Source organism: Miniopterus schreibersii (genome assembly GCF_964146895.1).
Source record: "Miniopterus schreibersii genome assembly, chromosome: 16".
Lineage (NCBI taxonomy): Eukaryota > Metazoa > Chordata > Mammalia > Chiroptera > Miniopteridae > Miniopterus > Miniopterus schreibersii.
In genome coordinates this window covers 23750222-23855462 of record NC_138116.1, presented here as the reverse complement: position 1 = coordinate 23855462, position 105241 = coordinate 23750222, and the positions used below count along the sequence as shown (strand labels likewise).

General features: G+C 49.5%; 4 protein-coding genes across 6 annotated transcripts; 3 read left to right on the top strand and 1 right to left on the bottom strand.

The window, feature by feature from the left end:
- The first annotated feature begins 5401 nt into the window (after positions 1-5401).
- On the top strand, positions 5402-31513 carry MPP3 (MAGUK p55 scaffold protein 3). 2 transcript variants are annotated; one of them, XM_081116225.1, is made up of 19 exons: positions 5402-5483; positions 6614-6676; positions 6941-7059; positions 7315-7392; positions 8547-8627; positions 8851-8988; positions 12061-12142; positions 13278-13363; positions 14717-14791; positions 17561-17757; positions 19380-19444; positions 20671-20691; positions 21267-21308; positions 22374-22538; positions 22643-22723; positions 25079-25172; positions 25351-25459; positions 26841-26963; positions 29282-31513. In XM_081116225.1, exons 2-19 carry the CDS (start codon positions 6652-6654, stop codon positions 29456-29458), a joined length of 1758 nt encoding a protein of 585 aa, XP_080972351.1. In that variant the 5' UTR covers positions 5402-5483; positions 6614-6651; the 3' UTR covers positions 29459-31513. The 2 variants fall into 2 exon arrangements, with proteins under 2 accessions (XP_080972351.1, XP_080972352.1); XM_081116226.1 differs by lacking the exon at positions 5402-5483 and adding an exon at positions 6386-6476.
- Positions 31514-33945: 2432 nt separating this feature from the next.
- On the bottom strand, positions 33946-37284 carry CFAP97D1 (CFAP97 domain containing 1; the record flags this gene model as incomplete). 2 transcript variants are annotated; one of them, XM_081116224.1, is made up of 5 exons in its annotated part: positions 33946-34042; positions 34515-34571; positions 36143-36261; positions 36546-36616; positions 37161-37284. In XM_081116224.1, the coding sequence occupies 5 exons, from the start codon at positions 37282-37284 to the stop codon at positions 33946-33948; spliced, it is 468 nt and encodes a 155-aa protein (XP_080972350.1). The 2 variants fall into 2 exon arrangements, with proteins under 2 accessions (XP_080972350.1, XP_080972349.1); XM_081116223.1 differs by lacking the exon at positions 33946-34042 and adding an exon at positions 35073-35196 and having other exon boundaries at positions 34451-34571.
- Positions 37285-38651: 1367 nt separating this feature from the next.
- Positions 38652-48887, top strand: DUSP3 (dual specificity phosphatase 3). The gene is made up of 3 exons (XM_081116222.1): positions 38652-38883; positions 41902-42128; positions 45425-48887. Exons 1-3 carry the CDS (start codon positions 38759-38761, stop codon positions 45628-45630), a joined length of 558 nt encoding a protein of 185 aa, XP_080972348.1. The 5' UTR covers positions 38652-38758; the 3' UTR covers positions 45631-48887.
- Positions 48888-54230: 5343 nt separating this feature from the next.
- Positions 54231-59078, top strand: SOST (sclerostin). Its single transcript, XM_081161939.1, has 2 exons — positions 54231-54506; positions 57131-59078. Exons 1-2 carry the CDS (start codon positions 54287-54289, stop codon positions 57550-57552), a joined length of 642 nt encoding a protein of 213 aa, XP_081018065.1. The 5' UTR covers positions 54231-54286; the 3' UTR covers positions 57553-59078.
- Positions 59079-105241: the final 46163 nt, after the last annotated feature.

The window sequence follows — 105241 nt, the reverse complement described above, 5'->3', positions numbered from 1 at the left end:
GACAGAGGTTCACATCAGTGAAAACCCTGCAAGGATGATCCCAGGCTAGGATCCCGCTCTCATTACACGTATAGACCGCAAAAGGTAATTGGGTTTTGCAGTTTTAAAAACACAGATGAAAATAATATTTATTCTAGCATTTGATAGTATGTCTCTGTTCTTTCATTTCTGTTTTGTCCTTATACAGAATAATTTCTGATCTTACTACTTACCTTAAATCCTAACTTATTTATTATAGACAGCGACAAGCATCTGGCACTTTCATGTTTTCTAGTGTCATGGGGCCTGTGCATTGACACTTTGAAATATGTGTTATTTGGTGACAAGTTGTTTTCCTTTTCTTTTCCCCCTTCTGCTACAGCCGAGGCATTATATTGTGATTTTTTTTTTTTTAAAGTAAGTGTGAGAAGGCATATTATTTATTATTGCACTTCAGGAGAGTAAAAGAAGGGTTACTAAAATTTTAAATTTTTGTTGTTGTTAATCCTTACCTGAGGATATTTTTTCCATTGATTTTTAGAGAGAGTGGAAGGGAGGGATGGAGAGAGAAGCATCGATGTGAGACACATTAATTGGTTGCCTCCTGCACTCTCCCCAGCCGGGGCCAGGGATAGGACCTGCAGCCCAGGTACGTGTCCTTGACTGGGAATTGAACCCTTGACCCTTCAGTGTGCAGGTCGACACTCTCACCACTGAGCAACACTGATCAGGGCTCAACTTACATTTTATTGGTGACTCAAAATGAAAGAAGACAGAAGAGGTGACACAAGCAGTAATCAAACAACTAATATTCCAAATGTGAAGAAACAAACCACGGGCCCTGGCCGGTAGCTCAGCTGGTTAGAGAGTTGTTCCCATACACCAAGGTTGCAGGTTCGATCCCTGGTCAGGGCACATACAAGAAGCACCCAATGAATGCATAAATAAATAGAACAACAAATCAATGTTTCTCTCTCTTTTCTCTTTTTCCCCTTCCTCTCTCAAATAAAAAAAAAAGAAACACATCATGTGCTCTTGAATACATGTGTGATTATAATATTAGGGGTGCTAAAACCTATGCTGCCCTGGCCTGGCTGGGCTAGGCCACCCCTGCCTGGGCTCCTCGCCAGCTTGGCCAACTCCGCCCTGAGTCACCTCCTCTGTCCTGGGGTGCAGCTTTCTTTCCAGGCCTGCAGCTCTAAACCCTCATTCACTCCAACATCTCTCTCTCTCTCTGTGCTTACCTTTCATTCCAACCTCCCCGTCCAAATATCCCCCTGGCTAAAGGACACGTACGTATAAACATTTTAGTAGATAATTCTCAATCACCTTCCAGCAAGTTTGCACCAATGGACACTTCTTCCTGCTGTGTAAACATGTTTGTTGCCTTACATCCTTGACAGCACTCATCGTTTCTATTTCTATTTTTGGTCAATGCTTTTGAGTTTCTAGGTATACCCCGTGTATCACCTGAGCTGCCCCCTTCTAGTATCCATGCCTGTTATTTCTTTTTCTCGTCTGCTCGTATTGGCCAACACATTCAGAGCGATGGTAGATGACTCTAGGCATGGTAGGCACCTCGAGGCTCCATTATTGCATTCACGCACATTGGGGCTTGAAATGTCTTCTTGATCAGCAGATCCTTTATCATCATGAAATGCCCCTTCCCCCTTTATCCCTGATAGTATTTCTCCCCCCCCCCCAATTTCTTTAACAGATATATGGCTATTCAGGTTATCTATTTCTTCTTGAATAAGCTTTGATAATTCTTGTTTTGAAGTCTATTTTGCCCTAAATCAATGTAGTCGCCTCAGCTTTCTTAATTCGTATTTCCATGGTAATTTTTTTTTTAATTCATTTTCTTTTAACAGATCTGTATCTTCATGCTTAAGGTCAGTTTCTTCTAGCGAGCACATAGTGAATTAAAAAAAAAAAATTCAATCTGACAGTCTCTGCCTTTCATTTGGGGGATTTAGACCATTTATTTTTTATGAAAACAACTTTCTTGAGATATAATTTACACACCATAAAATTCATCCCTTCAAAGTGTACAATTCATTGGTTTTTAGTGTTTTCACAGAGTTGTAAAACCGTCACCATAATCTAATTTTAGAGCATTCTCACCATCTTAAAAAGAAACCTGGTACCCATTGGCGGTCCCTCCCCGCCTCCATCCCCCAAGCTAGGCAGCCGCTGGTCTTTGTGTCTAAACACTTGCGTATTCTGGATTTTCATAGCGATGGGATCATACGATATGCAGTCTGTTGTGACTGATTTTTTTTACATAGCAAAATATTTTGAGGTTCTTCCACATTGAAGCATGTATTAGTCCTTCATTTCTTTTTATTACTAAATAATTGTCATTGTATGGTTTCACCCTATTTTATTTATTTATTTATCAGTTGATGGACAATTGGTTTTCCCTCACTTTTTGGTTTTTACAAATAATGCTGCTTGAATATTCTTGTACAAGTTATGTTTTTATTTTCATTCCTCTTGCATATATATTTAGGAGTGGAGTTGCCGGATCCTGTGGTACTTTATGTTTAATCTTTTGTTCACCTTCATTTTTGAAGGGTATTTAAAAAAATTGTGTATGGATATCTTTTCAAGCACCTATGGAGATAATATTAATTTTTCACTTTTTATACTATTAATAGATTACCTTATGTGGAGTCATAATAATAAATTTTCAAATATTAAACCATTCAGTTTCCAAATATTAAACCATTTTTAGATTATGCTCCACTTGATCACGGTGTGCTATGCTTTGGTGTCCTGGTGGGATTGTCAGCTGACATAGTTTTTAAGATTTTTTTCATAGGTGAGACTGGTTTGTAGGGTTAGTTTTTGTTTGTTTTGTTTTCTATGACAAGTTTTACTATCAATGCTACGTTTACTTTATAAAAAGAATTTTGAAAATTTCCTTTTATTTGTATATTCTAGAACAGCGATTTTCAACCTTTTTCATCTCGTGGCACACATAAACTACTAAAATTCTGCGGCACACCAAAAAATATCTTTTTGGCCAATCTGACAAAAAAATAGGTATGATTCTGATTCATTCACTCCGGGTGGCTATTGTTGTGTTGGCTGTTGTCATTTTTTAAAATCTGACAGTTTAAGGGAAAAGAGGTCAGTGCCTCCGACTAAATAGTCAGATACTGCATGCTGTAAAAATTCTTGTGGCTCACTGGTTGAAAATCGCTGTTCTAGAAGAGTTAAACATATCTGTTCTTTAAATGTTTACTAGAATTCTCCTGCAGAACTATCTGATGCTTTTCAAGGGAACAATTCTTTGACAATTCTACTCTATTGAAATTAGCCTGTTAATATTTCTGTTTCTCCTGTAGTACTTAGGATAATTTGTATAAGAATAATAAAATGGGTCTCTGGGCCAGGTCAAGGTCTGTGAGTGCAGTGATAGCATCAAGATCACAACACCCCAGGAATCACACAGTGTGTATTTTCCATGCCTGCCTTCTTTCATTCAGTATAAAACATTTGATATGTTGCATGGTAGGGATAATCTATTTAATAGTAGTTGGTTTTTATTCACTGATGAGTGAATATACCAGTGTACATATATACCACATTTTATTTATCCACTCTCTTGGTGATGAACATCTGGATTGTCTTCTGTTTTGGGCTACTATGAATAGAGATGCATTGAATATTCTTGTACAGGTGTGTGGACAGATGGTTTTATTTCTCTTGGATAAATACCTAGGAGTGGAATTGCTGGGTCATAGGGTAGATGTATGGTGACACCTGCTTGTGGCTCTAATGTGCATTTCCCCGATCACAAATGATATGGGTAAGCATTTTCTCACATGCTTATTGGCTATTTATACATCTTCTTTTGTGGTGTGTGTTCACATCTTTTGCCAATTATCTGGGTTATGATTATTACTGAGTTACAGGAGTTTTTTTTATTCCAGATACAATTCTTTTGTCAGACATATCTGTTATGAATATTCCCTCTCAATCTTTGGCTCCTTTATTTTCTTGGTAGTGTTTTAAATTTTGAAGAACTTCATGTATCAACTTTCTTTAGGCTTTATGCTTTTCATGTCCTTTCTAAGAAATCTTTGCCTACTGAAAGACTGAGAAAATAATCTCCTATACTTTTCTGGAAGTTTTATCAATTTAGTCTATGTGGTATGAAGTAGGGCTTCAGTCTGCATAGATGAATGAATGTCTAGTTGTCCCAGCATCATTTGTTGGTGTCCCTGTCTAAAATCACTTGACCCTATCTCAGATGGCCCTTGATAGCTAAGACTAAGTACCACAGGTAAAACTGTGTCTCCTGTAGTCTGTCTTTACTCAAAGTGAGGTCCTAAGACTAGAAACATCACATCCCCTGGGAGCTTGTTAGAAATGCAGAATCTGGCAGGGCTTCAGCCCTACACAACCCCTAGACGACTCCTAGGCACCTTGCATTTGGAGAAGCTCTGGGGTAGATGTTTGAGTAAGGGGGAAAATGTCACCATGGCCTACTCTGCCACTGACAGTGCAGGCTGGGGTGGGGTGGCACGGGCTGTGGACCCATTTCCTCTCCTTTGCTTTTCTTGCTGCTGGGAGAGCGGGGAGGGAACTCACCCCCTCTTCACCCTCTAACACCCACAACCACCTGCTGCTCACCGGGGGCTCCTGCCCTCCCCTCCACGCACAGCCTCCCACCCCTGGGCTCAGTTGCCTCCGCTACAGAGCAGAGACGATAACGGTCTCGACCTCAGGGGTTAACGTGACGCAAAGGGATCTGAGGAGTACCTGGGACGTAGAGACCGCACCATAAAGGTCAGTGATCGTCATGGCCATCGCCGAGCCTGTCCCCCCGGAGGAGCCGCTGCACACAAGCCACCCCCTCACCCCTGCACCGGAGCAGAATTGAGCCTGTGGTCTTGCCAGTCCAACTTCTCCCTCCCCGGCGCCCCCTGGGCAGCGTGCACCCATAAATCTTCTCTGGCTCTTTCCATTGTTATAGGGAGTTGCCCTAGCGTCTGACCCGTCCCCCGCCCGGCCTGGGAGTCCCTCAAATCCAGGATCTCTGTCCCTGTCGTCTTTGAACCCCCAGCCCCTGGCACAGTGCCTGGCTTTTGGAGGGCGCTCCACAAATGTTTGCAAAATCTAATTATATGTTAAGCGTCCAGCCCGCAACACGCTGGGGGTGGGTATGTGTGGGCGGTGGGGGCAGCAGGGAAGGCTGGCTGTGTGCCCGGGTAGTGGGGGGACAGAGGCGGAGGGCTCCCCGGGGCTCGGCTGGGAGGACGGTGGGGAGGGGGTGTGACGCGGGAGAGCGAAGCCTGGGCGGGCGGGGGGCTGGCGGTGCCAGACGCCGGGACCGCCTCCGCGCCTCCCGCTCCTCCTCCCGCGCCCCGTCTGCTCCGGCTCTGCCCCGCCCGCGCCGCCGTGCAGGGAGGGGCCGGAGGGCGGAGCGAGCGGCGGCCCAGGCGCGGCCCCGCGCGGCTCCCGGGCTCCGGCGGAGGTTTCGGCGCGCGCAGGTAGGACCCCGCGCCCGGGCGCACCAGGGGCCGCGGGCCGCCGGGCGGAGCCGGGCGCGGGCGCGGGGGGTGGGCCGACGCCGGCCCTGCTGCCCACGCCAGCCTCGCGGCCGACCGAGTCCGCAGCTGGTGGTCAGCGGGGAGCGCGGTCCCCGCCCCACGGCCCCGGCCTTCCCGCCCGCGCCCCCACCCCCTTGCGCCCCGCTGCTTTCCAGCCGCTCGGCGCCCTCCGAGCCCGCCCGCCGGCGCCCCCCAGGTCTCGCCTCTCCTGCGCCCGGCCTCGCTCCTTGTTCGCCCCACAGGTTCCTTCTGAAAGCGAGCTGGAGTCTGTGCGGGGCCGCCGCGGGGAGAGGGGAGGGGGTGCTCAGCTAGAAGGAGCGGGGGGGGGGGTGTGAGTCTGGAGGGGGGCGTTGGCTGGAGGGCCAGGTATCATTCTTATGCTTCTTAGTGTCACTGGGCTCCGACGCAGAGGGGGCTGGCCCCATGTTTTCGGAATGAATGAATCATTCCTCTCCCAGTCCCCTTCTGAAGGAGGACTTTTTGAGGACCACGTGCTGCAGAGCACGCTGGGGGGCCCTCTGCAAGGGGGCTCTCATTTCCCCACCTCCTCTGTATGCTCTGTTCTAGGGGGAGGCTCCCTTCGGGTTGGGACTTGGGGATGGAGGGAAAGGAGGGAGTTTGTAGGCCCATCCAGGTACTTGTTGAAGGTGTGACAGGCAAGGGACTTGATCGAGGCCTCTTAGGAGGACACAGGAGAAGGGGACGCTGTGGAAGGGAGAACCACTGTCAGACAGGGGCTGCTCGGATTCTGACCCACAAGTTACTGAATTCCTCCGAGCCTCTGTTTCTTCATCAGTAAAATGGTAGTATTAGTATTCATTCCTCAGAACTCATTCCTGCAGATTAAGAAAAATGTCATATGAAATCACCCGACACGATGCTTGGCACATTGGGGGCACTCAACAAATCTCAGTTCTCTCCTTTCTGAAAAAAGTGAGCAGATAGTTATTTGTTCCCATCCCCATCTGTCCCTGTAGTGGCCACTGACAGACACAGTAGATGTGTAATCACTGTTTGTTGAATGAATATGCTTGAAGGAGCATCACTCCCCTCCCCTCTCTTTCTCCCAGAATCCACAGGCAGAGCTGGGGATCTGACCAGCACAGACATGCCGGTGCTGTCCGAGGACTCTGGTGAGTGCGTTCCCCCGGGCTGGGCCTCCACAGCCCTGAAGACAAAAGCCAGCCTGCCCGGCAGCCAGGCTGGAAGGAAAGCAGGCTGCTGTCAGCGCAGGCTCTCAGGAGTTGCCCTGCCTCCAAGCCCTGGGAATGAGAGCCTGGGGAATGTTCACGAGAAGCTGAAGTGTTGTTTGAGGGTCCTCTGGGGGTTCCCACCGGGGGTCTCAATGGAAGTACCATTGCATTTGCTATACTCCATTTTCCTTACCCTCTCCTCAGGCTTGCATGAAACCCTGGCGCTGCTGACCTCTCAACTCAGACCAGACTCTAACCACAAGGAAGAGATGGGCTTCCTGAGGGATGTTTTCAGTGAGAAGAGCCTCAGTTACTTAATGAAGGTAAAGCCCTGTTTCAGCCCCTCTGGTGAGGCTTCCTAGAGGCCTTCCTTGCTAGCTGTGGCTGTGGAGGTCATCCTAGCCATCCCCGTGCCCCGGGAAGGCCTTCACTAGTCCACTGTGCAGGGTTTTCTCTTACACTGCCCCTTGGATGACCCAGTTTGCAGCCCTACAGCTGTGGGCGGGCCGTGTGGTGTCTGGGGTAAACCTAAGCAGCTGGTTTGGGAGGCCCCAGCCAGAAATTGGCTGTCTTTGCAGATTCACGAGAAGCTTCGCTATTACGAGAGGCAAAGCCCAACCCCGGTTCTGCACAGCGCTGTGGCCCTCGCCGAGGATGTAAGCCCCAGGCCTTTCCTTCCAGTGTCAGCCCTCTCCCCACCCCGGAGTGCTCCATCACCTTGCCTCGTCACCATTGCTTAGCCAGGGGACATTGGGGCTTGGGAGCCCCAAGGTGAAGAGTGTCTCCCTTCCTCCTCCCCCTCCTCCTCCCTGGGCCTCCTAACAGGCCCAGAGGAACTCGTGAGCCTTGGACTGGGCTTGGGAACACGGTGACACGATGACGCCCACTTACTGTGTGTTCCTGAGAAAGTCTGTTTCCCCAGCTGTGAAATGAGAGCATTTGGATCAGTTCCACAGCTCCCAAACTGTTGATGACTGGCAATATGAATAGGTCAGACAAGACCTTATGTCTGGGGAGGCCCAGTGTGAAGTCCTGGGGGCAAGGGACTTGCAGTTTGTCCCTGTTTACTGGCGCAGGCTTTTCATTTTGTAAAGGAATGCTTCCTAATTTCTTGTGGACCTGTCCTCTGTGCTGCATAATTTGGGGAAAGCTGTCCCTGTTGATTGCTCCTGAATAAACTCACCTAGCCCCAGGAGATGGCCTGCTGAGGGAAGGGTGCAGCCCTGTGGTGCAGTTCCCATGCCTTTCTCCTCCATGGGATATGATGAGCATGTTAAGTGCAGGCTCCCAGGCACAGCACCGCCTCTACTACTAGCTCTGTGACCTCAAGCAAGTCACTCAACCTCTCAGAGCCCCACTTTCCTCATCTTATAAAATAGTGCCGTGGTGAGGGCACAGATAATAAGCCAGGTTCAGTCCTGGCTGTGCCACTTACCAGCTTTGTGACCTTCGGCAAGACTTCATCTCTCATTTAATTCTCATCTGTAAAATGGCAAAGTAACAGTGCCCGCTACATCTGGTTCATTGTGACAGTTAAGTGAGAAGGTCCGTGTAAAGCAAATGACACACAGTAAGGGCTTCATAAATTAGCACCCATCAGGATTACCCTGTGGAGCTGCTCAAGCTCTTCTGATCCCTGGTGTGATTTCCCTGGGAGGGTCAGCATGGGTGGCTGAGGGTCCCACGTGCCCTGGGTGCTGTAGCAGTTGCTGGGAGGGCCCTTGGTTCTGAGGTGCAGGGAGCAGGGTTTTCCGTGGTGACTCTCAGCTGGCTTGAAGCACCCACAGCCGCCTGTCTCGTTGCTCTACAGGTGATGGAAGAGCTGCAGGCCACCTCCGTGCACAGCGACGAGAGGGAGCTGCTCCAGCTGCTGTCCACCCCCCACCTCAGGGTAGTCACGCCACAGCCCCTGCCCACCCACACAGCCTGTGTCTCCTGAGTGTTCAGTCCTGAGACTGAGGAAAGGAGACTCTGAGTGAGGGATCCTCAGTCTCAGTGTCTGGGGTGGTTGTCTCTGGCATGAAATCCAAGATCCCCAGACCACTGCCCAGCCAAGGCCCCCTGACGCTTGTGAGCTCTGGGCCAGCCTTTCATTTCTCTTGCTTTCCTGACAGGCCATGCTCATGGTACATGATACGGTTGCCCAGAAAAATTTCGACCCTGTTCTCCCCCCTCTGCCTGATAATATTGACGAGGATTTTGATGAAGAATCAGTGAAGATTGTCCGCCTGGTAAAGAACAAGGAACCCCTGGTATGTGGCACTCCCTTATCCCCTTTCCTATTCCACCCAGAAAACTGGGAAGGGACCCTCCTGAAGTCTTTGGAGTGAGCGACAACAGCTTTGTCAGGGCTGTCACTAGTCCCTGCAACACTTTTGTGCACAGAGTACCCCTTTCTCAGGTAGATACAGCCTCCCTCAACTGCAGCCAAGCTCCTTTGTGCAGTAAATGACCTGCATGACTGTTATTTCCCAAAGGAAAAGGGGCAGCTCTGATTATCATGCTCTGAACTGGCAAACTATGGTCCCAGGGCCAAACCCAGCCTACTGCCAGCTTTTGTAAATAAAGTTTTATTGGCACACAGCCGTTCTGTTCATTTCCATATTGTCTGTAGCTACCTTTGTATGGCAATAGCAGAGTTGAGTAGTTGCAAAGGAAACCATGCGGCCCTCAAGGCCTCAGATACTCACATTTGCCCCTTTACAGAAAGTTTGCCAGTTCTTGCTCTAAGTACCCAGGAAGCACAGGGCAGCTGCTGTTCTCCCCAGTTGACAGATGGTTATCATTTTGGCTCTGGTTCATCACTGATTTACCAAGCAAAGGGGCAGGGCTGTTTATTAGATGGAGGGAAGTAGGGGAAGTCCGGAGAACTAAGTGCTTACCCTGAAGAATACCCTGGCTGGCACTCTTTATAGTCAACTTTCACCAAATGACCTCAGATGAGCCCCTTCTGCAGACAGAGCAGGATCTCTCCTCTGCCTCTATTTCCTTTCTTTCAAAACAGCGGTGACTCGGCAAACACATCATGTACCCTCTTGGGTGCCAGGCACCCTGTTGGGTGCAGGCAGTTCAGAGATGATTAAGACTTAGTCCTGCCCTCTGGGAGTTCATAGGGTATAGTGACTGGGGGTTTCCTGGAAGGGGTGATGCCCATGCTGAATTCCCAAAAAAGGAACAGGAATTTTCCAGAAGGAATAGGGAGAGGAAGGGCATTGTACACAGCAGACTGCACAAGCAGGGCCATGGGAAGTATGGTATATTCAGGCAACTCTGAGCTGTTGGTGTGGACATAGAAAGCCAAGTCTGAGGTAAGGAGCAGCAGGGGTGAGGCCAGATGAGTGACAGATCATAAAGAATCTGATTGTCCATGAAAAGTTACTTAGCTTGACCTCAAAGGGGAGCCATGGAAAGGTTTTAAGCATGAAATAGCCTGACTAGATTTGCAGTGTAGAAAGATCCCACTGGCTACCAAGTAGAAAGTGAGTGGAGAGTGAGCACGGAAGCAGAAAACCAACTTGAAGGTGAGAGTTCAGAAGTGGGGCTTGACCTAGGCCTGTGGAAATACGAAAGAGAAATCCAAGAAATATTTCAGAAATAAAATTAATGTCACTTTGTGACTGCCACAGTTTGGGCAAGAGTCTGGGGAAGCACCTAGGTTACTGTCCAGGTATCCTGCTAGGATGATTGATTGGGCGATGGGAACCACAGTTCTAGGGAGAGATTAAGGAGGAACTTAGGGCCCATTGAATTCAAGAGGCCTATGTGACTTGCAAGTGGAGATGTTCAGGAGCTGGTAGGATTATGTGTCCAGAGATACAAATTTGGCAGCCCCCAGCATTCGGAAGGAGTTAAAATCACACCTGAGAGGTCGACACCTCCTGGGTAAAGAGCATTCAAAGTGAGACAAGAAGACACAAGGCAGATAGAGGAGGGCTCAGCCAGGGAGATGATTTGTCTTTGAGAACTGGGAGAGGGGTGTCACCAGGGCCCAGGCTGAGACAGAATTCCGGAGGGAGGGTGAGCACCAGAGCCAGACAGTGGGGTGATCAGAGGAGACAAGACTGAGGGTGGCGCGCCTGGCGGGTCATCAGGTGCCTTTGCTGGTGCATTTGAGGTTGCTGGGCTTGGTGACTCGGAGGGCAAGAAGCAGAGAGAGCAGACACACACTGCTCCTTTAAGAAGCTGCTCCGAAGCAACGGAGACTGGCTTTTGCTGGATGGGGGTGCAGCCTTTTATGATGGGAGAGACTTGATAATATTTTTAGGGCCAGGAGAAGGAGCCAGTAGAGAAGGGGCAGTGAGGATGTAAGAGAGGGAGGGAGAGGCAGGGGGACCAGGCCAGATAGGAGGAGCCCCTCCGCTGAAATGGGGGAAGGAGGAAAGGATGGACACAGACGCTGGAAAGCATGAAGGTCTGGGGGCAAGAAACCACAGGGTTCTCAGCGAATGGCCTCTCTTTCCAGCAATATTTATCTTACGTACTTCAAATGACACGAACGAAGTTAAAAATAAGTGCACTGATGTGTTTGCAGTTATAGCCAATAATAAACAGCATTTATTGAGCTCTTACTGTGTGCTAAGCGCCTTGCATGTATTACCTGATGTAATCCTTGCACAACCCCGTGAGTTAAAGGTTATCCCAGAGAGGATAAGGGGCTTTCTTGCTAAGGCCTCGTGCTTTTAGTAAACAGCAGAGTGTATTCCAACCCAGGGCTGTCCAACTCCGGAGCTTAGCTCCTGACCTGACTGCTACCCTGTCCAGCCTGCGCAGTGCGTGAAATTGAGGGCTCGTTAGGCCTTCCTCACCCTCAAGAGTCTCTCTTCTGTGCTTCATGGACCAAGTCCTAGTCCCGAAGCTCTGGCTGGGGCATAATTGATTGCCTTTGGCAACAGAAGGCCCGGTAGCCCTGTGATTGGTTGGAGGCAGGATGAGAATTTGCTTGCACATACTCTCCTCATTATTAAATGTCTTTGCAAGAGGCAGGGGCTGTGGTGTGCTAGGGAAAGCTCTGGATTCAGCATCACGAAAAGCTTTACTCCTTCTCGGCTGGGTGACCTTGAGGATCCTTACCTTCTCTGGGCCCCTGTCCCTCTTCTCCAAAATGAGATTGGCACTGTGTTACTGTGCTTTGTTTAAACTGTAAAGTGCTGTGCTCTACTAATAAGAGATGTCAGTTTTATTTTGCCCTCAGTATTGGAAAGGTCCCCACTGATCTCCCCTCTGGGATGACAGAGGGAGGGATGGGGAGGCTCTGTTGGGTCCAGAGTGTTGGAATCTGAGGTTTGGGGGTGCTGAGGATCCTGCCTGCTCTGTCGCTGATACAGGGTGCCACCATCCGGCGGGATGAGCACTCAGGGGCTGTCGTGGTGGCCAGGATCATGCGAGGGGGCGCAGCAGACCGGAGTGGTAAGTGGCATCAGTGCCCACCTGGCCAAGGTGATGGCCTTCATCCCACAGCCTCCCCCACTTTGGCCACAGGTCTCATTTCCCCCTCCTCTCTCGTCACCTGTTTGGGATGTACTGGGAGTTGGGGAGCAGAGCTGGAATTCTCTTTCACAAGCCTGGTAGAAACTTTGTTTGAAAAGTCTCTCAGGCATGGAGTACTTTGGAGGGAACAGAAGGACTCATGCATTGGCTTAGCCTGAGGACTATTGTAGTTAAGCACAGAGCATGGGCTTGGTGGGTAATTCCTAACTGGGGAGCAGGGACACCCTTCCTTACCACCCAGTTGCCACTGTTACTGAGGGCAGGGTGTTCATGTCCCATATTTGTTTGAGTGGAAAACAACTTGCAAATCATGTGTGGGGAAGAACTAGTTGGAGGCAAGCCTGCTGGTGGCGGGGGGGGGGGGTATTACCTCAAAAGTCTGAGGATCATTGTTGTGGAAAATCCTAGACCAGAGCTTCTCAAACATGAGCAAGCACACAAACACCCCCCCCCCCCCCCCCCAGTGCCAGCATCTTGTTAAAGGCTATTCTGATTCAGCAGGTCTTAGGCAGGCCCCAGTTTCTGCACCCCTAACTGCCTCCTGGGTGGTGCCAATGCTGCTGGGCCAGTGTCCACTTTCAGTAGCAAATAGGGCCCAGAATGCAGAGACACTTGTCATTTAAGCGGAGGCCACCAAGCAGATGTGTTTAACAACACTCTTGATGATACCTTCCCAGTGCTCTTAAGTCTTCTTGTTAAGATTTGAGAAGGACATTCTTAGAGTGTGTCTGTAAACCCAGGAAGGTGAAGAGTTAATGCAATTTTTCAAGAAGCAGAAGTTACAGCAGAAAGAACACAATCTTTCTATGTCAAAATAACCATGTTTGAACCCCGGCTCCATTATTTCTTAGCAGTGTGGCCTTAGGCAAGCTGCATAATTTTTCTGAGTCTCAGTTGCCAACTTGTAAACTGGAGATTCCACCGGGTGGTTGCAAGGCTGTGATGCCAAGTGAGGCACCCAGCACGCAGTAGGGATTCAATTCATCCCAATTCCAGTGGTGCCCAGAGCTCTGAGCACCTTTCCTGTGCTGATGGTCGCTCCTGTGTCTCCTAGGCCTGGTCCACGTTGGGGACGAGCTCCGGGAAGTGAACGGGATCACAGTCTTGCACAAGCGGCCTGACGAGATCAGCCAGATTCTGGTCCGTGCTGCACGCATGCTGGGGGTTTGGTGGTGCTTCAGGGACCCAAGCAGGGGGCTTCCTGGAGCCAGGGTGGCTCTGGCTCAGTCTCCCTGTTTTCATGGAGGGCGGCTGCAGGCAAAGTGGCCTTACAGAGTGCCCAGGGTGCAGGGTGGGGGACAGGAGGAGTTGAACTTCTAGTCCATGTGCCTCTCGCAGACCTTTGTTCAGCACAGTGATCCCCCGGACTTCTAGCTCCCTTTCCTGAGGATCCTTCTGGGAGAACCCTGGGGCCGAGGAATATGGAATAAGAAGTTGCAGCATAGGGAGGGCCCAAGCAAGGGCTTTGGGGTCAGCCAGTCCTGGGTTTGAATCCTGCCTTTGCCACTTTCTGGCTGTGCAACCTTGGGCAAGTCATCAGATCATTCTGCGCTTCCGTTTCCTTTCCTGGGAAGTAAGGGCAGGGTGGTTTCTCATCCTGTGTGTGGTGATCACTAGGATGTAAACATCTGGAAGAAGATACAGCGCTTCACACCTGTGCTGGGCTGTAAACAGCCCCCGGAGTCCATTCTGGAAGTTCAAATCTAAACTGAAATTGTAATGAGCCCCAATCAGTTCTGTCCTCTGAATCCGCAGCATCCTCCCTGGACAGAATACTCCTTGCTAACTTCTGATGGTTTTGGAGCAGAAACAGGATGAGATCTGAAGAGAGGAGGCTGGCTCTTTAAGGCCCCACTGTTGGGCCCTGGTTGCAGGCAGCCCCTTTGGTCTTTGCATCTCACTGTCCTTTGTCTAGTTCTGGGCACTGAGCTCCTTGTGTTCCAGGGTGATGCAGGGCCAGGGAGACCAGTGGGCGAGAGGTGCTCCCATGGGCTGATGGCATTCTTCCTCCCGGTCCCCCTACATGGGGATGCAGGGTCTCTGTCAGGCAGAGGGAAGAGGAACCCCTGGGAAGATAGGAGTAGCCTGGGACTGGAGAGCCTGTCGGGGAAGATGGACCCAAAGAGGGACACACTGATTGGGAACAAGCCCCAAGTCAGGCAGGAAGGAGGAAAAGGAAACTGGACTGGGTTATTAAAAATAACCCAAGAGGAAGGAAAGAAGGGCAGCCCTGTGGGGCACTAGAGGGCAGGAGGGTGCAGAGCTCAAATGCAGTGCATGCATTGTCCCTGGGTTCTCATTTGTCTGAAGTGCAGGTATTGGTTTTTGAGTTTTGCTTTGTTAATTCAACAGGTGCCACCATAGAAGGGTGGGTCACAGGAGAGGTAGTGAGTCTGACTTTCCTCTGAACGTGAGCTTTCAGACCTGGGAAGATGTGAACTCCTGGAGGGTTAGACCTGGGAGGTGATTAGCCTGTGCTCTCTCTCCTTTCAGGCTCAGTCCCAGGGGTCCATCACCCTGAAAATCATCCCAGCCACCCAGGAGGAGGACCGTTTAAAGGAGAGCAAGGTATGGGGAGGGGGTGTAGCTGGGGGCATGGGAGAAGCTGGAGGTATGGGGAGGGCTCCAGCCCAGCCTTTGAAACGGTCATTTGGGAAGAGATCGTACATCTGGTCCTCGGAACATGTGCTCAATAGATTGCAGTTCCGTCACAAAGTGATTCATTTATTTGTTCCCTGCCTCTTTGAAAACCAGATTCGACCTAGCTTACTAATGAATTTTAATTGAAATAGAAAATCGGGGCCATAAAGAGGAGAAGGTACCAAATGTGCTGGCTTTGGGACCAATTAAGTAACTGCCATTTGTTGAATTCCTTGTGGAGCCTACCTTTGCGTGGCACCTTCGCTGTGCCAGGTGTTCTGCCAGATGCTGGTGACAGGGTCGACTAGGAGCTTTGAGGGTTCCTAGTTCAGAAGGAGAGGCCGGGGAGCAAGTCTTTTATTGCCGTGTGATAAGTGCTGTGGAAAGATTGGGTACAGGGTTCCAGGTGCCCTGGACGGTGTCCCCTAGGAGGCATGAGGAAGGGAGGCTGGAGGACGGTGAAGCTGAGTAGGTCCCTGGGGAAGAAGAGGTGAAGGAGCTTCAGGCAGCGGGCTCAGAGCGACGGAAAGGAGTGTGTTTGGGGCTCGGTGAGAAAGATCCCTGGGGTGGGGGAGGTGGGTTAGGGCTGTGTTCTGAATGACCTTGAGACTTTTTCTTTTCTTTTTAGAGGGGAGTGATGCAACCCCATTTTGTGTTTTAGAAAGCTGCCGAGGGTAGCCACGTGGAGGAGGGTGGGGAGGTGGAGATGGAGGCAGGGAGACCTGGTTGGAGGCTGTTGTAAAAGCCCCGTTGAGAGGTTGCTAAGACCCGAGCTGAGGTGGTGGTAGAGAGGACAGAAGAGGGCATTATTTGACTTCAAATAAATTTGGATCTGAACTTCTCTGGCATCCAAGGCAGAAAGGAGAACATAAATTACATACTTTTCATCATTAGCTGGAAGGGAGCATGCCAGTTGATTCCCACCCCCTTCCTTTCAGTACTAAGTGCAAGAAAGAGGGGACATTCCAGCACCTGGCACAGAATAGATATTTTGTTGAGTGGGGATTAAGAATGGACAGTGTCTTTGACGTCAGGCTGTGTGTGTTTTTAAGCAAATGAAGAAATAATATTTTTGTGGCTTGTTTCTTATTTGCCCTCTTCCATCGAATCCCAGGGCATACATACCATGAACTCTTAACCTGATGGAAGTGGTTCTTCCTGGGACAGTAATGTGGCCCCCATATGCAGCTGCCGAAGGTTTTAACTTGATATAGGGAGAGAACTTGGTTTTTCTGTCCCTGTCCCTTAGCCCGTCCTTCCTAAATATTTCTTCTTGAGCAGAAGCTTGACCATTTAAAATTATACTATCTTCTGAGTACCTAGGGCCCTGGTAACATCTGTGACTTCATGTGGCTTCATGAGGGTATCTGGCCACATTTGTGGCCAGAAAGTTCTTACTGTTGTCTAACTGAATCTTCCTTGTGGACACATAAAGGAATATGATTTTGATCTGTTTAAGGCAGCGATTTTCAACTGCTGTGCTGCAAGAATTTTTAAAACATGTAGTACCTGACTATTTAGTCAGGGGCACTGACCTCTTTTCCCTTAGATTGTCAAATAAAAAACTGACAACAGCCAACACAACAATAGTCATCCAGTGTGAATGAATCAAAAGTATACTTTTTTTTTTCAGATCGGCAAAAAATAATATATATTTTGGTATGCTACAGAATTTTAGTAATTAGTTTATGTGTGCCAGGAGATAAAAATGGTTGAAAATCACTGGTCTAAAGAAGCCGTCTGGCCTTTTTTTGGTCTAGTTGCTGTTAAAGTAATTGGGCCCAAATAGAAATACATAAATCCATGCTATTGAATTACAGCAGAGAACAAGGAAGTGTGACAAAATTCTGTGTCTTCTCACTGTCTTCTCTAGAGGGGGTGACTTCAGGGTAAAGGGGAGAGTTGGGGGTTTGCCAAGTATATGACAGGTGAGTCAGGATTGAACTGTAAAAAATGTGGATGTTGCCCGGCCGGGCGTGGCTCAGCAGTTGAGCATCAACCTACGATCCAGGAGATCGCGGTTCGATTCCTGATCAGGGCACATGTCTGGGTTGCAGGCTCGATCCCCAGTCAGGGGCGTGCAGGAGGCAGCCGATCAATGACTCTCTCATCATTGATGTTTCTCTCTCTCTCTCCCTCTTCCTTTCTCTCTCTGAAATCAATAAAGATATATATATATTTTAAAATGTGGGTGCCAAGTACCCACTGAAAAATGATGGCGAGGAATCAGTAAGAGTAGTTTTATTGATATTTGTGTCCTTACCAAAACATCTAGATTACTTATTTAGCAGATGGCTGCTGACTTCATTAGGGGCAGTTAGCATATCAAAAATCACATTTGAGTTACAGACTGTGCTTGCCTTTACTTTTTGTTCCCAGGACTAATTGTTGCATTGTGTATGCTAAGGAAAGCAGATCAGGTAACTAAAGAAACGTTTAGGCTAGAAGAAGAAATTCAGACACGGGGCCCATCTATTAATTTTGATTCTTGAGGGATTTCCTGGCTGTCATATCCACGTGGTGGAAGAACAATAAGAAAATCTGTGTGGTATGTTTCTGATTAACTTTCTATTCTCGAGGCCGCTTATTCATCCCGATTGTGAACAGTAGTTGCGATTTGGCTTTGCCATGGCATAGACACGTCTATGTCTCCACGATGAAGGGTCCCCTCCCCTCACCGGAGCCTGTCCTCTGCAGGTGTTCATGCGGGCCCTCTTCCACTACAACCCGCGGGAGGACCGGGCCATTCCCTGCCAGGAGGCAGGCTTGCCCTTCCAGCGCAGGCAGGTCCTGGAGGTGGTGAGCCAGGATGACCCCACGTGGTGGCAGGCCAAGCGAGTGGGGGACACCAACCTTCGAGCTGGCCTCATTCCCTCCAAGCAGTTCCAGGAAAGGTGGGTCTGGGGTGTGTTATAAGGGGGTATTCTGGAGTGGCAGCTCCCAGATCTCTGCCACCACAGCTAGAGGTAAGTACCAATTGTACTTGTGTTTGTTCTTCTTGACCCATCACCAGTGGCGATGACTGATGTGATTTAAAGAAATATATGGAAATCTATGTTATTAAATTAATGTATATCATATAACACAGACTTAGAGAAAGTTGACAAATGAAATATAAAAATACAGAAGAGGAGGACAAGGAAAAGAAAATTACCCAAAGTCTCACCATTATCTGAAGAGCCTAATTTATTTCTTTCCTGTACTTTTTATGTGAGTGTTGCATGTAGAATCTGAGATCTTGCTTTTTTTTTTTTTTACTATACATTTTGACACCAGCATTTGCCACATATTACCTCTTAGTTATTGTGTGATTTTAGTGGCTGTGTAATATTTCATCAGGAGCTACACCATTTATTCATAGGCAGCATGAATGTATTTATTATGAACGGAGCTGGCCTGTGCCAGGCATCCTGTGGGCTATTGTGAACCCCTGGTTTCTGCCCTGGAGGAGCTTACAGTTTAGCCAGAAAGCTGCTCCTTCCCTACTTTTCAGTCTTCTCCAGCTTTTCACTGCTACAAGGCTGCAATTAGTATCTTGCCCATAGACTGCTCCTCGTATTTCAAATTATTTCCTTAGGATAGATTTCTAGACATGTAAATTCTGGGTCAGAGGGGCTGGCAGTTAAGACTGCATCGCTTCCCCTGAGGTTTAAAACCCTTTTTCATCTTTTGGGGTGCAGAGGCCAATCATGACAGGCCTCATTCATCAGTTTCAGTGTCCCTCATGGTGCGGTCCCTAGGCCAGGGGTGGCAGCATCCCCTGAGAATCTGTGATAAACACAGACTTTGGGGCCCTGCCAAATCAGAATCTCCAGGGTGGACTCTGAGCTCTGTGTTCTCACAGATGTTCCAGGTGATTCTGAGGTGCTACAGCTTGAGCACCACTGTTCTCTTTCCTCAGGGGAGCCTCAGACCCATTTGCATCTTTGGTTTCACAGGGCTTGGGGGGAATGCTCTTTAGCTTCATTTAAATGTGGAAATCTCAACACCTCCGAGAGCCCTGGGCATTTTCGTGGGTCAGAGATGGGGCCTTGACACCTACCTCTCCACTAACAACCATATTGGATAAAGTGTCAGGCTGAGGTCTCTGTTGGGAGAAAGGTTTTAAATCAGGCTCACTTTCACCCTCAGCCTCTACTGAGAGTCCTGCTATTTTCCAGCTTCCTCAGGGATGGGAAGGCCAGGTGAAAGGAGAAGGGGCCTCCCTTCCTTGAGAGTCATTCATAGGAAAGTAGCAACTAACTGCTGACCGTGGGACTGGGCTGGGTCCCTGTGGGTGACCATCTTGGGCTGGGTGAGCTTCTTCCAGGGCGAGACTGTTTCTTTCCCCTGTGAACCAGTGAGCACCTGTAAGTGTCCCTCCCCACTGGAACTCAGTGTGAAGCAGGACACCCTTGGAGTGCCAGGCTCTGCCCACCTATAGGGTCCAGCCTCAGTTTCTCCAAGCTTTGTAAGAGACTTCCTGTGACTGGTTCCATGGCCCAGCTCATGGGCCTGTCTGTCTCCTTGTTCATAGGCGCCTAAGCTACCGGAGAGCCACAGGCACCCTGCCGAGTCCCCAGAGCCTCAAGAAGCCTCCCTGTGAGTAGACTGGCAGGGGTGATACTTCAGGGAGGGACTGGGCTTAGGACTTGGGGGCTTTGTGCCAGGAAGAAGCAGATACTGGGCTGGACGGAGCACCAAGGGACCTCTCTGATCATCCAGGCCTACAGAGGAAGGAAGGGGTGGGGAGAGGGACGAGGAGGGGAAATGGGGGTTAGGTTGGGGGGAGCTAGTCCCTGGAGAGGAGCTTCTGTAGTTGGGGCTCATAGATGACACTAGGGGGCATATTAACACCTCTCCCAAAATTGTGTGCAAACGTGTGTGTGTGTGTGTGTGTGTGTGTGTGTGTGTGTGGCTGTCTCTCAGTCTGTTTGCCTATCTCTGGGAGAAGGTCCACAGCTTTCATTAGATTCCCAAGGGGCACTCTGATCCCGTCAATTTAGGAGCCTCTGATTTTGGGAGGGAATGGAGAAGGCTATGACTGATCCTGTGCTCCTGTTAGGTGTCAAATTTGGCAAATAAAAATAGAGGATGCTCAATTAAATTTGAATTTCATATAAACAACAAATAGTTTCTTAGTATAAATACATTTGTCCCAAATATTGCATGGGCTATACTTATACTAAACACAGATTCTTTGGTTTTCTGAAATTCAAATTTAACAGTGTTTTGTATTTTATCTGCCAACTCTACTCTGTGTAGCACTTTACCTTTTAGAAAACACATCCACCTACCTTCTTGCCCTGTAATTGTCACAACAGCCCCATGAAGCAGTGGGATCAGGGCATCTCCTTTTCCAAGATGGGAAAACGGAGGTTCATGAGGTCAAGGGAATGGGACCGGGGTCACGTTTTCAGAGGGCCTGTGATCAGAGGCCCCAGTTAGGGTATGGAGAGGAAGCCTTCCCACTGCAGGCATCCTAGAGGAAGCTGCTCCCCTGGCATGGTGGCCACTGCCCACGGTCACTCTTCTAGCCGTGCTCTCAGTCAGAAGGGCTGCTGAATAAATTGGCCCTGAGGCTGCTTACGCCAGCGATGAGTTGGCTTTCTTTGGGCTGCTAATGAGACACACACAGGAAGACTAATTAGAGCAGGTCCTGGTTTAATAATGCACCACAGCTCAGATCACAGGTTTGCTGGGGGAGAGAAAGACGGGACAGATGGAGGGCTCCTCAGGCACACGAGGCCATGGCTGCCTCTCAGCCACAGGGGCTCCTGGTTCCCCTTCACTAACGCTGTTCCATCTGTCTTTTGTGCAAACCGCAGATGATCAGCCTTGTGACAAAGGTAGGCCTGGTATTTGTCCCCTGCGTGCACAGACAAGGCCCCTTTTCTGTGGAATGGGCTGGAGGGGCTTGTTCCTCCCCTACCCCCGCCCCAATCTGGGGTGGCTGTGCCCTTCTACTCTTTGCACACCTCTCTCTGCTCTGCCAGCTTGTCCAGCCTACTCCTTGAGGCTGCAGAGCTGGTGGGCACGGGACCCCTCCCTGCCTGCCTGGCATGCAGGGCTCAGCCTTCCCAGGACTCTGGCTGGGCTGACTGTGGCTGGGCTGGGTAGGAAGCCAGAGACAGGAGGGGGCAGGGCTAGTGAATCTCCCCTCCTGACTCAGAGGGACCGGGATGGGGCCTGCTGGCCCAAAACCCCTGCTAGGGCCTGGAAAGGCTGTTTGGGGCCTAAGCATGGAGAACTGAGTTAAACAGAATAACTTGTTTTTCTGGGGTGTCCAGGACATGGGATTTCTCCTGAGCCACCGAGACACCATCCCAGGGGGCTCTTCCTGGCCATCCAGGGGATGGGTACCTCTGGGCTGGGGTCTGTGCCCAGAATGGCTCACTGGCCTCCTTCTCTGTTTGGTTCCCAGAGACCTGTGACTGTGAGGGGTACCTCAAAGGGCATTATGTGGGTAAGTAGCACATGTGGCTCTACCCCCAGCATTTGCTTCTGCGCTCATACACAGCCCCCCACGGGCTCCTGGGTCAGGGAGAGACAAAAGCAGAGTGATCTGAGCAGCTGAGCCTGTGGGACCCACGCTTCCCCTCCATCTCTGTCAGCAGAGAGGGGCCGACCTGCCCAGGTCTTGGGGCCCGCACCTCAGCGTTCACCAGCCGCTGAGAGCAGAGCCCTGACATAGGCCCTATGTTAATACTGACTCTGTTATTCTCGTGATCTCAACTGTAGTTTATTCAGTAGTTATGTCACCATAATACAGCAGGGAAGCCTGTTACTAGTCTCCCAAGTACCTTCACTTTCGTTTTGGTCAGCCTTTTCAAAGACCTAGAGACAGGCAAAGAGTTTTTCTAGCTTTTGATTGTGAAGTAATTTCAAACTTACTGAAAAGTTGAAAGAATTGTACAAAGAGCTCCCATATACTTGGCACCCAGATTCACCAGTTGTTCTTTGCCATGTTTGCTGTATCATTTCCGTTTTCTACATATATACATTTTTTTCCTGAGTCATATGAGAGTTAGTTGCAGATATCATGTCCCTTCACCCTTAAATACTCAGCATGTATTCCCTAAGGACAAGGACATTCTCTTATATAACCCAGGGCAATTATGGAATTCTGGGAATTTAACATGTATACAATTCTATTATCTAACATACAGTTTATAGTCAAATGTTGCCAGTTGTCCCAACAATACCCTTTAGAGCATTTTCCCTTGATCCAGGATCCGGTCCACATATTGCATTTCTATATTTATGTTTCCACTTCACAGACAAGGAAATTGAAGCTCAGAGAGGTCAGTCATATGCCAAGTAAAACAGTGACCTTGAACCCTGTTTTTGAATGCCAGGTGGTCACCCTTTCATCATATTACTGTGTCTTGATCAACCCCTTCCTACAGCAGGAGGAGGTCAGGAGAGGCCAGTGGGGTTCAGTCTCACCTCCAGTTGGGCCAGGTAGAAAAAGTCTTTAGTGGGAGACCCTGGGACAAATGTCATGGTGCTCCTTGCCCTTTCCCCAAAGCTGGTCTTCGGAGGAGCTTCCGGCTGGGCCGCAGGGAGAGACTGGGAAGCCCGCAGGAAGGAAAGATGTCCGCAGTAGCCGAGTCCCCCGAACTGCTGACCTATGAAGAAGTGACCAGGTACCAGCACCAGCCCAGTAAGCTGCCCCGCCTGGTGGTGCTGATCGGTAGGTGATGTACTGTGTCTCCAGGGAGTGGGCTGGCTTCCTCCCTGGAGGAGTGGGGAGGGAGCCCCGCAGGGTCCCTGGTCAGCCTTCCCTTCATTTCCCAGGGTCTCTGGGAGCCCGACTGCACGAGCTGAAGCAGAAGGTGGTGGCAGAGAACCCACAGCACTTTGGTGTTGCTGTCCCACGTAAGAGGGCCCACGTGGGTGTGTCGGGGGAGGGGTGTGTGTCTACACGTGAATATTTCATGGGGCCTTGACTCCCCATATCCATCCTGATTCTTACTTTGGGTCTGAGTGACTGGCAAGCACTGCCTGCTATAGGCAGGTCACGGACCTAGACATGATGGGAGAGACCCACTCTCAGTGGTCCACGAGGACCCTCTGAGGCAGAAGCTGGAGGACACTTGCCCGGTTCCTGCCTGGGATGGCAGGTGAGTCTAAAGCACACTGCAGGCAAAGTAGCAACCTTAAACCAACACCAAGGGGCCCCCAGTAATGGGGACACTCCTGCCGCCTCTTCCAAATGGCTCTGACTCCTCTGGCCCCTGCTGTCTGCTTGGGTAAGAGAGCAAGGGCGGGGAAGCCAGAGAGCCTGGTGAGCAGTATTGCCTGGGTTCTCCCCTGTAGCTAGATCTGGGCCGTCGGGGTGCCTCCTGAGTCTAGAGGCAGCCACGGATGCTGAAATCCAGCAGGCAGGAGGTCCTCGTTCTGAATGTGGTGAGGAACAGGAGAAAGAAGAGTGCTAGGAGCCATACCAGGAGCTCTCCTGTGAGTTACTTGGCCAGCCTTCCCAGTGCCACTGAGAAGACGGGTTATCATTCCACATGCAGGGGAAGACGCTGAGGCTCAGAGCGGTTAAGTAACTTGCCCAATGTCACACAGTTGGTAAGTGGTGGAGCCAAGATTCAAATCCAGGCAGCCTGCCCCAGTCACATTCTTACCCAGGCTTCATGACAGCCTGCCTCTTCCTGGCTGTCCCTTTCCTTTCTGTGGGACTCTCTGTCCGTCCCTCTGGCCTCAGTGGGATACAGTGTGGGCACCTGGTGGCCTCCTAGAAGGAATGCTGTGGTGGCAGTAATGGGACCTTTCCAGAAGGTTCTGAGGAAGGACAGCTACAAAGCCACTCCCTTGGGCCTTGGGGCCCATAGCCCAGTCTATGGGTTGTCAGAATTGTCTTCCGGAGCCCAACCCAAAATGACAGGGATGGGGATGCCATTCGGGTAACACACCTGGGCCTGGCAGATTTCAGGGGGCCACGGCCTTTCAGGCCGAGAGGATGGACTGAAACAGGGCATGTGGAATTTGCTCACACATTGACCCTTTCAAACCCTCAGGTCAGTCCCTTGGGGGAAGGGTACCTGGATGGTCAGTCCTACCTGCTTCCAGGTACCACACAGATAGGTGACTTTCCCCCCTGCATTTAGGAACTTGGGATGTCAGTGAAGGCTTCCCAGAGGCAGTGACCTTTTTGCTGGGTTTTGAAGGGTAAATAGGAGTTTTCTAGGCAGAGAGGAAAGGAAGGAGCAACACGTGCTCAGGGATGAAGGTGTGACTGGCACAGCAGTGTTAGGGACTGGGGAAGCTGGTGTGGAGGAGATGAAGCGGAGTTGGAGGCTGGGCAGATCACGAGGGTGTCATACACTCATCTGAGGTCTTCAGAATGTAATCAGTGGATGAATAAAAGTTTTAGAGCAAGGAAATAACATGGTCAGAAAAGTGACCTGAGCGGCTCTGCCAGAGTTTGGCCAAAGATGCCGCATGAAGAATACAGAGCATGTCCCTGTGTGGCCCCCAAGGGCAGAAAACGCTGTCCTCCCAGACCCCGTCTTTCCTTTTGGGACGCTCTGGGGGAAGCGGCGTGTTGCTCCGCGTGTGCGCTTGTTCCGCGGAGGACCTGGTTCTCCCCAGGAGTGTTCTCGGGGAACATCATTTCACTGCTATTATGGAAATCCATCAGAAAACACTCTGTGCTGTAAAATCATGTGAGAGCCAGCTCTGCTGAAGCACATCTCATCCATAAAGGGACTGTCTTCATGTCTCCTTCTCTCTCAAAATGAGATATAATTGAATAAAGAATTAAAAGCATTCAGCAGGGTCATCTGTGTCTGTGGCCTCTGCTCTTAAAAAGCAATTAGGGCTAGGGACTAATGAATGTTTAGGATTGGGACTCTCCTCGGCGATCTTTAAAAGCCACAGCATCAATAAGGCAGGCTGGCAGGGTGGTAAGGGCAGACGCTTGGCACGAAACAGAAAGTTCAGACCTTGGCTCTGCTACCTGCCGGTCTGGGTCATTGGCACCGTGTCACCTCTCTGCACTCCTCAATTTCTTCCCCTGCACAGTGGGAGGCCTCCTTTTGCCTGCGTCAGAGAGTTGTGTGAATCAGTGATGTGCCTAGAAAGGGCACTGTGCCTGACACAGGAACATGGGATGAATGGAAGACGGTTTATATACAGATCAGCAGTGAGCTCTGAATAAGGGCTGCTGTCCTCACCGTGATATGACATCTCTTTGCCTGGTTCTTCTTGTTCTTTCTTTAAAAGATACCACGAGGCCCCGAAAGAGCCATGAGAAGGAGGGGGTGGAATATCACTTTGTCTCGAAGCAAGCATTTGAAGCCGACATACATCACAACAGGTTCGTGTGCAGTTGTGGCTCTTTGCAACTGTCCAGTGTTCCACTGGACCCCCTGGGAGGGCTTCCAGGAAAGGCAGAGGGGTGGGAGAGAAGTCATGGTGGGAAGTCCGCTTGTGTTCCTTGCTAATTCAGGCAAGCTCAGGAACTAAAGGCCTTTTCTCCTTCGGTGTTGTTTTAGGTTCCTGGAGCATGGTGAATATAAGGAATATCTCTATGGAACCAGCCTGGACGCCATTCAGGCTGTGATGGCCAAAAACAAAGTTTGCTTGGTGGACGTGGAGCCAGATGTGAGTTCCTGGGCCAGTTGTTTTGTTAATGGAATTTATAAACTAGGGGATTGTACATTTTACAGAATATTTGAACCTCAGTCTAAGGAATTTTTAGTGTAGAGCACTGGATACTGAAATTTCCTGGGGTCTCTCTTTGAGAATCTAATGAAAGCTTTGCACCCCAAAATATGCACCTCTGTACACAAAAACTGCATTAAAATTGTAGGGAGCTCATGGACCCTCTTGGCAGCCAGAGACCCAGGATGGAATCTCTGCGTGGAGTAAGTCATGCAAGTTGGTGGTGGCACTGACTGGCCAATTCTGATGGGACAGGGAATTAGATGTCAGTGCCCAGGTGGAAGTTGGGGCTCAGCTCTTGGTGTCAGGGCACCTCCTCCTTGATCAGGACAAGTGAAATCAGTGGCTTAGGAACCACTGAGGGAGGCAGTCAGGAGAGTAGTTTGAAAGGGGAAAAGGGAAGGAGACATGACCCTGTGAAGTGCTTCAAAAACTGTGTACTCGGCAGGGGCTTACCCATCTTTTTAACTTTGTCTTTGAGAAACACTTCTAAACTTTGACTTCAGCTTGGGGATTTTTTACTCCTCTATAGAAAAGAACTCTAATTTTATGATATAAGCTATAGGCTTTATTTCATAGAAGTTTGCTTGAAACAGATTCCAAAAAGCACATTATATATATAAGGAAAACCCTCAGTAATTTGGACTTACTGGAAGTTGGTAGTCAAAATTAAAAGTGTAAATGTCAAGATTTTATTTGGAAAGTGATTTTATTGTTTTGGCTGCAGATTGTCCACATAGGAGTTTAATACCAGTGTTTCCAAATAGAGGCCCTTAAGATAAAATGCCACTAACAGGACGATTTGCATAGTGAAAACCTTCTAAAGCCTGTACAGTTTGTTTCGAGTTCTTGGTCTCTTCATTTGCTTTGCAAACCTTTTCTTCTTTGAATATCATGAGGAGGCTTGTGCGATGGCACGCACTCTGCATTAGTGTAGTCCAAATTGGTGACTAAATAGATACACATCGAATCCTGCTGGCTCATCCATCAGGACTGGGCAAGTAGAGAAGGGCATCAGAAGGTTAATTAGAGCTCGTGGGGTCAGAGCCAAGAGAGATGGCAACTGTTGGAGCGGAGGCTATGGAACCTCCCTTCTCGGCGAGTAGGCCTTCAGGGCCCAGCTGAGCCCAGAGTCAAAGTGGAGAGCAAGAAAATGAGCGGTTGGTCTCCCCAGTTGAAGTTCATTGTCAGATGACGGTGCAATCAGAACCTTTACCATCGAGGTCACTTGATGAAGCATGCCATTATTGAGCATTCAAAAAGTCTGTTTCACAGTAAAATATTTTCAAAGTATATAATATTCCTGAACTTTTCCCCTCAGGCACTGAGACAACTGAGGACCTCAGAGTTCAAGCCCTATGTTATATTTGTAAAGCCTGCAATTCAGGAAAAGGGGAAGATGCCACCCACGTCCCCAGCTTGTGAGGACACAGCAGCCCTACTTGTAAGTTTAACATTGATCGTTTCTTTTCTAAAGGCCTAACTGCGCCTGTTACCCTTAGAGAACAGTGCTCGTATCTCCTGCAGAAGACCATCTTCCCACTTTGCCTACTGGTCAGACTTACTTGGTCAAGTGACCAGAAGGCTCAAGGTGGGGCAGCCGGAAGTGCCTCCCAATTGAGACAGGGGTGGCTTTGCCTGGGTTCCACACCACCCTCCATTCCCGCACAGAAACACCCTCCCTGAAAATAGGGACAGACATCTATCAGGGACCTGATCTGAGTGTGCCAAACCACACAAATCTGCTGAACTCCTAAGCCAAACCCAAGTAGTTTTAAATTGACACTTTAATGGAAACCAAGTTCAGATCCAGTGAGCTAATCCAACGTGGGGGCAACTGGCGGCATGAGGGGAGTCTTTCCCACGTGCCTGCTGTTCAGATCTGTGACTCTCTTGCTGAAGCTGCAGATGGTTGAACCGTCCACCTTTACAGGCCAGGGAAAGGATGCAGGGGATTTGTGGCTGCAAAACAAATGTCACGCATTTTACTCCATTAGAGATTTAAGTTCTTTCAAGATGCAAATATTTATTAAGATGATCGAGGTACTTAGTGGCAAAAATGTTCCTTCTGTAATTTCTCAAATAGCTAAATGCTTCCAGGATGAACGACGGGGGTCCTGGAGGAGGGGAAGCTCCAAAAGCAGCAGACAGGTCTATAAGGGGTGTGTGAGGGGTGGGGGAGGTGGGGTTGAAGATCAGGGGCAGCACTGGGAACCTGTGAAGTTCTTTTCAGTCCCAGGGGAGCCCTGCAAGATCCAATATAGAATTGGGAAGCTTCTCTCAATTTCATCTAGTTTTTGACCTCCTGGGGGAAAGAAGTAAGGATAAGGGATGATCTCACCCTTCTCTTTGGTCTCAGCCGTCCTTGTGGTCACATGTAAACACTGTTTCCCAGCCCTTTAGAACATATCTTCTGAAGCTGCTGGTGCTCTCACTGAAGTACGTCAGGTTTTGGTGAGGGAGAGGGGAGGGACTGTTTTGGAAGATGGGTCTCTTTTGGGGAGGACAGCTCACCCCCCTCTGTGTCAGTATCCAAACACTGAGCCCCTAGAAGCAGAGGAGAGAAGGCAACACAGGACTGGAAAGAGACAGAGAAGAGGTGGGTGAAGGCCAGTGACAAACTTTGTTTTGCAATTTTACTTAGAGTGAATCTTCCACTTTCTTCCCCAAACCAAGCTGTTAGTCAACTATCTGCTTTAAATTCTACTTATTAGAGGTTTTTTGAATGAAGGAGCAAATGGGCGGGTTTGGCGAAGAAGGGATTGCTGCCTGGCTATCTATACCTTAGTGTAAGGTGTCAGGAGGACAATCTGATTAAAAAAAGCGGGTACCCTAAGGAAAGGGGGAGTTTGACCAGTGTTGTCCAGTACTTTCTTTTTAGTTTTTATTTTTGTTAATCTTCACCGAGAATATTTTTTCCATTGCTTTTCAGAGAGAGTGGAGGGGAGGGAGAGGGGAGAGAGAGAAATATCCATGTGAAAGAGACACATCGATTGGTTGCCTCCCGCGTGGGCACCACCTGGGGCCTGGGATTGAACCTGCAACCCAGGTACGTGCCCTTGACCTGGAATCGAACCCGAGACCCTTCAGTCCTCCGGCCGATGCTCTAACCACTGAGCAAACCAGTCAGGGCCCAGCACTTCCTTAAGGAACTCTACTTTGTCCCCTGTGCTAGTGTTTGGCCCTGGTATGAGGATATGAAAAGAACAGAGTTCTATAGCATGAATGTAGGAGTCTTCAGAGGGTGTTAGAGCTCTTTATTAACCTTCTTCCCCCTGCCAGTTGATTCCAGAAATGCTTCCCCCCCCCTTTTTTTTTTTACTTTTATATTGTTATTTATAGATCGTTCCTGTAATTATTTAACCAATTGCCATGCAACACAATGGTACCACTCCTTTGGAAATACCTTTGAACAGGAAGTGTGATATTGACACAGATATAGAATCAGCATCCTTCCCCCTTCCCCTCTCCCCCCCGCCCCCCAAAACACTTCATGTCACGGCTTGCAGTTAACAGGTCCTGAGTAGATATTTTTGAATGAATGAATGACTGAACAATGACTTTGTCTACTGCCCGTTAACTTCCTTGGAAGTTTGATAGGATATTGTCATTCCACTCTGTTGTGTGTGTACACAGATTATTCATGGACCACAGTCATCACTGCAAAATCAGAGGTTGGAACATGGCCCAAGACGCAGGCTGTAGGGTTCTTATTTGGGGGTGAACCGCCCTGTTGCTCCGTAGCTGCCCCTTTCCTTGCAGGATGAAGAGCAGCGAGAGATGTCGGCCTCTGCCGCCTTCATAGACCAGCACTACGGGCACCTGGTGGACGCCGTGCTGGTGAGGCAGGACCTCCAGAGCGCATGCAGCCAGCTCAGGGGGCTCGTCGAGAGGCTGAGCAAGGACACTCACTGGGTTCCTGTTAGTTGGGTCAGGTAACTGGGTCCGAGAACATCCAGGTTGGAAGGGACCTGAAAGACCACCTAGTCCAGCCATGTTACCATCAAGGAATCGCAAGGGTGGAGAGAGGCAGAATTTTCCATTAACTGCATCATCAAGAAGAGTATATGTGGGAAGTGCTGTTCGTTGGGTTTTGTCTGTTGTTTTCCACTGCACCCCTCTGGAGCAGAAAACATGAGTTGAAAGGGGGCATATCACAAAATAACACATTTCATTCATTAAAGTATCACAGGCAAGTTGACCCTGATTCTTTGTACCAAAGTTAAGTAGCCACTGTCTTTTGGGGGAGGGGGTGGTGAATTTATAGAGTACCGATTTGCAGGGATGTGAGCTTTATGAAGAGGGTGACATTTCATATATCCAGCTCTGTTGGAAGTTGAGTTGTTTTAACCCAAGGGAATTTTCCCATGCAACTGATGTTCCCCTGTCTTCAAGCATCAAAATAGTTTCACCTTGTTGATGGTGAGTGCTTGTCTGGCACTGGAAAACTGGTTCTCTCCCTTCTTTTTTTAAATTTTATTTATTTTTTAAAAATATTTTTTTATTGATTTCAGAGATAAGAATGGAGAAGGAGAGAGAGAGAGAAAAACATCAATAATGAGAGTCATTGATCGGCTGCCTCCTGCATGGCCCCTGCTGGGAATTGAGCCCACAACCCAGGCATGTGCCCTGACCGGGAATCGAACTGTGACCTCCTGATCATGGGTTGATGCTCAACCACTGAGCAACACCGGCTTGGCTGCCTTCTTAAGTAGTGAGCATACATGAACGTCTGTGGAAGAGGCGTACTTCACCGTCATCATGAATTACTGTACTGTTCTGGTATAGGGGTGTTTTCAGGGACCTTTGAGGAAGGTAAGGCTGCTTGTTCCTTTCTAAATACCCACAAACTCCTACAACTGAGTCCTTGCTTTGATTTGTTCCATTCCACCACTTGTCCCTCTCGTTACTGACAGCTGTCCTGGTTCTTGCCCGTCCCTGCCTTCAGATGCCAGGGGCTCCTGTCGTGCTAGATCATGGGAAACCAGATGATCCCTCTTGTCCAAACTGTGTCTGAGCCATGATACGTCAGTCCTGACTGTGCAAATCAAATTATATTGACTCCAAGTGTGGGCCTAATGCGTTGTCTCTGAGCAAAACGGTTTGTCATACAGGGTTTGTGAGATATCTTAGCTGCTAAGAGAATTTTATTTCTTATTAATAGCCAGTGTATGTAAGTTTTTATTCTGTGCCGGGAGCTATGCTAAGGCCTTTAGGCCCATTACTTTGACAAATACTCCAGCCTGTAACGTAGGAGTCTATCAACTCCTTTATAAGAAAAACAAGGCTTAGAAAGTTTAAATAACACGTTCAAGCTCACACAGCTTTAAGTCAGTGGCAGAGCTGTAGTATTTGAGCCCTGTCTCCCTAATCCCAGAGATGGCCATTAACCACTATCCCACACTACTCCATCCTTTCTGTGGTTCCATCATTGAGGCTACCTGTTAAATAACTGACTTATGAGGAATGTGTTCACAGCTAGAATTTACAGTAATATGCAGTGTGGCTGTAGCTTCTAATACTGAAAAGAGGCTCTTACACGTGCAAATGTCAAGGTCTTTTCCTCATGAGGAGACCAGGTTAAGGGTGAAGACCTGCTGCCCATTTAGAAATTTCCATTTTACCTTGTTACACAAGGACACATTTGCAACTTTCCGTCTCACTAACCTGGTAGGTTCACTTAACGGGATCACGTTCTTTAGACCCTTCTAGCAAAAGGGTGAGGACTTCTTTGCACTTACGGAGTACTGGGTTCTTATCAAGTGAAATTAATCTTGAGCTGTCTCACGTAGAGCCAGGGCAGGAGGGGAGGCTGCCCCTTGGAGTGAATGATTTGAAACTGAATTCAAAGGGCAGGACAAACTAGAAGAAGAAATTGATCCGTATTAACTCCACCAGATAGAAAACGCCTATTGGTTCAGAACTGTATGACTCAAGAATGGGCTTTGTGTGTATGCTAGCCTGCAGTTATTAAATAAATTGACAATTGCTGTCATTTTTTGGATGTGGGATCCTGCATTTGGTGGCATAAATGATGTGGCACTGATAAGTAGGAGCAAAATTTTGATGGGCCACATATCTTAAAAATGTATGTATTTGAAAATATGATGTTAAAGCAGGCAAGTCAGTTTCTGTTGCTTGAAACTAAAAATTTATTTTGATGAAGGCTGCAAAGACAAGAGGAACAGGATCATGGGGGGGTGGCATATTAACATACTTTGTGTGCCATATTTAAAAGTATGGCTCATTCTGGAAAGAATGGCAAGTGACAGAAGGTGTTAAATTAGAAAGTGGTAGAGACATATTTTTGCATTAATAATACCAGTTGTAAATCACAAGTTCCTGAAATATGGACAGTAACACACACAGAGACTGAGAAATAGGACTGGAAGCTTGAAAATATGTAAGGAAGGGGAAGGCATGAAAGAGAAAGAGTGAAATAAAGGATGAGTAACAGGTTTCTCACCTGGATGTCTAGAAGAATGGTGGTCCTCAAACTGAGATTAACTGGAACCAGTTCAGTAATGAGTTTATATTTGGACATACTGATTTTTTCTTTAAACTTTTTATATTGAGATAATTGTAGATTTACATGTGTGTGAGAAGTAATACAGATAGATCCCGTGTACCTCTTACCCAGTTTACCATGTGTGAAAACTATAGCACGAAGCACCACCAGGACATCGACATTGATACAGTCAAGATCCAGAATACTTTCATCGATAAATTGGATGTCATCAAAATTAAAATACTTTGCTCTGTGAAAGACTTTGTTAAGATGACAAAAAGACAAATTACAGACTGTGAGAAAATATTTTGCAAATCACATCCAAAAAAGGGCTTGTCTCTAGAATATAAAAAGAACTTTCAAAATTCTATATTTCAAAAAGGAACAATCTAATTAGAAAGATATGTAGACATTTCAGGAAAGAGGATAGACAGATGGTAAATAAGCATATGAATAACGTTCAACTTAATTAGAGAAATGCAAGTTAAAACCGCATGAGATGTCACTACACACATATTAAAATGACTGAAATAACAAGAGTGATAATATCAAATGCTGGTGAGAATGTGAAAAAACTGGATCATTCATCCATTGTTGGTGGGAATGTAAAATGATATAGCTACTCTGGAAATCATTTTGTAGTTCCTTTTTAAATGGATTTAACATACAACCCAGCAATTGCACTCTTGGACATTTATCCCAGAGAAATCAAACGTATTTTCATGCAGAAACATTGTGTACAAATGTTCACAGAAGCTTTATTCATAATAGTCAAAACACTAAAAACTACCCAATGTCTTTCAATGGGTGAATGGTTAAATAAACTGTGGTACATCCATACCATGGAATATTAGTCAGCAATAAAAAAGAATGAATTATTGGTACACACAACTTGGATGAACCTCAAGGAAATTATACGGAGTGGAAAAGCCAGTCTCAAAAGTGGGTACACACTGCATAATCCCATTGATGTAACACTCAAGAAATAACATAATGATAGAGATGGAAAACAGATTAGTGATTGCTAGGGGTTAGGGATGAGAGGAAGAGGGTGGCTGTGGTTAAAAGGGGTGCTACAATTGAGTTTTTTGATAATGGTACAGTTAACTATCTTGAATGTGGTTGTAGTTACACAAAGGTACATAAGTGATAAAATTGCATAGAGCCCCACACACACAAATGTGTGTGTTTGTAGCTGGTGAAATGTGAATATGCTCTATTCATTGTACCAATGCCAAGTCCCTGGTTTGGTGGTGTACTATAGTTACACAAGATGCTAACATTGGGGGAAGTTGAGTGAAGGGTGCAGGAGGAGCCCCGGCCCCAACCCCCATCCCATACATTTATCTGTAACTTGCTATGAATTAAATTATTTTAAAATAAAAAAGTTTATTTATAATGAGAATATTTAAGATTTACTGTGCTTCAAAATTAAGTCAGGCTCAGAACCAGCACGACCAGACATAGAAGTCATGCAACATTGTCTTGCCATATGGTTTGATATGTTTCTGACATTTTCACTGTTGCTGCTCCCTATAAATGAACGTGGAACATGAAAACATCAACGAAGCCTTCTTTTCCAATCCCGCGTACTCACAGAGGAACTAATGGCATTTATTCTCTGTGTTGTCTGAACCTTAATTTCATTGTGTGCTTTTGTTTTCCATTTTGACAGAGCTGATCTTGTGGCTGGGTCATCTCACCCCACTTTTTCTTCCTCCCAGAATGGTGGTGATGGTGTATGTCTTAAAAAGCGCTCTCTCTCATTAAAACTTTTCATAGCCCTGAATAAAAATGCTTGTAGCCTCTTTCCTTCAGCCTGCCCCATTCCGTCTCCATTTTGGGATGAGACTTAAAGCCATTGGGTACCTTAAATGTAACTTACTCATTTCATGTTTCAAGCTTTATTGTAGCATCCCTAAGATTGAGCATTCAACCACTTAGGAGTGTCTTGAGATTTTAAGCAGCTAAGAAATCCTAGGGCCTTTTCTTGTGTCTGTTCCGTAGTGAGTGACCTTGTATTCAGGGAGAGAAACAGAGGAACATCAATTATACAGAGCTATTCTTTGGAAAGCCTGAGTGTCCATTTATCCCTCTCCGGGGGGGGGGGGGGGTCAGAAACCAAACTTAGTCATTATTAATGATGTTCAATAATACAAAATACCAACACAACAGTACTTTTGAATAGTGACAGAGACCTGTAATGTAACTTTGGCACAACATTAAAGCCACGAGACCTCCTGTTTATATCTTCTTGGAACAAATCACTTCCCCTTAGACTCATGTTAAGCCTCAAAGCTGATGACAAAAGACAGGCATTTCCTACTTAAACGGAGAGAAAACAAAGACAGAGCTCTAAGTTCCCTGGATGGATGACCAATAGATACAGAAGAGCAAATTCACCTGTTAACTGGGCCCCTCACTCTCCATACAGTTCTCAGGGCTTTGGAATCAAGGGTGATCACCGTGTTCTATAGTAAGACATACCTATTCATCTCGGGAGAGAAGATACTTTGTTGTGTTTCTGATATAGCGTCTTGAATTCTTGAAGGGAAAAAAATCAGAAAGGTTTTTGTCAAAACCAGGGTGCTGGTGCAAAAGCTGAAGTTTTAGATTCTAAGGATGGCTAGAAAAAGCTTACAGATCAAAGCCATGGAGTAGAGGTTTTAAAAATACTGCATATGGCTTTTTTTTTTTTTTCCTTCTTGAAGGGCCATTCCTAAATAAAGCATGTTAACCACCGCCTGGATTGTGTACCCTTTATCTCCTTTGCTTGGACATTCAGCCTTTCTGAATGAAGTGCGGGATGAAGGAAGATGCTAGCAGGTATTTTCCTGAAACTGATGCATAATGGCTTTGCTACCAAGGAGATGTCCTTAGTTCCTGGGTGGTTTGCTTTGGGTGGTTTTTCTCTTACGGATCATTATTTATTATTGCATTTCTCATTCTCTCGCCCTCAGCTGCTTATGGGTCCCTCCTGAGACGGACTCTAATCCGAACACAAACCCTGTGCACGCACAGGAATAGCCCAGAGTTCCCACGTGCCTGCCAGTCTGTCTCAGACGACTTGCGGTCATAGTGGGGTTTGCGATCATCAAGCCTCTTCAGAATGCCCTGGTTTTCCACGGTGATTCTCAATAGGTCCCGGTTCCTCGTTTCCCTGTTTAAGCTGAAAAAACACAACCCCCTGAGATGGGTGAAAAAGAAAATTCTCCCCCTGGATGGGATGGGGGCAATGAGGCGATGATGTCATAAACGCAGGCTGCCTGGGCGCTGGGAGCAAGCTGGCCCTGCTGAGCCCCGCATGCTTCCTGACGGGACTGCACCTGGGCAATGGGCATAGCATCGGCAGGCTTGGACCAGTGGTTCTCGGCCCTGCTGGTCACTAGAAAATTCTAGCTGATTGGTCTGGGGTGCGGCTTGTAAAAAGTGGCATTTTGCAAAAGCCCTTTAGGAATTATGTGAAACAAGAATTGAGAATGTCTGACTTCTACGATGAGGTCTTGCCTATGGATAAATCTCAAATGGCTGGTGACAAGTTTTGTTTCACCTCACTTACCTCAGCTTTCAAGTCAATTTCAGATATACAAGGATATAGGAAAGGCCATCTTGACACTTCCTACACACACACACACACACACACACACACACGCACACACAATTCTCTTGCATACGCTTCTGTGCATTATTATTTATATGAATGTCTCCCCTATCAGACCCGAGTTCTTTGAGATTAGGAAATATGTATCTTATTTGATCTCTGTATCCCAGCCTGAGCATGTAGCAGCTCAGGAAATATTTGTGGAACTGATTGTTAAAAATGCTGTGTCATAGCTCCAGCTATGGTCACCAATTTACAAAAGTATGTATTGCTTTCCTGTGACAAACTCTGAATGGGACTCTGCAATCAGTCTCGTAGATGATACAAAAGCTCTTTAATGCTGGGCACGTTCCCCATTTTTTGGTAGTTTTCATTCTCAACTTCACCTCTGGTTATTCCTCAAGATGACTTCCCTTCAGTACTCCTCCCGCTCAGGGGACCCTTGCACTAAAACTGAACAAGGGGAGAGTCATTTTTGACTTTCCAAAAATGACGTGAAGAGAAAAAACACTACCTCTTGGAAAAGTATTCGTTCCAGCAATCCACCTTGGCTGGGCCACGATGGGCATTGGCGATTTTCTGGCACAGTTGCTTGTTTTCATACTCGATTTTGTTGATTCTCTTTTGCTCGCCCTGGTGAGAAAGCCCGCCCCTCCATGGTGACACCATCACCACTCTGTGCTCCAGCATTGCTCTCCTCTGGGGTTGTGGGAAAGGGCAAACTGAGGACCACAGCGGAGACTGGGAGCAGAGCTGAAGGAACGGGGGGGGGGGGGGGGAGCGGTGATGTGTATGGGGAGGGGGAGAATTAAAGGATCTTTTGGTTAGGTGGGTATTTGGAAGACTCTGGGAAACTGGATCTCTAGGACACAGACAAGAATCAGTAAGGCACATCTGCAGGTGGCAAGAACAAATACCTGTAGTTTGCTCAGTTTTAAAATGTGATGTGTGTGCGCCATTGGAGGTTTGGTATCAACAGCAGGTTTCACTAAAGAAGGATAAGAGAGTAATTTTATGTCAGAGGTGTCCTCTTAGTAGCCTTAGAAAATCTCACATTCTAGACAGTGACCCCGATGAATAAACATTATGATTTTGAATTCTGACCTTAGTCCAGTTCAGGAATTTTAGTTTAATTTCCCAAACTGACATCTTTGAAGAGTTTTGAGCAGAAATAAACGGATGGTAAGGGCTAGAAAAATTAAAATTTACAGAGATAAATGTCCTTTGAATCCCATGACAGAGCCTCTCTCCCACCCTTTCCCAATAGGACTAGCTTGTCTATTGCGTGCTGACGTCCCATTCCCTTTCTAGCTTACTTTGGCTTTAAATAATTTAAATGAGCATTTCTATCAAATAAACTCCCTGGTGGAAGATAAATTTTGTCACTGATGCTAATGTCCTCTTGACCCAACTCGGCAGATAAGGCCACATCATCGCAGAGCCCTGTACTGGTCTGGTTTACTGTCAATATCTCTAAGGTGGACCCTTCCTGAACTCCCGGTGGCAGTGTCCAACCCAAAGTGCCCACATACCTATTTGTACCCTATTCTTGTGAGATACGTAGTGGCCAAAGTCCAGTTTCTTCCTGAAGTTTGTGCTCTGCCTGTGATTAGAGACTATTACAGGGTAGGCTAGATAATCCAAGGAATTGTTCATCTTTTCCTCCTAGGCTCACTTCAGAAATGAGGCAGCTAGGCCCCTCTGTGAGGTACTTAGCTTGTCTCCATGATGGGTTGTCATAGTCACCCAGTTGTGACATCAGGGACAGGTCTCAGTGAAGGAGCAGCAGCAGAGCGTGCTGGTTGTCCCTGGGCTTCTCTTTTGAAAGCTAACCATGGCTCAAGTCGAGATGAGGAGTGAGCAAGTTGGAGGCGCTCTCACCTGCCTGGAGGGCAGTTGCCACCAGCAGGAGGAGAAAGAGGTTTGGTGTGCTGGGGGTGGGGTGGGGGTGGGGTGGAGAAAGGCAGCCTTAGGCTATAAATTAGTCTTGGTTTCCCTTAAAAGTGTGAGTCCATAAGCTTTTAGGGGAGGTGAGCCATGATCCAATTTCTTCACTTAGCAGGTGAGGAAACTGAAGTCCTGAGCAGCAGCCAGGCTGCTCAAGATCCAAGTTAGTAGCAGGGCCGGGCTCAGAATGTGGGCTTCCTGAATTCCCAGGATCACACTTGCTTTTTGGAGGGGCCTGTGGATGGGTGGTTGAATCTGCCATTTTCATGGCAGTGGGTAGAGGACAGAGACCGTGTCTTTTGCTCCTAGTGAGATCCGTGAACAATCAGTTGCTGACGTTCTGCGGCTCATAGCGGGCTGGCAAGGAGATGGATTCGTCTCCACCTTAGCCCGGATGGACAGAGAGAACTAACACCTATTCGGTGCTCAGTATTAGTGCTGGACTCTTTCCTTAAATGTCACATTTAATCTTCCAAACAGCCCTAGGAGTTTGAAGTAGTATTATTATCCCTCCTCCCGTTTTCTCTCCCAGCAAACAGGCTCAGAGAACTTAATTCCCCAGGATCAGAATGCTAAACCTGGTTGCACAGAGCCCAAGCCTTTATTTAAGCACCAGGCTGACTCAATGAACGCTGAAAAAAATGCGTCCCCGAGTTGGGCTTCTCAGACTTGGGAGGGCCCGCACCATGCACACTGCCCGTCAGAGGGCCGGGCGCTCTGCACGCTCCTGGGCGATGCCAGCGCGGCTGGTCCGCGGCAGGAGGGGGGGAGCTCACAAGAGGAACCCCGGTGTCCCTGGAATCTGACCAAAATCAGCGACACTCGGGTGTAGGAACGAACATTCATCGTGCCCCGCATGTGATCCGATGAAGTTACTGCACGTCCCAGTTTATGACGATACCGGAACCGCCTGGTCTGGGGGGTGGGGAGGACCCGGCCCCGCGCCGCCGAAGCTCCGGGGGGCGGCATCTCCGCCCCTGGGGACGGGCCCGGAGTCTTCCGGACGCTCGCTCGGCGCGGGGCGGCGCGCGTCCTTCCCGGTAGCCGGGCGCGAGCGGCCCGGGTGCCCCGCCTCCGGGGCGGGGCTGGGCGGGGCGGGGCCGGCGCCCGAGCTCCCGCCCAGCTGACCAGGCCGCTCTCCCCTCGCCGGTTGCCGCCCGGCGTGCAGGGCCCGGCCGCCGCCATGTCGGGCCCGTTCGAGCTCTCGGTGCAGGATCTGAACGACCTGCTCTCGGACGGCAGCGGCTGCTACAGCCTCCCGAGCCAGCCCTGCAACGAGGTCACCCCCAGGATCTTCGTGGGCAACGCGTGAGTCGCCTCTTCGGAGTCCCAGCCCCGCCGGGCCCTCCCCGGGGCGCACCGCCCACCCGGGAGCTGGGGAGGGGGCGTCGGCAGTCGCGGGTTGGAGCCGGCGCGTGATCGCCCCTTTCGCGCTGCGGCGGGGACTGAGCGGGGGCTGGGCGGGGGCTGGGCGGGGGCTGGAGTCGCCGCCCACTCCCGTGCGGGGGGCGGAGGGGCTCGTTCCCTCCCGCGGCCGCGTGGTCTTTCTTTTCCGGGGGTGCGCGGAGCCCGGGGGCTCGGCCAGCGCCACGTCCGGCTCGCAACCGCCCCCCGGTAGGGACTCGGCCTTGGGCGGGGTCGGGGCTACCATGTTCACTAAACAGGTGGCCCTCTGTCGCCCGGCGCTTCTCCGGCCGGCGCGTCATGTGACAGCTGCCTGGTTCTGCAGTGAGGTCACCGCGGAATGTCTGCCTTCGCTGCCATGGCAACGAGCTAACGTCACAACTCGGGCGTGGAACTTTAACCCGCCGGGCAAGTCCAGACCCGGGAATCGAAATACCCCAAATGAGGGGGAACCGGAGAGCTGGGCCAGGGTTTCCTCGCTCCTTCTCCCGCCTTCCAGATAGGGTTTGATTTACATGGATTCTAGATTGATCCGATGATAAACCCCATAAGGACCTGAGCCATCACGTAGAAAGGGCTTTCCACCTTCTCAGTACCAGGAAATGCACTATTTATCACTTACAAGTTCTTAAATAATTGGTTTTCCCATTTTCTGATAGTCAAGTTACTAGTAAGAAATTCTCAACAGCAGGGGAGACCCAGTGTTAACCATTCTGAGAGATGCTGATATGCCAGCCCAAATGTAAAGAATGGATTACCAAGTCTGTACAGCCTTGGGAGGGCTCAGGTTGGACTTTCATAAGACCCCAAGGACCCAATTGCCAATGCCCTGAGATCCATGGGCCCCAGGGGCTGCATTTTAGAAACCCAGAATTACCCGCTTCTCTTGTTTTACACGGGAAGAGATAGTGGCAACCAAGCAAGTGGTTGAAGGATTGCTAGGACAGGGTCAATGTCTTGCTCATGTCTGTATCCCCTGGTCCTGGACTAGGACCTGCTGTTTACTCTGCCAAGGACTGCCACAGAAATGGGGGTCATCTTGGAGCTTGAAGGGGTCCATAAGGCAGGTCCCAGCCTCATAGGGGACTGTCTCATTCATTCCATCATTCATTCATTATATTGAGTACCTATGTGTCAGGCAGTGTACAATGTTCATTCATAGTAGTGATAGTAATGATAATAGTAAACTTATTGAATGGTGAATTAGTATTAGGGAAGGGAGATGAATGGAAGTGACTTCAAAGTTATTTTATTATTTGTTTTTAATGAGCCACTGCTTTACCATCGCATGAAGTGATGTGAGTAGGGATAGATAAAACGGAGTCCTAGGATCACAGCCAAAGGCCTTAATAATTGCAAAGTTCTGAGGATAACCTCCTCTCCAGCCACCCAAGCAGCAAGCAGCCTTGGCACCCTTGGAAACCCTGATCTCTTGGGCAGTTTGGCACATTTAGCTGTCACCACTTCCCAAGTGGAAACTAAGACTGTCAACATCTGGTTGTAGCCAGAGTGGCAAGTGCTGACAGCCACTGTAGAAAACACATTCCTTGCCCTCTAAGCAAATCTGACCTTGACTTAGCCAGAGGTGTGTGGGGCACCCAGCAGAGAGCATTGACTGAATACTTAGTGCTACCCCACCCATCAGGTGCCCCTTAACAAAATCAGGGCTCCTGGTCAGGGCTCAGAGGAAAGAGATGAGCCACATTTTCTGGGTGTCGGGATTTGCAATGGGGTGGGCATGAGAGGCAGAGTGACGGGGAAGACAGAGCAGTGCAGCTGGTGCCAGAGAAAGGAGGTCTCTTCCCAGCTCTGCCACTCAGCAGCCCATATGAGCACATGCGCACCCTGCTGCTGTCCTGTCAGGCCAGAGTTTAAGCTCTGTTCTTCCTCACAGGACTGATGCTGTGACAGGCAAACAAGATCATGTAGGACAAGACGTTTTGTAATGTATAAACGGCTGTTTGAATTGGGATGTTGTTGTGAGATGAAATAAAGGAGCCCTTTGACTATTCAGATCACACGTGTTGTAACCCTCGTAGTCCTATTGGGGCCACTGCTCCCAAAGTGTTTACTCACCCAAGAGAGTGTCAGCAATGTGGCTAGTGGACTGTGGTAGGAAGGATCCCTCTGGGGGATGGGAAGGGGCTGATGTACTTTATAATCCAAGGAAGGAGGCTGCCTGGGACATGCTGATTTTATTCTTCTTCACTGATTTACCACATATCCATTCAGCACCTACTCTGTGCCAGGTACCATAGCAGGTGCTGGGCATACAGACCTGAAGCAGTTATGGTTCCTTGGTCACAGAGGTCATAGCCTGGACATTAAACAAATGAGCACAATCAAGTGTTACAATAGTAGCGCTGACTCAGTGTCTTGCTCTGTCTATAGAATAGCTTATTTAACACTCACAAATCCCAGGGGCTAAGTACTGTTATCATCCCCATTTTACAGACAGGGAAACTGAGTCACGGAAAGGTTAAGTGACTTGCTCAACCTTGCTTGGCTGGTAAGTGGCAGGGCTGGATTCAGACTCAGGCAGCCTGGCTCCAGAGCCCATTCTTAGCCACTTGGCTATACCACCACCACAGGATAGGGAGCATGGTGCCGAATGAAATGGCGGAAATCAGGAAATCCTGCAGAGGGTGGTGGAAAACGAGAGGGTGCATGTCCATGGAGAAGGGCGTTCTAGGCAGAAGGAACAGCTCAGGCATGAAACCGCCCAGTCTATTTGGGGCAGCTACTGGTAATTAGATATAGCTGGGGAGAGCCACGAGGGTCATCATATGAGGAGAAGCTCTGGCAGGGGCCAGAGCATGGAGGGTTTCTCTCTTTGCCAAGAGGCTTAGGCTCTTCTTCCTGCCCCTGGGGCTGCCAGTTAGTTGGTCAGTTAAGTATCCCCTGCTGCTGTCCCTTGTCCAGGTCTGTGGCTCAAGACATCCCTAAGCTGCAGAAACTGGGCATCACCCACGTCCTGAACGCTGCTGAGGGCAGGTCCTTCATGCACGTCAACACCAATGCCAACTTCTACAAGGACTCTGGCATCATCTACCTGGGCATCAAGGCCAACGACACGCAGGAGTTCAACCTTAGCGCCTACTTTGAAAGGGCTGCAGACTTCATCGACCAGGCCTTGGCTCAAAAGAACGGTAAGGGACCCGCCCCGCCAGGAAACAAAGGGAGGCAGCTTTGATTAGACTTTTTCTTGGCAAACCTGTTGTTTCCTGTCTCCTGTGGTGAATGACTGAGAGCTCTGAGTCTCTCTCTGGCTGCCTGTCAGGTGGCCCCACGTTACACAAGATATCCAAACCTTTTGTGCAGCCTCAGCCTCGGGGCCCTTGTGTTTAATTTGACTTAGACTGAGGGTTCATTTCCAGCGCCATCCCCCAATTCGAAGAGCTTCAGTAAGGAAGATTTATTTTCCATGATAAAAAGTCCTGAGGTGAAGGAGCTGCAGGCTGGTTGATTCAGCAGCTCAATGGTGGCATCACACTAGGTGCTTTCCCTCTCTCTTCTGCCACCCTCAGTGTTGGCCACTTCCCTGATGGTCCCCAGATGGCTACAGCATTCTGGTTACCATTCTGAGCAAAAGATGCAGCAGCCACCTCTCCCTCATGTTTCTCTCATTTTTTAAGAGCAAGTAAAACATTCCCCAGAAATCCTCCAGTGGAATTCTCCTCACATCTCACTGGCTAGAGTTGGGTGATACGAGTACCTAGCAAGGGGAATGGGGCAGCCATGATTGGCTTAGGCTGGGTGTCAGCAAACTATAGCCCACAGCCAAATCTTCCCATCAGGTTTTAAATGCTTCCTGCAGCTCCCAAACGTAAGACTGAAGCAGACCTGCTGAGGCGCTGGCAGCCGGGCAAGGCGTGCTGGAGAGAAATCCTAGAAGGCCAGGGCAGATATCCGCTGAGCAGGCTGGGCCACGTGCCCTTTCTGCTTTTAGCTTCTCTCAGCAGCTGCCTTTACCTTCACGCTGCCTCTAGCCTCTTCCTTCCTCCTCACCCCAAACCTACCCAGGGGACGTGACCCCCACTGAGGTGGGATCAGCCCTGTCCCCCCGATGCTGGCCTGCTCTCTGCTACACTGATGCTTCTTGTGCCAGCAGCCTCCCCACTGAAATGACCGCCAGTGAACAGAGTTTATTAGACGCTGGGCATCTCATGTTCGGGGCCCAGGAGGGAAGCTTTAGCGCCTGGAGAATCTGCAGACTTTACTGGCAGGTCTTTTGTGGTCCTCATGGTCAAGTATGTGTTACCCCCTCCACTCCAGCTGTTCCGAGCTCCTGTGTAGATAAGAACAGGATCCCAGTTAAGGGGACGGATGTTATTCTTGTATATGGGTTGATCATTTATTCAGGAAACTTAGAGCTGACTTTGTTTCCTCTTTCCATACAACTGGGAACATACCCCACCTTTTTGTGACCTCCTGCCTTAGCGCACATGGTCTAGGTTATCAGTCTGGAAAGCTCTCTCTGACTCTCCCAACACTGTCCTCTGGCAAACCCCACTGTGAGCTTTAGCACTGGACCTACTGTCCTCTCCTCCATGAAGCCTGCCCTCCGGCTGGGTCCACTGTGTCTCTTGTCTGTCTTTCCAGAACTGATGTAGCGTGGGGCACATAGCAGGAACACTTGAAGTGATTACTGAATGAGTGACAAAAATGAATTCCGTGGGTTCTAATGCCAAGTGTAAATGCTGCTAAGGTTGATTGGCCAAGTGAATCAACAGAGATTCACTGGCCTTCCACAGTGTGCAGGGCTCAGGGGAGCCAGGGGCCCATCACTTTGGAGAGATGCAGGGACAGCCAGCGGCGCCCAGGAGGGAACAATCACTTCCAGCCCTGACGATCAAGGGAGGCTTCACAGAGGAGGTAGCATTTGGCTGTGGCCTGGAAGGATGGGCTTTGAACCTTCCCCTTTCCCATTGGCTCTGTGAGCCCTGGGTATGCTGAGTGTGTTCCAGGTGGTGAGGCAGCTATTCTGCAGAGGGTCCCGTGGCCAGGGCAGGGGCAGGGAAAGCCCCACTTTAAGTACTTTAGGGTACACTGGCCGGAGAGAGAATGGGCAGGAAAGTGGAAGACTCCTCCTTCTTGCTTTGGGAGGCATTGGGAAAACAGAGCTGTGTTTTGGGGAAAGGGTGATAGGAACAGAAGAGGGAGAGGAGGAGATGATGTCAGGTGGGGGCCAGATGCTGCAGGGTCTCATGAGCCATGAGATGGTGTGTTTGTGTGTCTGATTTTTCGGTCTTGGTTTGTTTTTCCATTTGACGGCTTGGTTCCTTTTATTTTTTAACTGCTTTGTTGAGGTTTAACTGACATTTAATAAACTACACATAGTACAATTTGGCAAGTTTTGACGTATGTATATACTTGTGAAACCATCACCACAACCAAGATAGTGAGCATATCCGTCACCCCTCAAATTTTCCTCTGTCCCTTTGTGACCTCTCCCTTGCACCCTCCATTCCTAAGCAACCACTGATCTGCTTCCTATCACTAGACCCCGGTACCTTCAGTAGAGTTTATGTAGATGGAATTTCACAGCATGCACGCCTTTTTGGTCTGGCTTCCTTCACTCACATTTCATCCGTATTGTTGCGCATATCAGTGGTTCATCTTTTTCGGTGCTGAGTGGTATTTGGTTATATGGATGTACCATAGTTTGTTTATCCATTCACCTGCTGATGGGCATTTGGGTTGTTTCCATGTTTTGCTTTGGATTGAAATACAAGATTCACATAGAGAAGTGGGCATATCACAAGTGTGTAAACCAGTGCACTGCAAACACCCATGTACCAGCCCCCAGATCAAGAAACAAAACATGACCAGCACCCCAGAAAGCCCACCATGTGCTCAATCTCAAATCCCTCTGCTCCCAATTCTTTACCACTATCCAGACTTCTAACAGCATAGATCAGTTTGCCTGCTCTCCTGCTCCATGGAGCCATATTCATCCTATTGGTGCGTTTCATCCCTGTTGTTGCTGATAACTTGTAGATTGTACGTTCTTGTTATTTATTCATTGTGCTGTTGATGAGCCTTTGGGAGTCCCCATATTGGGACTATTATGGATAGTGCTGCCTGTAAACGCTCTGAAGCATGTCCTTTGGTGACTGTGGGTGCGCATTCCTGCTGGGTATGGATCTGGGGTGGAATTGCTGGGCCGTAGGGGATGCATGGGTTCAGCTTGAGTAGATCCTGCTTCAGTTTCTCAAAGTGGTGTGCCAGCTTGGTGTGCACCCCCTCCCAGCCACTGTCAGAGTCCTGGCTGCTCTGTATCCTCACTGACGTTTTGTGTTTTCTGTTTCTCATTTTAGCCATCCTGGTGGGTACAGAATGGCCTTGCATTGTATTTGTCATTTGCATTTGTTGGGTGAGTTTTGACTAGAGTCATGGTGTGACTGAATGGCCCCAGCTCACCATGTCACCCCATTTCTTACAGGCCGTGTGCTGGTCCACTGCCGTGAAGGTTACAGCCGCTCCCCAACTCTAGTTATCGCGTACCTCATGATGCGTCAGAAGATGGATGTCAAGTCTGCCCTGAGCATCGTGAGGCAGAACCGTGAGATCGGCCCCAATGACGGTTTCCTGGCCCAACTCTGCCAACTCAATGACAGACTAGTCAAGGAGGGGAAGTTGAAACTCTAGGGCACCCCCACTGCCTCTTCTCTAGAGGCTGGACAGGGGAGGCCCTGGTTGAGGTGTCCCCAGCTGCCATGTTTAGGAAACACAGTGTACCCTGCTCCCAGCATCACCAGGCACTTGCCCACAAATCTGTCCCAACACAGCCCTGGGCCACTTTCCCCCTGAGGAGCATATAAAAAAGCTTGCTAAGGAGGACATTCTTGCTCCCTGGTGTGTCCTGTGCCTGTAATTAATGGTGTCCTCTCCCTGAGGTGGGGTTGCAGATGGGGAAGACCTGTGACATGCATGCTTCTGGATGACCCAGGGCAGAAGGCCTGTGGAAGTGTGAGGCCTGAGACGCTCACAGGGGCCTTCCTAACTTCCCCCGCTCCTTATCCCTGAGTCCTCTCCGGAGTTGGGACTGCAGCACCTTGAGCCTTGTAAAGGAACTATGCAAACTCGGGGCCCCCCCTCTCTCCATGTCTGTTCCCCCTGGCTCCTCACAGCCATTCACACCCTGCTCATAGGCAGAGGCACTCCATGAAGTCTGAAGCTGGCGTGGGGTTGCCATCAGTTGTTAGTAGGTGGAAATTCCTACGAAGAGACCACATTTTAATTATTTCTTTAGGATTAAAGATACCTAAACAAAGAGGCCCTCAGGTGGGCAAACAGATTCCCCTGGAAGTCTCTCCTGAATCAGTAGTTTCTAAAATGTGAACCTTTGTAAGGCTTGCATTCCAAATCCACTGGACTATTTCCCTGGGACTGTTCTTAGTCACTTGGTTTGTTAGAAGAGCGATGCCTTGGGCACGGTTTATTTTTCTTTTTTAGAAAACAGGGTGTTGAAGTCCAGCCTATTTAAAAACCCCACCATTTAGAGAATTACAAGGGTTTTGTCCTGAATTATAGCGTTGGCGAGCCCAAGCCACTCGTGCTGGCTGCTTTTTGTCTCCATTGCTATTCCAAGAACAGGAGGAGGAAGTTGGCCAATTACAGCGCGCGTGTGGGTGTGTGTAGGGGGGTGTGTGTCTCAGAAACACAGCCAGAGGACCACGAGCAGGGCGACGAGCGGCCCCAGGCTTACACCCTGCCCACGCACAGGCAGTTCTTAGGGCTCTCTGGTGCCAGAAAAGACCCTGGGCCCTTGGGAGCAAAAGTGACTCAGCCAGGTAGAAATGAAACATGACGGAGTGTCCAAATGGAGCCTTTATTGGTGGCAGAGCAAACAAACAAACAAAAAGAAACAACTTTTTTTAGGATGGTGTCGGAATGCACGAGCTCCCACATGTGTACGCACATTTGTCAATATAGGATTTTATATTCAACACAGTCTTGTTAGGACTTTGCATGATTATCATCATGGGAAGTGATACAGTGCTATCGTCTTCAGGTTCCCTAGTGGCAGAGAGGTGGTCCTCAGCCATGCCCCCGACACCTAGCTCATAGGTGTCTGATAGAAGTTTGTGGAATTAAGCTTTTTTTTTTTTTTTTAAAGCACCAAATATGTGTCGGGAGTTGTTCTGGTGGGTGTATCAAGCTCTCAGAATCCTGAATTTGTGGTAGGATCACTTGCAAGGATTTGCAAAGGAGTCTTACCAGAAATGAAATATCAGGGACTTTTATTGAATATTTTAAATTGTTTTAAATTTAAATTTAAACACGTCGAGGTGCGGAATGTGCCTTTTTCAGTTGACCAGGAGCTTTGGTCCAGGACAGGGAGAAGCAGGCGTGCCTTCGGAACTCACTCGCCGGTGGAACAGTCTCTATCTTAGCAGGGGCGGCACTGTGCAGCCCGGACAGCCCCTTTCTCTGTGACCACAGCAGCCCTGAACAAACTAGGATCTGTCGTCTTTTTCAGATACTCGCTGCCCAGATAGAGCCACCTAAGTGAAATGACCATCCTCTAAACTGTACCTCACGGTTTTCAGATAACCCTCCCACTTAATCTAACTTGATCCTTACAATAACCCTAGCTGGTAGATAGTCGTGTATTGTTACCTTTAAAAAAAGAAAGAAAGGAGCTGGGGTTCAGATTGATTAAGGGTGTGACCCCCAGGGTTGCCCAGCTCAAGGCAGAGTTGAGGCACTATTTCAGGTTTGCTGCTTCCTGAAGCTGGATTCTTTCACACTACACATGATTCCTCCTCAAGAAATGAGCCCGGGGGAGTGTCCAGGCGCGCTGCACCTGCCCTTGACCCCACCCATGCGTACAAGGGCCGGTTAGCTTTGTGGACAGGGTACAACGATTCAGGCTGTGGTACCGAGGGCGGTCTGGATGCGGGTGAGAGGAAGTTGGCACAAACCCATCCCTGCTCCAGGAAAAGGAAGTAAAAGATGGGGTTAGAATGTGTGACTCTTCTTTCAGAAAGCGTAGCATCCCTAAGCTGGAGCTTTCTGCTCCACTCTGGAAGAGGCTCAGGATATGGGGCCAGGGCTCCCCTCCCGTGCCCAGCCAGTGGTCCCCTACGGGACAGCCACAGCTACTCAGGAGCTCTTGAAGACCTGTGTTGTTTTTTTTTGGGGGGGGGTTATGAAGGAGAAAAGGTCAGTGGGAGAACTACTGCCTTTTCTTTGGGACTACTTTTATGCTGATAACTTGGGATTTCTTGATAGTCTGTAGTCTCAGAAGCCCCATATTTACTTCACAAGATTTAGCTCCTCGTTCTTTGAGTAAATAAAGTCATATTCTATTGTGTAAGAGTCAGCACATGCCCAGCGCTGAGGGGAAGCTGTTTCTGGACAGCTTTAGCCCTGGGAAGTGATGGAATAGGAACTCAGGGTGCCCTCACTCCCTCCCCTGACCTGATCCCTTTCTTTGACTATTAGACCCCCAAATTAGAGCACCAAGCGTTTCTTCAGTATTCTAACGCAGTACACATACCACAGGCTGGTTTGTTTCCCTGCCACTCTGAGTTATCTGGAGAGCAGAAATCACCATCTACCAAACAAGGGGACTCATTTAGAAGGCGTCTAAGGTCCCTTTGGCTCTGACATTGTAGGATTCTCGGAGAATCCCCACTTGGAATTGACCACCACCTGAAGTCAGAGGGTATGTAACAATGTGATGACCAGCAGGTGGCGCTGTGTCCCACCCGTGGTGATGGATGATTAGAAAATGAATGCTGGTGCCTTTTGTGTCACAAATTAACGTTAAGATGCTAATGTTTTAATCAAAATAAGCACTGATCTTATAATAAAAATATAAGCTTCTCGCAGGAAATTTTCTGTCATAAAACTGGTGTCAAGTATCACTGAAGAGCCAACAATGATGGTCCTTCCAAGGCAAGATTTTATCCTGATTAGAATTAGAGGCCATCTCCGGTTGAGAGAGTAGATTGGTTGGAAGTGTAACTTACCTCCTGTTAGCTTTTAGGGTAATTTGATTGTGAAAGTGTGATTTATTTTTTTTTGACAGAAAAGGGGAGGGATGAAATTTTTAAAAAAATAAGTTTAATGTCTGTTACATCACAAATCAGTGTTAAAATACTAATACTGTAACCAAAATAAATGTCTTATATTACCAAGAAATGGTCTTTTTTTTGCTCCTTATCACAGCTGATTGTGTTTACGCTTAGCTTTTTGTGTTTGCTTTTTCTAACTTTTAAAAAGAATCATCTAAAAATGAGCCCTCCTGAGCTAGTCATAGGTTCCATGATGATTATATTTATACAGTAGATATTTGCTGAACACCCCTCCAGTATCAGAAACTTCCTGTGTTAGGAAATCTTTTTTATTTATTTAATTAAAAAAAATTTTTCAGCTTTATTGAGGTATAATTGACTGGAATATTCTTGAGTGCAATGACCCACTCCAAATGAGGGAGGTAAGATTGATGGTTCTAAGAAAGTAGACGGACTGGGGTGACAGCCTCAAGGTAGCCTCACATGAAGATGACTGGGTGCCATTTTAGGATTTGTTATCCTACAAATGGGCAGTCCCAAAACACATCCCTGACCCCACATGCTTTAAATTCCACCATTACCATGATCTCCGCCACGATGAGCACTGCCTTTTCCTTGGAATAAAAAAACTCGGAGTTGGCTGCCTTTTTTCCCAGATAGGCTGGGCAGGAAAAGAGCCTCTCTAGTCTTCACTTAGAGGCGCTTAGACTAACTCATATTCCGAGCTTCGTGGTAACATGTTTTTACACAAAATCTTAAGGCAGAGTACTAAGATGTAAAAGTTTTTTAAGTATAATTTTAAAAACATTTTAATTAAAAAGGTAATACTGTATATACATAGTAATATATTCAAACAATACAAAAGGCTTATAATGCAAAGTGAATCTCCTACCCCAAACCTTCAACCCCTCTCCTCAGAGGAAGCCACTGTTAAGTATATCCTTCTAGAAAATCTCATGCCTATGTAAGCACACACACATATATATACATGTGTGTATATAGATATCCTTTTCCTCATGAATGGAAAATGTTCTGCACTTTGCCTCTTTTGCTTAATATATTTTACACATTATTTCTTTTTCTTTTTTTAAAAAGTCTGTATTGATTTCAGAGAGAGGAAGGGAGAGGGATAGAGAGAGACAGAAACATCAATGAGAGAGTCATTGATCGGCTGCCTCTTGCACGCCCCCTGCTGGGGATGGAGCCCCAAACCCAGGCATGTGCCCTGACCGGGAATCGAACCTTGATCTCCTGGATCCTAGGTTGATGCTCAATCAGAGCCACGCCGGCCAGGCTTACCCATTATTTCTTATAGTCCCATTCATTTTAACAGCTGCACAGCATTCCATTGTGTATGGATGTACTGCCTAATGTATGGATGTGATTTCTGTATAGTCTTATTTTAAAGACCCAGGCTGCTTTAGTAAGCACAGAATGTTGAAATGAAACTTATAGATAACTGCAGTTTTGGAATCTGCTTGGTATCCTGTTAATGTCTATGTCGGTTGTGATGGCACAGTGTCAAGTACATTCTAAAACTCAGAGCTAAGGCAGAGCGTCCTGTGCTCACTGGTGTAATTTTATGGGTATGAACATGGCCAAGCCTAATTTTTGAAAAGATAGTCTCTGAGCCATAGCTCCTCAATTGATGACCCATTTATGAGAAGTTCAAGTGTGCAGAGATTCCATTTCTGAGTGTACACTAAAATGAGTTAACCAGAGGCAACACAATAAATGGGTGGGCTCCAGTTCATTAGAAGCGAATGCTTTTAATATTTTTATTCTATTTTTAAATAACTAAAATGTATATATATATTTCTAATTCTCACCCACGGCTATTTTTAAAATTGATTTTAGAAAAGAAGGGAGAGAGATGGAGAGCAACATCGATGTTCAAGAGAAACATCAATTGGTTGCCTCCCATACACACACGGATAGGGGATCGAACCCACAACCTAGGTATGTGCCCTGACCGGGAATTGAACCCACAACCTTTTGGTGCACCAGATGTCACTCCAACCAGCTGAGCCACCTGGCTGGGCTATAGTGTATATATTTTTAAACCCATGAGACATCTCTGTGGAAGCCTAGGGTTTTGAGAAACAGTTTGAAAGCCCATAACCTAGATGACCTTCCAGTTTAACGTTCTTAGTGTAGAGAGCACTTGGGCAGCCACCCTGAGAGGAAGGAAGGAAAAAAGAAGAGGGAAGGAGATGCTGAAAAGGAGACGGCAGAGTGGAGGGCTGTGCAACTAGGCTCCGAAGGGGAAGGAATCTCCAAGTGCACGGATGAAGAGCCTCTCTTTGAAAGAAGTTACCATTGAGAGAAACTGGGCACATGGAATTGTCTCTGCAGTATTCCTTACAAGTGCATGTAAATTTACAAGGACCTCAAAATTAAAAGTTTAATTTGAAAATGACTTTTTACAGGATGTTCATAGCATCCCTACTGAGGATAGGGGAACATTGGATATAACCTAAACTACTCAGAACAGAAGTCAGCCAATGCCTGGAGCATTGTCTAGCTCTGAATGACAAGCTTGTGGGCTGGGTAAATATAAAGGTGAATTATCATTAAGTAAAAAAGCAGCCGGTGCCCTGGCCGGTGTGGCCTGGTTGGAACCTTGTCTCATATACAAAGATGTGGGTTCGATCCCAAGCCAGGGCACATACAAAAGGCAACCAATTGCCCGGCTGGGCGTGACTCAGCAGTTGAGCACTGACCTAGGATCCAGGAGATCGAGGTTCGACTCTCAGTCGGGGCACATGCCCAGGTTGTGGGCTCGATCCCCAGTAGGGGGCCTGCAGGAGGCAGCCAATCAATGCATCATTGATGTTTCTCCCTCCCTCTCCCTCCCTCTCTCTGAAATCAATAAAGATATATTTTTTAAAAAGGCAACCAATTGATATTCTCTCTCATATTGATGTTTCTCTCTTTCTCTCTGCCCTACCTCTACACTCAATGGCTGGTGTAGCTCAGTGGTTAGAGCATCAGCCCACACACTGAAGGGTCTCGGGTTCGACCCCAGTTAAGGGCACGTACCTGGGTTGCAGGTTTGATCCTGGGCCCTGGTTGGGGCACAAGTGTGAGGCAAATGATGTGTCTCTCTCATTGATATTTCTCTCTTCTCTCTCTCTTTCTTCCCCTCCCTCCTTCTCTCCCTTCCACTGTCTATAAAAATCAATGGAAAAAATATCTTTGAATGAGTATTAACCAATAAAAAAAGTAAGCTTGCCCTCAGGTGCGGATTAACACAGCTGATGGCATCATAGCCAGGCTGTCTCAGCCAGTCTGTGGAAAGCATGACTCTACACTGGCAGAAAATAATTCAAAGGTTTGGAGATAATTTAGAGATTCAAGTCCATTGGATTCTTCCATCTCTTTTTTTAAACATTAGTACTAAATAAAATAATGAAATAAATAAAATCCTGACCTTTGCCGTCCTCCAGGAGCTGGCTTCTCCTTCCACCTCCAGCAGGTGGCAGAAGTGTTCCAAGGATGGTCCCACATCTCGGATTCCCTCGGATAGGCCTGCAGCTCCCAACAGCAGGTGGGGCTCCAGCTTCAGTCCCGCCAGCTCAAGGACTTCTGGCATCAGAATGGCCCTCTCCGAAGTCCTGGGCAAGAAGGCAGTTGTCTGGCCACAACAGGGTTAATGGTCCACATTCCAGAGCAAGGGAAAACGAGGCCGGAGGGTCACAGACAGGGGAGGGGGCATGAAGGACCAGCTTCTCACAACACACAGGCTCTGTTGGGAGAGATAGATCACCCCCAACAATGGCCACAGCTGTTTTTGTCTGCCCCGAAGGAAAGACGAAGGAAGCGGTATCGGAGAGGGCCCTTCCTGCAGGGGCTTCTGTCTGGCTTGTAAAACTGTCAGAGCAGCTGCATTCATGTGTTGAGTGATGGATGATGGAAAGAGGAGGGACAGACGGCCGCAGATGGACACCGTGGCTTACAAGTCGAGGCAGGTGGCAGAGGCCTCACAGAGGCTCTGCAGGTGGGGCGCGCTGATTCATTGCCCAGTGAAAATACCGAGGGGACCTGGGCCGCAGCCCTCTTCTCAGCCTCCTTCAGGGCCAGGAGCGGCTGCCTCCTCAATTCCTCGGCAATGAAAGCTTCCGCTGGCCCTCCTTTCTTTTCCTGCACCTCAGGTGTGAACCTTCCTCCCCCAGGCCTCTGCCCCTCCCAGGCCCCTCATTCTGCTCGGGGCCGAGGCAGCAATTCCTTTTGGTTTCTTTGTGGCTGGCTGGACCTGCGGTGCTTCATGGAATGCAGCCCGTGGTATGCTCCAATAAGATTTTCCATATAGGACTCAAAGCTGGTTTTGAAAAACGTAATGGGTCTGGGAGACAAGGGAAAAAAGTGTCTGCACTAAAAACCTTGGCCTTGGCTGTTGCTAAGGGATTTGGGGCTCTCCACTCCTACCCACAGCCTGGCTAGGGAAATAACTGCTTTTAGAACATCAGCCAGCAAGCCACAGTGAGTGTCCTGGCCAGAAAGTGCCTGTCACCGTGTGTAGGATCTCTGAGGGGCATGAGCTGAGGTTCCTCCTTGAGCTCCATCTCCAGCGCCTGTTAACTTGCTCATCCTAGCCTTGTAACCAGAATCCCCGCCCCCTTGCCCAAGCGGGTGGCCCTCAGTTTCCTCTCTCGCCTTCGAGAAGATGCCAAGAGGGGCTTTCTTGGCCAGGATAATCAATGCTGAGCCTCGTGGAACTGGTACCAATGAGATTTCTTAAAAAGCATCCTTCTGCTTCTGTCTGGGTCTATGGGGGCCAAATTGACACCTGTAGGGGTAGGGCCATTTGTTGGGGTGACAAATGAACTTGGCCTGAGAAATGGGATCAGTTGGCTCAGCCCTGTGGAGGGCTCAGAGCTGCAGTTTCCTTTGTTAAGCTGGTCCAGAGTTTGTTTTGAGAAAGCCCAAGGGAGGTAGAGATTAAGAGCCGGGGCTCATTTTGATGTCTGAACACCACAGCCGCCTGCACATGGGAGGTGCTGGAGAGCAGGCTGCCTCACACGCCCCTCTCTCTGGTCACCTGGGAGCACAGGCAGCAATTTGGGAGTTTGCTGCGCTTGAGGAGAAGTCTTTGGAGAGGGCTTGCTCTGAGCACTCCCCTTCCCTCCCCCTGGCTGGGGGAAGTATGGGACCAGCCCTGCCCCAGCCTGTCATTGGCTGGCACGAGGCAGAGGGGGCTTTAAAAAGGCAAACGTGTCTGGGCTGGGGACTAGAGCCTGTGCTACTGGAAGGCCAGGTGCCCTCCTCCAGCTGGCACCATGCAGCTCTCTCTTGCCCTGTGTCTCGTTTGCCTGCTGGTGCACGCAGCCTTCCGTGCAGTGGAGGCCCAGGGGTGGCAGGCCTTCAAGAACGATGCCACAGAGATCATCCCCGAGCTGGGCGAGTACCCCGAGCCCCCTCCAGAGCTGGAGAACAACAAGACCATGAACCGGGCGGAGAACGGAGGGAGACCTCCGCACCACCCCTTTGAGACCAAAGGTACGGGGTGGAAGAGAGCACCATTGGCATAAGGGTCCTCTGATGGGAGGGTTCCCTTTGGGGCCTGTTGAAGACTGGGGTAGACCCTCAGGTGCTGCCAGCAAGGGGTGGAGGGACAGTCTTGCCTGGAGGCAGGGGAAGGATGGATAACACGCCACTGTAGCCCAGTGGATAACATGCCACTGGAATCCCAGTGCAAGGACTTGAGGCTGGCAGGGGGTTGGCAGAGAACCTGGGGCAGGATGGAGGTGGTGAGGGCTCAGGGCTGGGAAAGGAGCTTTCAAGGAATCCCCTCCGGAGATTCAGGAGCCAGGTCGAGCTGCTAGCACCCCTGGGAAAGGGACAAGGCAAGGGAGTCTCACGTCTATGAGCACTTACAGGAGGCCAGATGCTCTAGGTGGTCTGGGCATGTACTATGCCCAGGGACCCACCACGTGGGATCCCCAGGAGGTGAACTCCCAGTTTGAAGGTGAAGAAACAGAGGTTCCAAAAGTTAAGTAGTCATAGTGAGTAGGAGAGCTGAGATTTGAACGCAGGTTGATCCAATTCCGAGACAGCCTGGTGGGGGATTATGGGTGGGGTCCTGGGGACCAAAAACCAGAACAAATCCGACCAAACAGTGGGGAAGTCATGGCAGAGAGGCACCTCATCAGCTCCCCCTGCCCATGGTCTGCCCAGTGAGCTGGCACAGTTTTAGCCTCTGGCGTGGGTGGTAGCTGGGCCCAGGCCCTAGAGGGAAGGCAGCATCAGCATCCTCTGTGCAGGGAAGCCCAGCATCCACCCTGAGTCCCCACCTCAGATCCAGCCTTGCCTCATTCCTGGGGAGGGAGCCTGACCCTAGTAAATGTCAATGGCCCCAGTGGAGGGTACACCTGGGTTCCTGGTCAGGTCTGCACAGAGAAGCCTGGGGGGCACTGTGCGCAGCTGGCTTTGCAGCTGGCAGGAATGGCTGGGGGCTGGGGCTGGGATGACACTTCAGAGTGAGGGCCTCACCCCCCTTTGGCCCGGTGGGAGAGGAGCCCACTGCCCAGGCTCCTGTATCCCTCCCTGCCTCACAACCACTGGGCTGTAGGGGACCCAGGTATGAGGTGTTCACTTCCCTGGGCAACCTTGAGAGGTCACAAGCCCCAAGGAAGCCACTTGCTCAAAACAAAGTCACCTTTTGTAGAGGAACTGCCTGACCTTGGGGTACTATTCTTGGAAAGCCCCAAAGCCTCCTTCCCTGGGCAAATAAACCACCCCCACACACCACCCCTGCAGCCCGGGAGCAGGGGTGATGATGCCAAACCAACCCAGAAACCAGAAGGCCAGCCACAGGAGGGAGGCAAACCCCACATCGCCCCTGCTGTGCTTGCTCTCCGGTGTCTGGGGGTGGCTGCCTGGCCTTCTCTGCCCCCTCTCTGGTTTTTGTCTTAGGACTAATTTTCATCCCTTTGTGTCACATGGGAATGGTCCCCATGAGACCCTTGGGGGTGGACAGGTGCTCACATGAGGACCAGCTATTTAAAAAGCTCCCATCCATTTAAGCCCACAGTAGGATATGTCATCAAAGTGACTTCAGTGGACCAAGTCAGGCCTCAGAGCCCAATCTACCCCCACCCAGAAAGCAAACCTGTGCCACCATCAGGTGTCTTCTACTCAAATGGCACAAATAAGAGATGTGCCTAGCAGAGTGCCTGGTACACAGCAGGTGCTTAATAAATGTTTGTGGCAGCTGAACCTGTAGGTTTTCAGTCAGGGCTTGGTCCCTCTCTGGTAGGGAAGTAACTATAGTACAAAGCAGCCCTTTGCCCCCCATCTCGAAACTCCAAACCCAGCTTGGGCACACAGCTTCCATCCACGTGGGAGCCGAGTGCTGGGGCCCCAGGGAAGTGAAGTCAGGAGATTCAGCTCTGCCTTTCGGGCAAGTGCTTTTCCCTCTCTGGGCTTCAGTGCTCTGTGATAATGAGGGGGCTGGACATGCTGCCTTTGGCCCCTTTCAAGTCTAATGACTGCTCCTCCTCTCCACCTCCCCTTCCACCCCTCTCCTCTGTAGCAGCTGCCTGGATTTATTACCTTCAATTAACCCCCCTCCTCTCTCCATCATCCCCTCCCCACCCCTCCCCAGTGTCTGGAAAAGGAATTTGGGAGAAGACAGAGACATGCAAATTGTGTGGCTAGTATCAACCTTGCATACAAGGTGTGACATAGGTGTGACTTAAGTCTGGCAAAGAGGTCCTCCTTGGAGAGAAATAATAGTAACACATAACGGTCAACACTTCCAGCTTTTACTATGCACCCGGCCGTGTCCCCTGCGTTATATATATAATGGATTAACTTGCAGAATCCTCAGGACAATCCATTTTACAGATAGGAAGCAGAGAGGTTAAGTAGCTTGCTCAGGATCACACAGCAATGGAGCTGGTATTTGAACCTTTGCAAAACAACCCAACCAAAACACTTGGCTCCAAAGTTTTAGGGCGAGATCTTTCTACCAGCTGGGCCTTTTCCATAACAGATGCACAGGGGCAAAAGCGCCTGGAGAGAGGCAGGTTTGGGAAAGGCGGGCTGGCGCGGCAGGAGCCGGCCAGACGGGGCGGGGGGCTCGGCCCGGCTGCCGCCCTCACGCGCACCTCTCCCCGCAGATGCGTCGGAATACAGCTGCCGCGAGCTGCACTTCACCCGCTACGTGACCGACGGGCCCTGCCGCAGCGCCAAGCCGGTCACCGAGCTGGTGTGCTCGGGCCAGTGCGGCCCCGCGCGCCTGCAGCCCAACGCCATCGGCCGCGGCAAGTGGTGGCGCCCCAACGGGCCCGACTTCCGCTGCATCCCCGACCGCTACCGCGCGCAGCGGGTGCAGCTGCTGTGCCCCGGCGGCGCGGCGCCGCGCGCGCGCAAGGTGCGCCTGGTGGCCTCGTGCAAGTGCAAGCGCCTCACCCGCTTCCACAACCAGTCCGAGCTCAAGGACTTCGGGCCCGAGGCCGCGCGGCCGCAGAAGGGCCGGAAGCCGCGGCCCCGCGCCCGGGGCGCCAAAGCCAACCAAGCCGAGCTGGAGAACGCCTACTAGAGCCACCCGCCCGCCGCGCCTCCCCAGCGGGCGCCCCCGAATCGGGCGCCCCCGGTTCCTGCCCTCTGCGCGCGGTTTGATCGTTTGTATTTCATTTTAAATGCCTGCAGCCCGGCGCAGGGGCTCGACCCGTCTGGCTTCGCAGGAGGTAGCCGGGCCCTGCGGATCCCGGGTGCCAGCCAAGCCCCACACTCCCCGCCCGCCGCCGACGGGGTCCCGCAGGGCAGGGGAGGGAGCTGAGAGTCACAGACACTGAGCCACGCAGCCCCGCCCACCCGGGCGGCCTACCTTTGCAGGTCCCACTTCGGAGCAGGCAGAAAAGGAAGCATTTCCCCGCCTGGGGGTTTAGGGAGCCGTGGGGAGCGAGAAAAGCCTGGGGACTGGTTATGAAAGTTCGGTAAGATCCCCATCCACCTCTCCGCCCCGTCATAAAGTGTAGTGTCATGCTGTGCCAAGAGCACAGGACTCGGCCCCTAGACAGGGTTTCTAGTCCTGGCTCTGCCGCTAACTTGCTGGGTGACCTTGGACAACACTTCTCTCTTTCTGGACCTTGACTTCCTATTTGTAAAACGCAGACGGGGTTGGGATTAGAGTCTCAAGGAATCTACTGCCAAATGATTCCAAGGACTTGGGTGCCTTTCGAATGAGCGGCGAGAGAGAGGTTGGATTGAATCACTGCCATGGTCATGTCTAGAATTCAGAGTTGTAATTTTCTGATCTGACAGCCAAAGATGAAAAACAGGCAAGGGAAAAGAGTCCACGTGTGGCTGCCAAACTCCTGAAAGATGCTGAGCTGTTTCCCAGCCTGGCCTCCCCAGATGTTTGGCTACCTCTCTCCCTCCACCTCAAAGGATGCAGAAATACCATCAATTGGGGTAGAGAAGAAGGTCCCAAGGCTGGTGGGAGGGGCAGAAATCACCCCCCCATATTCCCAAAGAGCAGCCCCCCCCCCCCATGGCCGTACTTTAAAGTCACCATCTACAGAGAAGCTCAAGGTCCCAGGACACAGCCTGCAGGCCTAAGGGAGCAGCCACCATTCCTGGTCATCTCCTCCTGCCTACCACTCACAGACACATTTCTGTCTAGAAAATGGCTCTTTACTATTTCCTGTGATGGCATATCTTACATTAAAATAATATTGGGGGGAAATTACAAGTGCTGTACATATGCTGAGAAATTGCAAAGCCTAATAGCTGCCATCCAAACAACTTTTTGAAAATCATTTTCAGACACCTCTTACTTTCTGTGTAGTTTATAATTGTTAATTTTTGTTTTTCATCAGAAGCACATGCCATGTGAAAGCCTGCTGGGCTGGTCATTTTTTGCAATCTTTCATGTGAGATTTGTCCACAAGAATGAAAGTTATGGTTTTTAAAAAGAGTTAAGTTACATATTTATTTTCTCACTTAAGTTATTTATGCAGAAGTTTTTCTTGTAGAGAATGACAACGTTAATATTGCTTTTATGAAATACAGTCTGTTCTTTCCGAATCCAGAGGCATTGTTAATAAAGACAATGAGTCGTTACCGAGAGGATGTGGTCTCAATTTGTCAGCCACACACAGTCATTTCTGTCAAAGTTAACATACTTCTCTTGGTCACTGTGACACCTTTGACTGCACTATGGTGGCCCTTGTGGCAATTATGTCCTTCCTTTGAAAAGTCATGTTCATCCCTTCCTTTCCAAACCTGGACCTCCTCCTTTCACTCCGCCCGTTGTCATAACCTCAGCCTGGTCTCCCTGGAGCAGGGAGACCTTCATACTGATCCAAAAACACTGTTCTCGTGGCATCACAGCTTTGCTCAAAATTCCTTAACAGCTCCTCCTTGCCCAAGGATCAAGTTCAGGCTTCTCAGTCTGACATAAAAGGCTTTCACCGGCTTGACTCCCATCCCCCACTTCACTAAGCTTCCTTAATGACTCCAAGTGGCACATGCTGTACTGACGATCCCCACCTCCTTAGTTTGCCCCCCCCCCAACAACTCCTGCTCTTTCTTTAGGGTTCATGTTCTTTGTCATCTCTTCTCTGAACCTTCCAATCCCCACTGTTCCAATCCCCACTGATCTCTCTCTCCTCAGATGTCCAGGCCCTTTTGTCCAAGCCACTACTTTTGTTCCTGATTCTATGTCTTTCATTTGAATTCATTCGTGGACCACTTGTTTCATCTGGCCACGCCCTGCTTAGTACCGGGATAGACACAAAGCCACGTATCATTCAGGACCAGCTCACAGGGAGCTCAGCCCAGCTGTTTCCCAAACAGGAATTTTATGCCTCTCTAGTGAAGATGTATGCAGGGACAATGTCTTGCACTTCTCTCATAGTGCCAGATGCTACCTGAGACTCAAGAAATACTCTTCAGTTGCCATAAGGAGGGACAATCAAATGCAAAGCTTTAAATCAAGTCAAGCTCATCTTGGGGTAACCCCACCCTGAGACCCCTCCTTATCCCACAAAGTGAGCTGGGGTCCCCCCTGGTGACTTTTCACTTTAACTCCCAATGAACCCTCTCAAATCCATATCACCATCAACAAGTCTGTGCTAGGTGTCAGTGTGTGTTGATGCCTCCAGGCCCAAGGAGGCCTAGGTGGGGCCCTGCAGGGAATCTATGCATTGTGAGAAGTGCCCCAGAGCCCAGAATACAAGAGGGGGCAGGAAATGGATACATTATCCAGCTCCCGGAGGCAGTGTGGTCCAGTGGGTGAAACACGGGCTCTGGAGCCATGTTTGTGTTTGAATCTGAGGAAACTGAGCACCAAGTGGTTAAATGTTTTCCCCACAGCTGGACATGAGCTCACTTCCCTGCCCTGACACTCACTGAAGCTGCTCAGAGCCTGATGGGCATGTGGGCAAATGATCAGGTCACACTGTTCTGTACAAAGTGTTATGGGACCAAAGACAGGAGTAATTGGCTCTGTGGTGGGGACAAAGGATAAAGGTTAAGGAAAGTGTCACAGAGGTGGGTGCCACTTAGAGGTTCACCAGGTGGAGAAGGGAGCACAGACATTCTAGGTGGAAGGTGCAGCCCAAGCAAAGGCCCTGGGGCTACAGATGTGTGGCTGTCATGGTGGACAAGACTCAGTCCACCATTCCTCAACATGTACTGAGTCCTCACTGTGCAACAGGCAGCTTGGGGGACCAGGAATTCCAAGCAATGTCTCACACCAGATATACCTAGAGGCTGCTTTCTGGGACCTGGAGATCCAGGAGGGATCAGCCCAGGCTACAATCCCCTCACCACGAAGGGAAAAAAACTCAAAGGCTAAATTGTAGGTCGGGCTAGGGGTTATTTATGGAAAGTTATATTCTACCTACATGGGGTCTATGAGCCTGGCGCCGATCAGAAACGGAACAGACAACAGGCTCAGCTGGGAGGGGCGGGGCGCTGCTGCTGGGAGCACACGTTCTGGAAAGCAGGGACTCTGGCCTGTCGCTGCCCACCAGGGTAGCCCCAGTACCCAGCATACAGGGGGCACCTCACAGGCATTGTGGTTGCAGTTGTTCCATCCATTCAGGATCTCTTCTCTCGGGAGATTAAGTGGATGGAATGGACCAGTATGTATGGATGGTGGTGGGAGGAGGGAAGGGAAGATCGGATGTCTGTGAAAAGAGGCTGTTTGCCTGGATCAGCTTCTACTGGGTCTCGGAGGATAAGATGCAGCTCCTGCCCTCAACCAACTTATAATCTTGGGGAGTCAAGTGGAAAATGAGGGCACAAGGCGGCGCTGTGGAGTCTGTGATCATTTCCCCCTGGGGTGTTGAAGGTCAGAGGCCTGGGGGCTTCAGAGGAGCAAGGCAGGGGTGGGGTCCTGCTGAGCTGCCAGGATGCGGAGGGGCAGAGCAAAGAGGCAGGGGAAGGAAAGCAGCAAGGGGGCCCAAGCAGGGGTGGGGCGGTGCTGGCATGGGACCTGGCATGTGGCTGGCGCTCGCTATCCAAGTTTATTACACAAGGAAGCAGCAGGGGCCAGGAAGGAGAGGAGGTGGGTGGGGGGTAGAGTTGGATGCTGTCAGTCAGGGCAGGAGAGGGGACGCACAGAGTGAAAGGAGGGAGGGGCTGAGCCCCCAGAATGGTGGCATTGACTCCCATGGGAAAGACAAGAAGCTGGGCTGTGGGTGCTGAAAGGTGGCCCGAATGATGTTCTGCTCTTCGTGAGCCTGACAGGGCTGCTTTGGAGACTGAGCCTCGCCTTCCTTACAACCTCCCGCCTGCCAAATTCCCAATTTTCCTACAATCGTCTGGGGTGCCTGAGCTTGGGTCCTGCGCTCCAAGAGGGCCAGAGCTGGCAGTGGGCAGCTGCAGGTGGGAGATAAGTAGCCATGAGGGAGAGCAGGAATGGGAGATGAAGGAGAAGAGTCCAGACCACAACCCTCATCTTCCTGCCAGGAGACTTAAAGTGGAGGCAGGAAGGGTGGGGGCAGGAGAGGAAGTCGGAGGAAAGAGTGTGGACTTGGAGAGGAAAAGATGCGTGAGCATTCATCGTCCCACTAGTATTGACTGAGTGCCAGCTGTGTGCCAGGCTCTGCCCGAGGCTCCAAGAGTGTGGCTGTGGTTATGGAGCCTCATGAAGCTCACAGTCTGTGCCAGCAGGGAGACAGATGTCAGACAGATAAAGAAATGCAGAGCATAATGCTCAGGGATGCAAAGTTGTGCAAAGCTAAGTAAAGCTGGTCAGCAGATAGGGAGCCAGGCCAGACCTCTCTGAGGAGGTGGCATTTAACCAGAGACCTACATGCAGTGAGGGACTGAGCCACACAGAACCTGGGGGATGCATGTCCCAGGAGGGGGAACAGCAAGTGCAAAGGCCCGGAAAGTATGTACGGGGTGGTGAAAGGACACCAATAATTGCCTTGGGTGTCTTTCAGGTATCTTTATGCCAAGGCTACCAAACCCTGATCTGGAAGCCAGCATGGTGATTATAATTATAGTGGGGAGGTGTGTGTGTGTAAGAAAGGGTATGTCTTTTTGTTCTGGCTCTGTATGTTAAAGACCACTTGGCCCCCGGAGAAGAATAACTTGCATATTATTAATTATGTAGATATGCACACCTTGATTCTTAAAGTGCATGACAGAGTTGCTTAAGTAAGGCTGTGCCCATTAGACAGGTGCATTCCTTCTAAGACACACATACATTATGAAATTTGTATGTAATTGCAGAAAAGTCCACAGTTCTCCTTTGCTCGATGCCCAGAGAATCCAAGCTGGCGTAAAAGCAAGGATTAGCTTGGCCCAGGAAAGTACACACACAAACGTGTTGGTGTGCTTCCTGGCAGTGGCTCTAGTCTGATCACATAAATATTTGTTGAAGTATACACATTTATTCTCTAGGTCAGGGGGTTGAGGTGTGGATAAGAAGGAGTGTAGGAATGAATTCCTTCTGAAAAGATTTGTTTTTACTTCTCTGAAGTGTGAAGCAGACTCTAGTCATGGCATCTACTGCAAACCCCCTTCTAGCAGACTGGCTTTCATGCCGTTCTTTGACTTTACACATGCAGTCACACGTGTGTGCACACACACCATCTTTACTCTGAGTATACAGTGCCAAACATTCCCTAGTATTCTAAAAGCCTCCTGTTTCTGCCTCTTGGTTAGCAGGTGGCATCCAGGGACTGCGAAGAGTGCTGAGATCTAGAAGTCAAGCCAGATCAGAAATGTGGCCAGTTCTGGATAGACCGAGCTCCAAGCCCTCCAGGGACACCAGACAAGAGGCCAGGACTGCACCTCAGCTCTGCCCAGAGGCCAAAAGCAGCCCAAGCAGGTGGGGCATTTTCTGTAAGCATTACCCTCTGGGGGTCACCCAAGACCTTCTTCCAGCTCTGTTCCATCCAGGAGGAGCTGTGTGGGTTCCTTCTCGCAGTCCCCCCCCCTTCCATTCTCTCCAGCACTAGTAGATAGGCTTTTCTGTCTTTTAAAAAACAAATTTATTTTATTATTATTATTTTTTAATCCTCACCAGAGATATTTTTTTCCATTGCTTTTCAGAGAGCATGGAAGGGAGAGAGAAAGAGAGAAGAGAGAGAGAAACATCGATGTGAGAGAGACACATCTATTGGTTGCATCCCACACTTGAGCCTGCAGCCGAGGTACACGCCCTTGACTGGAATTGAACCCGAGACCCTTCAGTCCGAGGGCTGACCCTCTAACAACTGAGAAAAACTGTCCAGGGCTAACAAACAAAAATGTTTAAATGCAGGAAATTTAATGTTTTAGCATTTTTGCTGCATTATTTCTTTTTTATAAAAACAAATAGAACATTATAGATAAAATTCTCTTTGTATTTCTTCCCTTCCCCATGCCTTTTCCTCCCTCTCCAGAAGCAACAATCCATGTTTCTATACTTTTCTACATATATTATTTATAACCAATACACAAACATGTGTGATTTTAAATTTACATACAATTTGTCATACTATACATATTCTGAAACTTACCTTTTTTTACTCAAAATTATGCCTTTAAGATCTAGCCAGGTTGGATTATTTTTGACTATTGAACCCTATTATATTTCATCACCAGACCCTTATTTATTATTTCATTTTTCTACTGGTGGACATTTAGTTTGTTTCCAATGTTTTCACTATCACAAGCAATGCTATAAGGAAGTTGCCTGCATTAGTCTCCTAATATGACATATGAAAGAGTTTCTTCAAGACAGAAAGGAGTGAATGTTCTAATACAAAAATCTAATCATGTCACTTCCCTGCTCAAAATTCCTCCATGGCTCCCTATTACCTGAAGGATAAACTCTAAACTCTTTTGTTTACAAGGATATAATGTCAGGCATACATTCAGCCAGTGGCCTCCTTAGCACTTTATTCTCTACAATATTGTATTTCTTTTAATTTCCAAAAGGCCCAGGTAGTTGCAAGCCTCTGCTTTTGTGCATTCTATTTCATCTGCCCAGGACACCCTCCTCCTACTTCTCTGGTCTGGGAAGCCCTCTTCATCTTCAAGTCTCACCTCAAACACTGCCCCTTCCGTGGGAGTAGACCGCTGCGAGCCATGTGCATACTGCAGTACAGGGGCTGCCAATTTGACTCTGTCCCCCCCGGATTGTGAGTCTGTTGAGAGCAAGGCCCCCAGCCTTTGCACATTTGTAACCCCGGTGCCTTTGCACAGGCTCGGCCAGAGTCAGCGCTCAATAACTGCTTGTTGAATTAATGGCCAGCGGAGAGTGATTTGAGCTGCAGGAATGAGAAGTCCCAACTTCTTTCTAGCTCGGCAGCAGGCAAGGGCTCCGGGACCTTTTCAAAAGCATTTCTTTCATTCATTCAAGTCCCTCTGTAGCTCTGCAACGGGCGTTGGAGGGGAGAAGGGCCCCTCCCAAGAAACCAAGTCCCTGGTTGTTTACCCAGAACATTGTCAAGTGCCCAAATTACAGATACCTCTATCACTTGGCCACCAATTTGGTGTTGTGGTGTTAGGTTATTTCTATGTCTGAAGAAAACAGCTCAGCTCTGACTAAAGAAATAAATGATATCATTTTTCATTCAGGCAACCAGATTCCTTGGTACAAAGGGCTCCCTGGGGAGGAGCGCCGGGACAGCGTGGCTCCTCTGAGGCTATTTACATCTGTCAGCTTCTCTAATCTCTTGCCTTCCTTCCTCTCTGCCGTTTCCTTCCCCTGCAAGGGGCCCTCTTGAGCCCCATAGTCACAGTCGCGGGGAGGGTGGCGCAGCCACTGGCCTCACGTATGCGCTGGGGGGGTGTGGGGGTGAGCTTTTGGCCCAGCCGAACGGGCGTTTTTTCTTTTTCTTTTTTCTTAGAAACCAGCCTCAATTTAAGATAATGACTCTCCTCGTTCGCCAATGATCGCTATTTGTAGGGACTTATTTTCCCCCAGATAATTTGGCTGAGAGAAGTTGAATCTAAAAGGGAACATTTTCTAAAAATATTGCTGGACAGTTTGCAGGGCATCAAGGGGCATCTTCTGGGTCACCTGTTCTGATGAGAGCCTGGGTGCCCCCTCTTCTTAAAGGGGAGCTGGAGATGGAAACAGACTCTGGCCGAGCCTTTCACGGACAGACAGAGTCAGGGTGGCTGTTTAAAATGTCAGAGAAACCTGGGGTGGCAGGGGCCCCAAGGAATCATTTGGTCTGGACTTTGCCAAAATATCTCAATTTCTGCACAGTCAGCCCTCACCTCCTCTCCAGCCTGGTCTCCCATCCGTGTCCCCCCCCCCCCCCCCGGCTCCGGCTCCCCCCTTCACCCACGCTGTCTCTCCTTTCGTTCCTCGAAAGCACAGGTTTCGCACTTACGGCAATGCTGTTCCGCTGCCTGACGCTCGTCCAGAATTCTCTGCCCTCCAATTTCAGCTCAAATGGCACCTCTTCAGAGGCCTTCTGCGACCACCCCATCTGATAAGGACCCCGCTATTCTCTTTCCCACCCCTTGTCAGATTTGTCACGTCGTGTTGGTCCCATATCATGTCTGCTCCTGCTGCCCAGTCATAAGCTCTATTAGTCAGGGACTGAGCGGGCCTACCCCTGTCCCCACACAGTGTGCTCAGTGGGGAGACCACAGAGTGTGGCACATAGCAGGTGCTCAGCAAATGCCTGCTGAGTGAGTGAACCAGCGAGGGGCACGTGAGCCACTGCACACTCCCTCTGCCGCCTCTGTTAACACGACCATTGAACACGTGTCTTTTAAATACCAGATCCCAAGTATGTTAGAGCTTTGGTGGGCCCACAGCCCTTGTCCTGGAGAGAGGGAAAGAGCCCCCAGACCTGGAAAAACATTCTGAGCTCCCTTTCCTTGTTTTTTTATTTTTATTTTTATTTTTTGGTTAATCCTCACTCACGGATAATTTTTCCATTGATCTTCAGAGAGAGTGGAAGGGAGGGAGGGGGGTAAGGAGAGAGAGAGAAACATGGATGTGAGAGAGACACATGGATTGGTTGCCTTCTGCACACGCCCCAACCGGGGCTGAGGATCAAACCTCCGACTCAGGTGGGTGGCCTTGACCCAGAATCAAACCTGAGCCCCTTTGGTGTGCGGGCCGATGCTCTAACCACTGAGCGACACCAGCCAAGGTTGTTCCTTGTTTCTTTACGCACAAACTACTTTCCTTCCCTCAGTCACTTTGTGCCTCTTTTCCAGCAGTCACACCTTCATTAGAGACTTCATTTTACAAGCGACACTGTTCATAGAATCCATTTCATGTTTCCCTGCTCCTTTTGTGCTGTCTGGGGAGACCAACCAGTCACTTTGAAGTCAGTATGGGGCCCAGTCACATGGCTGCTTCTGCTCAGTGGCCAGCTGGGTGCCTCCAACGCCTGCAGGGGCTCTAGCCAGACACCTGGAATCCCCCATGACTTTTCCTGCCCCCCCATCCCTTGCATTCAACTTACCAGCCACCACCTGAGTGGTTTCTACTGTCTTCAATCTGCCTAATGTCTCTTGAATCCATTCATTTCTCCCAGTGCTGCCCCCTGGTTCAACCACTCTCTCCCCTGTCCTGGCCTTTGAGGTCCTTCTGGCCCCTGGACTCACCTCCAAGCCAGTCTTCCCGTATGAGTGGGATCTGATATTACCCTTTTTCTGCTTCCTGTGGCTTCAGGATGGTGAGATGTCACCTCAACCAGGCCCCTGGCTAAACCTGATCAGACTTCCCGGCTTTCTAGCTTCTTCTCTTCCCACTGCCCGGCAACCTCCCAGGTGCCTCCCTGGGCACCTCTCGGTTCCCCCAAGTCCCATGTTCTCTCACACCTCTCCCTTTATGCAGCTGGTCCCTCACCTAAAAGCCTTTCCTGCATCATCTGCTACTTTTGCCTTTGGCTTACATCACTTCCTCCTGGAAAGCTTCTCTGAGCTTCTGGCCTGTGTTAGGACCCTTCCCTGCATTCTCATGGCATACTGCAGTGTCCCTCATATTGCCCTTGGCAAAGTGCCCTTTAATGGTCACTTTGCTGTCTGTTGGAAGACTGGGAACTTCGTGAGGACAGGGACTGGCTGTCATGCTCAGGGCTGTAGAGAAGAGCCTGATTTGAAAACCTTGGGACTTGGACATGCAAGAGCAGCCAGACTTTAAGGATATAAATTCAACCAACTACACCTCAGGATCCCAGCCGGGAGGACTGAGTTCTCCACAAAGGAAACTGATTTGAACTTGAGGCCCCTGGGAAAGGTGGAGGCCCAGGCATCCTGTGGTCTGATTTTCTTGACTGTGATCCAGAAGTATTAGCCATAGGATAGATAGCTCTCTAAGACTTCTAGAGAGGCCCTGAAGCCTGGAGAAACCCCACTCTACTGAAGGTCTGGACCCACCATCTCCTCCTTCTGGCAGGTGATCTGAAGGCGGGCACAGCTCTCTTAACATTTGAGTATGCGAGGACCTCTCTTTCTCCAGTCCTCCTGGCTATTAAGAGGTTTACCCCAAGGGAGCCGTGGTGTGTGTGTGTGTGTGTGTGTGTGTGTGTGTGTGTGTGTGTTTTGGGGGAGATGCTCATTGAGAAGGTTTTTCCTGCTCTTCCAAAGGGACTCACGATAAGGACCATATTGACCAGGGTCTAGCCAGGGAAGCAGTGTATATGAGAATAGGGGTTTATTATAGGCATTACACCTACCCAAATGTGGGAGGAGCTGGGGAAATGACATTCTAAAAGGGGATTTGGATGATCAAAGAAAGTGTCATTGACAAGTCTTGCCATGGGTGACAAGTCAGAACTTGTAGAGACATTTGAGATACCAAGTGCAGCCAGCTGCCCAAAAGGAGCCAAGAGGGAGCTCATGGGGAGGTCTGTAGGGAGCCATTGCTCAGCAAGGCCAACAGGCAGGACACCTCTGCCTCTGTCCCTCACAGCATCAGACAGTGACAGCCCCCCCTGGGAGTCATGATGTTGCTTCACTTTCATTTTCCAAGTCTCCTGTAAATTTCTCTTTCCACCAACTCTACCCCAAACCCATAAGGAAAAGGGGCTTCTGGAAAGCGTTAGTCCCAGATTAACCAAGGTGACACACCCAAACCAGTGTGGGAACCAGCCCCACTCATTTCTCCAGCCTCTTCTCCACCCCCCCTACCTGTAGGTCCATCAAGTTATATCTTCTGCCTGATGACATAGCATTTTCCATGTTGCTGCAGAGTCTTCATGACCATTATTCCTAAAGGCTGCCCGGGCCATTGAGATGATGGGTCACCGTTTCCTTAAGGGTTGTCTGTCGTCTTCTGACACACCCATTAGAGTGCTATGTCCTATCCTGGGGCCAGGCTCCTGCCCCGTGGACCCAGCCCAGCCAGCCCCTTTCCCCTCTCTGTCTTCACCCCCACTGGATACGGAGCCTTCGAACATCAACTCATCAGAGCGAAACGCCGAGAATCCACCCTAACCAGGGACGCTGATTATGTCAAGGGTGCTCCACTCAGAGGGTGGGGAAGGCAGGGCAGGGAGCCTGTACCTGCCTTGGGCACAAGGGTCACAAGGACAACCCAGGTTTGCTGGCTCCTGATCAAAGTGGATGAAGCTGGTTTTCGAAGAGAGGAATGTTAGAAAAGGAAGGGGGAGGAAAGGGAGACCGAGGCACATGGAGGTTGTTTGGCGTCATGGAACTGCTCTCTGGAAGGCAACCCAACCGAAAGTGTGGGAATCTCCTACATCCTGAGTGGTGCTTGTTGGTGCTGGATTGAGCCTGTATCTACTTTTGGGCATTCAACGTCGTTGCCCAAACAGAGTTTTCTGTATTTAGGATTACTTATTTTTTCAGAAGGGGGCTGTTTCTGTGGTGCCTGATTGCCTTCCAGAAGATAAGCAACCACTTTACAGTCCCATGGCCCAAACAGGCTGAGAGAGGGGCCCCTTTCTGGTGCATAAAAATATGCAATAGATAAATGTTTAATAGCAAGCAGAACGGAAAATCTGAGGGGCCGCGGTGCTGTTGCTGGAGAGAGAACATCCAGGTTTTTAATCCCTGGGGGCCACTTCAAATACATTTGCACAGGATTTAAAGGTCATTACTAGATGTTGCCAAACTGAATCGATAAATGGAAATGGCAAAGGCTGTCTTTGCATGTTAGAGCAGGGTAGATGGAGTGTGATTCTCAAAAATCCCACAAGGCCGAGATGGACATCACAGTGTGATCCTTGTGGCAGGAATTAACTCGGGCCCCATCATCAGAGGGTTTCTGCAGCCCCTGCTCTCTCCCACTGATGGCTGGGGTGAGAGGAACTGCATGAAACAGGAGAGAGGTAATAGATCAAAGAAAAACCAGGGTGGAGGCAAAGGCAACTGCTCCCTACTAGCCACGCTGCTAGAACAATGGAGGTTGCTTGTGCTGGGATGGGGTTGCCAGAGTTTGGCCTGGGGGCCAATCCAGCCCTCTGCCTTTTTTTTTTTTTTTTACAGCCTGTAAGCTAGGAATGGTTTTACAGATGAACATTTGCAATCAATTTTATGAATGCAATGAAGCGAAATGTTATAAAAAAAAAATCCATTATTTTCGTTAGTAAGCTTGTGTAACAAAAAATTGTCCCACATATTATGATTACATTTAAAATTTTGTCAATAACCTCTTTGTGAACATTTGTTTATCCTACTAAGTACCTATATAACATTCTCAAATTTGCTTCTTGGCCCACAAAGCCCAAAATATTTACCATCTGACTCAATCAATTGTCTGACTCTCTGCAGGAAAAGTTCACTGCCCCTGCTCCAGGGCAGTGCTTCTCAAATTTGGTGACCATAGCTCATCCCCTGGACAGTTGTTAAAACACAGATTCCTGGACCCCCCCTACCCCCCACCCTCACCCCAGAGAGTCTGATTCAGTAGGTGAAGGGTGGGCCAAAGATATTTTAGCAAACTCCCTGGTGAGGCTAATGCTGCCCACCTGGAAACCACACTTTAAGCAGATACACCTTGGGAAACAGACAAGAATGTAACCCTGAAAGTGAAGTTCTAGAAAGTACCATCACTGTTCTGGAGCTTCACTTGAAGATGCGTTCTTGTGACTTATTTTGAACCAAGGACAGCATATTCTTTGTGCATCTCAAAGATTATTTAAAATTATTTTTAAAAAGCTTCTACAAACGTATACGTGCCTCGTCCATCGATTTAAATTTTTTTAACTTATAGTCAAATGCATATAAAATAAAATTTACCATCCTAATCATTTTTCAGTGTAGAGTTCAAAGGCATTAAGTACATTCACACTGTTGTGCAACCGCAATTGCCAGCCATCCCCAAAACTCCTTTTATCTTGCAAAACTGAAACTCTACACCTATTAAAAATTAACTCTCCATTTCTCTAAGCCCCTAGCAACCACCCTCCTGAAAAAAGAAAAAAGACTGCTGTTTCCTTGAGTGCAATTAAACTTTTTCGCTAGTATTTCTCTCGATTTTTTCTCTCATCAAAGTCAATGGGAAAAGAGATCATGAGAAGGAACAGCTGCAAACAATTAAGACCTAACACTTCAGTAATTCAAAGGCGGAGGATGGGCTCTTGGGATCGGTGCCAGCCCTGGACTGGCTATTTTGACTGGCTGACTTATCAAGAAATGAATGGTGCCAGAAACAATCAAATACCGCATGGAAAAAAATTTATGGCACCTTTTGTGTTTGTGGTTGGAATGACCGCGGATGTGGTGAAGTCAGAATGTGTATTGGCAGCCGCAAAATAGATTTAGGTTTTTGTCTTGCAAAATCCATCTGAACCTCGAGGCGCTGCTCGCTGGGCCCAGAGATGTCATCACCCCGTGCAGTGTTCCAGTGACAGCCAGATCAGATCCAGTGAGGGGAGCACACAGCAGAGTGCCCAGGGCCCAGGGGTGTTCAAGGAATGCCGAAATACAATTGCCAGTGTTTAGCTGTTGCTGGAAATATGCAAGCTGGAGGGCACAGGAAGGCTCTCCAAACCCCCAAAGGGAAGCTGTACCCGGTCCTGTTCCCACACCCCTTGTGCTTTAAAGAGAAGGCTGGGCTGGGTGCATCCAAGCCTCTTACCTGAATTCTGCAGCTGGAAGAACCCGCTGACCTTCTGCTCCCAGGAGCGAGCGTTTTCTGCAGCTCTTTGGCTGGCCTACCTGGGGGTGGCTCCAACCCCACCAATATACAGGGTGGGGCAAAAGCAGGTTTACCGTTGTTAGAATGGAAGTTAACACAAGAATTAAGAAATAATAATACAGGAATCAACTCTGTGTTTCGCACACTCTCAACTGTAAACCTATGTGGGCTGCTTTCTAGCTGCTCTTTAGTTTTTGAAGGGAAGCATCTTTGGTGACCAGCATTACATGTCAAAATTGAGACTGTGTGACCAAGGGGGCCTGGGACGCAGGGAGAATTCTGGCCAGCCTCAGTCTCTGGCAGATTCTTTTTCCAAAATCCCGGTTACTAATCCTGTCACTCATCTTCTCATAAAATTCCTGTGACTTCCAGCCACCAACCAAATAAAGTTCAGCTCTTGAATCAGGCATCCACAAATCTGGCTCTACAATACTCCGATGCCATTTGACACAACCCAGAGTTCGTGCAGACTCTACAGGTTAAGGGCACTGTCCCCAACGAGACTGCTCTCACTTCACAGGCTAGCCACAATTTTGGAGGGTCCTCAGGTCACCTGAACTTCTGACCAACTGGCTATAAATTTGGGGCTTCCCATGACCCCCTCAGGTTTGATAATTTGCTAGAATGATTCACAGGACTCAGGGAGGTGCTATACTTACAGTTAGTTTTATTATAAAGGGTACAAATCAGAACAAGACAAATGAAGAGGCCCGTAGGGTGCGGTCTGGGAGCTTCTTTGCCCTCCCCTGTGGAATCAGGATAGTCACCCTCTGGGCACATTGATGTGCTGGCCAGTCAGGAAGCTCGACCATGCTTTTTTTTTTTTTTTTTACCCCCCAGAGATTTTATTGGAGTTTTATGACATAGGCGTTAGTGATTGAATCACCGGCCATGTGATTGAACTCAATCTCCAGCCCCTTCCCTCCCCAGAGGTCAGGCTGATATCTCGTGGCTCAAAGCCCCAAACTTCTAATCACCTGGTTGGACGCTGATGGACAGGCCCTGCACTGAGACTATCTCAGGGCCTGCCATGAATCATTTGTGAGCATAAACTCTGGGTGGTCCCAGGGATCTCTCTTGAGTAATAAAGCTACTCCTATCACCAGGGACATTCCAAGGGGTTAGAAGCTCCCTCCCAGGAACCTAGGACGAAGACCAGACAAAGTCTTTTTTTTTTTTTTTTAAATAATTCTTTATTGATTTCAGAGAGAGAAAGGGAGAGGGAGAGAGAGAGAGAGACAGAAATATCAACGATGAGAGAGTCACTGATCAGCTGCCTCCTGCACGTGCCCTACTGAGGATCGAGCCCACAACCCGGGCATGTGCCCTGACTGGGAATCGAACCTCCATCTCTTGGCTCCTAGGTCAATGCTCAACCACTGAGCCACGTCCGGCCGGGCCAGACAAAGTCTGGATTAGACAACAAACCTTTACCACGGTGCACTCCACGGCCCCTCTCCCCCTAACTCACAAAATTCTTATGTTGAAGCCCTAACCCCCAATGTGACTGTATTTGAAGATGGGGTCTCTAAGGAAGTAATTAAGATTAAATGAGGTTATAAAGGTGGGACCCTGATCCCATAGGATTAGTGTCCGTATTATAAGAAGTGACATCAGACCCCTGGCCAGGTGGCTCAGTTGGTTGGGGTGTCGTCCAGTACACCAAAAGGTGGCAGGTTTAAACCCCAGTCGGGGCACCTGCAGGAGGCAGCCAGTCGATGTTTCTCTCTCTCTTCCTCTCTCTAAAAGAAAAAAAGACTTGACATCAGAAAGTTTGCACTCTCCTTCTCTCTCATTCTCTCTCTTTCTCCCCTTCCTCCCCCCCCCCCACCTCCACCATGTGAGGACATATCAAGAAGGTGGCCATCTGCAAGCCAGGGAGAGGGATCTCCCCAGACACCGACCTGCCTAGACTGTCATAAGACTTTCAGCCTCCAGAACTGTAAGAAATGGAATTCCTGTTGTGTAGGCCACCCAGTCTATGGTATTTTGTTATGGCATCCCCAGCAGACTAAGATAGTTCCTTTGCCAGCACTGATTCCTTTGTCTGAAATTCCCTCCATAATCCTACCCATCCTTCACATAAATATAATTGTCCTGCTTTAGATAAGAAAGTTGAAGACTAGAGGATTAAGTTACTTTTCACAGGCAACTGGTTCTATCCAGGTCTGTGTAAATCCAGGTCTGTCTGCAGTCCCTCCCTGTGTGATTCTGCACCACCCAGGGTCCCCATGGCAAGTGGGATTGGATGTTATTATTAAATCCCTGAAAGATCATCCTGTGATAATTCTCTCCTAAAAAATGGCTTAAAGAGAGCAAAGCTTGCCATCACTAATAATGCCATGCTGGGGAAGCTAAACTCCCAAATGACAGATGCCCTCAGCTCCAAGTAATAAAAAAACACACAAAAACCCACCTGAAGACATTTAAACCAGGAATCAGCAAATGTTTTCTGTAAAAGGTCAAATAGTAAATACTTTAAGCTTTATAAGCCATAAGGTCTCTGTCACAGCACACCCCTGCTATTGTAGTGCTAAGCAATGTGTAGACAATATGTAAATGAATGGGCCTGACTGTAGGCCAATGAAACTTTATTTACAAAATCAAGCAGTGGCCTGGATTTGGCCCCTGGGCCATAGTTTGACAGCTCCTGTCCTAAATCAGGACAACATGCATTCCTCATAAACCAATAAGTCTAGAAATAGAGTCCTTCCAGGTGAGCTAATGTAGCTGCTCAGCAGTACCTTTCTTCTTGTTCATGGGGCCAAGATATGTGGGAGGATGTCCGGTGAGGCTTGGCCTTCCTCAGGGACCCACCATTGAGTGCTAGGATGGCCTTGTCCCAAGAACAGGGCTTAGGGCAGGAAATGGATGGGAGGGAGATAGACTTTGATTATCTGGCCGATGGTGCTTAACGTTCTGGAGGCCCCTGACCCTTCTGAGAACCTGATGAAAGTCGCTGGTCTTTTCTCATATGTGGGGCCCAGGTCCAGGCAGCTGGACCCTATGACCATCTCCAGAAAGAAGGGAGGAAGCTACAGCCCCCGGCCAGACCAAGGTCCAGCATGTCCCTCTCACTGGCTTCACTATAAGCAAGAATGAAAAAAACAGAAAGAAGTCCAACTGTCCAAGCTCCAGGCCATGAAAATGAGAGCTTGGTGTGAGCACAGCCCCCATGCTGGGGCCTCTGGGCTGGTGTCAGGGGAGCTTCTGGGCCCTAGGGCCTGCAAAGCCCCCAGGCCTGCTATTTAATAAATGGGAAGATTCTCCTTCCCTCCCTCTGAGATATTCCAGGCTTTTCCAGAGCCCACCCGGAACTTAAATAAGCATCCCATGGGGATGGTGAGACTCCAGAACGAAAATAAACTTAAATAATATCCCAGAAAATTGTAAATTGTGTATTTAGGAATTGGAATGTACTAGGAAGGGTTTTCTCTCCCTCTATTATAGCTTTCGTGAAAAGGAAACAAATAATAAAGCTCCCCCAGGCTAAAGTTAGAGTCGACATATAGTTTACACCAGAAAATATACAGGTAGGTATCCATTTGGAATGCGTGTACTTCCAGTGTGAAATCCTCTCAGTGACCACAGCTCCTTAAAGCCAAAGCCAAGAGCAGGGGACGCTTCTGTGTGGTCCAAATACTCAGGAAGGGAGGGAAGGCAAACTTATTGAATGTTTACCATCTACCTGGCGCGAAGCCCACACCAGCTTACAATGTCCTTACAACACTGTGAAATAGGTGTTATTAGCCCCATTTCATGGAGGGGAGGACTGAGGTTTGAAATGGACAAATAACTTCCCCAATATCATGGATGGAGGGGAGCCATTAGCTTGATGCCAATTTATCTAATGATGCGTTTGCCCAATCACTTGTTTGCATCTTTTAGTGTACTATCTTCCCCTCTTCTCTTGAGTACTCTAAGGACTTTTTAAGAAGTTCATCCAAGGATGTGTTTTTTTAAATGGTTTACTGATTATCAAAGTTGCTGGGTGGGACTGCTAGTGAGTGGCAGAGCTGGAATTCACACCCATCTGACTCCCCTGCCCATGACTTTGAGCTCCTCACTTCAATGGGGGGAGAAAGACAGGCTTGCCCTGGAATTCGAGAAGGCTGGAGATGGGGGTCTGAGGCAGAGGTTGGAGGTCCACACTGGACCCTCCCATCTGCCCTGCCAAGGGGAGGGAAGCTTTGAGCCTGTGCTGACAGATATGGCTTAATTGGTGGCAGAAGCATGGATATCAGAGGCTGCAGGATCCCAGCAGGCCAAGATGGCACATAGTTCCAGTTATCTAAGGCTGTGCAAAAAAAACACCCCAAACTTGATGGCATAAAACAATAGCCATTTTATGAGGCTCATGGATTCAGGGGGTTAGGAATTTGATGGGGGCCCAAAGAGGTGGCTTGTCTCAGCTCTACAATGTCTATAGCCTCAGTTGGGGACACTTGAATGGTTGGGGTGGCTTGATAGGCAGAGGGATGAAATCATCTGGGGGCTTCTTTTCTCACCTGTCCAGTGCCTGAGCTGGGCTGGGCTGGCTCAACAGGGACTGTCAGCCAGAGTCCCTGCACATGGCCTCTCTATGTGGTTTGGGTTTCCTCACAGCATGGTGGCCACAGGTTAATTGCACTTCTCACATGGAGCAGGACTTCAAAGACAAATATTCCAGCTACCAAGGCAGGAACTGATGCTCCTGTGATGGCCTAGAGGTGGAAGTCACCTGGTGTCATTTCTTTCTATGCTGTTGATTAAAGCAGTTGCTAGCCTGCCAGTATTTGAAGAAAGAAGACATAGACCACATCTCAAGAGGAAGAGTCAAAGGATTTGTGGCCATGTTTTAAAATGTCACACATACCCTATTGGTTGTAGTCGCGGGTGCTAGAACCTGGGACAGGGCCTGGTTCAGGAGAAGGACTGGTGAGTGATTTACAAGTCCCAGGCTCTTGGCCCAGCGCTGCCACTCACTCATGCTATGCGGAATTGGGTGAGTCCTTTCTGCTTTTTTGACCTCCATTCCCTATGGGGCATTCAGGGCATAAACTGCTGCAAGATCAACAGGGTTCCCTCCCCCCCATTTCCTTGTTGCTGGTGACCATCTACGCAGTTTGGAGGATCCATAGCTCACAACAGAGACAGTGGTCAAAATGGGGTGAGGACTCCTACAGAATCTACCCAACCAGTTTGGGAAATACCAGAACAGAAGGGACTGTGTCCCCACTGTCCGTCAGAAACCCTGAGTGGGTGGGAACCCTGCTCTGTCTTGGCAGCCAGGGGCAATGAGGCCCTGGGCCCTGGTTTTCCCACACTCCCAAGGAGGCCATGGAAGGTGCTGGGCAAGGGTGAAGAAAATGCAGAGCGGGCGGATTGATGGCCATTGCAAAAAAGGACACGGATTTAGCAGACACCAATGAGGTGGGGTGACCATGCCAAGAGGCTCGTGAAGACAGATACCAATGAACATGGCTTAGAGCCCCTGTCCTCCAGCTGCTGCTCCTCCTTTGCCACAGAAGCCCCTAGAACTAAGGAGTCGCCCTGGGAGGGAGATGAGAAAATCCTGAATAGACTGAATTTAAACCTGAAATTTCTGAGTTCAGCTGAAATTAAGTTTTCTGCTACTAGACAGAATAGGGGTCTCAAAGAGAGATATAGGGAAATTAAGTTGCATTTTTTAGAAACCCCAAATTGTAACTAATTCATTTTTCTTTCTGATCCAGTCAGGGGCTGGCTGAGATCTTGGGCTTTTCCAGCTGTGACATCCAGCTGTGCGTTTGACCCCTGGGCTCCTTGACCTTGTTGTTGCCATGGCTGCTGCTGCAGCTCAAGGGACTGTCTAAATATACACAGGTCACATCCCAGTGGGGCTCTGCTAGACTGGGACGGGCTGTGGTTTGCCCCTGAAGCCTTAAGTCAACAGATACTATTAAGAAACCACTGTGTACAGGCCCTGGGCTGGGCATTGTGCCTGGTTCTGGGGACAGCCAGTTGAACAACACACTGGCCTCGTCAACACATGTACAATCTGGCGGCAATAACTAGAAACCACTGGTTCTAGAACTTTAATTGGGAATTGCTCCTGATTGTTGCTTTCAAAAATTGGCATGAGGCCATCTCCTGCTGACCAGTGAACACCTACTATGTGCCAGGCTCTGTTCAGGTACTTGGGGTAAATCAGTAAACAAACAATATAAGTAAAGGGGCCTTGAAGGTCTGTTTTTATCTCTCTGCCCATCTTGGTCCTGGGGAAGCAGTTATTGGTGCTTCAAGCTGAACAACAAAATGATAAATTTAATTATAAGGCATTTCCCACCCTTGTATTTACCCCCTGATTCCCATCCCCTTTTGATCCCCAGTCAAGGCCAACTTCAAAAATCCCTTGGTAATCAGCTGGGAGCTTGCAGGCCCCAGACAGTCCTTCAGCAGCCTGTGGGAATGTCCCAAGAGGAACATTTTTTGTCAAAAGAATGACAGGAGTTTAATTACTGTGTGGCCCATATTGGTGATTTCCATTTGACAGAGCGGAGCCCAGACAGTTCCTAGGAAGCCCCGTTGTGTGAGGTTGTGGCCGCTGGGCCCTGCACCAGCCAGGGCAGGAGAGAGCCTGGGGCCTGCGCCCTGGGTGGGGGCAGCAGGAATGCTTTGAATGCCTCGTCTGCATGTGGCCTTGGGTCTTACCACTGACTACTGGGGGCACTTTAATTAATAACGTCCACTGCTTGTCATTTATCATTAGCAAAACAGGCGGGGCCAGGGTAAGGGCAGCCAAGAGGGCAGGGGAGGCTCTCTCAAAACAAGGTGGATTAATGGATTAAAGTTTTACCTTTCAGTCTCAGCGGCCGCCCCACGTTGTCTGATTCTCATGCAGAAGCCAGCCCGTCCTTCTGCCAGGGCTTTGCAGGGGCGTGCAAGAGGTTGAATCAGTGATTGTACTTTCCCCCATCAAATGCGAGTGAAGGGATGGGTTGTGTGTTGAACTCTAGGGTGGATCCTGTCTGGGTATTGTTTGGCCTCAGTAGTATTTGACAAATTGGAAAATTTTACATTAAAATCGGAGTCTGGCTTTTCTTTAAAAAGCAAGATGTGTTCCCCGCCAGCATGGCTCAGCGGTTGAGCATCCACCTAGGATCCATGAGATCGCGGTTCAACTCCTGGTCAGGGCACAAGCCCGGGTGTGTGGGCTTGATCCCCAGCCGGGGGTGTGCAGGAGGCAGCCGATCAATGACTCTTGTCATTGATGTTTCTATCTCTCTCTCTTTCCCTTCCTCTCTCTAAAATCAATAACGATATATTTTAAAAATAAAAAGCAAGATGTGGCCAAAAACAACTCCTCTTCAGCAACACGGCAATATGCAGCTGATGGTGGGCTTAGGCAGACAGGCTACCCAGGTGAGGTTGTGGAGGCTGTGCCCTGCACAAAGGCGCCTGGCAGGTGGGGCAAACGGAGGGTGAATCCAGACCTGGCTGCAGGCCCTGCAGAGGCCCTGCTGGCAGGATGCGGGCCTTCTAGTTCACAGCCTCCAACAATCCCTGCTGCCTCACCCCCACCAGCCCCACTCACTTACATTGCCTACCTGAGTTTTGGCTCCTGGCATATTCAGGACACTGCTCCATCTCCTCTGTGTGAGGACTCCTCTTAATCCTCTAAGGCTCAGCTGCCTCTCACAGCTCCACTCCCGCTTCCTCCAGGCACCTTCCTGGGCTTCCCACAGAGCTGGGGGTTCCCTCTTCTGTGTTTTCTCAACAGCCCACGCACACATGACTACCACGGCACTCGGAACACCATCATGCTCTAATTTGTTAACAGGTCCTTGTTCCCCATAGACATTGATCCCCTTGAAGACACCCTACTCATTTCTACATTCCCTTACCTGGCACGGAGCACTTAATGACTCAAATCTGAATGGATGACTTTGTGGCCAAGGTTACATCATGGAAGGGAGGCCCTCAAGAAGCTGCCAAAATTCCCAAGCCAAGAAGGTCAAGAAGAGGTAAAAGGTTTTAGCTCTGGGGTTTTGAAATGAACTTGGACTCCTAGTTCCTTCTCTTGGATGGTCTATAGGGCACTTGAAATCTTTATATGTGGGTGTGTGGGGGTGTGTGTATAAAATACCTTTTCCCCCAACATTACTGAGGTATGATTGACATATAACACCATGTAAGTTTATGATATACAGTGTGACGATTCGATACACAGATATATTGCAAAATGATTAACACAATAAGGTCAGTCAACACCTGTATCATTTCATATAATTACCATTTTTGTGCACATGGTGAGAACATTTAAGATTATTCTCTTAGCAACTTTCAAGTATACAATACAGTATTGTTAACTATAGTCCCCATGCTATACATTAAACCCCCAGAACTTACTTATCTTATAACTGGAAGTTTTTAGCCTTTGAATGACATCTCCTCATTCTCCCCAACTCCCTGCCCCGGGAAACCACCATTCTACTCTCTATTTCTATGAGTTTGACTTTTTTTAGATTCCACATATAAGAGATCATACAGTATTTGTCTTTCTCTGTCTGACTTATTTCACTTAGCATAAGGCTCTCAAGGTCCATCCATGTTGTTGCAAATGGCAGGATTTCTTCCTTTTTTATTGCAGAATAATATTCCATTGTGTATGCACACACCACAGAGCCTTTGTCCATTCATCTGGCCATGGGCACTTAGGGTGTTTCCATGTCTTGGCTACTGAGAACAGTTCTGCAATGAACAAGGGTGAGCAGATATCTCTTCAAGACAGTGATTTCATTTCCTTCAGATATATACCCAGAAGTGGAATTGCTGAATTATATGGTAATTCTATTTTTGATTTTTTGAGGAACCTCCATAGTGTTTTCCACAGTAGCTGCACCAGTTTGCATTCCCACCAGCAGTGCACAAGGTTCCCTGTCTTCTGCATCTTCCCCAACACTTGTTCTCTCTTGTCGGCTGGAAGAGCACTTTGAGCCATGTTGATTTGGGGGTTTCCTCTGATCAGACAGCTGAGTGTCTGGGATTGTTCACATTTTGCTTGTAAGAGGGAAAAGAAAGCATGGCTTTGGGAGCTTCTGCTCTCCACTGACTCATATCCCACTTCACTGGCCAGAGCAGGACACATGGCCAAGCCTGAGTGAGGCCAATGGGCGAGGAAAGTAGCACCCTTTTCCAGAGAGGAGGAGGGACATCTGTATGGCACTGGCATTCAAGCAAGTAATTACAGGATGGGAGAGGTACCACAGGCTCCTGCACAGCGCTAGGAAAGGAAAGGGGTTGACTCTGCCTAGAAGGCAGGGAAAGCTTCACGGAGGAGGTGACATGAGTTGGGTCTTGAAGAATCCGCAAGAGTTCACCAGGCAGAGAAACCAGGAAACATTTAGGAGGAGTGGAAAGGCAAATGGCAAGGCACCAAATTGTGAAGAAGCCTTGTGTGCTCTCGGTGGCTAGAGCATGAGTGGGGCAGGGGGGTGGGCTGGGCCAAGACATGGGTGGCTTTGACCATCAGGCTAGGGACTCAGGGCTTTTCTCTAAGTTTGAGAGAGAGGGTTAGAAGTACAGAGGTTTCTGCGCAAGAAGATGCAGTTCTGAACCCTGGAGGTGGCTGGATGTCGGGATGTTTTCATCCTAAGTGCACAGAAGCAGCCAAATAAAAGGGGGCCCTCAATCAGGGAGAACCCGGGAAGAGGCAAGGTTTTCAGCACTGGAGTCCATATAGGAACCGTCTCCAGGAGCCCCCTTCCTGATGCAGGGAGCGGGCACAGTTCGCCCACAGCCGGGGACGGGGGCGCCGCGCGGACTTGGGGCGTGGCGGGGCTGAGCCCCTCGGACCGCCTGACCCCGCGCCACCGCCTGCGCGGGGAGAGAGGCCCCTCCCCGGCCTCCGGAGGCCTGGCGTGGCGGATATTTGTCTGTGATACGATTGTAATTTGGGCGCCTTTTGGCCGCAGTAAATTGTCCTGTTTGCACAGCGCCAGGCTGAAATAGCCCCGCGCGCGCCCCAGGAAATGAGCTCACGGCCGCCGCGAGCGCCCTGCAGCCTCCCCGGCGCTGCGGCGCCCCCGCCGCCCCCTGCGGGCGGGCGGAGCTGCTATTTTTTCATTCGACCGACTTAAACAGGTAATTTGAATTATGATCATGAAAAAATACCCCAAAGTGCTCTGTCTGCCACCGAAAGCTCAGAGCAAAGCGACAGGCGCTGCGATGGAGATTGGGGAGGCCGCAGCATCTTCTTTCGGGGGCCAGGACGGCGGAGAACAGAGGCTCGGTCTGAGATGCTCTTCCTGGGCCACCTCCCAAGGGTCCATAAAGACAGCCCGAACCCGCGGTGACACGCTGCGATTTCACAAAAATGAGTTCTCGAGAGGGCCCTGCAGCCAGGGGAGAGCGCGGCTGAGGCGCGTTCCGCCCACGGTCCAGCCCCTGCGCGCCACGCGCGGCTATTTTCATTTCTCCAGCGCTGGCGGCGCTTCGCCCCAACACAGACACAGGCTTGCCAGCCTTGTAATAATCGTGGCATAGGTACAATTCTGTGTCTTTTTTTTTTTCTCTCTCCATGCTTTTAATTTCTAAAGACTGTCCCTCGTTACACAGTTTTCCAATGCACCATTTTGCTAGTGGCAGAGTCCTTCTTTGGAGGCATGTGCCATCATTTATTGGACCATCCCCCCTATGTTGGCGGGAGAAGGTGTCTTTAGTTTTTCCCTGTCATAAATAACATCGCAGTAAATGTCTCTGTAGATATAGAATTGCTCCCTCTTCCTGATGAATTATTTCCTTAGGATTAATTCCCAGGAGGAAGATTATTGGGCCAAAGGCTATGAACGTTTTTATGTCACTTGGTATTACTGCCAAATTGCTTTCCAAAAAGGCTGTGGCTGATAATTTACAGTATTAAAAGGAGGAGCTAACCAAATGTGTACACTGCACTTTTCTATCCACACACAAAGGCCATGACCTTGGGGATCAGCAGAGCAGGTGCCTGTGGGCAGCTCCAGGTGGGGGCAGAGGTACAGGTGAAAAGTGACTCAGAGGGGTGGGTGCTGGGAGAGCTCCCCCCACCCGTGTCAGTACTTTCTGCCAGGGCAGGCTTCCTGGGTTTTGGACTCCTCTTGCCCTTTCTGTCCTCTCTGTCAGATGTTCAGCCCTGTCGCTCCCAAGCCCCCACCTTACTGTCCACTCCTCAGAGTCTCTTCTGCCAAGGCCAGCTTCTGACCACTTCTCCATGGCACAGCCATGGGAGGAAGACTTGTGAACATAAATGAGACTTGGTGAAGGGCTTCTGGGTCCCAGGACAGCACTGATGCGGCCGATCCACCCAGAACTTCATTTTGTGCATAGTTGGGGCCCACGTTCCTTGAGCGGCTACAGAGTAGAAACCAAGCCTGCCTTCCCTTAGCTCAGTCATCCCCTTCAAGTGCTTTCTTCCTACAGTGTTGCCAGGTCCATGATGTCAGCTGGGGTGACACCAAAACAATTGTGGGAAATAAGACATCAGCAAATTGAATGGTTGGGACAGATGTTTTGTCTTTAGTTGCATCTCCCCTGGATCTAACACAGAGCTATGGCTGAGGTGGGTGAGACCTCTCATACTTGCTGCCAGGGTGACAGATGTGAAAACAAGCTCCCGGCCACGCACAGCATGGCCAGGGCAATGAGAGCGAACTCTGTAAAGGCCAGAGAAAAGAGCGGTTTGCCCTGGCTGGGGAGTTAGGAAAGCTTCTTTGATAAAGTGAATTTGGGTCCAGCTTTCAAGAATATGTAGGATTGAAAAAAAAAACACCAAACCTTGATGGGGAAACATCATTCCAGGTGGAAGAAACAGCAGAAACCAAGGTACGGAGGTAGGGAGCGGGGGAAGGGTTTCCACCCATGGAAACAACCCCTGAGCATCTGACAGCCTCTAAAACTCTTCAATGTCATGACAACCAGCCTTCCCTCCCAGCTCATCCTGATAGCTGTGTAAAAGTTCAGAGGCGCTCTCCACGTCGATCAGCTGGTCCGTGAGTTGGGTGAGGGTAGCTGCCCCTCCATCCCGAGGCTTTCCCACCCCAGCTGGGCACCGCCCACCCCCATGACCAGCCATCTGCACAAGACCCCACAGCAGAGCCCTGGATGCTGACATCAGGTCCTGCCCTGGAAAAGTCCAGATTGGGGCTGAAGGAAGGAAGCTATTTTCTAGGAGAGGCGTGGATTTAAGTCCCAACTCTGCTCCCTACTGGTTGTGTGCACTTAGGCAAGTGGCTAACAGTCCTGACCCTTGGTTTTCTGGTCTATAAAAGGGGAATAATTGTGCCCAGTATCCATTCCCCCAGTTTGCCCTCACCACTGTTTGTGTTTTCTTGAGGAATAAGAAATCCAGGTGCCTGCCCTTTGGGAAGTTCCTCTTGCTGCCCCCCATTGTAGGGCCAAGGGGGCTCTAGAACACAACCAGGGTCTTGGGGGGCAGGGATGGGTGAGGTAATAGAGCTTGTTTGTTTCACTGGGTACCTGGGAGAACATGATGAGCAGTTGAATTTTCTGAGGCCTGCTGAAGCTCCCTGGGTCCTCTCCAGCCTGAATCTCCTCCAGCCTCCCTTTCCATTCTGTGAGTGCCCCTTTGCCCTTCCAATAAATTCCCAGGTTGCCTAAATGAGATGGAATCGAGGTTTATGACTTGCCCTCAAAGAATCCTCCCAATCCAGCTCTTCTATCCAATTCATGGGATTGCCGTAGAGATTAAAGATGAATGCTTGTTGCCCTAGTCGGTTCAGCTCAGTGGTTAGAGCATTGGCCCTTGAACTGTAGGGTCCCAGGTTCGATTCTGGTGAGTTGCAGGCTTGATCTCTGGCCCCAGTCAGGGTGAGTGCAGGAGGCAACCGATGTGTCTCTCTCACATCGATGTTTTTCTCTCTCTCCCTTCCACTCTCTCTGAAAAGCAATGGAAAAAATATCTTTGGGTGAGAGGAAAAATAAGATGAATGCGCTTGATGGGCACATTGCAAGGGTGCCAGAGACAGTTGTCACTATTGTTACTCTCAGTTAATCTTCCCAGTAACCCACACATGAGGCAGGTGACATTCCCACTTGTCAGATGAGGAAACAGAGGCTCAAAGAAATCAAGTGGCTCTCCTGAGTTTCTTTTCTAAATGGCACAGCAGACACTCTATCCCAGATACTTATGATTGCAATGTCCCCGAGCCATACACTGCCCCTCACTGCCCCAGGCTCCTTCTGTGGGTAGACTTCGCCGAAGCATCGCCCATCAGCTGAAACCACATTGCCTTCCAGAATGCCCTCGGCAGCTCAGGTATTGGCCCAGCAAAGCAGGGCAGGATCCAGGAACATTGTTCTGGAGAGTGGGGGGGGGGAGGGGGAAGGGGAGCATCCAAGCTCTCCACGTGAGCATCTTGCAGCCTAGGGCTTGTCCCTGCTGTCTCAGGTAAAACTTTGGAAACCTCAACCCCTAATTACCGCCTGGCACAGGGCACCCAGTGGTTTCCGGGTGGCTTGTATTGACTCGCGCAGTCTTCATAAGACATGGGTCTGGGCTAAATTTAAGCGCCGTCACAGACAATTTAACAGTTTTCTGTGGGGGGGTAATTTAATGGTAAACCATAATTACTGATACAACTGATACCTTAATTCCCAAAACAATCTGTGGAGGTGTGTGGAATTCAAATCAGTCCAATTAGAATTCCATCTTCTCATAATAAAATACAGCATAATTGCTAATTGCCCCCCTGGCTCACAATATTTTAAGGCAGAAAGTTGAGTTTGTTTTTTAATATGGCTTTTATTTTAAAGTGTTTGTTTTCAATTTTGGACCACTGCCCACGAGAGGGAAAAGATCCAGGTCTCTGCACTCAGGGCTCCCATGGGGCCTCGGTGCTTCTCCCCTTGGCAAGAACAAGAGGCCTGGGAGAGGCCAGCTGCGCACAGGCTCCACTCACATCGGAGGTGCAGCTCTTAGCAAGAGCAGAAGCTCTGTTAATATAAGTCGCTGACTTTTAGGGCGCTTTGAAGTTGCCAAAGCATTCTGATGGGGATTGGAGTCAGACAGGCAGAGGTTGAAAGCCAGATCTTGTAGGATGTGGGGCAAGTTATCTAACTGCCACATGACTCAGTATCCTGATCTGTAAAATGGGTATAATAATTGACCTTCCTCATGGGGTTGTTATGAAGATTGGCACCGTGCTTGGCTCATACTAAACACTCCAGAAATGGTAGCTGTGTTATGTCATAAATTCATTTATTTGTACTTCACGCCATACTGAGAAACATATACATATAGGCGTGGTTTTAGGTGCTGGTTCGAGGTGCTAGGGATAAAACAGTGAACACATCAGATCAAGCGCCTGCCTTTGTGTAACTTCCATTCTAATGGGAAACAGATGGTGATAAATAAGTGAAGATGTAAGATAATCTCACCCCTTCGAGAATGAGGGGCTGTGGTTCATGTGTGGTCAGGGACAACCTCCCTGAGGAAGCACTAGGTGGTCAGGCAGCAAATGCACAGAGAAGGAATGAGGACCTGAGGGGCTGTGATTAGAGCTCTCTTTACCTCTAGTTGGGAAGCCACCCTCAAGATCACCTGGAGGTCACAGCAGAGGAGAAAGCGCTCAGGCAATGGAGTAGGAGAGACCTGGCTTCAGATCTGGCCCTGAACCCACTTGCTGTGAGGCCTGAGCCAACTGCTTCACTTCCCCCAGGCAGCATCTTCTCCCTTGTAAAATGAGAACAAGACACATGTGTCGCAGGGTCCTTGGCAAGGGGTGTACTGGATTATGCGTCTCAAGAACTGGGCCCTCAAGAAATTCCAGGTCTGTCGTCCTACTGACACTGAGGCCCAGAGAGAGGAGTGACTTGCCCAAGGTCACACAGCAAGTTGTGACAGAGAGGAGGCAGGTTTTGGCCCAGTGTCCTTCTCATCCTTCCTGACAGCCAGGAGGCAGCTTCTTCAGTGGCCAGGTAGAGGGTTTTTGCAGGACAGTTGTTGATAGGCAGCAGGCCAGAGAGGGAGTTTCAGAGAGGGGAGAATGTGTCAAACCAAGGGGCACCCCAAATTGATGAGCACCTGAGTTAGTACAAAATACTCCATCCTGATTCCAAATCCAGGCTTTCATTTACTTCTAGCTGCCGGGCATGTTGAAGACACTGGGAAGAGGAGAGCTGTTTTCAGAGACTGGGGGAGGTTGGAGAGATGGCAGGGACTGGTCTGGAATGGAGACCTATTGCTCCAGGACAACCCCCTTCTGCTGAGAAGCCCTCTGGCATTCCCAGACAGGCTCTCCCCTCCCCATTTGACAAATCCCACTTCCCAGCTGAGATCCAAGGGGCCTCCAAGATTAAAAACCTGGTCACCCACTGGTTATGGGGCAAATGGCTCCTATTACAAGAGGGCTCCAGGGGCCTGGGAACCCAGCAAGGGGTGGGCAGGCGCCTGCTGACACCATCTTATCCAAGGCCAGGGCCATTCACTGCCTACATGGAGGTGGGGGTGTGGGGGCCCACCTGAGCGCCCTGCACCTCACAGTAATTACCACTCTTTGGCTGGCCACTGCCCAGACCACCCCACAGATGGGAATCTGGGTCCAGGCAGAACGGGGCTTGGCTTGCTGCTCAGGAGCTCCCCTTCCCACGACAGGGGCCAGGGGGAGGGGGCTTGGGGGATGGATTCAGCCTTCTAGCAGCCTGTGGGAGAGGCAGTGATAGTCAAGGACAGAGTCCCTAAAAATGAGGCTAACAGGCTGGGAAGGCCGTTGGGGTTTAATTCATACTTTTAGCCAACGAACCGCTTTGCTCCCATGTCCTCAGGGGCCTTCTGGATGTCATTTTAGACTCCTGGGTTCCCTAACTCATAACTTCTGTGATGGCAGATGTAACTGGAACATGAACAAGCACAACTCTTGGTATCATCAAAACCCACCTTTATTTTTGTCTCCCACCTTCCTTTACATTTTCTTCAGTGAGAGTAATCTCCCCTGTTTCTGAATGAAAACTCCCTCAGGCCCATGACTTTCTGCGCGCTCTTAGGTACAAGAGAGTCCTGACATCACTTTAAGTCACAAACACCATCAGTTCAGACACTGACTGGCATTACTGGGTTCTGTGCAATATTACTGTAGCAAGAATGGTCCCTTTGAGTAAAAACTAAAATAAGACAACGTCTACCTTTGTATTCTGACACCTTCTCACTCACTCATTCTGCAAACCGATAGTGTCCATGTGCGGTGGGTGCTGGCTGGGAAAGCTCCGCAGGTACAGAAGCCGGCCTTGTCTGGGTGTGTGCAGACCTGCACTCAGCCACCGGTCTCACAGTCACCAGAATCTCAGTGACATCCTGGGTAAGAAGAAACCCATTTATATCTCTTTTTCGGCAGCAATCAGGAGGCATGGTGCTCTACAGTCTAGAGAACACTTCTAAAGACCACGTCTCATTTAACCTTCAGCAGTACCCATTTTACTGATGGGGAAACTGAGCCTGAGAGAGGTTCACTAACCTGCTGGACCATGCTCAGTAAATGGCAAAGTTTAGGATCTAACCAGTCTTCTAGCCCCAACTTTGGAGCTCTCTCTGCTTCGCCACCAGCAGCTTGGGCATTTAGGGCCACGATCTGACTCCCCCTTTTGTTGCCTGTGTGTGAGAAGAACCGGGCAGGGACAATGTACTCGAGAAATAGCCAGGGAGGGAGGGCAGGCAGGCTAAATCCTCCCCCACCATCAGCTTTAGAAAGCTGCCAGGCTCAGACCAGGGAAGCTACAAAGTAAATGGCAATTTTTAACTCCAAAATTTTGAGAAACCTATAAGCCCTCAAGTGCTGTGATATTATTGGTGAGAGGAAGAACCTCAGGAAAAATTAAGATTTGGGATTATTGGAAGGAATGAAAGGGAACTATTTGGAAGTTGTAGGGAACAGCATGAAGGCTGCCAGCAGCTCCTGGCTCACATTCCTTCTCTCAGCCACCCCAACATTAGGAGAGATTTTCTTTTCCCAAGAGTTGGGGGGGGGGGGTCCCAGAATAGATTGTCATTGGTTCTGGTGGGTCATGTGTCCCTCCTTAAATCAATCACTATAGCTGGGGCATTTGGTGACCTGATTGGCCGGTCCTGGGTCCCGTGATTGGTCTGATGTGAGGCAAGCTGGAGTCAGCTCCCCTGGAACTACATGTATTGCAGTTAGGAAAAGGGCTGTTACCAGAAGGGGGAATTGGAAAATCAGAAATTAGAGAAGCAAGAGGGCTCTGTACAGGTTAAGGATTTCTGCTTTATAAACTGGCAGCAGGAGCTAATGGATGCTTTTACACAGGGAAAAATGATCCACACGGGGTTCAGAGAGGTGAACGAGGCAGCAGTGAAATTGTTGCTTTTTGTGACTTTTAATCATTAGATGCCAATTAAACTTACATTGAATGTATTAATATAAATTACTTAGCAATGTGGCATGATGATAGGAGTGTAAAACCTGATTCTGTCTCTTACCAGTGATTTTGAGGAAGTTACTTAACTTTCTCCATGACTCAGTTTCCTCGTCTGCAAAATGGGTATAATAATAATAACTGTTCCCAGGGTTTTCTTGTGTGCACATTAAATGACTTTATACACATAAGGCACCTAACGCAGGGCTAGCCCAAGTATTTGCTTCAGTTCCCAGGAGTTGGGACACCTCAGGTCCTGGGGGAGCCTCCAGCTCTGGCTGCATAGACCTGACCAGGCTGGCCCAGCAGTAGTAGCCGGCCTGAGCAGTGACCCAGTTGCCTGCTGTCCCCTGCAGCCTCTCTTGGCTGACAAACAGGAAGGTGGCAGGGCTGCCTGGGTGCCCATGCCACCCCCACAGCCCTGTGTCTGGCCCCAACCCTCGTCTCTACTCGAGGCTGCGGTGAACTTGGATGTGCTGCTCTGAGAGCAAGCCACAGTCCGTCACAAATTGCCTTGTGGTGAGTAGCGAGCACATTTATAACTGATGAAATCAGGGGGTGAGAGCTCATGGCCGAGATGTTTAGTAAACAAAACCCCGGCTCTTGAGAGGGGGCAGGGACAGAAAAGGGGGAGGGGGGCAGCTGCCTCTGAGAGTGCTTAAAAGGTCCCACCTGTCAGCTTTTGTTTTTATTATCAAACTTATTCTGAAAATTTTCAGTCCTGCAGAAAAGTTACAAGAATATCATAAACTGCCTTCTACCTGTCACCTAGTCACCCATTCTTCACGTTTTGCCACATCTGCCTTAGTTCTTTCTCTCTATGAGTGTCTATATTTAATATAACAATATGCACACTATGATTTTTACTCTTTTATTTTTGCTGCACCGTTTGAGAGTAAGTTGCAGAGACCATGACCATCCCCCTTAAATATTTCAAGGACATCCTTTTATATATTTTCAGGAGAAGGTCAACATCAGGAAATTGAATATCAGTGGAATACTATGATTTAATACATAGTTCAAGCCCCACTGATTGTCTAACACCCTCCTTCATAACAACTTTTTTAAAAAATCCAGCCCGACAAGCCCTTCAATAGTCAGGGTCTCAGGGAATTGGCTCCCGTGGCCTCCTGCCCCACTGCACCAGGACGCCAGAGGCAGGTCAGAGGGATGAAGTCGTAAGTTCAGAGAACAAGGCCAAGTGCATGACCAGTGGGGCCAGACTTAAGAGCTGGCTAAGCTTGGGGAGCCCTGGAAGCTTTTTCCAGAGGTTCCCAGGAGATGGGAGCTCAGGTGAGGTGGCGCTGGGGGTGCACACAGGTTCTTGAAGGTGCTAGGAGCCCAAGGGAGACAGGAGGCCCCCACACCTCCTGTCACAGCATCCAATCCCTGGGCCCAGATAGGTGGGGGCAGGAAAGTTGTGTTAGGGAGATGGGGACCCAACCAACATTTTAGACTCAGATACTGGGAGGAGAAAGACAAACTTGTCATCTGAATATTAAGTGGCTAATTTGTATATTCACTTAACAAATTCACTTAATTTGTATATTGCATCTTTGCTATGAACTGTTCTAGGTATTGGAGATAAGGCTGGATGGAGCCCAGTCCTAGTCTCATGGTGTTTATGTGCCACTGGGGGATAGGACAGTTTGGATGTTGTTATGAAAACAGTGGCTCCTCTACCCACCCCACCTTCCCCCGCCCACACGGTTACACACCTGCTCGGGGTGGGTGTGCACTTCCCCACGCCGCTGACATTGGACTTGGCCGTGACTCTTCACGGGCCTGCAGAATGTCAGCGGCGTGTCATGAGCATCCTTAAACGTGCCACGAGGTTCAGTTTGGCGGTTCAGTTCCTGCCATTCTCTCTGAGAAGGACACGCCCTGGCGCTACTGGTCCAAGGAGAATGAAGAAAGACTTGCAGCAGCCTTGGCCGGTTTGGCTCAGTGGATAGAGCATCGGCATGGGGACTGAGGGGTCCTGGGTTCGATTCCAGCCAAGGGCACGTACCTCGGCTACAGGCTCGATCCTTGCATGCGGGAGGCAACCAATCGATGTGCCTCTCTCACACCTCTCTCTCTCTCTCTCCCTTCCTCTCTCTCTCTCTCCACCCCCTTCCACTCTCTCTGAAAAACAATGGAAAAAATATCCTCGAGTGAGGATTTAAAAAAGAAAGAAAGAAATACTTGGAGCAGCCCGGAGGCTGGAGGCACAGTGCCCCGGCTGACCCGCAGGCTCACAAATGAGGATACGTGCTTGTTGCTTTAAGGCCCTGAGTATCGGGGTGATTTGTTACGCAGCATTATTTCAGCAGTAGCTGACTGAGATGGGCAGAGATGGAATAAAAACAAGCGCGCTAGTCAATGTATGGTGTCAGGTGGTGATAAGAACAGGCAGACAAAAGCTGGAGAAAGGGAAGAGTGGCGAGTGCTCTTCTAGATAGGGCAGCCGGGGAAGGCGGTGAGATAAGGGAGCAGGGATCCCAAGGAAGTGGGGACGTGAGTCATGTGGTTATCAGGGAAGGAATTTCAGGCAGAGGAAACAGCAAGTGCAAAGGTCCCGAGGCAGGAATGAGCTTCGTGTAGGAGCAAGACTGTGACTGGAGCAGAAGCAGCCAGCCAGGGGCAGGGTGGGGGTGACAGGAGATGGCTCAGGAAGGAGGCTGGGGACAGATCCTGTGGGAAGGACATGGAATTTTATTCACATCATCTAGTATAACTTGTTTCTAGCTATCTGCTGGAAGAGCCAGAGGACATGTGAAACAGCAGCGTTGGGGACAGTGTGGGCGTCACTGGCATAGGACCCCTCCCCTGTCCGGGTTTGGGATCAGTAGGGACAGTGGGAGCCAGGGCCACACCAGTGTCCTGGGCCTTTTCCCAGCCCTCATTATGCTGCTTTTTCTTGAGGTTCCCCCTCCTATATCTCTGTGGCTTTTCTCCCCCTTCCTCTCCTATTACCTCTCTGTCACCCCCCCTGCCTTCTCTTGCCCCCAACTGGACCTCCTCTAACACCCAGCTCTTGCCGTTTTGCTCCTCTCAGTCTGCCCCATCTCGTCTCTCAAGGTGGGGAAGGCTCCCAGCTCCCCAGCCCCACCCTGTCTCTGGGACCTTGGGACATTCTGTCCCTGTCTAGACATGTCCCCCTGGTGGCCTGTGGTCCTCTCACACTGGGCGTGGTTTAAGCTGGCCCATCACCAGGGGAGGGGTTCTCAGGGGACTGCCTGGAACCTAGGAGCTTCACAGACCCCTCCCGGAGTCCATTCAAGTCCACAGGTCAGCACTGGTTGGGCTACTGGCTTCATTTTTCTAAAATGCTGATTTCAAATGTCACTCCTCAGCCCTCACCTTGGGTGGCTGGCCTTTCCTGTGGGATGAAGGAACCCTCCTGGGCTGGCACTGAAGTGCTTCTCCAGTTGGGTCTCAGTTTACCTTTGCTCCCAGGTACACTCTCCCCTGCAGCCAAGTGGGACCCCCACCCCCCCTGCCCTGGCCTCAAGCACACTTTGCATCCAAGCCTTTGCCTTACCTTGTGATCAACAGGTATTTACTGAGGACCTACTGTGTGCACAGCACTGTCCAAGGTGCTAAGGAGCAGGGGACTTTGTCCTCATGGAGCCTATAGTCCCTTGAGCCTCCTGGGCACCCTCCACCCTCCCTGCACTTCTCCTTCCTGCTCCTCCCTCCAGGCGGGGCCACTTCGCCTCAGTGACCAATGCCTCTCCTGCCGCTGGGCTGTTAGGCACATAAGTATATCTCACCTTGTGTCTGAATGTTCTTTTAGATGTTTTCTTTTTTTTTTTTTTTTTTTAATTATTAAAGTAATGTGTGCACCCTTTCCTTAAAAAAAAAAAGTGTCTTCAGCTGCTGGCCTCCATCCCCCTTCCCAGCAGAGAAGGGCAGCCTTGATTTCCCCAGTGGCAGATGAGGCCAGCACCAGGGACCCCCCAGCAATTTGGGCTGCAAACAACCAAATCAAAGTCTTTTCTGAGAGCTGGAAGTTTCCCAGAGGTGGGGAAGAGAGAAGAGGGAACACAGAGAATCGAGTTCTTGATGGAAATTGGGGGGCCGCAGAGAGGGGAGACCCAGAGTCCGGGAAGCCCAAGAGAGCATGTTAAAATGCAGAGCCCTGAAAAGATGCCAGGAACCCCTACTACTGACTGCATGACCTCAGCCTCTCGGAGATGCTGTTTCCCCATGAGGATGGGAATCGCCACACTTTGTAGGGAGCAGCAAAGGCCACAAAAACCCTTTGTCAACTGACATAGCCACACGTGTGAGGCCTGCCGCTTTCCTGGGCAAGGGCCTGGTCTGCGTGCCACATCCCGCACTGGGTCCTGAGCCACTTGAGGACAAGGACCACATTTACCCGTATTTCTCCTCTGTGTGCCCGTTGCTCAGCACTGGGCAGGTGGAAACACGACACATTTATTACGCACCTGCTGTATATTAGACACCCTGCCGGAGTCCCACACATATGGCTAGAAGGAACCTCAGAGCTCAGATCCACCCTCTACACAGATGGGAAAATCAAGGCTTGCAAAGGTGACTTGACACCCCAAGTAGTGACGGAGCCAGCACTCGTACCCCAAGGAGTGAGTGAGAGAGGGAATGAATGAAATGAAATGGGGCAGTGGTCCGTGTGAACAAGAGCTGATCTACGGTGAGTCTTAACCTTGACTCTGCCCAGTGGCCATATCAGTCCTGCTGGCTCTCAAGGAGCCCCCTGAGGTGCAGGATGGAGGGCAGACCCCAGGGCCCACGTGCGGGCCTGTGCGGGCAGCCCTTGCCGCGGACTGCCCAACTTTGCCACCCTGCTCCCGAAGCGCCAACTTCTCCCCGGGGCCCAGGCCGCCGCTCCCGGCTGCTCTGGCCCAGTTTCTTACAGGCTGCTCGGCACTGGCAGCCGCCCAGCTCCACTATAAATAGCATCTCTCCTGGGCTCCAGACGGCCAGTTGGCAAACACTGTAATTTGCTGAAAAGTTTGGAATGTGTCTAAAAATGAAGAAGGCAGATGAGACCAGCCTTGAGGGGGTGCGACCGGCATATCCATTTCAGAGCAGGCCTGAGCCACTGTCCTGCTCCTCGCCGACGGCTTTACGAGGACACTGCAGGCAAGGTTTCAGAGAGAGTGGACAAATGTGAGCCTAGGAAGTAAATATTATCATTTCCACCAACAGAGGCCACCTCCTGTATTGGCCTCACCCCTGACCTTCCTGTTCCAAGGAGAGGGGCTGCCACCACTGGGAGGGGGCTGCCACTGCTTAACCCTTTCTTGGGCTGTGCCAGCTACATCAAAGAGGACTTGGTGAGCACATAAGGATTATGAGAGCCAGAAGGAAACCCCTCAAATAATTTCCTCCGACTCCTCCAGTTTGCAAATGAGGAAGTGATTTGACAAAAGCCAAATAGAAAGTTGCTTTGGAACTAGATTTAAGTCAAGTCCCCTGGGCTCCCAGCTTAGTGCCAACCAGGCCTTGGACTCACAGCCTCCCGTGAGCGGTCACCTCTCATAGGGACGGGGGAAGGGCTCCGTGGCTCTGCTGACTTGACATAGGAGAAGGCACTGAGTCTTTCTGATGCTCTGGTCTGACCCTCACTGCACTCCTGGGAGGCTCAGCCTTTGTTCTCCTGGCCCCAGGGGAAGACTGAAGTGTGACTCACTATTCTGTCCCCAAGCCAGGACCAGGGCTTTTCCCAACTTCAGGTAGAGCTTGCTGATTAAAAAGCCATCTCTTACTATTCTTTGTGGTATCCTCAGGGGTTTGGTTTTTCTCTAAAGGAATAATTGGAGCGCTAAAAATTGTGATAGACTGGGGATCAGGAATGCCGAAATGGAACCCCAGATGCAGCACTATCCCACTATATGACCTTAAGCAAGTCACTCCCCTTCAAAGAGCCTCAGTTTGCCCATATGTAAAACTGTTATGACAAAAGCTTCCATTTATGGAGAGCATAACCATTCTTGTTTGTCCTCATGACAAGATATATTTTTATCCCATTTTACAGATGAAGAAATTGAGGCAGAGAGAGTAGATAAGTTGTCCAAGACCACACCGTTTTTTTAAAAAAGCTTGAAACCCACTGCACTGGGTGTTCTGAAGTTCCTTTCAGCCCTACTAATTCTGCTTTGGGTGGCTCCAAGCACAACTGGGACTAGTAATAGTTGTTGGTAGCTCCCAGCTCTTGTCTGGTGTTGTCCGAGGCAGGGGCAGGCAGGGAGCAGGGACAGCTAACATCCATGGAGAGGCTGTACAACAAGAAGGAGCCTCGGTGCCCTGGTCTTGGCCTCAGCTGTGGCCGTGTTTCTCTCTGCAGAAGGCACCCAGCTCCCTGCGGGTCTGCCGGCCGGGAATTGTAGCTGAAAAGCGACATCTCGTGGCCAGTTATAGAACTGCACCTCAGCAGAACTTGCATTTTTCTGGGCAGCTCTAGAGGACAATGAAGAATGGGGGAAAATATTATAAATATGATAGACTTGGATGGCCATCTAAATTATTTGCAGAGTTTTTAAAGCACAAAGGCACCAGGACATCACCCCAGATCTAGAAAACCAGAACTCAAGGAGAGAATCTGTTTTTTAGGCCCACGCAATTCTGTTGCAGCCTAGCTGAGAACCCAAAATAGAGATGGCTTTTAAGGGGTCCCTGTGCTGGTCAGAATAACTCAGTTGTAGCACCTCTAACTGGTATTTCACTTCTGTCTGAGCTACTGGAACTTTCTGGGCAGCCGGCAAAACTAAATCCATCAGGCATTATTTACAAAAGGAAATCTAGCTGCACCTTAAATTTTATTTGTGCATTATTAGGAAGTAAAATGGCAGAAAAAAATGTATGGAAATGGAATCAGTCATTTTAGATCAATGACAATGAAATTTAGTCCATGGGTAGAGGATACAGAAGTCTTTATTTCCTCTTTAATGTAGTAGTTTTCAACTGGGGCAATTTTGCCTCTGGGGGCATTTGGCAATGTCTCAAGATATTTTTGGTTGTCACAACAGGGGTGGTGCTGACATTTAATGAGCAGAGGCCAGAGATACTGTTGAATATCCTACAATGCACAGGGCAGGCCCCAGGAAAAGAATGACCCATTCAAAATGTCAATATTGCTGAGGCTCAGAGCCCTGCTTGAACGAGCACCAAGGACTCCTATCTTTAGGGCCCCTGAGGATAGGAACTCTGGCTCCTTCCTTCACGCTCCCCACCAGGACCTGGCAAGGGGCAACTTCTCAGTCCACACTGAATGACAGGAGTGCAGGGAGAGGTACTTTGAGGGAAAATATTTAATGTGGATGCATTTGAAAAACTGCTGAACCTGCACACAGTTCTGGGTGCGTTTCTATGTGACACAGGCTGCCACAGCTGAAAAATCCCATTCTCCAGCTGGACAGTGCCCAACTAGGTCAAATACCACCTGGGAAATGGGGTAGAGCGGAGTGACAAGGAGAGGTCAGACTCAGGACAAAACAGATTAAATCTCAGGCCTTCCAAGCTGTGTAACCCTGGGCAAGTCACACAACTTCTCGGGGTCTTATTCTGCCTCTGCAAAGTGAGGCTAACACACCTCCTCACCGGTTGTTGAGGGTTAAATGACATTGTGTGCACAGAACGCTTAGCCTAGAGCCTGGTCCTGCACGCACTCGTTAAATGTTAGCTATTATTGGTGTCACTACTGTTCGTGTCTGGGCCCGGTTGTGTGTGGCTCCTGCCCCGGCAGAGACAAGCTATCACCCACATTGTGTCTGAACGTGAGTAATAATGAAGCATAACTGGCGGGTGCAGCAGACAGAGGCAGAGGCTCCTAGGCCCGCTGACTCAGAGCCTCTGAGGGAGGGGCCTGGGAATGTACAATTGTAATAAACTCCCCAGTAAATCTGGGCAATCTGCTTTAATAGGAAGGCTTTGGAGTTAGGCTGCCTGGGTTCAAAGGCAGATCTGCTACTTACTGATTGGGTGAGCTTAGCCAAGTTACTTAACCTCGCTGTGCCTAGGTTTCCTCACCTGTTAGGAACCTGCCCGGCACTGCTCTAATCGATCCTTCCTAATCATCCTGAATGGGCAGCAGGAACTCCTTTGAATAAACAGGCCTCTAAGAAGTGTTACTGGTATGGCTGTTGTTGCTGTGGTTGTGTCCACAGCCTTTGAATGGGAACTGCTCGTATTCTGAGCTACTTGCAAACCTAAGGCCATCCAAAGTCAAGTTCATTGCTCCTCCCCGTGGAAACAGGCTCTGTGCCCCACTCCTTGGGGCTCCCCGACTCTGCCAGCTCCCCCTGGCCACACGGTGCCCAGGCACCAGCAGGGAGAAGCGGCAAAGTTTCAAGATTTCATTTGTAATTCTTTGCAGATGAAATGTCAGAAATATTGGAAAGACAGAGTCATAAATCTGATCCTAATATAGCATAGAGCTTATTAATGAAGAATAAATCACCAAGGGGAACCTCCCTGGAGTGCTCCGCTGGGGCCCGCCGAGCGGATGGCATATTTATGTGCAAGTAGATCGGGTCTTTTACTTTCTCAGATATATGGCCAAGGCGGATTTGTCAGGGCAGTAGCCTTAACATCAACCAATTATATTTTTTTTCTAGTAAAAATTAATCTAATCTATAGAAATCTCCTAAGCATTTATTGGATTAGGACCACATCCAAATGTAGGAAATTAAACACACACACACACTCCCCACTGTGGGACTCGGCAGGCTCTGAAATAAGGCAGCTATACACCCCACCCCACCCCCAGATGCTCCCTGGCAGAAATTCAGATTGAAGGGACTGGAGGAGCCCATCCTCACCGCACAGGTGGGGAAACCAATGCCCAGAAAGGAGACGGCCTTACAGTCACCCAGGTTGCTATGGCTGATGTAAAACAGACTGCACAGGCCCTTTTCCCACCCCCAAAACGTCTCTGTCCTTGGCCCCGGATTGCTCGAATGTGAAATAGTTACCCTACACGGCGAAAGGGGCTTCCAGGTGTAATCGTGTGAAGGACACTAAAATGGGGAGAGTATCCTGGATGGGGCCGATGTAACCAAAAGGGTCCTTAGGAAGGAAAGAGGGGGAGATGCGGAAGAGCCAGGGAAGGAGAAGTGAGGACAGAACAGAGGCCAAAGGATGTAGGGCCAGAGCCGAGGACTGTGGCGGCCCCCAGAAGCGGGAGAAACAAGGAGACATCGCGTCCCTCAGCCTCCAGAAGGAAGGCAGCCTGGCTGACGCCTTGCTTTGGGGACCGCTTACTGTCAGAAACGGAAGATATTTGTGTTGCTTGAAGACACTGGACTTGTAGCTTGTTATAGCAGCAAGACACAGCTAACATAGTGTTGGGGAGAAGCTTCGTCACAGCAAACTGCACTGGCAGTGTCTGCAAACAGTGCTAGAGAGGACCCCAACCCCCGAGGGTCACCCCAGGTCACCCCTGGTGTCAAGGTCTCCTCCTGCCCAGAGGCCACCGGGCCATCGCCTCTGCCCGCTTTCCTAGCTGGTGACTCTCACCCTTGCGTGCCGGCTGCAGTGGGGCCTTCTCCTGTTTTCTTGGTCCCTCCGCTGCAGCCTGGCCACCTCAGTCCAGGGAGAGACAGTCACTCCCCTGCAAGGGTTAGCACTACACCCTCCCCTCTCCCATCCGCTGCTCTCAAGGACTTTTCTTACCTCTGAGAAGCTAAGGAAACAGTGACCTTGTCTGAGGCATTTCCCCTGCAGCTTCTCCTGTTCTCCGCCACCATCCCCACCAGCTTCGGGAGCCAAAGAGCGAGTCATCCCTTCTCTATGCCACTTTGGGGGCTTACTCCATCCCCGGACCCTCAGGGACAGAGATGTGGCTCAGGAGCTCCCAGGGGGAGCACCTGGGGACAGACCTAATCAGAGGCAGGAAGGTGGGGAGTTGTGAAAGAGGCGGCTGCTGTTCTCGAAGCCTGGCCAGTGGCCTGCCTACCCTGGCTGGTGGCTTACTAAAGTGCTTATTCCTGGCACCCCACAAATGCCCCCTTGCCAGGGCAGTCTTGAGGGTGGACCCAGGAACCTGCAGTTTAACACGCTCCCGGGATGTGTCTTATCACACGGGAATTATGGAGTAGAAAGGGCTGGGATGCCAGCAACCCTGGCTGAACCCTCCTAGATCAGCTGGGAGAGTAACTTAACCTCCCCAAGCCCCAGTGTCTCTTCCATAAAGTGGGGGTTCTGATATGCACTTGATGGGAATTATGAGGATTAACATAAATATATAAAGCACAGAGGCAGAGGCCGTGGGTGCCCTGACCATACCCCCTGGGGCCCCATCATCTTGGGACCCAAAGGATCTAACTTCTGGCTGTCTGAGGCCCAGAGGATGAGTGCCCCCATCCCAGCAGCAGGCTCACCGATGACAGTGGAGTTGGTGTGTCAACACCCCAGCTCCCTCATTCTTTAGGCGGGATCCCTCTGAGGTGTGGCTCCCACACTGGACCTCCAAGTCCCCCAGCGAGATTACGCCCTAGTCACCCACAGGGCAACTTGCCTGGTGACAACGCCCTTTGCAAACCACCTTCCTGCCTCACTGCCCCACTCTCCTCCTGGAGTTTACAGTGAGCACCTCTCAAATAAACACCTCGCCCTGGAATCCCTGTCTCAGGCCGGCTTCTGGAGGACCAGGCGAGGATGAGCCCCGGCACCAGGCCTGGCAGCCAGGAAGCGAGTCCTCTTTTGCCCTCAGTGGGGAGACCAGGTTAGCCCAGGCCAGGCCAAGTCACCACAGGGCCTTGGGCGGTGCTGGCCCGGAGGGGAGTGTGTGCAACCACTGCTGTCCGGGGACCAGCGAAGATGGCCCCGCTGGCTGGAAGAGGCCATGGTAGTCCCAGGGAAGCCAGCTCACCCTTTCCTTTCCCAGATCCCCAATATCTGCCAGCTGGGAGCAGAGCTGCATTCCCGACTCCAATACTCTCATCTCCCCTGACCCCAGATCCCCCAAATCTGGAATCGCTCCTACCCACTATCATCTCCAGGCTCATCTCCTTTCCCTGCTTCCTCCAACAAAGCGAACACTCCTTGGCGACAGCTCATGTCTAAATCTTGAAGCGGCCGTGCCAGGCCCCAGCTGCCGCATGAATTCTAGCCCCCAGGGGCATTGAAGTCACCTCCTGGAGAAATCCCTATGATTTCATCTTCTATTTAATCTTTATTTCTCCTCATACTTTTTAGAACTTCAAATAATTTCTCATTTGTAGTAACTAGGAAGCCATAAATCTCCCCTTTATGTCTGAGGAAAATCAATTGTTATTTGACACTTTACCTTAATATTCCTGACTTCCTTCAACTGTAATAAAGCTTCCATCTGCCTTTTATTTTACAGGCAATTAGTAAGTCACCTTTTAAAAATTTCTCCACATTTTCTATCAAATGAATGCCAGGATCGAAAGGGGAGAGCTGTTTTATGGGATTGAACTCACTGAGTAGAAGGGGTTTATCTGTAGCCTTCAAGGTACCAACACTCATTACTGGCTCTTATTGATTCGGGGGCTTTTTAACCCTTAGCAATAATACAGGTGTCACCTGCCTGCGGCACTCAGGAGGGGGCGGGGATGCTGGGAGGGGCAGGGAGAAGCCTGTTCCTTTCTGAGCTCTTGGGCCCAGGCTGGGAAGGTAGAGAAAAGAGTTCTAACCCTTTGAAATGTGATCACTCCGGGCCCAACCACACTCTCAGAGCTAAATCACAGCCCAGATACCACCCTTTTGTCCTAGAGAGAAAGTTTGGGGTTTTCCCTCAAATTACCCAGGGGAATGTGACACTGTTGCCCTTCCCCCCACAGGATCAAAAGAAAGAGAACTGTTCTTGGGGACCTGCGTGTGATTCCTGGGTCTGCCTCTTTGAGCCCTGGGACCTGGGGCAGGCAAGTGAAGGAACCTCTGAGGCTCAGTTTCCCCAGCTGCAAAGTGGGGAGAAGACTCTCCTCCAGGTCCCCTCACAGGCTGCTGGGGTCTGCCCACAGGCCCCCATTTGTGAGAAATGCTTGGGAGGCTATCTTAAGAAACTACTTGAGGAACTTAAAGAACTATGGTTACGAGTAGGAATCTTAGACCACAAACTCCAGAATGCCACCTTCCTTGTGTTTCTAGAATGCATTCTCACCCGTCCTGCACCTCCATGCTGTGGGGTTGGTGGAACTTTGTCCCCAGCCCTTCCCCAGCAGGTTTTCCAGAACTTCCAGGAGCCTTGCCGGCTCACTCACTGTGCCCCTTCCTACAGGCCACCATCTGAGCCCAAAGCCCGGAGGCCTTTCTTGGTCTAGGCTGCAGGGCTCGAAGCTTCAGAGCTGTCAGCAAGAGACAAGAGTCCAGGAGCTGAGGACAGAGGCCAAGGTGGGTGTAGCTAAGGTGGCAAAAACCTCCCCGTAGATACGCGATGAAGCAAATGCAGGAAAAGTTCTTGGTAGGATCTGGGTGGCAGATGCACAGTGTTCACTCTAAAATTCTTTCAACCTTGCTATATGCTTGACCTTTTCCATTAAAATGTTGAAAGGGAGGGAGAAATCTCCATCTGTGGCAAATCTCCTAGGTGGAGGGCCTGCCTGTGATGGAGAAGGGAACTGGCGTCAGCAGAGGAGGAAGGCAAGGGGCCTTCATCACCCAGAGGCGTCTGCTTGTGGGAACTGCTATACCCTTTGGGGGCTCAGTGCACAATGAAAACGCAGGGTCCCTTCTTCATACATCCTTAAGAATATCATGATGGCAACAGCAGACAGCAGAGGAGTAAGCTAAGTGCCAGGGCCTTCCAAGATGGGGCCCTGTGTGCCTGCACAGGTCACCCGCCCATGAAGCCAGCCCTGTCTGCTTGGATGAGAGGTCTGTTTTAACCAACTCCTTCCCACCCATCTCTCCATGTCTGATCTTTAAAAAAATAAAAAACCAATACTCTGCTCTGGCCGAGTGGCCAGTTGGTTGGAGTGGCATCCTGTACACTAAAAAGTTGTGGATTCGATTCCTGGTCAGGGTGCATACAGAAGGCAACTGATTGATGTCTCTCTCTCACATTGATCTCTCTCTCTCTAAAAATCAATTTAAAAAATCCTCAGGTGAGGATTGAAAAAACACACAATACTCTGAACCTAGCATCTGATACAAGTGAAAAATAATTGGGTAGGTTGGGGTCTTTTCTAATAATAAGAGTTAATTAATGCTCATGTAGCCCTGGCCATGTGCTGGGGACTGATTCAGCACTTGACATTGCATTAACTCATTTAATTCTCCCAACACTCTATGAGGTAGGACTATTATTACTCCCACTTCACAGGTGGGAAAACTAAGGCAATGACAGGGTAAGTCTTGCCTAAGTTCTCAGAGCTGATAAGTGGTAGAGACAGGCTTTGGTCCCAGGCAGTTTGGATCTGGAGTTGTACTTTTAATCTCTGCACTCTGCTGCATCTGAAGAGATAGCCAGGAAAAGCCCGACAGTTACAGCCCCTGGCTGGAATTTTTTTCATCCCAGGAGTGCAATCTTCTCAGCATTTCTAGCTCAGAGCTTTTCAACTACTATGTCAACACACATCATCTTAAAATATGTCATAGTTATCATATTACTAGCTTTAAAGTAGCAGAGTCTGTGAATAATTGAACTTTAAAAAAAAAATTGGGGCCGATTTAAGTAGTGTCACTCCCACTCATTTGCCTTGCGACTGGTTTTCCTGACTGCAGGAGAAAGAGCTGCGGGAAGAGCCAGTGCCAGAGCCCTGCACGGTCCCAAAGTAGATTCTCAGGGTAGTGGGGCACCAATGAATATCATCACAAGGCATGGCGGGGCAGGAGAAGCAAGAACTGCAGCCCTAACTTTATTAATATGGGAGTAGATGAGTCCTGGATTTTTAAAAAACCAATGCTTTCTGTTTCCTGGGCTCCCTCCCTCATACAGCTGCCCCAGGGACACCACTGACACCTGGTGGCCAGGAGTGCAATTGCAGGCAGTGACGAGGCAGGGCCTTCTTCCTATCTGCTGACCTTGGAGAGGAGCTGTGTTCCCAACTCCAATAATCCCATCTCCCCTAATTCCAAACCCCTCAGTATGAAATTGCCCCCAGCCACCACCTTCTTCAACCCCCATCTCCCTTTTCTAGTTCTGCACACACAGGCCTTTCCACTCTTCAGAGATATCTTGTCTCTAAATCTTGAAACCACCTTGCCAAAGGGTCCTAAGTGCAGTCCCGGTGGGAAGCGGGAGATAAGCTGTGTTTGGGTGAGTCAGAAGATTCCCCGGGGAGGAGGCCCTTGAGGATGGGTAGAAATTGGCCACGGAGATAACAGGGGAAAGAATTTAACCAGGCTTCTTAAGAAAAAGACAGAGGCGTGTTTTGTACTAGGCTGCACTCTGTATGTCTTATTTCACTTGACCTTCACAAACAAGCTTGCCAGGGAGCTAGTATTGCTCACCCTTTACGATAAGGAAATTCTGGTTCAGGAAAGTAAACTTATCTGCCCAACGTGACAGGGCCGGTTTGTCTGATGTGAGTTGTGGGGCATTTGAGCTGATGAAGATCAGGAGGAACTCTAGATCACCCAGGAAAAACAATGACAGTGCAGGGTAGCTTTCAAGTGCTCTCGTAGTCCTTGGCACCAAAGCCTGCCCCATCCTCAGAGGCACTGCCAGGACAGATGAGGGTCCCACCAAGGCAACTGGCACTGGCTGGACTCTGCTTCCATGCAAGACAGAGAGGGCTGCAGGGACTGAGATTTACGATGGCCATGGCCTTCATGACTTAATGGTCAGGAGTTGAGCTATTTCATCTCATCATACAGTTTTGTCTAGAAATAGCTGCAAACCTTCACTCCAGGATGGCTTTCAGTCATGAGAGGGTGACCTGTGTATCTCCTAAATCATATTAATACGCAGGGCAGCAGCCTGTGCTTCCTTCCTTCCCTCCGCAGCGCCTTTCGCCATCGCCAGCCACTCTCTTCTACAATGCGGAGGGGCGCAGAGGAGGGGCAGAAGGCCACTCTGAGGTGGCCCCATCTGCCCACCCAGGCAGCTAGGCAAACTGTCAAGGAGCAGCAAATTAGCTTGCCCCCCACCCCAGGGATTAACATAAATACCTTCCCCCCCTCTGCCCCCCTTCCTTCCATGTCTTCTTCCCTCTCCCCCCTCCCCACTCTCTCGGCTTGTCTAGCTGTCCCCCCTCATCCTCCAGGACCTTCCTGGGATGGGGCTGCCTTGCTGAGCCGTTCAGATGAAGGCATGACCCCTTCCTCCCAGGGGACTCAGTCCTTGAATAAGACCTTCCCGAAGACCTGTGTGTAAGGGGGATCCCTGTGCTCCCCTCAGCCCTCCTAATACAAGTGTGGGAACTCCTCTCCACACCTGCCTAGGTGTCCAGGGGCTTGCTTTAGGCCTCTAGGCATCCAGGTAATGGGTGGAGACAGAGCGAACATCCCATTCTGGGTGCAGACTGGGTGATCCAATGACAGGGTTTACGCATAGACTGTGGGACAGTCTCAGCCATGGGCATTGGCTGCTGGTGACTCTGGCTGTGTCCCCGTTGGTCCTTCTCACCATCCACTCACCATCTCTTCCTGGCTCACAGAGGGGCCTTGAGAACCACTTCCCCCATCTGTCCTTAAACCCAGGACCCCACCACCTCCCCCTCCCTTACTCTTCCTTCCCTCATCCCCCCTGGGTCCCAACCTACACTCTCTTGGCCCTCCACAAAAAAAGTTCCTTCACTTTTCTTTCACAGTGTAGCCTGATGGTCTGTTAGAAGCCAAACCCAAATCATTAGCGACAGGCAGCTGCCCTCCTCTAGGAGCTGGGAGGCTGGTCTTCAAACCCTCCCCCAGAGCTGAGAGGCAGTTGTATCCTGTCCCGCTAGCTATGCCCTCCCCTCAGCCACAACCCCCAGGATGAGCAGTAAATAGAAAAAAGAAAGGAAAAAGGCCAGTGAACATACTCAAGCAGAAGGTGGCTCCTGACAGCCCCCAGAGGGCCCACCGCCGCAGATATATTATTGCACCAACATTTGGTTGTCTTTTTATCTTTATAAGGAGCCTTCTCAGACCTCATCTCTCACAGCCAACACGTGATATGGGCATTATGAATGATAGCTATCATTACAAAGCACCCACTGTGCTGGGTGCTTTCCATGTGTTCTCCTATGTAATCCTCACACCGACCCTGAAAGGTCAGCAGTATAATCCCCACTTCACAAGCGGGGCTCTAGATGTCGACTTGCCCAAGGCCATGAGGCTAAAAAGTACCAAGGTGGGGCTAGAGTCCAGGTGGGGAGTCTCGGGGGCAGGACGGGTAGGTCTTCCCTCTGATTTCTGGGGTGTTGGCGCAGAGGCACGGTGGGGCTGTAGTGCTGGGCTCTGC

Excerpts from the sequence above, each read along its gene's own strand:
- MPP3 (XM_081116225.1), top strand. The coding sequence starts at position 6,652 with ATGCCGGTGCTGTCCGAGGACTCTG. Across the intron at positions 8,989-12,060 it reads TAAAGAACAAGGAACCCCTG|GGTGCCACCATCCGGCGGGA; the intron begins GTATGTGGCACT and ends TCGCTGATACAG. Across the intron at positions 17,758-19,379 it reads TCCAAGCAGTTCCAGGAAAG|GCGCCTAAGCTACCGGAGAG; the intron begins GTGGGTCTGGGG and ends CCTTGTTCATAG.
- DUSP3 (XM_081116222.1), top strand. The coding sequence starts at position 38,759 with ATGTCGGGCCCGTTCGAGCTCTCGGTGCAGGATCTGAACGACCTGCTC. Across the intron at positions 38,884-41,901 it reads AGGATCTTCGTGGGCAACGC|GTCTGTGGCTCAAGACATCC; the intron begins GTGAGTCGCCTC and ends TCCCTTGTCCAG. Across the intron at positions 42,129-45,424 it reads GGCCTTGGCTCAAAAGAACG|GCCGTGTGCTGGTCCACTGC; the intron begins GTAAGGGACCCG and ends CATTTCTTACAG.
- SOST (XM_081161939.1), top strand. The coding sequence starts at position 54,287 with ATGCAGCTCTCTCTTGCCCTGTGTCTCGTTTGCCTGCTGGTGCACGCA. Across the intron at positions 54,507-57,130 it reads CCACCCCTTTGAGACCAAAG|ATGCGTCGGAATACAGCTGC; the intron begins GTACGGGGTGGA and ends CTCTCCCCGCAG.